The 121217-nt window shown below is 41.7% G+C and overlaps 8 protein-coding genes across 10 annotated transcripts in view; all 8 read left to right on the top strand.

Annotated features, from left to right (window-relative positions):
* The window catches only part of LOC114687143 (protocadherin beta-12-like), a 6702-nt gene extending 828 nt beyond the window's left edge, over window positions 1-5874 (top strand). The window contains 3 exon segments of the mRNA XM_037197109.1: window positions 3442-3466; window positions 3469-5269; window positions 5271-5874. Of these exon segments, the coding sequence (XP_037053004.1) occupies window positions 3442-3466; window positions 3469-5269; window positions 5271-5523 (2079 nt within the window). The 3' untranslated portion in view covers window positions 5524-5874.
* An 8004-nt stretch (window positions 5875-13878) lies between these two features.
* LOC114687141 (protocadherin beta-14-like) lies at window positions 13879-17254 on the top strand. Its single transcript, XM_028861840.2, is given in 2 exon segments — window positions 13879-15331; window positions 15334-17254. Coding segments are annotated over 2 exon segments (2397 nt in total). The 5' UTR covers window positions 13879-13986; the 3' UTR covers window positions 16386-17254.
* A 5197-nt stretch (window positions 17255-22451) lies between these two features.
* Window positions 22452-25227, top strand: LOC114687142 (protocadherin beta-18-like). The gene has a single exon (XM_028861841.2). It carries the CDS (start codon window positions 22611-22613, stop codon window positions 24972-24974), a length of 2364 nt encoding a protein of 787 aa, XP_028717674.1. The 5' UTR covers window positions 22452-22610; the 3' UTR covers window positions 24975-25227.
* A 92-nt stretch (window positions 25228-25319) lies between these two features.
* On the top strand, window positions 25320-32567 carry LOC114687139 (protocadherin beta-13-like). Its single transcript, XM_028861838.2, is given in 2 exon segments — window positions 25320-28927; window positions 28929-32567. Coding segments are annotated over 2 exon segments (2403 nt in total). The 5' UTR covers window positions 25320-26821; the 3' UTR covers window positions 29226-32567.
* An 84-nt stretch (window positions 32568-32651) lies between these two features.
* LOC114687140 (protocadherin beta-16-like) lies at window positions 32652-37129 on the top strand. The gene has a single exon (XM_028861839.2). It carries the CDS (start codon window positions 32979-32981, stop codon window positions 35379-35381), a length of 2403 nt encoding a protein of 800 aa, XP_028717672.1. The 5' UTR covers window positions 32652-32978; the 3' UTR covers window positions 35382-37129.
* A 98-nt stretch (window positions 37130-37227) lies between these two features.
* Window positions 37228-61065, top strand: LOC114687138 (protocadherin beta-18-like). Of its 3 annotated transcripts, none has more exons than XM_028861837.2 (2): window positions 37228-39443; window positions 59855-61065. In XM_028861837.2, exons 1-2 carry the CDS (start codon window positions 37419-37421, stop codon window positions 60227-60229), a joined length of 2400 nt encoding a protein of 799 aa, XP_028717670.1. In that variant the 5' UTR covers window positions 37228-37418; the 3' UTR covers window positions 60230-61065. The 3 variants fall into 3 exon arrangements, with proteins under 3 accessions (XP_028717670.1, XP_028717669.1, XP_037053003.1); XM_028861836.2 differs by lacking the exon at window positions 59855-61065 and adding an exon at window positions 46122-46884; XM_037197108.1 differs by lacking the exon at window positions 59855-61065 and adding an exon at window positions 45663-46884 and having other exon boundaries at window positions 37228-38984.
* A 4840-nt stretch (window positions 61066-65905) lies between these two features.
* Window positions 65906-70257, top strand: LOC114687136 (protocadherin beta-18-like). Its single transcript, XM_028861835.1, is given in 2 exon segments — window positions 65906-66464; window positions 66467-70257. Coding segments are annotated over 2 exon segments (2385 nt in total). The 5' UTR covers window positions 65906-66418; the 3' UTR covers window positions 68806-70257.
* A 72-nt stretch (window positions 70258-70329) lies between these two features.
* Window positions 70330-75214, top strand: Pcdhb15 (protocadherin beta 15). The gene has a single exon (XM_028861834.2). The coding sequence runs from the start codon at window positions 71411-71413 to the stop codon at window positions 73796-73798; it is 2388 nt and encodes a 795-aa protein (XP_028717667.1). The 5' UTR covers window positions 70330-71410; the 3' UTR covers window positions 73799-75214.
* Window positions 75215-121217: the final 46003 nt, after the last annotated feature.

Raw genomic sequence — 121217 nt, forward strand, 5'->3', positions numbered from 1 at the left:
TTCTGCCCCTCTCTTTCCACACTAAGTGAGCAAGCAAAGCAATGGGTTACCATAAGCAGTACCCTCCATTCTTTCTAATGACTTTTCACATCATAGTCCTCTTGAATATTAACATTTTTCCTTCAAATATTCAAATATAAAATACAAAAATTGTGTTTGATTCCTAGAGATCTTTTATTCATAGCTATTCTTTGTTTAGACTGTTTACTCTATGGCTGTCATGCTTTTAATACTTTCCCACACTGCCCACTTTATACAACCCAGTATCATTTCTCCATTTACTTTTCTTACTGGTCGGAACCCAATTTATTAAAATAGATGCAGAGGTAGTTTTTAAGAAACAACTTTGATACTTTACATAAGTGAAGCAATTTTTGTCTTATTGATATTTGACTGGGTATAAAGTATAATTTGAAATTTTCTCTCATACTTAAAAAAGCACTTTTCTTTTTCTTAATTGTATAGACTCACCTTTCACAAGGACAATTCTATTCTAAATTATATCCCATTTTCTGCAATATTTTTCCATTCATTCTGAAAGCACTGGAAAACTTAACCTCAATAGTCTGAAAATGCCATAGCAGGGACTATTTCTTTGTTAACCTTTTCACAAGGATATACCCTGTCAATGTTCAGACTATCAGTTCAGAAAAAAATTCATTTTATTTTGCCATAATTTCTCTCCTGTATTTTCTAAAAATTTTTATTAACTATTGACTAACTGGACTGGTTCTATTAAGATCTAAGCATGTTTCCTTTTGTAGTTCCTATTTGCCTCTGGTTTCTACTTTCTTACACTGCTCATTTAAGTATTCATCTTTATATGTAAGCTTCCTTTTTGGTAGAAAATTTTGTAAGTGCAATATGTTTTCTTATCTGTAATTTTCCATCTTAGAATATATTACAAAGATATACTAGTTCAGCATTGTTAGTGTTATATAAGCCATTTAAAAAATAAGAGTGGATTCAGGGAAGTTGAAGAAATTTACCAAAATTATATAGTTGTATGGGACATTTAAGTCCCCTATCTATTCTGTTTTTTTCTTAACTTTTGAAGCGAGCAGATTTCAAGTAATAAGTACAGGGTAGCCTCAAATATGGCAATCTTTATGACTCTACCTCTTAAGTATTGGACTACAGGTATTATGTACGGCAGACCCACATCAGTAAGTGTAATAATTTATTTGCACTTCCACACTTTCCAGATTAGAATTCTGGACTATTTACTGTCTGAGAGTGTGTCCACCATAGACCTTGTGTTCTACAGTCTGAGAGCATTGGCTTGAGAAGAGACTTGAAATCTCACTATTCAAAACTCTAAAGTTCTACTTTCCTTTAGTTTAATTTCATACTTTTTCTTCAGCACTACTTACATGTCAGACTAGACAAGGTTTGCTAATCTCTCCTCATCAAGTATCCATTCTCTACCTTGAGTGACTTTCTGTCTCTGTAGTCACTGAGAACAGAGAATTTACTACTGCAAATACAAATAATAAATTGTTCATCTCATGATTAACATTAATCTTCCAGTTTCTCTAATCTAGAATGTGAACAGTATTCTGAGACACAAACATGTTAATGCCCTATCTCAGTGATGGATTTTTAGACATTTTCTAGAACTTCATAGTAAGTTTTCTCATCTGCTTTCTATCATCAAACACATGTGTACACTTAATTTTATGAGTTCTCACTTTGTTACCTTCCTATCAGCTTCCTGGGTATTTTAAAGGCAGAAGGATAACTACATATTATCAGCACATCCACCTTTCAGTTTTTGTCTTTTGTGCTGGTTTATTTTCTCTTTCAACCATATACAGAACTTAAATTTTTAAAAATTCAATTCAAACTGCATTTTCAACTCCAACTGTTTCATGCATTCCTGGGTACTTTTGAAACTTTCAATAGTGGATATAATTGATGAGCTTCTAGCATCTGTTCCCAACAGTCTCCTCCTTCAGTAGCAGTCTTGATCTTCAGTTAGGGATACCCACCCACAAGCTTCAGAGATGACACTAGTTGGGGTCAATCAAGCAAAGGGCAGATCTTCAGGCTCTGTGACTAAAAGATATCCCTACGATGCTATATTTGAATAACTGTATGTTACTTCGCTAGCCAGAACACGGTATTAATTGGTTTCATCAGAGGTTAAATTTTCACTCTCAAGGCGGGCGGTGGTGGCGCACGCCTTTAATCCCAGCACTCGGGAGGCAGAGCCAGGCGGATCTCTGTGAGTTCGAGGCCAGCCTGGGCTACCAAGTGAGTCCCAGGAAAGGCGCAAAGCTACACAGAGAAACCCTGTCTCGAAAAACAAAAAAAAAAAAAAAAAAAAAAAAAAAAAAAAAAAAAAAAATTTTCACTCTCTTTAGGAAAGCAAATGTCTCTCCTTTTTCTTCCCAAACTGCTGTGTATTGTTGGCAGAATGTTTTAGGAACCTGAGGGACGTCAGCATTAGGAATGAGAGTGTACTTCACACAAAATGGCACCATTTGTATTTGTACACAACTTTCTGAATTTTTGTCACTTGCAAGAAACTGGAACACAACTATGAATTAATATAATATGTTCCTTAATGTGTACCATCTCCTGGCTAATGCAGTTTCATAACCCTAAGAGAACCTCTGAAACTTTACGTGGACACTTTTTCTTTCCCTTTCTGCCTAAGCAAGGTCTAGTGGGAGTGGTTGTGTTAAACTTAACAGTGTTATATTCCTGAGATATTAACACGTGCTTTAAAACAAATACTCACATCATCATGAACTATAGAGAAACTGATGGAAAAAAATATGCTAGTAACCACAAAACCAACAAATATTTGTCTCTGAGGGACGTTCAATGTAAGTGGAACTTAAGTAGCATTCATCAAACTGTGAAAATCTGAGAAGACACATGGTGGCGCTGCAGGACCATGTTACAGAAAAAAAAAAATCACGTTCAATGCTGCTGACACACAGCCCAAGCGAGCACGGAAAACTAGAAGAAATAACAGGCGTAAAAGGTGCTACCTAAAAACCTTTTATCCGTTGGATTCTGAGGATTCTGTGGACAAATCAAGAGAAATATTTTACAGAACTGCATGGTGAGGCAGAAGTGATTCTTTCAGAAGCCTGCCGGAAAGGAGCTATGGAAAACCAAGCGGGAAAATATCCACAGACAAGGCAAGTCCTGCTTCTCTTTGTTTTGCTGGGAATGTCTCAAACGCACGCTGAGCCTGGGAGACTTTCGGTGGTGGAGGAGACGCTGAGCGGGGCCTTGGTAGGCAATTTGGTAAAGGATCTGGGGCTCGAGGTAGTTGAGCTGTCTTCACGGGGGGCTCAAGTGGTCTCTAAGGATAACAAACTGCCTTTGCTTTTGAACATAAATTCAGGAGATTTGCTCCTAAGCGAACCATTAGACAGGGAGGGGCTGTGTGGCTCCACCGAGCCCTGCCTGATGCATTTCCAGGTGTTAATGAAAAACCCCTTACAGATTTGCAAGTTGAGCTTCAGGTCCAGGATATAAATGACAACTCCCCCATATTCTTGGAAAAGGAAATGGTTCTAGAAATCCCAGAGAATAGCCCTGTTGGTTCTGTGTTCTTACTAGAAAGTGCGACGGATTTAGATGTAGGACCCAATGCTGTGAAAAACTACATCATAAGCCAGAGCTCTCATTTCCACATTACATTGAGAGTTAATCCTGAGGGCAGGAAATACCCAGAGTTAGTTTTGGACAAGGCACTGGACTACGAGGAGCAGCCACAGCTCAGTCTCATCCTCACTGCTTTGGATGGCGGGACTCCACCCAGGTCTGGGACTGCCTTGGTTCGGGTGGAAGTCATAGATATTAATGACAACTCCCCCGAGTTTGAGCACATGTTCTATGAAGTGAAGATTCCAGAGAATAGCATCCTTGGCTCACTGGTTATCACTGCATCAGCTAAGGATTTAGACTCAGGAATTAATGGTGAACTATCATATGGCTTTATCCATGCATCAGAGGATATTAGAAAAACATTTTCAATTAACAAAAACTCTGGAGAAATACATTTAATAGGATATTTGGACTTTGAAACAACTGAATCCTACTCAATAATCATTAAAGCTACAGATCGGGGAGGACTTTTTGGGAAATCTACAGTAAGAATTCAGGTGATGGATGTGAATGACAATTCTCCTGAAATTGCTGTGTCATCATTTATCAATCCAATCCCAGAAAACACCCCAGAGACTTTAGTTATGATTTTTAGTATCCAAGACAAGGACTCAGGAGAGAACAGCAGGATGATCTGTTCTATTCTGGAGGACCTCCCATTTGTGCTAAAATCTTCGATTGAAAATTACTACCACTTAGAAACTGAGGGAGCACTGGATAGAGAGAGCAGAGCTGAGTACAACATCACCATCACAGTCACCGACATGGGCACACCCAGGCTCACAACACAGCACACCATAACACTGCAGGTGTCTGATGTTAACGACAATGCCCCTGCCTTCACCCAAACCTCCTACACCCTGTTTGTCCAGGAGAACAACAGCCCTGCCCTGCACATAGGCACCATCAGTGCCACAGACTCAGACTCAGGCTCCAATGCCCACATCACTTACTCTCTGCTGCCCACCCATGACCCGCAGCTGGCCCTCAACTCGCTCATCTCCATCAATGCTGACAACGGGCAGCTGTTCGCGCTCAGGGCGCTCGACTATGAGACCCTGCAGACTTTCGAGTTCCACGTGGGCGCCACAGACCAAGGCTCTCCTGCGCTCAGCAGCCAGGCGCTGGTGCGAGTGCTGGTGCTGGACACCAACGACAATGCGCCCTTCGTGCTCTACCCGCTGCAGAACGCCTCTGCACCCTGCACAGAGCTGCTGCCCAGGGCGGCAGAGCCAGGCTACCTGGTCACCAAGGTGGTGGCAGTGGACCGCGACTCTGGACAGAATGCCTGGCTGTCATTCCAGCTGCTCAAGGCCACGGAGCCTGGGCTGTTCAGCGTGTGGGCTCACAATGGCGAGGTGCGCACCTCCAGGCTGCTGAGTGAGCGCGATGCTCCCAAGCACAGGCTGCTGCTGCTGGTCAAGGACAATGGAGATCCTCCAAGGTCTGCCAGTGTCACTCTGCATGTGCTGCTGGTGGATGGCTTCTCTCAGCCCTACCTGCCTCTGCCAGAGGTGGCGCGCGATGTAGCACAGGACGAGGATGCGCTCACTCTGTACCTGGTCATTGCCTTGGCTTCTGTGTCTTCCATCTTCCTGTTGTCTGTGCTGCTGTTTGTGGGGGTGAGGCTGTGCAGGAGGCAGGGCGGCCTCTCTGGGTGGCTGCTCTGTGCCTGAGGGACACTTTCCTGGTCACCTGGTGGATGTCAGCGGCACTGGGACCCTGTCCCAGAGCTACCAGTATGAGGTGTGTCTGATGGGAGGTACTGGTACAAATGAGTTCAAATTCCTGAAGCCAATTCCCCCCAATCTACCACCCCAGTTCCCTGGAAAAGAACTCGAGGAAAGCCCTACTCTCCACAATAGTTTTGGGTTATTTAGTGACCATAACTGATGCTATATTTCATATATGTTTCATTCTATGGCTATCTCAAGGCAGTGCACATTTCCCCCAGTTTGCAAGATGTTCACATCTGCTAGTATTTACAGTTCCTTTGTGCCTCCCACTTTTCAATTTATGTCAGCACTTGTAATAAGATGCTAATTTATTCTGTGGCCGGTTCTCTACCTTGTAAAGACTTTACCTCCTTAAACAACACAAAATCACCCCGATCTGTCTTCTCCAGTTGCACCTTCCCCTTCACTGTGCTTACGATGAAATAAATAGACCACTGCAGGGGTAGTTGAAATGTCCAAGCATATCTTTCATTGTCGCTCTTTTGGTAGTTCTTCTTGTGGCTTATTATTGTCGATGCTATTTTCAAGTAAGTTCATTTTTTAAAAAAAAAAAACCACCCTAGTTGAGATATTATGTTTAAATGTTTGTTAATGTTGACTGTATTGATATGTTGGAAAATCTATATGGTGAAATAGCCATTAGGCCCATTGAAAAGGAGCCCGTAGTGCGTCTGGGAATGGCTCAGTCAAAGGTCCCCAGATAGATCACAACACAGAATAAAGAAGTGGGGACAGTAATAAGCTTCTTAATAACTTTATCTTATGTGTCTTGGAAGGTGGCTGGGGAGGCACATGAATACTGTGGCCGTAGGAGAAAGCAAGCTTATGAGATACTACATATTTTATTTATGTTCTCTTTGAAAAAATGAATATGCACCGAGTACTAATTCACACATAAGATTATGCCATGTGTGTTATGCAACATTCAAACCAAACAGGAAGGAACGTTTTGTGCTCAGTACTTAGTATACTGTGAGCTTGAAATTTTGTATTTTATTCCTTTGCTTAAACTTCCTAATATGGTCACAAGCCACTAAATTGGTCCTGGACTCTACTGAAGAGCAGCATCCAAAAGACTGTTGACCACTTTTAATTTGCATGTATGAAAGTGTCATATATGTGTAACACTGAGAAGTCTTGAGAGATCATAATTCAGGTTCTAATTTTTTAAAAAAATTAAATTCAACTGTCACAGAGGGGAGTTTTATCTTGTGTTGAGAAAGACCATCCTATAATGGTTCTTGTCCTTAATGGTCTGACAACATGACAGAGAAAAATATAATGGTTGGAGATGAAGTTTCCTGTGAGTTTCCTAAAAAGTCTGAAGTCTGTATGTATAGGCAAAGGAAAATGCAGATGAGAAAAGAGTCGCCATGGAGACAGAAAGATGGTAAGCCATGACAGTAAGAAGGGGAGGGACTAGGTGATGATCCTTCCAGTCCCACAGGCTGGAGTCAGTGCTGGAAACTTCCTCTTGAAGATATTTAACACTGAATATTAGCTAATTAATTTTAATTAAAATCTCTTCAATATCCAAGACAACCTAGTGTACATACTTTTTTGTTTTGTTTTGATTTGTTTTTCGAGACAGGGCTTCTCTGTGTAGCTTTGTGCCTTTCTTGGAACTCGCTTTGGAGACCAGGCTGGCCTTGAACTCACAGAGATCTGCCTGCCTCTGCCTCCTGAGTGCTGGGATTAAAGGCATTTGCCACCACCACCCGACGTGTTCATAATTTTTGAAAGCTAGAATTTCATTATTGGCCCATGAACTATGGAATCTTTGCAGCCAGGCAAAATGTGGATACAGGCTAGTTAAATTCAATTTCCTACTTTGAGAAGTAGAAGTTGAAGCAAGTTCTCTTCTTTAAATGAAACCTCCTTTCTATAGAGAACAAAATTCACAGAATAGCAGTAAATCAAAACCAAATACTGAGATTACCTCCTCTCATTATGTTACTGAGTGGGGACTAGATTAGTGGAGGGCCAATTAAAACATTATGGCTTATCAGACAAGATTCACCGATTAGAGAAGCAAACAACAAAACATCCTGTAAATGACCACTTCCCAGTCACCAGAGCAGCTATAATGAAAAAGACAAACAAGAAAATAATGAGTGTTGACAGAATGTAGAAAAAGTGGAATACTGGTGCTGTAGAAATAAAAAAAAATGGTACAGTGCTTTGGAAAGTAGCTTGTCTGTTCTTCAAAATATTAAATATATATATATAAATCTTCTGTTACTCAGGATTTCAATTCCTATATACCGATCTAAAAGAAATGGTATACATCTACACAAAACCATTTATGAACAAATGTCCATATCAGTGTTGTACCTAACACTAAAAAAATTAAACAACCCAAATATCCATCAACTGATAAATAGATAAACCAAATATGGTATTTCCATGTAATGAAATTATTCTTAATTTTTTTTTTTTTGAGACAGGGTTTCTCTTTGTTGTTTTGGTGCCTGTTCTGGATCTCGCTCTGTAGACCAGGCCGGCCTCGAACTCACAGAGATCCGCCTGGCTCTGCCTCCTGAGTGCTGGGATTAAAGGCATGCACCACTACTGCCCAGCAATTCTTAGTGAGCAATAAAATGAGTGTAATACAATATGCAGTTTTAGTTATGGTTATTACTGCTGTAATGAAACACCATGACCAAAGCGGCATAGGGAAGAAAGGGTTTATTAGGCTTATGCTTCCTCATCAATGTTTATCATTGAAGGGAGTGAGGGCAGGAGCTCAAACAGGGCAGGAACCTGGAGGCAGGATCTGGCATAGAGGCCATGGGGTAGTGCTGCTTACTGGCTTGCTCTCCAAGGCTTGTTCAGCCTGCTTTCATATAGAACCCAGGATCACCACCTCAGAAGTGGCCCTACCCACAATGGGCTGGGCTCTCCCATTTCAATCACTAATTAAGAAAATTCTCTACAGGCTTGCCTACAGCCCCATCTTACAGAGGCATTTTCTCAATTAAAGCTCCCTCCTCTCCGGTGACTCCAGCCTGTGTCAAGTTGACATAAACTCACCAGCACATACACCATGGGAAATCTCAAAAATACGGTGCTAATTTTGATGTTCTTTGGCAGTGTACTGGTTAGGGTTTGGTGCTCTCACAAAAATATTATGCTGAATGAAAAAAAATGTCATTTTAAAAATCACATATTCTATAATTCTGTTTATACAAAATAATCAAAACATATGGAGGCAGAAAATGTCTTGGTGGTTGTATAAAGTTGGGAAAATGTATAGGAGTGCGGACTAGTTGGTTACAATTTATATGGGGGACAATGAAAACATTTTAAGTTAGAAATAATGGTAGGAGTTGCACAATTCTGAAAATATAGGAGTAACCATTAAACTCTATACTTCAAATGGCAGGATATTATGGTGTCTCTATTTCAACAAAGATGTCCAACATAATGGACAATGTCTCCAAAAGCCTATGATTCCAAGTAAGCTGGGACTTCTCTTATCAATGATGATGAAAGTGTAAAGAGAAATTCAAACCGCCAAGGTAGAAGAACCCTCCAGACAAAACAGAAGGTCCGGGTACTTGTCTTGCTTCAAGCTTTCCAGATATATGAGCATCAAGATTTCTCTATTTCTGGAAGAAATTGTGTTTCCACACTCTAGTGGAGAGTAACCAAGCCTTCACGAGCTCCCATGCTCACATACAAGTAACCAACTAATCTTCCAAAATGCTTTGCTGAAAGCAAGGCTTTCTCTAAGTCTTCAAATATGTTTGTGACAGCTAAATTTAAACACAGTGCATTCAAATCAAGGTGTAGTGGTCAATTTTATAATAAACAACTACTGTAAATTATAAGTAATTAAGGAAATGCTCTCATCGTATGAACCAGAGGAGGTGGTGGTCAAGGTCATGACGGGGGAACCAGCTGACCTGAGCTTGTGGAAACTCACTGGTTCTGGACCAACAGCTAGGGAGCCTGCATGGGACCAACCTAAGCCCTCTGCATGTGTGTGACAGTTGTGTAGCTTGCTGTTTGTGGGGTTCCCAGCAGTGGGATCAGGACCTGTCCCTGACACTTGCTGGCTTTTAGGAACGTATTCCCCACGCTGGGTTGCCTCACCCAGCCTTGATGCAGGGAGAGGAGTTTGATCCTGCCTCAATTTGGTGTGCCAGGCTTTGTTGACACCCATGAGAGGCTGGCCCCTTTCTGAAAGGAGCCAGAGAAGTTGATGGGAAGTAGATGGGAGGTGGGGGCGGGTATAGGAGGAGAGGAAGAAGGGGAAACTGTGGTCCATATGTAAAACAAATAAAAATAAATAAATTTAATTAATAAAAATGGGGAAGACACAATAATAAAAGGAAGAAAGAAAGAAAAAGCTCTCATAGGCAATGGAGGAATGTTGATTAGAAATACATGTTAAAAAAAGATACAACCTCCAAGAATGGATTTTCTTGAAACCTCTTAATTATAAAAGCCAACTAGAAGTTTAACTTGTGATTGCTGACAAGTACTGGAAGTAAAGGACTTGTGTTATTAGGACATTTTAACTTATAAATGGACTGTTATCATCTCCTTTCTAACCCATAATTGGCTTCCATTCCTGGTCCAGTGCACTGTTTAATCTAAACATATGGCTGTTCAGACCACAGCTCTTCATCTATAGTCTGGCTTTCACCAGTCAGCTCTTACGCTGCACTTCTCCACCAAGGACTGCCCTTCCTGTGATGTAGTTACTAGGCATCTCCCTCTGGGAATACCAACTTCTGTGCCTTTAAATCTTCTCATGCTGCTACTCCTATCATACCTTTGACCTTGTCATAGCCTCCTCTACTTGACACAGCTACAATGTATCAACCAGCTCCTGTTCCTGCTCTAAATTTCCTTTTTATCCAACCAATCCCTGCTTTCCTGCTCACACTCACACTTGTGCCCTGATCCCCAATTACCTTGTTCAATTTCCTTCACTAAAACAACTTGACAAAACTCCACTTAATATGGATGCAATTATTTTCTTTCTCCTCTTATACCTGGATTGCAGCACCCTAAGACAAAATGGATGAAGTTATTAACACCACTGCCACTATGAATTTTTCGTATAAAAACTATATTGAGGGGTGTGGAGAGACTGTTCAGTGGTTAAGTAGCTGTTCATGCTAAGAACCTGAGTTCATTCCCAGAATGCACATCCAACAGATCACAGTCTCCTGTAACTCCATCTGCAAGGGATCCAACACTCTCTTCTGGCCTCCTCAGGTACCTGCACTCCTGTACACATATACACAGATACATACACACACATATACATATATACAATTTAAAAATAAATAACTTAATGTGTATTTAGATTTAAGGCCAAAAAATTCCCCTATAATTTTCCTAGTAACCTTTCCCTTCCAGTGTCTACAACTACTAAAAGCTTGATTATCTTGCTTTAATTCTCTCACTCAATTACTCAGCAGGTGGACTTGCCTCATGAACCTTAATAACAAAATAGAACCCATCAAATGTTAATTATTTTAGTTTCCTGTACCAAGTCTACACCTTGGCAGCATAAGCCATACTTTTCTCATTCTGGGATGCCTCATACCAAGTTCAATCCCTTTCTGTATTCTGTATCCAGTATTTAACTGACCTCTGGGGCCTCTACATTGATTATCCTTTCTGTACTTTAATTTTCTCCCTTTCTAGTAAACATTAAACACCAACATTAAAAATATGTTCAAGTTTCTCCATTCTTTTAAAAGCTAGGTCTATAGTTCTCATCAGCTATTAGAACCTCTTTTTCATTTATATATTTCTTGACCTCATTTCCTACCTTCATTTGCTTCCACATCCCTCAAACTTCTTAACCAAGGACAGTTTGATTTTCTTTGCAACCATCCTTCTGAAAATGGCATTTTAAGGTCATAAAAGATGTCTGTATACATTAAATAATGTATATTAAATATAATGTAAATTAAATAATGCTATATTATCAAATCAAAGAAATGCAACTACACAATGCTTTGCAAAAGGTCTTTCTCTTTCGTGTGACAGTGTCAATGCAAATGGCTATGCAAATAGAGCAGCTTTGCCCCAATGGTTCTTGTAGAATCAGATTTCACTCCAAATGACTGCTCCCACATTCCCTATGGCAAACTAATAGTCTGTATGGCTGTGACTTCTCACTATCATACCTATATTTCAGATGGCTTGGGGAAAAGTTGACCATTTAGAGTGCTTCTTTCCCAGACAAGAAAGCAGTAAACAAAAACTCTGCTCTCAATACATCTGTGAAATTGTCAAGGCCAAACCAAACTACAAAGGAGGCTCAGACAGTCAGGTCAGCTCAGTTGCCATGTGTCTTGGTTACTTTTCTATTGCTGTGACAAAACATACAACCAAGGCAATGTTTTTTAAAGGTGCTTAACTTGGGGTTTATGTTTTCAGAGTGTTAAGAGTCCATGATGGTGGAGCAAATGTCTGGTGGCAGGAGCAGCTGAGAGCTCACATCTTGATCTCAAAATTGGAGGCAGGCAAAGAGAAAACTGTAGGAATGGCATGAGTCTTTTGAAACATCAAAGCCTGCCCCAAGAGACACTTCTTCTGCAACAATCCATGCCTCTTAATCCTTCCCAAATAGTCCCACCAACTAGGGACCGAATACTCAAACATAAGATTCCATGGCAGGCATTCTCTATCAAACCATGGCACCATGTGTTTGGATACACATAGAAGAGTGGTACATATTCTAGCAGACATTTTTCAGGGTCATCCACAAATACTGTCTTAAATACAACAGACACCTGTAATACTTGCTTTTGTCTTGACTTTAGAGTGTTTTCTGCTCTTTCTCTTTCTCATTTCCTTGAAATTCTGTTTGCCTTTCAAAGAATGATTTTGAACTCTAAGTCTTCTTTGTTTAAAGAAAGATACTTATTTTCATTTTTTCTGTAAGTGGCCATTGGTTCTAGGGTCCTGTGTATGACAAAATTCACAAATGATAATTGTTTTCCAATAAGGGTAGCACTTGTCCATGACCTACACAACCCCACTCATATGCTTTAAATTATCCCTGGATTACTTACAATACCCAATACCTGGTAATACAAGGGAAAATCTTACATACAAATGAAATTTTGAGGATGTGTTGTGATTTATTTAATTTTATTTTTATACTTTTATTGCTTTGGAGTTAGGGATTGAATCAGGACCCTAATGAGCACACCATACACTCACACCACTACTGAGCTACCTCCCTATATTTTAATTATTTTCTCTTAACACTTAGTTAGGTCTTTCTGGTTTCTTTAAAATGCCAACTCATTAGTTACTATGATGACACCAAGAGGTAAAGCTATCAGCATCAGCATCCTACTTTTAATAGGAAGGAAAACAAAGGTACATAATTTGCCCAGGACTATAGGTAGTGAATGACAGTACCAGGATTCTAATCTTGACATCCTGGTTCCAAAACCTATGTTCCTAAATTTTATCTATCTCTTAAGTCATAGTTACTTGTATTTTCTGTATATTTCCATTATTCTTTATTTATACATTGTTATATATCTTAATTTCTAGCTTATCAATTTTTCTAGCCTGCAAGTTCCATAAAAAGATCATCTTATTTGCATCATATCTTTACTTATGTGTATGTATATGTGTGTATGCATATGTGCATGTATGGATTTTCAGATAATGAATCCCTACACAGCCTTCACTTGCATGGAGCTCACCATATAGACAGGGCTGACCTCAAACTCTTACAGATCCCCCTGCCTCTGCCTCTCAAATGCTAGAATTAAAGGCATGCAGCACCACACCCTACTATTTTTTTAAATGTAAAATCAAGGAGTCTAATACTCCCATGGCTTAAACTAAGTAATTTTTCCAGATTTCTCTCTCTCTCTCTCTCTCTCTCTCTCTCTCTCTCTCTCTCTCTCTCTCTCTCTCTGTGTGTGTGTGTGTGTGTGTGTGTGTGTGTGTGTGTGTAAAATGTAATGGTGTTATCAATTATATTATGGACTCACACCAACAAATATTTACCAGAGAAGAAGTAAATAATTGTAACTACTAAAGAATTGTCTTGAAATAAATATTACTTATTTATTTTGGAGCACTTTAGTGGATCTTTTGAGTTGGACATTCAAAGCACTAGTGAGTTCATGGGGGATATGAACTTCATTTCAATTCTAATCCAAACAAGCCAACAAGAGACATTTTGTAGAAAAGTGGAAGAGCCCAAACAGATTGGGTTATAAGTTATAACCAAAAATTATTTCTAAGTAAGTCAATTATGATAAGGATATTGTAATTATGTTTTAATTAGAAAAATAATGAACATTTAAAGATAACATAGTCTGTGTGAAATTTGCTTTTGAATAATCTAGATAGATGTATTCACAAATTTTTAGGAGAAAACTATTAAATGAAAAACTTCACAGAGACACATGGTGGCGCTATAGGATAAGATGAAACAGTGCATGGCCAGCTCTGTGGGCTCCGCTAACCAGAGAACAGCCAATACATAGAGAAGGGAGGTATCACAGGGCTTCACCGACAGAGCTGCCAAGGGATTTTCAATAGAAAGAACCGGACTTTCATCTCTCAAAATTGGGACCAAATTTAAATTTTGCGACAAAAGAGGTCACCCAAAGGAACTATGGGAACCAGAAGGACACTCATTCTGCAGAAAAGGCAAGTCTTGGTTTTCTTTGTTTTGCTGGGATTGTCTCAGGCGAGTACTGAATCTTTGCAGTATTCTGTAGCAGAGGAAACAGAAATTGGCTCTTTTGTGGCTAATCTGGCAAGGGATCTGGGGCTGGAGGTTGTGGAGTTGTCTTCCAGGGAGGCCCGGGTAGTGTCAGATGATAATAAAAAGCATTTACACCTTAATTTGATGACGGGAGATCTGCTCCTGAGTGAGAGACTGGACCGGGAAGAGCTGTGTGGCTCCACCCAGCCCTGTGTGCTGCCTTTTCAGGTGGTTCTGGAAAACCCTTTACAGTTTTATCAAGCTGAGCTGCATGTCATAGATATAAATGATCACTCCCCTACATTCCTGGACAGAGAAATAACTATTAAAATACCAGAAAGCACAACTATCGGATCCATGTTCTTAATTGAGAATGTGCAAGATGTGGATGTAGGAAGTAACAGTCTCCAGGACTACAGCATTAGCCCCAATTCTCACTTCTATGTTAAAGTTCATGACAGTGGTGATGGAAAGATATATCCGGAGCTGGTTCTAGACAGAGCTCTAGATCATGAGGAGGAGTCTGAACTTAGATTGACACTTACAGCACTGGATGGTGGGTCTCCTCCCAGGTCTGGGACAACATCCATTCTCATAAAGGTCTTGGACATCAATGATAATGCTCCTGAGTTTGCTCAGAGTTTCTATGAGGTGCAGGTCCCAGAGGACATGCCCATTGGTTCCAGTATTATTGCTATCTCTGCTAAGGATTTAGATACAGGAAATTCTGGGAAAATATCGTATTCATTTTTGCATGCATCAGAAGGTATCAGAAAAACCTTTGACATCAACCCAACATCTGGGGAAGTCAACCTGAGATCATTACTGGATTTTGAAGTAATACAATCCTATTCTGTAAATATCCAAGCAACAGATGGTGGCGGTCTTTCAGCAAAATGCACTCTTCTAGTTAAAGTATTGGATATAAACGACAATGCACCAGAAGTGACCATATCATCAATTACAAAGACAATTCCAGAGAATGCTTCAGAGACCCTGGTCGCTCTTTTCAGTGTCCGAGATCAAGACTCTGGGGACAACGGAAAGATCCTTTGCTCTATTCAGGACGACCTTCCGTTTATCCTAAAACCCACCTTCAAGAACTTTTTCACTCTACTTTCTGAAAAAGCACTTGACAGAGAGAGCAGAGCTGAGTACAACATCACCATCACAGTCACCGACATGGGCACACCCAGGCTCACAACACAGCACACCATAAGGGTGCAGGTGTCTGACATCAACGACAACGCCCCGCCTTCACACAAACCTCCTACACCCTGTTTGTCCAGGAGAACAACAGCCCCGCCCTGCACATAGGCACCATCAGTGCCACAGACTCAGACTCAGGCTCCAATGCCCACATCACCTACTCGCTCCTGCCCACCCACGACCCACAGCTGGCCCTGGCCTCGCTCTTCTCTGTCAACGCCAACAATGGGCAGCTGTTCGCGCTCAGGGCGCTGGACTACGAGGCCCAGCAGGCCTTTGAGTTCCACGTGGGCGCCACAGACCAAGGCTCTCCTGCGCTCAGCAGCCAGGCGCTGGTGCGAGTGCTGGTGCTGGACGCCAACGACAATGCGCCCTTCGTGCTCTACCCGCTGCAGAACGCCTCTGCACCCTGCACAGAGCTGCTGCCCAGGGCGGCAGAGCCTGGATACCTGGTCACCAAGGTGGTGGCAGTGGACCGCGACTCTGGACAGAACGCCTGGCTGTCGTTTCAGCTGCTCAAGGCCACGGAACCCGGGCTGTTCAGCGTGTGGGCTCACAATGGCGAGGTGCGCACCTCCAGGCTGCTGAGTGAGCGCGATGCTCCCAAGCACAGGCTGCTGCTGCTGGTCAAGGACAATGGAGATCCTCCAAGGTCTGCCAGTGTCACTCTGCATGTGCTGCTGGTGGATGGCTTCTCTCAGCCCTACCTGCCTCTGCCAGAGGTGGCGCGCGACCCCGCCCAGGATGAGGATGTGCTCACTCTGTACCTGGTCATTGCCTTGGCTTCTGTGTCTTCTCTCTTCCTGTTGTCTGTGCTGCTGTTCGTGGGGGTGAGGCTGTGCAAGAGGACCAGAGCGACCTCTCTGGGTGGCTGCTCTGTGCCTGAGGGACACTTTCCGGGTCACCTGGTGGATATCAGTGGGGCAGGGACCCTGTCCCAGAGCTACCAGTATGAGGTGTGTATGACAGGAGGTATTGGGACAAATGAGTTCAAATTCCTGAAGCCGGTCATGCCCAGTCTTCAACTCCATGATGCTGGTTCTAATATGCAGGAAAAGGAGAACTTTCGCAATAGTCTTGGATTTAATATTCAATAAAAATCTCCTATAAACTCTTAATATTTTCCTTTTACTGACAAATTGCAGATGCTTTTTTTTCTTGATGTGCAATGGATTTTAGGTTTTACTGGTGTTGCATGAATTTTCATCTTACATGTTTTTCTTACAGTTGCTATGGGGCTCTAGTGATGTGACGAAACAATTTGCACCATTTGTTTCATTTATTTTGAAGTTTTATGTTAACGGTTCTGCTGTTTGTTATGCAAGACTCAGAAATGGAAATACTAACTAAAGTATTTAGAGTAAATGCGTTGAGCTGGTGGTTACTGTACCTGGTAGAGTCCACAAGCAGGCAGCTCTGGGTGGATTATCTCCAACAAAAGAAAGGGAGGAAGGAAGGGGAGGAGGGAACTAAAAGGGGCAAATGTCGCCGTATACGGGAGTTGCTCCAATACACTATTAAAACCCAGCAAGCAGAGATTTTAAATGTTGCTGCATCTGGGTAGAAATTATGTGTATCATTTGTAGTAGTCTCTGTTAGATTATTTCATCATAAAAGATTTTTTAAAATGCTGCCCCTCCATGTCCAGTCCCAGAGGCCTTTGTGTCCTTATGTTTTCAAGAACTGATTTCTGTTCGTGTGACCTGCATTAAATACTGACTGCTTAAGTAGTTTTTCCTTATCTATTTTCTAATGATGCTTTCTAATTCTCAAAATATTCTAGGTCTTGATACTACTGTTTTCTTGTTTTTAAATAGACAATGTTTGCTTGGTTAAAATTTGTGGTACTCTATATCTGCTTAAAGCAGGTAATAAGATCATAATCTTGTTCTAATTAAAATAGTCTTTTACCAGAAAAGAACAGGATAAAAACTTGCTAGGAATTAAAATAAAGATCTTTAAATGACTTATTCTTTATTTTATGTGAATTTGTGTTTTGCCTGCATGTATGTCTCTGTGAGAGTGTCGGATCCCTGGAACTGGAATTACAGGTTGCAAGCTGCCAAGTGGGTTCTGGGAATTGAATCTGGGTCCTCTGTAAGAGCAGCCAGTGATCTTAAGTGCTGAGCCACCTCTCCGGGCCCTGAAATAAATATTTTAAACTGTTTAAAAGATTTAGATTTACTTTTCCTAACCATTAATAAAAGTAAATATAAGCTAAGCGTGGATGCACAAATCTGTAATCTCAGCACTCAGGCAACTGGGGACAGAGAATAATCAACTCAAGATTGGTTTGGACTGCATAGTAGGAGTTTTCCTTAAAAAGAAATAAAAAAGGAAACAGAACCTGATATGCTGGCATATTCCTATAACCGAGGCATGTGAGAGCCTGGAGTGGGAAGCCAGGCTGAGCTCTGTCAGACACAGCCCCAAAATTAAAAAGAAACAGAATTAGGATCGGAAACCTCACACTTGAGACACTGAGGCAGGAGGCTGTCATAATTTGACAGGACTTATGACATGCTATGGACACGATACGGAAGGACAACCGTGCTTATGCAATGCATTCAAGACCAGCCTCTGCTACAGACCAAGGCCCTGTTTCAAAAGGAACCCCTATGATCTTAAAAAGAAGAATGAAAGGTGTAAATATAATGTCTAGTTGTGTGGACCTAGCAGGTAGGTACAAAATTTTGGCTTGGCTCTCAACTCCCAGCAGAAAAGAGTAAATACAGGAATATGTGCACCCTGAGCACTTTAAATGCCCAAAGTTCAATTTTCAGCATGCACAAAAAATAACTTTAAAATATTATTAATACTTGTGGTCTCTCTCAGACAGCCACAAATAATAGATCTGTATTTATTATTGATAAATACCTAATTATATTTCAAACTATAAGGTCTCAATTCCATAGTATTCGATAGTGAAGGAGTATAGACAGATAGCTACAATGCAGTGTGGCTATATGACGAGCATTATGTTGGCCTCTGTTTTCACAGGAAGCAATTAGCTATTAAGACACTAGTATATATACTGGGCACTGGTGGTGCACACCTTTAATCCCAGCACTTGGGAGGCAGAGGCAGGCAGATCTCCGTAAGTTGAAGGCCAACCTGGTCTGCAGATATGAGTTCCATGGCAGCCAGGATAAAATGGCAGCCAGGATAAAATGGCAGCCAGGACTACACAGATAAACCTTGTCTCAAAAAACCAAACAAACAAACAAAAACACAATATATTATCCACTCAAATTTAATGTTGAAATGTAGAGAAAAGGTAATTACAAAGTGTGTATTTTTCTGAGGCCATTTAGAATCTTGGGAAATTCAGACCTTGATGTCAATGATTTGTATAATGGAAATCAAACTCTTAACAAACCGGGTGATTTACACAAGTCCTTCCCATTAGTCAGCATGAACCTTCAGAGCAACTTTTTGTGAACTAAGAGTAAATTGGAAATGCATCAGCCCTTGTGTGGCATTTTAGCCTTGAACTTGACATTTTAGCCTTAAGTTTAATTAGCTATCACTGACAGGCAGTAATCTTAGGTCCTGGTCAAATCAAATGCAGGTTTATATAAAATAAATTATGCCCTAATCATAGATTACTCACCCTATTGCTTTGCAATTTTAATACTCTTTACTTGACAACTGTGTACCCTAGGAAACATGAAACCATGAATGAGAGCCAGCAGGAAATGAAACAATGCTAGAATAACTTGAAAGAATGTCAAATTATTATCATTATCAGACAATCCAGAATGTACAATTATTATTGTTATCAAGCAATCCACAATATACTAAACATGTTTGTTAAAATAGAAGTTAAACTTGAAAATGTACAGGTAACAAAAAACCTGTAAGATATGACAGATGGGTGGATAGAGAGATTGGTTCAGGTATTAAGAGTGGGAATTCCATTTCCACTACCCATGCCTGGCTGCTCAACTGTTAAGTCTAGCTCTGGGGAAACTGACTCCCTCTTCTGACCTCTGCCAGCACCTGCATTCACGAATGCACATAACCACATGCAGACACATCAACACTAATACGAAGGACAAAATTAAGCTTCCATAATGAAAAACACATTAATCAAAAGTAAAATTTTAAAACAGAATAAAAGACAATAAAAACACAGCAAAATATTTAGTTGCATAAAATATGTTGAAATACAATTCATACATTATGTAACTCAAAAGTTAATACAATGAAAACACAGGAGGAGATTATTAAAAACATAGGACAGAGCAAAATTTTTAGCAGACATACAAATGGAGAGATGAGTTTGTTTGTTTTAGTTTTTGAGACAGGGTTTCTCTGTGAAGACCTGGCATCCTGGAACCTGCTCTATAGACCAGGTGGCCTTGAACTCAGAGATCTGCCTGCCTCAGCCTCCTGAGTGCTGGGGTTAAAGATGTTCACCACCACTGCCCAGCAAGACCGATGAGCAAATTTCAACCAGAACAGTATTTGAAGAACTAAAGACTGGGGGACTTCTAGAATTAATGATACATCAGCAAACAAATCTAAGAGATAGCTGTAAATCTAAAAGAATACATTACAGAGATGCTCGTGTCTATAAACATCATAGTGAAATTTCAGAAAACTAAAGAAAAAGAGAACTTTTAATTAAAAAACACAAGAAAGAGAAATTTAACTTCAACACAGATGATGATACTGTCCTAATTGATCCGTGTTTCTCAGTAGAAGCAAGGGAAATGAGAAATCTCCTTTCCTGACAGAAGTTCGCAAACCATTCCACCTGGTCTTTTTATAGAGTTGTCAAAGGAGGAAATCGAACAAACTTGATATCATTTTAGTTTTAATTAATAAAGACCACAGGGAAGAAGTGGTATAAATACATTTTTCTCTTTATTGACGCATACCTTGCCACAGATGTGGTCTAGGAGTTTGACCTGACTCTGTTTCTAGCCTCTGGCCACATTCTTTTTCTCCTCCTCTCCTGATAAAGTCTCACAGTGGTCCAGACTGGGTTCAAACTGGTACTTCCCATGCCTCAGCTTCCGGAGTGCAGGAATTATGAGTGTGTATCATCATGCCTGATTCCACATTCATTTCTAGTCTAGAATGTCAACATATGACCACGAGAACCTTCTGGAAATGGTAGTCTCTCACGGCTGTGTTTTCTCTCCTCTCTTCCTTGCCCTGCCCCCCAAAAAACAGGACTCTCCAGAAATGAGCACAAGTACAAATAAAAGTCCTTTGTATATGCAAAGGAAGTGTTGTGCCACTGCGCTACATCCCACCCCCCAAATCAGAAATTCAAGCATCCTTAAGTTGTGTTTTGTTACTTTTTCTTGGAGCGTTTCAAACTTCTTTTATGTCAGCAAATCCCAAATTTGTCACTGAAGCTCACTTCTTTCCTCAGCTTCAGTTATATGATGGAAGATCATGTGTCTAACTACAGGGATGTTCTGTGGTCACCTTAAACTTTTTAATACCCTAGATGTGTTTAAAATTTCCCCTTCCCCTAAACTGAAAAACTATTTTCCCTCCAGCTCATGCCTATCCCTCTTCCTTATTTCCTTCCTGTGTTCCACTATCAGCTAACAGCACTAATATCATTTAATTTTTAAATCTTGTAAGTGAAGTAATTTTTCCTTATTATAACACTCCCCATGTGACTGATCTATCACTTCATCCCATCCTATCTCGTAGTTTGGGTGCAAATGCATTACTACATTTTCAATTGAGGCCAGTATCATCTCCTACCGCTAGTATTGCAACCAGCTCTTATCTGTGTCTAGTTTTTTATATTATTCCTTCCTAGTTTATGCTCAACTCTAAAGCATATTTATCTTTAAAAAAATAAAACCTTGATTATATTACTTTTCTGTTCAGAACACTTTAACAGTCTTGCATTTCCATTGACATTCCTTACAAACTCTTTGCTTAGAGAATATAAAATAAAAGAAAAAGAAAAAAACAAAAAGGGGGGAAGAAAAAATAAACTCTTTGCTTTTCCAGTTTCAGCTTTCACCAAATTCCTCTTGCTCTGTGCATTGTCGTGGTCTTATTTCAGTTCTTTTGAATCACACCACTCATTTTAGATTTGCAGCACCATGTTTTTTACTTTCCTGGAGACTGGGGATTCACATGTACTCTCTTACCACTGAGCTACGCCTCCAGCCCTCCCAAACATTATTTTTGTTCAGATTATTTCCACTCATTTTTCATGTATCAGTTTAGAATACACTTTCTCCACCTCCAAATTGTGGTTAGTTCCTCTTTGATCTTATATTAGCATGAGCCTTCCTCATGGAGACAGCCATTATTTTTCATGTTAAGTGTTCTTTTTTTTCTCGATTTTTCATGGCAGAAGTAGCTTCTGTGATTATCATTCATTCCCTAATACATTACCACTAGCTCAAGAGCATGCTTAATAAAAATTCACTGAGCAAATCAGAGAATAGATAAATAAAATACTTAGAACCATGCCTTTGGAAGCCCTGGATGGCAAAATAGTGAAATTCAGTTTCACGGTTTTATATTGTCAGAATCTGTACAGAACATACTCTATTCTCTAGTGAGTATTTACTTTCTACTGCAGCCAGATAAGTCTACTATGGAGTATTCTTATGGAAATGGTACCATTTACCTAGCCCAAAATATCCAACTTTCCTCAAACAACTATTTGCACATACCAGACTCAACTTCAAGTGCCTAAACATACCCATCCAGCCTTTTCTGAGAGCATTTAATAATGGCTAGAAGAGATCTATAGGTTTACAGTCTCAATTTTCCTAAGAATCTCTTGCTCATCTTTGAAAATCAATGACATGGGAGTCCTTTGAACTATCATTAGTTTTACAGTTGTCTTCAAGGAGAAATCATGAACTGTTTGAAACAAGGATTCTATTTTAAACCATTTCATCAGTACAGCTCTATCGGATAGTAACTCATTACGTTAATCACAAAAGCTACGACTCAGAAATGGAAAGGGGACTAAAGCAGAAAATATTATTTAGGTTAATTAACAAATACATCTGATAAATTAGTATTTTGTCTCAAACTCACTCGGCTTTGTCTGAAACCTGACAACCTGTATAGTCACTTGGTGGCGCTTCAGGATAAGATGGGAGACTGTTTCCTAGCTGCGGCTCAGTAGCCTCATAACCAGCGGAAGTGAAAGCACCGGATAAAACGGCAAACAGGCTGTCTGAAAAGGCAGGGCAAGGACAAGACCCTCCAGAAAGGAGTGCAAGCCTATAAATTCCTGAAGGTCCAGATGAGCGGACCTGCTCTCTGAGCTGCCAGGGACTGAGTTGAAACAGAACAGCAGAAAGTGTCTTGTCTACGGAATGATGGAGTCAGGAGTGAGGGCTGCTCAGCATCTAAGGCAAGTGCTGCTTTTTTTTGTTTTCCTGGAAGGGTCCTCGGTTCTTTCCGAGACCTGGAGCTATTCTGTGGCAGAAGAAATGGAGACTGGCTCCTCTGTAGCCAATATAATTAAAGACATGGGTGTGGGTGACCTGGCCGCACGGGGGGCCAGAGTTATATTTGATGACTATCAGCCTTATTTGTGGTTAGAACTTGAGACTGGCAACTTGCTCTTGAATGAAAAACTGGACAGGGAGGCACTCTGTGGTACCAGTGAACCCTGTATACTGCATTTCCAGGTGTTATTGGAAAATCCTTTGCAATTCTTTCAGGCTGAGCTTTTGGTTGAAGACATAAATGACCATTCTCCCACGTTCCCAGAGAAAGTCATATTTCTAAATATCTCAGAAGGTGCAACTCCAGGAACCTCATTCCAAATGGATAATGCTCAGGACTTAGATGTAGGAATGAATGGTGTCCAAAACTATACAATAAGCCCCAACCCCTATTTCTACCTTAAGTTAAAAGATGGTGGTAAAGGAAGAAAATACCCAGAGCTGGTACTGGATGGATCTCTGGACAGAGAAAAGGAGCCTTCAATTAGCTTAATACTAACAGCTGTGGATGGTGGGTCACTGCCCAGGTCAGCAACTGCACTGATTCAAGTTGTGGTTGTGGATGTCAATGACAATGCCCCTGAGTTTGAAAGAACGCTGTATGAGGTTCAAGTACCAGAGAACAGCCCTGTGGGCTCACTAGTAATCAAGGTGTGTGCTACAGATTTGGACACAGGGACAAATGGAGAAATATCTTATTCATTTTCTCGTGTCTCTAGAGATGTACGGGAAACATTCAAAATCCATCCAGTTTCTGGTGAAGTCCATTTGAAAGCACTCCTAGATTTTGAGGTGATTCAGTCTTATACAATAAATGTTCAAGCCGTTGACGGTGGGAGTCTCTCTGGAAAATCAGCCATTATTGTTCAAGTTATAGATGTGAATGACAACCCACCAGAAATAGTCTTTACATCTCTTATGAGCCCCATCCCAGAAAACTGCTTATCAGAGATGGTCGTCGCTGTTTTCAGTGTGCGAGACCAAGACTCAGGAGACAATGGCAGAATGATGTGCTCAATTCAAGACAACCTCCCTTTTCTCTTGAAGCCTACTTTCAAAAATTTCTACACTCTAGTAACAGAAAGTCCACTGGACAGAGAGAGCAGAGCTGAGTACAACATCACCATCACAGTCACCGACATGGGCACACCCAGGCTCACAACACAGCACACCATAACAGTGCAGGTGTCTGATGTCAACGACAACGCCCCCGCCTTCACACAAACCTCCTACACCCTGTTTGTCCAGGAGAACAACAGCCCTGCCCTGCACATAGGCACCATCAGCGCCACAGACTCAGACTCAGGCTCCAATGCCCACATCACCTACTCTCTGCTGCCCACCCATGACCCGCAGCTGGCCCTCGACTCGCTCATCTCCATCAACGTTGACAATGGGCAGCTGTTTGTGCTCAGGGCACTGGACTATGAGGCCCTGAAGGCCTTCGAGTTCCACGTGGGCGCCACAGACCAAGGCTCTCCTGCGCTCAGCAGCCAGGCGCTGGTGCGAGTGCTGGTGCTGGACGCCAACGACAATGCGCCGCCCTTCGTGCTCTACCCGCTGCAGAACGCCTCTGCGCCTTGCACAGAGCTGCTGCCCAGGGCGGCAGAGCCAGGCTACCTGATCACCAAGGTGGTGGCAGTGGACCGCGACTCTGGACAGAATGCCTGGCTGTCCTTCCAGCTGCTCAAGGCCACAGAGCCCGGGTTGTTCAGCGTGTGGGCTCACAATGGCGAGGTGCGCACCTCCAGGCTGCTGAGTGAGCGCGATGCTCCCAAGCACAGGCTGCTGCTGCTGGTCAAGGACAATGGAGATCCTCCAAGGTCTGCCAGTGTCACTCTGCATGTGCTGCTGGTGGATGGCTTCTCTCAGCCCTACCTGCCTCTGCCAGAGGTGGCGCGCGATGTAGCACCGGACGAGGATGTGCTCACTCTGTACCTGGTCATTGCCTTGGCTTCTGTGTCTTCCATTTTCCTGTTGTCTGTGCTGCTGTTCGTTGGGGTGAGGCTGTGCAGGAGGGCTAGGGCGGCCTCTCTGGGTGGCTGCTCTGTGCCTGAGGGACACTTTCCTGGCCACCTGGTGGATGTCAGCGGCGCTGGAACCCTGTCCCAGGGCTACCAGTATGAGGTATGCCTGACTGGAGAGTCAGGGATAACCAGCGAATTTAAGTTCCTAAAACCAATTGTTCCCAACTTTCTAACCGAAAGCATGGGGAGAGAAGTAGAATAAAAACTAAAGATTTCTACCTCCGGATGCAGCCCTAATTTAAAGCATGCCCTTGTTGAGTGTAGGAGAATGATTTTATGCTAACATCTCAAGGTTAATTAAATTAGATCAGAAAAGACTTCCTTTGGTTATTCCCAAGAACTTTCTCTAAAGCATGAAGTACATGGGTTGTAGGCTATCTCAAATTTAATTTGATCCCTCTTTGTTTTTAAGCTTTTGTTGAAATGCAATCTATTAAATGACAAATCTTACTAAGGATGGTTTCAATTGCTTTTCCATCATGTAATTTCTTCACTGATACTTATGTCCTGAGTTGATTGGAATCACATGTAGAAATCCCTACCTTATATTTGGGGAGGTTATACCACACAGAATTTTTTAAAGTTTCTTTAGTAATTACTGTGCATAGTACATAATTTCATCACTTTTTGGAGACATGGTCTCCCTGTGTTCAGGATGGCCTTGAACTCTTGATCCTCCTGCCCAAAGTGCTGGACTTACAGGCATCATCCTATTTTACTACTTTATTTCAGAAGAAACCAGTGAGTAGCCACATTTCAAAAACAAGCAAGTAGACATTCACAGAGACTTGGTTAAGTTCCACAATTATTAACTAGCAAAGCAGAGTACCTCCTAATATTTTCTGTTTTGTTTTTTCTTATTTGACATGTGAGAGAGTCCTCATTCTGTCCATCTCCAGGCAGGTGACCTTGCAACAATATTATGCTGTTTTCTATCATTAGATATTATCTGTCATACTCACATTGCTCACCAGTCTCTCCTGTGTTCAGAAATAGCAATGCTCCCCTTGGCCTGTAGTCCTATTTTCTTATAAACTGACAATCCCTCTTTGGGGGTTTATAACCCAACTATTATTATAGCTGTGACTTAACTAAATCTCAGTTCTAAAAAATGTTGGATTCTGGGCATGGTAGAACATGTCTTTAATTCCAGCACTTAGGAGGCACATACAGGGCGATCTCTATGAGTTTGAGACCAGCCTATTATACAATGAAAGTTCCATGACAGCCGAGGCTGCATAGAGAGACCCCTGTCTCAGAAGATGGAGGAGGAGAGGAGCAGGAGGAGGAGGAAGGGGTGGAGGAAGAGGTTTGGAACAACATCTGTTTCTCATTCGTAAGATAGGGAGTCCTCAGCAATCCTAGGACCTAGATTCTAATACCTCATCTATAGATGAGGAAAGTAAGGTGGAGAGGGTAAATAAATTTCCCAAGGATCACAACTGTTTCTGTGGTTCACCACAATAAAATATATAATTCCCAAAATCTTCTGTTTCTAGAAAAATGCATGCACACATATGTATGTATTTCTTGCATCTATTTTTCCTCCTGGGTGTTATTTAAATATGTACCCTTTGTTCAAAGCTCAATTAGCATTACTGAAAGCGTCTCCACCAATGTCATTTCTCCTGTGTGGCTTTCGGGCAGTTGTCTGCCCCAGAAGGCAAAGCAGTAGGAGAGGTAATGCAGCCTTACCTTGCCCGCTGCCAGATACAGGCAGCTTTAGGCTTTTTACATCCATTTTCATCCCACAAAATGTTAAGATACAGTGCGAACACATGGCGGCGCTGTAGGATAAGAAAGAAAAACTAGAAGGCAGCTGTGGCTCCATTAACAGGATAAAAAAAAAAAGAAAAGAAAAGGGAAAGAAGAAACCTTCTGAAGCCTGGAAGCCCAGAGAAGCTCTGACACTTCAGACAGGAGTTCTGTGCCCTCAGGAATGGACTGGAATAATTCTCAGGTATCTAGTGAATAACTACAGTACCAGATACCAGGGAGAATTTACAGTTTTGCTGAAACATCCTCCAGGACGCTGCACCACCACAAACAATGGAGGCCAGCAGGAAGCTCCCTTGCAGACAAAGGCAAGTCCCTTTTTTCTTTTTCCTATTAGGATTGTCTCTGGCAAGTGCCGGGGAACTGAGGCGCTATTCTGTGGTGGAGGAAAGGGAGGGTAGGTCCTTTGTAACCAATTTAGTAAATGACCTAGGTCTCAGGCAGCTGGAGCTCTCCAGACGAGGGGTTAAGGTCGTTTCGAAAGGGAACAAACTACATTTGCAGCTGGATCAGGAGACGGGGGATTTGCTATTAACTGAGAAAGTGGACCGAGAGGAACTGTGTGGGCATACAGAGCCATGCCTGCTGCGTTTCCAAGTGCTGCTTGACAATCCCTTAGATATTTTTCAAGCTGAGCTGGAAGTTACAGACATAAACGACCATTCTCCAGCATTCCTGGACAAAGAAATCATGCTAAAGATATCAGAAAGCAGTCTTCCTGGGACTACATTTCCTCTGAAGAATGCTCAGGACATGGATGTGGGTCAAAATGGCATTGATAACTACATTGTCAGTTCCAATTCCTATTTCCACGTGCTTACTCGAAAACGCAGTGATGGCAAGAAATATCCTGAGCTGGTTCTAGACAGAGTATTGGACAGAGAGGAGGAAGCTGAGCTCAGGCTAATCCTCACAGCACAGGATGGCGGCTCTCCACCTAGGTCTGGCACCACTGAGGTCCACATTGAAGTCCTGGACTTCAATGACAATGCTCCCCAATTTGAGCAGCTTTTTTATAGGGTACAGGTCCCTGAGGATAGTCCAATAGGCTTTCTGATCACCACTGTCTCAGCTACAGATAAGGACATAGGAGTCAATGGAGAGATCTCCTATTCGCTTTTCCAGGCTTCAGATGATATTAGCAAAACCTTTTCGATCCATCCCTTGACAGGGGAAGTGCGATTGAAAGAGCAACTTGATTTTGAAAAGACTCAGTCCTATGAAGTCAATATTGAGGCCAGAGATGCTGGAACCCTTTCTGGAAAATGCACGATTCTGACACAAGTCATGGATGTGAATGACCACGCTCCAGAGATTATCCTGTCTGCGTTTACCAACCCCATCCCAGAGAATTTGCCAGAAACTATGGTGGCAATTTTTAGCGTTTCTGATCTAGATTCAAAAGAAAACGGAAAAACAAGCTGTTCCATTCAGGATGATCTACCCTTCTTCCTAAAGCCTTCTGGGGAAAACTTTTACACGCTATTAACACAAAAACCACTGGATAGAGAGACTATAGCCGAGTACAACATCACCATCACAGTCACTGACATGGGCACACCCAGGCTCACAACCCAGCACACCATAACAGTGCAGGTCTCTGACATCAATGACAACGCCCCCGCCTTCACCCAAACCTCCTACACCCTGTTTGTCCAGGAGAACAACAGCCCCGCCCTGCACATAGGCACCATCAGTGCCACAGACTCAGACTCAGGTTCCAATGCCCACATCACCTACTCTCTGCTGCCCACCCAAGACCCTCAGCTGGCCCTCAACTCGCTCATCTCCATCAACGCAGACAATGGGCAGCTGTTCGCGCTCAGGGCGCTAGACTACGAAGCCCTGCAGGCCTTCGAGTTCCACGTGGGCGCCACAGACCAAGGCTCTCCTGCGCTCAGCAGCCAGGCGCTGGTGCGAGTGCTGGTGCTGGACGCCAACGACAATGCGCCCTTCGTGCTCTACCCGCTGCAGAACGCCTCTGCACCCTGCACAGAGCTGCTGCCCAGGGCGGCAGAGCCAGGCTACCTGGTCACCAAGGTGGTGGCAGTGGACCGCGACTCTGGACAGAATGCCTGGCTGTCCTTCCAGCTGCTCAAGGCCACGGAGCCCGGGCTGTTCAGCGTGTGGGCTCACAATGGCGAGGTGCGCACCTCCAGGCTGCTGAGTGAGCGCGATGCTCCCAAGCACAGGCTGCTGCTGCTGGTCAAGGACAATGGAGATCCTCCAAGGTCTGCCAGTGTCACTCTGCATGTGCTGCTGGTGGATGGCTTCTCTCAGCCCTACCTGCCTCTGCCAGAGGTGGCGCGCGACCCCGCCCATGACAATGAGGACTTGCTCACTCTGTACCTGGTCATTGCCTTGGCTTCTGTGTCTTCTCATTTTCCTGTTGTCTGTGCTGCTGTTTGTGGGGGTGAGGCTGTGCAGGAGGGCCAGGGCGGCCTCTCTGGGTGGCTGCTCTGTGCCTGAGGGCCACTTTCCTGGCCACCTGGTGGATGTCAGTGGGGCAGGGACCCTGTCCCAGAGCTACCAGTATGAGGTGTGTCTGAGGGGAGACTCTGGGACAGGTGAGTTCAAATTCCTGAAACCAATTTTACCTAATTTCCAAGACCATCCTCTTGGACCAGAAATGGGAGGAAATTCCAACTGCAGGAACGACTTGGGTTTTGGCATTTAGTTAAAATAACTATTTGTTTTGTTTTGTTTTTAACATGGGTAGTGTTTTTTTTTTTTGTTTGTTTGTTTGTTTGAAACTCAAGCCACTGTTCTTGCTGTGCCCATTTTGAAAATTTGAAGCATGCTGAAAACTTGTTTTCAGGATATTCTGGCCATGGTTTTAGTGAGAGTATCTGGTCTTTTCTCCAGAGTGGAAGATGAAATGTTCTAATCTTGTCTCTCTAACGTGTCACTAGTTGTACAAATCCTTGTTCTACGATCAGTTCAACCCAATCAGATGCGGTTTAGTGTGTGTTCTGTTCCTAGTTGTGAGCCATCGAGAACATACTCCATGGCATTGCTCAAACGCCACGAAATCTAATCAGAAAGGGGGAAAGACGGGGCGCTGGCTTGTGCTTTATTCGGCCTCCACTGGACTAACTTCTTTGTTGGTGTTTTCTCTTAAAAATGTTACATAGCTGCATGGCTCTTCTTTTGCCCATTATTGTTTTTAATATCATGATTTTAAACTGCTTTCCACTGTGCTTTGTTGGTGTTGAGGGTTCAGAAAGTTGCCTTATTTACCTGGTAAGCTGAAATAGCACAGCAGTAAAATTGACTTTTCTCTTCTGAGAAATGTTGGCCAGTGGAAAAAAACTGTTCCTGACATTATTCATTCTTTCTCCGCCCCATCCCACCCCCCTTCTTCACTGTCGGATTTCAAATTCCATTCTGGCTATTTGTATGCTTAGTCAAAAGAATACATTTTCACAGTCTTCTTTGGCAAATAGATCCGGGCACATGGCTGGGGTATAGTGAGATGTAAAAAGAAGCAGCTTCCAAAGCCTTTCAGTTGAGGATAAACCCAGGGCCCCATGCATGCTAAGTAAGGACGGTATCACTGATATAGGACTGCAAACCTCCACGAACACTTTCAAAGGGAGATATCTCACCTGACAGGGGATTCCCACCTTTTCAACCCTTTAATGTGGTTCTCAACTTGTGGATCTCGACACCTCTGGGGTCGTATACCTTATCAGATATCCTGCCTATCAGATATATACATTAATATTCATAACAGTAGCAAGATTACAGTTATGAAGTAGCAACAAATAATATTATGGTTGGAGGATCACCACACAAGAAACTCTATTAAATTGTCACAGAATTATTAAGAAGGTTGAGAATCACTGCTTTAAAACTATGTTCTCCTTGGGATGTGTATGGTATGATGAGTGCACATGTAGGATCTATGATAGGAATGGTGAGCTGAAATAGTATGGAATAAACTTAATAGAGATGGGGTCCTGGATGACTCAGGAGTTCTTATATTATTCCCTCTGTTGCCAATTTCTAATTGCACATAGATGTGTCTGCATGTGGGTATGTACATATGGGTTCAGGTACCCTCAGAGGCATTAGATTTCTTTGATCTGGAGTCACAAAGGGCCCTGAGCTGCCTGTCCTGGGTTCTGAGAACCAAATTCAGGTCCTCTACAAAAGCAACAATTACTCTTAACCACAGAACAGTCTCTCCAGTCCCTACATTTATTATGTTTTAAATCTTTTCATAAACCCCCTATGTGAGTTAGCAATTATTTTCTCTCTCTCTCTCTCTCTCTCTCTCTCTCTCTCTCTCTCTCTCTCTCTCTCTGTGTGTGTGTGTGTGTGTGTGTGTGTGTGTGTGTGTTTAGGAATACCACCTCCTATCAAATGAAGATATATAAAGATTGCTATAACAAGAGTTTAGGCCTCATTGGTTTGAGGAATCCAGTTAACAACTTCTGGAGCAATTAGCAAAAATGATGAATTAGTAAGGGTCTCAGTGTGTGTGTAGACTGGAGTTCAAACCCCGAGTCGCACACATACTAAATGTGCTCTATCACTGAACTTCCTGCTCTGCCCATTGTGAATTTTCACTGAAACTCAATTCGAATTATGGAAACAGAAAATATAAACAGAAGAATACAGATTATCCAGGCTTTCATTATAGAACGTAAGCTCTATCTTTAAATTTAAATAGGATTTAATAGAATAAATTTAAATTTATTTTTAAGCTGTCACAACTCAATTATTAAACGATGAACAATTTAATTAAAAATAAGCAAAAACCAGAATATTTTTCCAAGAAGATATGTCCATGGTTAATGTGCACCCGAAAAGCTGTTACAACATCGCTCATCAAATCAACATCACAGCAAGATGCTTGGACCTCCCTGGATGGCGAGGACCAAAGCGTCAGATCAGTGTTGGGAGGATGTCATAATTTTGAAACCCTGTCACACAGCTCATGAAATGTAAAATGCTGCAGCCATGTTTTAAAACAGCCTGTCAATTTTTCAAATGGGTAACATAGAGCTATCATATGGTAAGCAATTCAGCTCCTAGATAAATAATATATGTTCCATAAAATATGTACATGAGCTGGGAGGTAGTGGTGCTTGCTTTTAGGGAGCCAGAGGCAGGTGGACCTGAATTCAAGGCCAATCTAGTCTACAGGGTGAGTTCCAGGACAGCCAGGGCTACAGAAAGAAACCCTGTCTCACACGCATACATATGGAAGTCTTCATAGTAACATTGCTCAGAAAAGCAAAAGGGTAGAAACATTCCAAATGCCCAAATAAACGTGAGCCTGCTACAGTCAGAAAAAATAATAAAAATACTGACACATGCCAGAGTTTGGATGAACCTTGAAAGCATCAGGAGGGAAGCTGACCTCAGAAGTTCACATATTCTGTCATTCTACTCGTATGCAAGTCTACAATAGAGGACTCCATAGAAATCAAAAAAGGAGACTGATTATTCCTTTGGGCTCTGCCTAGGGAAAAGAGGAAATAATAAGATGGGAGTTAAGGGATGTGAGGTTCTTCTTTGGTGCAAGATATATGCTCCAAAACTGACGTTGATGATGGATGTGCCACTTTGTGTATATGTTAAAGAGCTCTAAGCTTTACTTTAAATGGATGTGTTTAAGTGTATGTTATATTCCAAAGCTGTATATTACAAGACACAGGCATTCTTCATGCCAAATATAAAAACCAATCCAGGTCCACATATGTCTATGAAATAATTTTCTGGTAATTGAATGTTGGGAAAACCTACCATTCTTTCCTTGGATGTTGGAGAGAAGACAGAGTCCATGCCTTCTTTAATAAAGCATGTCTACATTCTGTAGAATTCACTGGTTGAAATTTTTGCATTGCCCACTCATTTCTAGCTCCGTGGTGTGCATGACGAAAAATATGTGCCTGTGAAACATTCCCCATGCTATTTTTGAGACTTTGCCCCTCGATGCAAATGTTGATTACACTACCTTACTTATGTCATTGACACATCGGCAGCATTAAATACTCAATACCGTGAATGAAAATTTACTTTTGTATTTAGTCTTATGCAATACCTCAGTGTTTTATTTATACGCACAAAAGCAACTTGAAAAAAGTTAGTGATTCACATTATATAGTTTAGTCCACATGTCTTGGAGAATTTTGTCTCCTGTTAAATCTGAACATGTAAGGCTCCGTGAGGCCGCGCGGTGGCGCTGCAGGTTAAGAAGACAGAGCACCGGAATTGCTTCTGCGATCTCCTCCGGGCCAGTTTCTCACCACCTAGAAGCAAAAGACGCGCTTTCTTCAGCCAAAGCAAGGGCGAGTGTAAAACCTTAAATATTCTATTTGGAGGCTTGATTCTGACGTTCTGGACTGTGAGACGGTGCTGTCCGGATCCTGGGCATACGCGAAGCTACTGTGAAGCAAACAGGAAAGAGGAAAGAGCCATGGAGACTGCGTGGATGCACAATCTGAGGCAAAGGCAAGTCCTGATTTTCTTTGTTTTGCTGAGTGTGTCTGAGGCAGGTACCGAGCTGGGTCCCTATTTCATACAGGAAGAAATGGAGAGGGGCTCCTTTGTGGCAAATCTTGGGAAAGATCTGGGGGTGGAGCTGGCAGAGATTTCCACCCGCCGGGCTCGGATCATTTCCCAGGAAAATAAAGAGCATTTGCAGCTCAATGTTCAGTCTGGAGATTTGCTCATAAACGAGAAATTAGATAGAGAGGAGCTGTGTGGCTCCATTGAACCTTGTGTTTTACACTTCCAAGTGTTAATGGAAAACCCTTTAGAGGTATTTCAGGCTGAACTGAGGGTGAAGGACATAAACGATCATTCTCCAGTGTTCAGTGAAAAGGAAATGATACTGAGAATACCAGAAAACAGTCCACTGGGAAACACATTCCCTTTAAATAATGCTCTGGACTCAGACGTAGAAATGAACAACATTCAGCGCTATGAAGTCAACTCCAACTCTCATTTCCTGGTTGTAACCCGCAACCGCAGCGATGGCACGAAGTACCCAGAGCTGGTGCTGGAGAAAGAACTGGATCGGGAGGAGGAGCCCGAGCTGAGGTTAACCCTGACAGCCTTGGATGGTGGCTCTCCTCCCCGGTCTGGGACGGCGCGGGTTCTCATTGAAGTAGTAGACACCAACGATAACGCACCCAAGTTTCAGCAGCCAACTTACCAAGTGCAAATTCCAGAGAACCGCCCCACGGGGTCCCTGGTAGTCACAGTCTCAGCCAGTGATTTAGACAGTGGAGATAATGGAAAAGTACTGTACACACTCTCTCAGCCTTCAGAAGATATCAGCAAGACATTAGAAGTAAATCCTGTAACAGGGGAAATTCGGCTACGAAAAGAGGTAGATTTCGAAACAATTCCCTCTTATGAAGTGGATATCAAGGCCACGGATGGGGGAGGTCTCTCAGGAAAATGCACTCTGCTCCTGCAGGTGGTGGACGTGAATGACAACCCCCCAGAAGTGATGCTGTCTGCACTTAACAGCCCAGTTCCAGAAAACTCTCCGGATGAGGTAGTTGCTGTTTTCAGTGTTAGAGATTCTGACTCCGGGAAAAATGGAAAGGTGATTTCCTCCATCCAGGAGGACCTTCCCTTTCTTCTAAAACCTTCAGGAAAGAACTTTTACACTTTAGTAACCAAGAGAGCGCTAGACAGAGAAGAAAGAGAGCAATACATCGTCATCATCACAGTCACTGACATGGGCACACCCAGGCTCACAACCCAGCACACCATAACAGTGCAGGTCTCAGATGTCAACGACAATGCCCCCGCCTTCACACAAACCTCCTACACCCTGTTTGTCCAGGAGAACAACAGCCCCGCCCTGCACATAGGCACCATCAGCGCCACAGACTCAGACTCAGGATCCAATGCCCACATCACCTACTCTCTGCTGCCCACCCACGACCCGCAGCTGGCCCTCGACTCGCTCATCTCCATCAATGCCGACAATGGGCAGCTGTTCGCGCTCAGGGCGCTCGACTATGAAACCCTGCAGACTTTCGAGTTCCACGTGGGCGCCACAGACCAAGGCTCTCCTGCGCTCAGCAGCCAGGCGCTGGTGCGAGTGCTGGTGCTGGACGCCAACGACAATGCGCCCTTCGTGCTCTACCCGCTGCAGAACGCCTCTGCACCCTGCACAGAGCTGCTGCCCAGGGCGGCAGAGCCTGGATACCTGGTCACCAAGGTGGTGGCAGTGGACCGCGACTCTGGACAGAATGCCTGGCTGTCATTCCAGCTGCTCAAGGCCACGGAGCCCGGGCTGTTCAGCGTGTGGGCTCACAATGGCGAGGTGCGCACCTCCAGGCTGCTGAGTGAGCGCGATGCTCCCAAGCACAGGCTGCTGCTGCTGGTCAAGGACAATGGAGATCCTCCAAGGTCAGCCAGTGTCACTCTGCATGTGCTGCTGGTGGATGGCTTCTCTCAGCCCTACCTGCCTCTGCCAGAGGTGGCGCGCGACTCTGCCCAAGACGAGGACTTGCTCACACTGTACCTGGTCATTGCCTTGGCTTCTGTGTCTTCCATCTTCCTGTTGTCTGTGCTGCTGTTCGTGGGGGTGAGGCTGTGCAGGAGAGCCAGGGCGGCCTCTCTGGGTGGCTGCTCTGTGCCTGAGGGACACTTTCCTGGTCACCTGGTGGATGTCAGCGGGGCAGGGACCCTGTCCCAGAGCTACCAGTATGAGGTGTGTCTGATGGGCGATTCTTCTGGGACCAGCGATTTTAAATTCGTAAAGCCAGTTCTCCCCAGCTCCCTGCCCCAGTCCTCTGGGAAAGAAATAGTGGAAAATTCTACCCTCCGGAATAGTTTTGGATTTAATTATTCTTAGAAAGCTACTTAATAGGTATTTACTTCCTAATATTCTTGTTGATTAGCTAAGTTCTGTATACCTGTTACTAACAACAATTTTAATTTTCACTTTACTCGTCAGTTTTCAGGTTTATGCTTAATGTCATAAAGTGGGTTTTACTCTTTTTTTATTGCATAGAATTTCTTCATAGGATCCCAGTAACTGAAAAGGCTTTATCTGCACAGTTAAAGTGATTGTTAAAACTTTTCTACCACTTTGCCCTTGTTGACTTCATTAGCTCTGCACATTTCCTGTGAGTGTTCTGTTTCTAGACTTCTTGAACTATTAAAATATTGCATTGCTTGTTATGTACATGTAAACTCCTCAGTATTTCTGCATTCCTTTTCTATTCTGGCAGTCTTGTTGATTAGTCCTTGGTTTTCATTATATAGAATACTTGTCTAATGCCATCCTAGTATTTTATAGTTCTATCTTCGTTGTTTCTATATCTTGATTTAAAATCTATTTCTGTCATAAGTAATAGAAGCACCTAGTCAATCTGAAAACAAACATATTGTAAAATATTGTTTGTGTAGATGTGCCTAAATTTGTGGCCATGAAGGCAAACTTCAGCATTCTAAGGCATCAAAATGAAGCACTTAATAATTTGCTTTAATTCTGCATGGAAACCTTAGATAGACATTGAGTTTTCCGTGGCTTACAATCCAGTTGCACTCTGCTGAATAAACAGTGTATGTGTATCACCAGGCGGATGTGGTGACTTCTCTGTGCAACAGAGCTGGGATTTGGGGCTCTGTGTAATCTTTTTCATGTTCATATCCTAAGGTTCAATCTATACCATTTGCTTTTAGTGGGAAAATTAGAGCAGTCTGAGCCTTTGAATAAAATTCTTTGTGAGGAAGACGTTTTATTGATATATCTTTGCTTTCAACATCATTAAGATATGTTACTTTGTCATAGTTTTGATCTTTTATTTAATGTACAGTAATCAGATCATATTAGATTTTATTAAGAGGGACATTTAAACAAAGGTGGGACTTTTGTTCAACTGGCTATTATAAGAAAATAAAGACAAATTTGAAAGGAAGGGAACAGAAATGTTAAGTATAAGTAAGTGAAATAACATGATTTTCAAATGGTAGGGACTGATGTTCACAGGCCGTTTCTTGTTCTCCTTATAGTTCATTTGTGTGTGCTTTGACTCAATAAACATAAGTGACTGGATGACTTGCCAAAGATAAGACACAGTTCCTATCCCAAGTAGGTCACATACCGAAGGAGAGATAGACTCTTATAAAACCGGAAGCAATGTTATTTACACAATAAGCATAGTGATGTGCATGAGTCACAGTAATAGGCATTCTGGGGCACAGAGGAAGGACAGCATGATTGCTCAGTTATGGATGCAAAGTAGTGCTTCTGTTCAAGGAATGTGACACAGAGTTTGAATAAGGTTTCTGAGGAACGTGCCAAAGATTTCTTTTGCCCGTTTCTTGTGTCCCTGTGCCCTTGTTTCCAGAACTGTAAAATATGTTATCAAACGACATGCCCACAATTTTTCCTTTGATGGCATGAGCCTGTGCCAGGAATGAAAGGACTAGCGTGGAGCTAGATCTAGCAGTGAAACAAAGTTCCGGCTACAAACCTCCTATTCAGCTGTTAGAATCTTAACTTTCCCATGAAGCCGTGAAGAAAAAGTATTAATGGACCTCTGTCTCAGTATTATTTTCACAAAACAAACAAAAAGAAAAAGTGAAAAACTTAAAAAAAAAAAAAGCCACTGTAGGAAATACGAACACGTAAAACTGGCAAACAGCGTTTTCAATCTGTTCGTGGCCACATGGTGGCGCTGCAGGCTAAAGAGACACAAGGAAAATTAACTGAGACTGCACCAGGCGTCACTAACCAATAAAGGAAAATCCTGACCGCTGGGAGAAAAGCCGAAGCTCCTCAAGACTGAGAAAGGAAAAAATATCCTGGATCCTTCCAGTTAAGTGGAACATCTGAGGTTTATGACTGCTGGGAGCCGTGGCTGGGACCTGTAGGGAGGAAACAATGGCAGCCAGAAGGTCATGCTTCCCCGGACAAAGGCAAGTGCTATTTCTCTTTCTGTTCGGGGGACTGTGTTTGGCAGGTTCTGAGTTTGGACGTTATTCAGTAGCCGAGGAAACAGAAAGGGGATCATTTGTGGCGAATCTGGCAAAGGACCTAGGGCTAGGGGTGGAAGCGCTAGCTGCAAAGAGAACCAGGGTGATTTCTGATAATAACAAACAGCCTTTGCTCCTGGATTTTCACACCGGAGACTTGCTCACAAATGAGAAACTGGACCGGGAGAAGCTGTGTGGCTCCACAGAACCCTGCATACTGTATTTCCAAATTTTAATGGATAACCCCTTTCAGATTTACCGGGCTGAGCTGAGAATCGTGGATATAAATGATCACTCACCTGCATTCCAGGACAAAGAGATGATTTTAAAAATACCAGAAAGCAAAGCTGTAGGAGCAGCATTTCGCTTAGAAAGAGCCCTAGACTCAGATGGAGGACGCAATGGCATCCAAAACTACACCATCAGCCCCAACCCCTTTTTTCATATTACAGTTCATAACAACGATGAAGGGGTGATATATCCAGAGCTGGTGCTAGACAAACCTCTAGATTGGGAGGAGGAGCGGGAGTTCAGTTTAACACTCACAGCATTTGATGGCGGGTCTCCGCCCAGGTCTGGAACAGCCACTATACAGATTCTGGTCATGGACATCAATGATAATGCCCCCAAGTTTTCCCAGGAACTTTATCAAACCCAGGCACCAGAAAATAGCCCAGTAGGACTTCCTGTTGTTACGGTCTCTGCAGAAGATGTAGACTCAGGAGTCAATGCAGAAGTAACCTATTCGTTTTTTGATGCTTCCGAAGATATTCGAGCAACCTTTCAAATCAACCCTTTCTCCGGGGTAATCGTGCTCAAAGCCTTGCTTGATTATGAGTTGGTAAAGTCCTACAAGTTAAATATACAGGCAGTTGATGGTGGGGGCCTTTCTGCTAGATGTATGGTTCTAGTTCATGTTTTAGACATCAATGACAACCCCCCTGAACTGATCATATCATCGCTTGTCAATGAAGTTGTTGAGAACTCTCCTGAAACTGTGCTGGCAGTTTTTAGGATTAACGACAGAGACTCCGGAGAAAATGGAAAGACGGTTTGCTACATTCAAGAAAATCTGCCTTTCTTTCTAAGACCCTCTGTAGACAATTTTTACATCCTAACGACAGAAGGAGCTCTGGACAGAGAGAGCAGAGCTGAGTACAACATCACCATCACAGTCACCGACATGGGCACACCCAGGCTCACAACACAGCACACCATAAGGGTGCAGGTGTCTGACGTCAACGACAACGCCCCCGCCTTCACACAAACCTCCTACACCCTGTTTGTCCAGGAGAACAACAGCCCCGCCCTGCACATAGGCACCATCAGTGCCACAGACTCAGATTCAGGCTCCAATGCCCACATCACCTACTCTCTGCTGCCCACCCACGACCCTCAGCTAGCCCTCGACTCGCTCATCTCCATCAACGCAGACAATGGACAGCTCTTTGCGCTCAGGGCGCTGGACTACGAGGCCCTGCAGACCTTCGAGTTCCACGTGGTCGCCACAGACCAAGGCTCTCCTGCGCTCAGCAGCCAGGCGCTGGTGCGAGTGCTGGTGCTGGACGCCAACGACAATGCGCCCTTCGTGCTCTACCCGCTGCAGAACGCCTCTGCACCCTGCACAGAGCTGCTGCCCAGGGCGGCAGAGCCAGGCTACCTGGTCACCAAGGTGGTGGCAGTGGACCGCGACTCTGGACAGAACTCCTGGCTGTCGTTTCAGCTGCTCAAGGCCACAGAGTCCGGGCTGTTCAGCGTGTGGGCTCACAATGGCGAGGTGCGCACCTCCAGGCTGCTGAGTGAGCGCGATGCTCCCAAGCACAGGCTGCTGCTGCTGGTCAAGGACAATGGAGATCCTCCAAGGTCTGCCAGTGTCACTCTGCATGTGCTGCTGGTGGATGGCTTCTCTCAGCCCTACCTGCCTCTGCCAGAGGTGGCGCGCGATGTAGCACAGAATGAGGATGCGCTCACTCTGTACCTGGTCATTGCCTTGGCTTCTGTGTCTTCCATCTTCCTGTTGTCTGTGCTGCTGTTTGTGGGGGTGAGGCTGAGCAGGAGGGCCAGGGCGGCCTCTCTGGGTGGCTGCTCTGTGCCTGAGGGACACTTTCCTGGTCACCTGGTGGACGTCAGCGGCATGGGCACCCTGTCCCAGAGCTACCAGTATGAGGTGTGTCTGATGGGAGGCTCTTCTGATACCAGTGATTTCAAGTTCTTGAAACCTGTTTACCCTGATGTTCATGCTCATAGTTTCCAGAGCAATGGTGATGAAAAACCCACATTTTGAAGTCTCCAATTCTGAGTAATGTTTCATTCCATTTAATGTGTGATACAGCCATGTGAATATTAGTTTAGTTATGCAGTAGTTGCTACAACACAACTTCATTTTCAACTTCCAATTAGGTCACATTTACATTTTTACAATTTTTTTACATTAGTGATTTTTTTTAGTAGAGTATGTACCACTTTAAATCTGATGTTTTAATTCTTTCTTAGTGCACAATAATTTGTTGTCTTTTCTCATTACAGAAAATTGAGATTAGGGTTTTTTTTGTTGTTTTGTTTTGTGACTAATTATTAACCGCAAGCCTTTTGCATGCTAAGCAAGTGATCTACCATTGAGTTCTATCTCTAGCCAGTCCCTTCTTTTAAAGTATAGTATTTTAACTTTCTTTGACTTTGTTCTTTGACAATTTCACACATCTATGTCATGCATTTTGTTTCTTATGACCTCCGGCTCCACCTCCCTGCAACCCCTGTTACTTCCCTTACTTCCTTACAAGATCTTTCCCATGTTTATGATTTTGAGTATTCTGATAATTCTTGTGTTGGCATACTAATTACTGGGTTTCAGCATGACTTCTGCAAACATGCCATTCCTTTTGGTCTCATTCATTCCTAACCTCTGCTGTTCCCCTGGATCCCTTCCCTTTTCCTGCAAGTCCCCCATTCTGTTTTCTTGTCCCAGTGACTTCATTACCCTTTCTTTCTCACCCCCCACAAGACCAAGAGCTCTTTCTGATGTTCATTCTTGCTGACATATAAAATGGATTGTGTCGTATAATGCAAATACAATGTAATAGTCTGCATGAAAATCAACATAAATTTGAACACATTTAAATTTTGGTGTGACAACACTGATGGACTGATGGAAGGATGCTTTTCATTTTATATTGAAACTTAATTGTCAAATTTAGAAACTGAGACAAATTAAAGCTTGTAGAGAAAATAATTTTCATCTCCAGTTCCTTTCAACACAGTTGTTCTTCAAATTTGATCTACTTCCAAGTGATGTGTTTTGACTGCTTTATCTTGATAGTCAACGTTTATGTGTTACCCACTCGTTGCAAAAGGATTTACAGTTCTTATTTCCCACCTTAAGCACACACACACAAAAGCTGCACATTTCCCTTCTAGTTTCCTGGAGAAGTGTCAGAAAATATTGTCAGTTTTGTTTCTGTGGGTTTCTAGGGATCAAACCCAAGGCCTCCTAAATGAGTACCATCCCTGAAATGAAACTAATATTAATGTCTACCTACCAATGTCTCTTATCTATGTATACTTAGTAGTACAGTATTATGACATTTCTTTTTTAGAAGATATCTTCCCCAGAGCTGATAGCTGCTGTTTTAGATCAGGCTAAAGTTCTATTTTGTGCTAGAGATTTTTCTGCCCCTCTCTTTCCACACTAAGTGAGCAAGCAAAGCAATGGGTTACCATAAGCAGTACCCTCCATTCTTTCTAATGATTTTTCACATCATAGTCCTCTTGAATATTAACATTTTTCCTTCAAATATTCAAATATCAAATACAAATAAATTGTGTTTGATTCCTAGAGATCTTTTATTCATAGCTCTTCTTTGTTTAGACTGTTTACTCTATGGCTGTCATGCTTTTAATACTTTCCCCACACTGCCCACCTTTTATACAACCCAGTATCATTTCTGCATTTACTTTCTTACTTGGTTGGAACCCAATTTCATTAAAATAGATGCAGAGGTAGTTTTTAAAAAACAACTTTTGATACTTTACATAAGTGAAGCAATTTTTTGTCTTATTGATAGTTTGACTGGGTATAAAAGTATAATTTGAAATTTTCTCTCATACTTAAAAAAGCACTTTTCTTTTTCTTAATTGTATAGACTCACCTTTCACAAGGACAATTCTATTCTAAATTAGTATCCCATTTTCTGCAATATTTTTTCCATTCATTCTGAAAGCACTGGAAAACTTAACCTCAATAGTCTGAAAATGCCATAGCAGGGACTATTTCTTTGTTAACCTTTTCACAAGGATATACCCTGTCAATGTTCAGACTATCAGTTCAGAGAAAAAAATTCATTTTATTTTGCCATAATTTCTCTCCTGTATTTTCTAAAAATTTTTATTAACTATTTGACTAACTGGACTGGTTCTATTAAGATCCTAAGCATGTTTCCTTTTGTAGTTCCTATTTGCCTCTGGTTCTACTTTCTTACACTGCTCATTTAAGTATTCAATCTTTATATGTAAGCTTTCCTTTTTGGTAGAAAATTTGTAAATGCAATATGTTTTCTTATCTGTAATTTTCCATCTTAGAATATATTACAAAGATATACTAGTTCAGCATTGTTAGTGTTATATAGCCATTTTAAAAATTAAGAGTGATTCAGGGAAGTTGAAGAAATTTACCAAAATTATATAGTTTGTATGGGACATTTAAGTCCCCTATCTATTCTGTTTTCTTAACTTTTGAAGCAGGATTTCAAGTATATAGTACAGGGTAGCCTCAAATATGCAATCTTTATGACTATGCCTCTTAAGTATTGGGACTACAGGTATTATGTAGGCAGACCCACATCGGAAAGTGTAATAATTTATTTGCACTTCCACACTTTCCAGATTAGAATTCTGGACTATTTACTGTCTGAGATTGTGTCCACCATAGACCTTGTGTTCTACAGTCTGAGAGCATTGTTTGAGAAGAGACTTGAAATCTCACTATTCAAAACTCTAAAGTTCTACTTTCCTTTAGTTTAATTTCATACTTTTTCTTCAGCACTACTTACATGTCAGACTAGACAAGGTTTGCTAATCTCTCCTCATCAAGTATCCATTCTCTACCTTGAGTGACTTTTCTGTCTCTGTAGTCACTGAGAACAGAGAATTTACTACTGCAAATACAAATAATAAATTGTTCATCTCATGATTAACATTAATCTTCCAGTTTCTCTAAATCTAGAATGTGAACGGTATTCGGAGAGACAAACATGTTAATTGCCCTATCTCCAGTGATGGATTTTTAGACATTTCCTGGAACTTCATAGTAAGTTTCTTCCATCTGCTTTCTATCATCAAACACATGTGTACACTTTAATTTTATGAGTTCTCAATTTGTTACCTTCCTATCAGCTTCCTGGGTATTTTAAAGGCAGAAGGATAACTACATATTACCAGCACATCCATCTTTCAGTTTTTATCTTTTGTGCTGGTTTATTTTCTCTTTCAACCATATACAGAACTTAAATTTTTAAAAATTCAATTCCAACTGTTTCATGCACTCCTGGGTACTTTTGAAACTTTCAATAGTGGATATAATTGATGAGCTTCTAGCATCTGTTCCCAACAGTCTCCTCCTTCAGTAGCAATCTTGATCTTCAGTTAGGGATACCCTATCCCCAAGCTTCAGAGATGACACTAGTTAGGGTTAAACAAGCAAAGGGCAGATCTTCAGGCTCTGTGACTAAAAGATAACCCTACGATGCTATATTTGAGTAACTGTATGTTACTTTGCTAGCCAGAACACAGTATTAATTGGTTTCATCCGAGGTTAAATTTTCGCTCTCTTTAGGAAAGCAGACTTCTCTATTTTTTTCTCCCCAAACTGCTGTGTATTGTTGGCAGAATGTTTTAGGAACCTGAGGGGCGTCAGCGTTAGGAATGAGAGTGTACTTCACACAAAATGGCACGTTTGTATTTGTACACAACTTTCAGAATTTTTGTCACTTGCAAGAAACTGGAACACAACTATGAATTAATATAATATGTTCCTTAATGTGTACCATCTCCTGGCTAATGCAGTTTCATAACCCTAAGAGAACCTCTGAAACTTTACGTGGACACTTTTTCTTTCCCTTTCTGCCTAAGCAAGGTCTAGTGGGAGTGGATGTGTTAAACTTAACAGTGTTATATTCCTGAGATACTTAACACGTGCTTTAAAACAAATACTCACATCATCATGAACTATAGAGAACACTGATGGAAAAAAATATGCTAGTAACCACAAAAACAACAAATATTTGTCTCTGAGGGACGTTCAATGTAAGTGGAACTTAAGTAGCATTCATCAAACTGTGAAAATCTGAGAAGACACATGGTGGCGCTGCAGGACAATGTTACAGAAAAAAAAAAATCACGTTCAATGCTGCTGACACACAGCCCAAGCGAGCACGGAAAACTAGGAAGAAATAACAGGCCGTGAAAGGTGCTACCTAGAAACCTTTTATCCGTTGGATTCTGAGGATTCTGTGGACAAATCAAGGGACATATTTTACAGAACTGCATGGTGAGGCAGAAGTGATTCATTCTTTCAGAAGCCTGCCGGAAAGGAGCTATGGAGAACCGAGGGGGAAAGGATCCACAGACAAGGCAAGTCCTGCTTCTCTTTGTTTTGCTGGGAATGTCTCAAATGCACGCTGAGCCTGGGAGACTTTCGGTGGTGGAGGAGACGCTGAGCGGGGCCTTGGTAGGCAATTTGGTAAAGGATCTGGGGCTCGAGGTAGCTGAGCTGTCTTCACGGGGGGCTCAAGTGGTCTCTAAGGATAACAAACTGCCTTTGCTTTTGAACATAAATTCAGGAGATTTACTCCTAAGCGAACCATTAGACAGGGAGGGGCTGTGTGGCTCCACCGAGCCCTGCCTGATGCATTTCCAGGTGTTAATGAAAAACCCCTTACAGATTTTGCAAGTTGAGCTTCAGGTCCAGGATATAAATGACAACTCCCCCATATTCTTGGAAAAGGAAATGGTTCTAGAAATCCCAGAGAATAGCCCTGTTGGTTCGGTGTTCTTACTAGAAAGTGCGACGGATTTAGACGTAGGACCCAATGCTGTGAAAAACTACATCATAAGCCAGAGCTCTCATTTCCACATTACGTTGAGAGTTAATCCTGATGGCAGGAAATACCCAGAGTTAGTTTTGGACAAGGCACTGGACTACGAGGAGCAGCCACAGCTCAGTCTCATCCTCACTGCTTTGGATGGCGGGACTCCACCCAGGTCTGGGACTGCCTTGGTTCGGGTGGAAGTCATAGATACTAATGATAACTCCCCCGAGTTTGAGCACATGTTCTATGAAGTGAAGATTCCAGAGAATAGCATCCTTGGCTCACTGGTTATCACTGCATCAGCTTGGGATCTAGACTCGGGAATTAATGGTGAACTCTCATATGCCTTTTCTCATGCATCAGAGGATATTCAAAAGACATTTGCAATTAATAAAAACTCTGGAGAAATACGGTTAATAGGATATTTGGACTTTGAAACAACTGAATCCTACTCAATAATCATTAAGGCTACAGATCGGGGAGGACTTTCTGGGAAATCTACAGTAAGAATTCAGGTGATGGATGTGAATGACAATTCTCCTGAAATTGCTGTGTCATCATTTATCAGTCCAATCCCAGAAAACACCCCAGAGACTTTAGTTATGATTTTTAGTACCCAAGACAAGGACTCAGGAGAGAACAGCAGGATGATCTGTTCTATTCTGGAGGACCTCCCATTTGTGCTAAAATCTTCCATTGAAAATTACTACCACTTAGAAACTGAGGGAGCACTGGATAGAGAGAGCAGAGCTGAGTACATCACCATCACAGTCACCGACATGGGCACACCCAGGCTCACAACCCAGCACACCATAACAGTGCAGGTGGCTGATGTTAACGATAATGCCCCCGCCTTCACACAAACCTCCTACACCCTGTTTGTCCAAGAGAACAACAGCCCCGCCTTGCACATAGGCACCATCAGCGCCACGGACTCAGACTCAGGCTCCAATGCCCACATCACCTACTCTCTGCTGCCCACCCACGACCTGCAACTGGCCCTGGACTCGCTCATCTCTATCAATGAAGAAAATGGGCAGCTGTTCGCTCTCAGGGCGCTGGACTATGAGGCCCTGCAGTCCTTCGAGTTCCACGTGGGCGCCACAGATCAAGGCTCTCCTGCGCTCAGCAGCCAGGCGCTGGTGCAAGTGCTGGTGCTGGACGCCAACGACAATGCGCCCTTCGTGCTCTACCCACTGCAGAACGCCTCTGCACCCTACACAGAGCTGCTGCCCAGGGTGGCAGAGCCTGGATACCTGGTCACCAAGGTGGTGGCAGTGGACCGCGACTCTGGACAGAATGCCTGGCTGTCATTCCAGCTGCTCAAGGCCACGGAGCCCGGGCTGTTCAGCGTGTGGGCTCACAATGGCGAGGTGCGCACCTCCAGGCTGCTGAGTGAGCGCGATGCTCCCAAGCACAGGCTGCTGCTGCTGGTCAAGGACAATGGTGATCCTCCAAGATCTGCCAGTGTCACTCTGCATGTGCTGCTGGTGGATGGCTTCTCTCAGCCCTACCTGCCTCTGCCAGAGGTGGCGCGCGACCCTGCACAGGACGAGGATGCGCTCACTCTGTACCTGGTCATTGCCCTGGCTTCTGTGTCTTCCATCTTTCTGTTGTCTGTGCTGCTGTTTGTGGGGGTGAGGCTGTGCAGGAGGGTCAGAGCAGCCTCTCTGGGTGGCTGCTCTGTGCCTGAGGGACACTTTCCTGGCCACCTGGTGGATGTCAGTGGGGCAGGGACCCTGTCCCAAAGCTACCAGTATGAGGTGTGTCTAATGGGAGGTACTGGCACAAATGAGTTCAAATTCCTGAAGCCAATTCCCCCCAATCTACCACCCCAGTTCCCTGGAAAAGAACTCGAGGAAAGCTCTACTCTCCACAATAGTTTTGGGTTATTTAGTGATCATAACTGATGCTATATTTCATATATATTTCATTGCATGGCTATCCAAAGGCAGTGCGCATTTCTCCCAGTTTGCATGATCTTCACATCTGCTAGTATTTACAGTTTCTTTGTGCCTCCCACTTTTCAATTTATGTCAGCACTTGTAATAAGATGCTAATTTATTCTGTGGCCGGTTCTCTACCTTGTAAAGACTTTACCTCCTTAAACAACACAAAATCACCCCGATCTGTCTTCTCCAGTTGCACCTTCCCCTTCGCTGTGCTTACGATGAAATAAACAGACCACTGCAGGGGTAGTTGAAATGTCCAAGTAAATCTTTCATTGACGCTCTTTCGGTAGTTCTTCTTGTGGCTTATTATTGTCGATGCTATTTTCAAGTAAGTTTATTTTTTTAAAAAAACCACCCTAGTTGAGATATTATGTTTCAATGTTTGTTAATGTTGACTGTATTGATATGTTGGAAAATCTATATGGTGAAATAGCCATTAGGCCCATTGAAAAGGAGCCCGTAGTGGGTCTGGGAATGGCTCAGTCATAGGTCCCCAGATAGATCACAACACAGAATAAAGAAGTGGGGACAGTAATAAGCTTCTTAATAACTTTATCTTATGTGTCTTGGAAGGTGGCTGGGGAGGCACATGAATACTGGGGCTGTAGGAGAAAGCAAGCTTTTCGTTTATGTTCTCTTTGAAAAAATGAATATGCACTGAGTACTAATTCACACATAAGATTATGCCATGTGTGTTGTGCAACATTCAAACCAAACAGGAAGAAACATTTTGTGCTCAGTACTTAGTATACTGTGAGCTTGAAATTTCCTATTTTATTCCTTTGCTTAAACTTCCTGATACGGTCACAAGCCACTAAATTGGTCCTGGACTCTACTGAAGAGCAGCATCCAAAAGACTGTTGACCACTTTTAATTTGCATGTATGAAAGTGTCATATATGTGTAACACTGAGAAGTCTCGAGAGATCATAATTCAGGTTCTAATTTTTTTTTAAAAAATTAAATTCAACTGCCACAGAGGGGAGTTTTATCTTGTGTTGAGAAGGACCAGCCTATAATGGTTCTTGTCCTTAATGGTCTGACAACATGACAGAGAAAAATATAATGGTTGGAGATGAAGTTTCCTGTGAGTTTCCTAAAAAGTCTGAAGTCTGTATGTATAGGCAAAGGAAAATGCAGATGAGAAAAAGAGTCGCCATGGAGACAGAAAGATGGTAAGCCATGATAGTAAGAAGGGGAGGGACTAGGTGATGATCCTTCCAGTCCCACAGGCTGGAATCAGTGCTGGAAACTTCCTCTTGAAGATATTTAACACTGAATATTAGCTAATTAATTTTTATTAAAATTCCTTCAATATCCAAGACAACCTAGTGTTCATACTTTTTTTGTTTTGATTTGTTTTTCGAGACAGGGCTTCTCTATGTAGCTTTGTGCCTTTCTTGGAACTCGCTTTGGAGACCAGGCTGGCCTTGAACTCACAGAGATCTGCCTGCCTCTGCCTCCTGAGTGCTGGGATTAAAGGCATGCGCCACCACCACCCGGCGTGTTCATAATTTTTGAAAGCTAGAATTTCATTATTGGCCCATTAAACTATGGAATCTTTGCAGCCAGGCAAAATGTGGATACAGGCTAGTTAAATTCAATTTCCTACTTTGAGAAGTAGAAGTTGAAGCAAGTTCTCTTCTTTAAATGAAACCTCCTTTCTATAGAGAACAAAATTCACAGAATAGCAGTAAATCAAAACCAAATACTAAGATTACCTCCTCATTATATTACTCAGTGGGGACTAGATTAGTGGAGGACCAATTAAAACATTATAGCTTATCAGACAAGATACACAGATTACAGAAGCAAACAACAAAAACACCCTGTAAATGACCACTTCCCAGGCACCAAAGCAGCTATAATGAAAAGGACAAACAAGAAAATAATGAGTGTTGACAGGATGTAGAAAAAGTGGAATACTGGTGCTGTAGAAATAAAAAAAATTGGTACAGTGCTTTGGAAAGTAGCTTGTCTGTTCTTCAAAATATTAAATATATATATATAAATCTTCTGTTACTCAGGATTTCAATTCCTATATACCGATCTAAAAGAAATGGTATACATTTACACAAAACCATTTATGAACAAATGTCCATATCAGTGTTGTACCTAACACTAAAAAAATTAAACAACCCAAATATCCATCAACTGATAAATAGATAAACCAAATATGGTATTTCCATGTAATGAAATTGTTCTTAATTTTTTTTTTTGAGACAGGGTTTCTCTGTGTTGTTTTGGTGCCTGTTCTGGATCTCGCTCTGTAGACCAGGCCGGCCTCGAACTCACAGAGATCCGCCTGGCTCTGCCTCCTGAGTGCTGGGATTAAAGGCATGCACCACCACTGCCCAGCAATTCTTAGTGAGCAATAAAATGAGTGTAATACAATATGCAGTTTTAGTTATGGTTATTACTGCTGTAATGAAACACCATGACCAAAGCGGCATAGGGAAGAAAGTGTTTATTAGGCTTATGCTTCCTCATCAATGTTTATCATTGAAGGGAGTGAGGGCAGGAGCTCAAACAGGGTAGGAACCTGGAGGCAGGAGCTGGCATAGAGGCCATGGGGTAGTGCTGCTTACTGGCTTGCTCTCCAAGGCTTGTTCAGCCTGCTTTCATATAGAACCCAGGATCACCACCTCAGAAGTGGCCCTACCCACAATGGGCTGGGCTCTCCCATTTCAATCACTAATTAAGAAAATTCTCTACAGGCTTGCCTACAGCCCCATCTTACAGAGGCATTTTCTCAATTAAAGCTCCCTCCTCTCCGGTGATTCCAGCCTGTGTCAAGTTGACATAAACTCACCAGCACATACACCATGGGAAATCTCAAAAATACGGTGTTAATTTTGATGTTCTTTGGCAGTGTACTGGTTAGGGTTTGGTGCTCTCACAAAAATATTATGCTGAATGAAAAAAATGTCATTTTAAAAATCACATATTCTATAATTCTGTTTATATAAAATAATCAAAACATATGGAGGCAGAAAATGTCTTGGTGGTTGTATAAAGTTGGGAAAATGTATAGGAGTGCGGACTAGTTGGTTACAATTTATATGGGGGACAATGAAAACATTTTAAGTTAGAAATAATGGTAGGAGTTGCACAATTCTGAAAATATAGGAGTAACCATTAAACTCTATACTTCAAATGGCAGGATATTATGGTGTCTCTATTTCAACAAAGATGTCCAACGTAATGGACAATGTCTCCAAAAGCCTATGATTCCAAGTAAGCTGGGCCTTCCCTTATCAATGATGATGAAAGTATAAAGAGAAATTCAAACCGCCAAGGTAGAAGAACCCTACAGACAAAACAGAAGGTTCAGGTACTTGTCTTGCTTCAAGCTTTCCAGATATATGAGCATCAAGATTTCTCTATTTCTGGAAGAAATTGTGTTTCCACACTCTAGTGGAGAGTAACCAAGCCTTCACGAGCTCCCATGCTCACATACAAGGAACCAACCAATCTTCCAAAATGCTTTGCTGAAAGCAAGGCTTCCTGTAAGTCTTCAAATATGTTTGTGACAGCTAAATTTAAACACAGTGCATTCAAATCAAGGTGTAGTGGTCAATTTTATAATAAACAATTACTGTAAATTATAAGTAATTAAGGAAATGCTCTCATCGTATGAACCAGAGGAGGTGGTGGTCAAGGTCATGACGGGGGAACCAGCTGACCTGAGCTTGTGGAAGCTCACTGGTTCTGGACCAATAGCTAGGGAGCCTGCGTGGGACCAACCTAAGCCCTCTGCATGTGTGTGACAGTTGTGTAGCTTGCTGTTTGTGGGGTTCCCAGCAGTGGGATCAGGACCTGTCCCTGACACTTGCTGGCTTTTGGGAACGTATTCCCCATGCTGGGTTGCCTCACCCAGCCTTGATGCAGGGAGAGGAGTTTGATCCTGCCTCAACTTGGTGTGCCAGGCTTTGTTGACACCCATGAGAGGCTGGCCCCTTTCTGAAAGGAGCCAGAGAAGTTGATGGGAAGTAGATGGGAGGTGGGGGCGGGTATAGGAGGAGAGGAAGGAGGGGAAACTGCTGTGGATATTGTTCTATATAAATAAAACACTGATGGCCGATGACCAGGCAGGAGGTAGGTGGGACAAGGAGAGAGGAGAATTCTGGGAAGCGGAAGGCTGAAGGAGAGACTGCAGCCACCGGGAGGAGAAGAGCATGTAGAGACTCTGGTAAGCCACCAGCCACGTGGCAAGGTATAGATTTATAGAAATGGGTTAATTTAAGATAAAAGAACAGTTAGCAAGAAGCCTGCCAGGGCCATACAGTTTATAAGTGATATAAGCGTCTGAGTGATTATTTTATAAGTGGATTGTGGGACTGCGGGGCTTGGGGAACCTGGAGAGAAGCCCTCCAGCTACAAATGGCGCCCAACGGCTCGAGTTTCCACCTTAAACCTGAGAATATTTAATAACCAATTCTAAACAGAGGCAAAACCAGGTTCCTGCTTCTTGTCTCATATGAGCAGCTAGACGCCGCAAAACGCAGGTTTGAACACTGGCGGGTTCCTGGCGGGTGCGTTTGACCGGCAGTATGGCGGGAATGAGGGGTCTGCCAGAGGCACATTATGCTGTGTAGTAGATTTAGTCTTTACTAGTATTTTTTTAAAAAAAGGTTTCTGGGCTACATGCTGCTTTGATAAAAGCTTAGACCCACTATTTCTGAGACTTGATGACTCCCAGAGCTGGCGGAAAACGTACCACTGCCATGTTGGGAAGCTGAAGTGGGTGGAGCAGCAGCCACAGCGCTGTTTCAGGCTTAGAAGGATGCAGTTTAAAGCAATAGGCTCACAAAAAGACTGATTCAGATAACATCGTTTACAATGTGTGTAAAATATACGTAGGCTTGAAAGAGACAAAAAATTAATGTAAAAAGACACGTAAAGATGAATATTACACAGACAATCTGGATTGTGTTGTCTTTGGGATTTTTAACTGCAAAAAAACATTTGATCAAAAAAGATGTTGAATTAAACCAATATGTATATTTTAAAGGTAACTTGACTTCAAAATTTGGATTTAAGGATATGTTGCTTTGGAAAAGAGGTTCTGCTTTTGTTTCCACAGAAAGCCAGAGGCTATGGATTTGTTCCAGATTAAGATACATCAGGTTTCACCAGCCAAGACCCCTGAAAGGTCTCCGATGACACCATGGCCCAGATGATCCAACATCCAGAGCGGTTTCAAGGCAACTGGTTCACACAATACAGCCTCACGGACTACCCCATAGGTCTAAAATTTTCTTTGCGTCCCCATAAGATACAGCGCCCCCCTCCAGCAGGAAGTAGTAAGACATGCTACGCCCAAATTCCCAAATATACCAAGCTGGCTTTAGAGGTGGAATTGGCTCACTCCCCTCTAAACCCAGACATATTGCTTTAAAAAAAAAATGGTTAAGAGATTCTTGTGTCCCAAATCAGAAGAGCCCTCTGGTGTGGGACAGAGAGAAACCAATATTTTTATTTAAAACAGGTTGATTATAAATGTGATCTCTTTCTAAAAAAGAAAAGAGGATATAATATAGATATATAGGAGGATATGGAGATGATAAGATAAAAGGGTAGATTAATGAACCTACTTTTAAAGAACAACTTGTTTAAAATGTTTTACATTGGTATAGATTTTAGTTTATGTTTAAAATGTTTTACATTGGTAAAAATTTTAGTTTATTGATACAAACTTAAAGTTAATTTTGTTATACTGTATATATATATTTCTATTCTTGTTTGAGGTATTATGTTTAACTCATTTAAAATTGTAATGGATCATTAAAAATAGATTAATAATCAGTCATCTATGATAATCATATTTGTAGCCATGTTAGTTAAGTCTTCTAGGTATACATAGATATATTTCAGATAGATAGGTAATCTTCAAACACTTCATAGACCTAGAGAATATGGCATTTAAATAACTTAAAATTCTGTTGATGTGAGACACAATTGCTCCTGGCTGCACCAATTGATCCCGAGAGAATGTTGGGCTTCTAAGACATTTCCATTTGGAAGTTTGTCTTTTTGGCACAAAATGGCCTACTGGGCAAAGAACTGCCCTTGCCTTGATGGCTGACAGTACAAATACAATGCTGTCCTTTCTGGACAAGCGGGACACAAGGAAAGCGACCACTGTACTCTGCCAAGACAGGGTAAGATGGTCTCTCAGAATTCCTGCTTCTGAAAATGGTCTGTCAGATACTCTAGGCCTGTAGCCAATTTGAATGCACCAACAATGCTGAGAAACATCAGGTGACTGTCCAGGCTGCCAGCTGTCTTGGTCTACTCTTGCAAGATTCCCGAAGTTGCTTGCATCCGTCTACCATTTCTCAGGTACCATTATGTTCCTTCTCAGGTCTTTGATGTGGTTGAAAACTAGATAGTTATAATTTCCTCAGTTATGATAAAAGATAAGTTAGATATAAAACCTTAAACTCACAAATATAAGATAGATAGGACATCTTCTTTAATATTGTAACTATAATTCTTGCTCGGTAATTGTTTTGTTATATGTAATTTTACCATGTTAAAGTTAAAACCTTCCTTTTTAAAAAAAAGAAAAAAGGGGAAGTGCTGTGGATATTGTTCTATATAAATAAAACACTGATGGCCAATGACCAGGCAGGAGGTAGATGGGACAAGGAGAGAGGAGAATTCTGGGAAGCGGAAGGCTGAAGGAGAGACTGCAGCCACCGGGAGGAGAAGAGCATGTAGAGACTCTGGTAAGCCACCAGCCACGTGGCAAGGTATAGATTTATAGAAATGGGTTAATTTAAGATAAAAGAACAGTTAGCAAGAAGCCTGCCAGGGCCATACAGTTTATAAGTGATATAAGCGTCTGAGTGATTATTTTATAAGTGGATTGTGGGACTGCGGGGCTTGGGGAACCTGGAGAGAAGCCCTCCAGCTACAGGAAACTGTGGTCCATATGTAAAACAAATAAAAATAAATAAATTTAATTAATAAAAAAGGGGAAGACACAATAATAAAAGGAAGAAAGAAAGAAAAAGCTCTCATAGGCAATGGAGGAATGTTGATTAGAAATACATGTTAAAAAAAAAAGATACAACCTCCAAGAATGGATTTTCTTGAAACCTCTTAATTGTAAAAGCCAACTAGAAGTTTAACTTGTGATTGCCTACAAGTACTGGAAGTAAAGGACTTGTGTTATTAGGACATTTTAACTTATAAATGGACTGTTATCATCTCCTTTCTAACCCATAATCGGCTTCCATCCCTGGTCCAGTGCACTGTTTAATCTAAACACATGGCTGTTCAGACCACAACTCTTCATCTATAGTCTGGTTTTCACCAGTCAGCTCTTACGCTGCGCTTCTCCACCAAGGACTGCCCTTCCTGTGATGTAGGTACTAGGTGTCTCCCTCTGGGAATACTAACTTCTGTGCTTTAAATCTTCTCATGCTGCTACTCCTATCATACCTTTGACCTTGTCATAGCCTCCTCTACTTGACACAGCTACAATGTATCAACCAACTCCTGTTCCTGCTCTAAATTTCCTTTTTATCCAACCAATCCCTGCTTTCCTGCTCACACTCACACTCATGCCCTGATCCCCAATTACCTTGTTCAATTTCCTTCACTAAAACAACTTGACAAAACTCCACTTAATATGGATGCAATTATTTTCTTTCTCCTCTTATACCTGGATTGCAGCACCCTAAGACAAAACAGATGAAGTTATTAACACCACTGCCACTATGAATTTTTTGTATAAAAACTATATTGAGGGGTATGGAGAGACTGTTCGGTGGTTAAGTAACTGTTCATGCTAAGAACCTGAGTTCATTCTCAGAATGCACATCCAACAGATCACAGTCTCCTGTAACTCCATCTGCAAGGGATCCTACACCCTCTTCTGGCCTCCTCAGGTACCTGCACTCCTGTACACATACACACAGATACATACACACATATATACATATATACAGTTAAAAAATAAATAACTTAATGTGTATTTAGATTTAAGGCCAAAAAATTCCCCTATAATTTTCCTAATAACCTTTCCCTTCCAGTGTCTACAACTACTAAAAGCTTGATTATCTTGCTTTAATTCTCTCACTCAATTACTCAGCAGGTGGACTTGCCTCATGAACCTTAATAACAAAATAGAACCCATCAAATGTTAATTATTTTAGTTTCCTGTACCAAGTCTACACCTTGGCAGCATAAGCCATACTTTTCTCATTCTGGGATGCCTCATACCAAGTTCAATCCCTTTCTGTATTCTGGATCCAGTATTTAACTGACCTCTGGGGCCTCTACATTGATTATCCTTTCTGTATTTTAATTTTCTCCCTTTCTAGTAAACATTAAACACCACCATTAAAAATATGTTCAAGTTTCTCCAGTCTTTTAAAAGCTGGGTCTATAGTTCCATCAGCTATTAGAACCTCTTTTCCATTTATATATTTCTTGACCTCATTTCCTACCTTCATTTGCTCCCACGTCCCTCAAACTTCTTAACCAAGGACAGTTTCATTTTCCTTGCAACCATTCTTCTGAAAATGGCATTTTAAGGTCATAAAAGATGTCTGTCTACATTAAATAATGTATATTAAATATAATGTAAATTAAATAATGCTATATTACCAAATCAAAGAAATGCAACTACACAATGCTTTGCAAAAGGTCTTACTCTTTCGTGTGACAGTATCAATGCAAATGGCTATGCAAATAGAGCAGCTTTGCCCCAATGGTTCTTGTAGAATCAGATTTCACTCCAAATGACTGCTCCCACATTCCCTATGGCAAACTAATAGTCTGTATGGCTGTGACTTCTCACTATCATACCTATATTTCAGATGGCTTGGGGAAAAGTTGACCATTTAGAGTGCTTCTTTCCCAGACAAGAAAGCAGTAAACAAAAACTCTGCTCTCAATACATCTGTGAAATTGTCAAGGCCAAACCAAACTACAAAGGAGGCTCAGAGAGTCAGGTCAGCTCAGTTGCCATGTGTCTTGGTTACTTTTCTATTGCTGTGATAAAACATACAACCAAGGCAATGTTTTTTAAAGGTGCTTAACTTGGGGCTTATGTTTTCAGAGTGTTAAGAGTCCATGATGGTGGAGCAAATGTCTGCTGGCAGGAACAGCTGAGAGCTCACGTCTTGATCTCAAAATTGGAGGCAGGCAAAGAGAAAACTGTAGGAATGGCATGAGTCTTTTGAAACATCAAAGCCTGCCCCAAGAGACACTTCTTCTGCAACAATCCACGCCTCTTAATCCTTCCCAAATAGTCCCACCAACTAGGGACTGAATACTCAAACATAAGATTCCATGGCAGGCATTCTCTATCAAACCACGGCACCATGTGTTTGGATACACATAGAAGAGTGGTACATATTCTAGCAGACATTTTTCAGGGTCATCCACAAATACTGTCTTAAATACAACAGACAACTGTAATACTTGCTTTTGTCTTGACTTTAGAGTGTTTTCTGCTCTTTCTCTTTCTCATTTCCTTGAAATTCTGTTTGCCTTTCAAAGAATGATTTTGAACTCTAAGTCTTCTTTGTTTAAAGAAAGATACTTATTTTCATTTTTTCTGTAAGTGGCCATTGGTTCTAGGGTCCTGTGTATGACAAAATTCACAAATGATAATTGTTTTCCAATAAGGGTAGCACTTGTCCATGACCTACATAACCCCACTCATATGCTTTAAATTATCCCTGGATTACTTACAATACCCAATACCTGGTAATACAAGGGAAAATCTTACATACAAATGAAATTTTGAGGATATGTTGTGATTTATTTAATTTTATTTTTATACTTTTATTGCTTTGGAGTTAGGGATTGAATCAGGACCCTAATGGGCACACCATACACTCACACCACTACTGAGCTACCTCCCTATATTTTAATTATTTTCTCTTAACACTTAGTTAGTTCTTTCTGATTTCTTTAAAATGCCAACTCATTAGTTACTATGATGACACCAAGAGGTAAAGCTATCAGCACCAGCATCCTACTTTTAATAGGAAGGAAAACAAAGGTACATAATTTGCCCAGGACTATAGGTAGTGAATGACAGTACCAGGATTCTAATCTTGACATCCTGGTTCCAAAACCTATGTTCCTAAATTTTATCTATCTCTTAAGTCATAGTTACTTGTATTTTCTGTATATTTCCATTATTCTTTATTTATACATTGTTATATATCTTAATTTCTAGCTTATCAATTTTTCTAGCCTGCAAGTTCCATAAAAAGATCATCTTATTTGCATCATATCTTTACTTATGTGTATATATATATGTGTGTATGCATATGTGCATGTATGGATTTTCAGATAATGAATCCCTACACAGCCTTCACTTGCATGGAGCTCACCATATAGACTGGGCTGACCTCAAACTCTTACAGATCCCCCTGCCTCTGCCTCTCAAATGCTAGAGTTAAAGGCATGCAGCACCACACCCTACTATTTTTTTTAAATGTAAAATCAAGGAGTCTAATACTCCCATGGCTTAAACTAAGTAATTTTTCCAGATTCCTCTCTCTCTCTCTCTCTCTCTCTCTCTCTCTCTCTCTCTCTCTCTGTGTGTGTGTGTGTGTGTGTGTGTGTGTGTGTGTGTGTGTGTAAAATGTAATGGTGTTATCAATTATATTATGGACTCACACCAACAAATATTTACCAGAGAAGAAGTAAATAATTGTAACTACTAAAGAATTGTCTTGAAATAAATATTACTTATTTATTTTGGAGCACTTTAGTGGATCTTTTGAGTTGGACATTCAAAGCACTAGTGAGTTCATGGGGGATATGAACTTCATTTCAATTCTAATCCAAACAAGCCAACAAGAGACATTTTGTAGAAAAGTGGAAGAGCCCAAACAGATTGGGTTATAAGTTATAACCAAAAATTATTTCTAAATAAGTCAATTATGATAAGGATATTGTAATTATGTTTTAATTAGAAAAATAATGAACATTTAAAGATAACATAGTCTGTGTGAAATTTGCTTTTGAATAATCTAGATAGATGTATTCACAAATTTTTAGGAGAAAACTATTAAATGAAAAACTTCACAGAGACACATGGTGGCGCTATAGGATAAGATGAAACAGTGCATGGCCAGCTCTGTGGGCTCCGCTAACCAGAGAACAGCCAATACATAGAGAAGGGAGGTATCATAGGGACTTCACCGACAGAGCTGCCAAGGGATTTTCAACAGAAAGAACCGGACTTTCATCTCTCAAAATTGGGACCAAATTTAAATTTTGCGACAAAAGAGGTCACCCAAAGGAACTATGGGAACCAGAAGGACACTCATTCTGCAGAAAAGGCAAGTCTTGGTTTTCTTTGTTTTGCTGGGATTGTCTCAGGCGAGTACTGAATCTTTGCAGTATTCTGTAGCAGAGGAAACAGAAATTGGCTCTTTTGTGGCTAATCTGGCAAGGGATCTGGGGCTGGAGGTTGTGGAGTTGTCTTCCAGGGAGGCCCGGGTAGTGTCAGATGATAATAAAAAGCATTTACACCTTAATTTGATGACGGGAGATCTGCTCCTGAGTGAGAGACTGGACCGGGAAGAGCTGTGTGGCTCCACCCAGCCCTGTGTGCTGCCTTTTCAGGTGGTTCTGGAAAACCCTTTACAGTTTTATCAAGCTGAGCTGCATGTCATAGATATAAATGATCACTCCCCTACATTCCTGGACAGAGAAATAACTATTAAAATACCAGAAAGCACAACTATCGGATCCATGTTCTTAATTGAGAATGTGCAAGATGTGGATGTAGGAAGTAACAGTCTCCAGGACTACAGCATTAGCCCCAATTCTCACTTCTATGTTAAAGTTCATGACAGTGGTGATGGAAAGATATATCCGGAGCTGGTTCTAGACAGAGCTCTAGATCATGAGGAGGAGTCTGAACTTAGATTGACACTTACAGCACTGGATGGTGGGTCTCCTCCCAGGTCTGGGACAACATCCATTCTCATAAAGGTCTTGGACATCAATGATAATGCTCCTGAGTTTGCTCAGAGTTTCTATGAGGTGCAGGTCCCAGAGGACATGCCCATTGGTTCCAGTATTATTGCTATCTCTGCTAAGGATTTAGATACAGGAAATTCTGGGAAAATATCGTATTCATTTTTGCATGCATCAGAAGGTATCAGAAAAACCTTTGACATCAACCCAACATCTGGGGAAGTCAACCTGAGATCATTACTGGATTTTGAAGTAATACAATCCTATTCTCTAAATATCCAAGCAACAGATGGTGGCGGTCTTTCAGCAAAATGCACTCTTCTAGTTAAAGTATTGGATATAAACGACAATGCACCAGAAGTGACCATATCATCAATTACAAAGACAATTCCAGAGAATGCTTCAGAGACCCTGGTCGCTCTTTTCAGTGTCCGAGATCAAGACTCTGGGGACAACGGAAAGATCCTTTGCTCTATTCAGGACGACCTTCCGTTTATCCTAAAACCCACCTTCAAGAACTTTTTCACTCTACTTTCTGAAAAAGCACTTGACAGAGAGAGCAGAGCTGAGTACAACATCACCATCACAGTCACCGACATGGGCACACCCAGGCTCACAACACAGCACACCATAAGGGTGCAGGTGTCTGACATCAACGACAACGCCCCCGCCTTCACACAAACCTCCTACACCCTGTTTGTCCAGGAGAACAACAGCCCCGCCCTGCACATAGGCACCATCAGTGCCACAGACTCAGACTCAGGCTCCAATGCCCACATCACCTACTCGCTCCTGCCCACCCACGACCCACAGCTGGCCCTGGCCTCGCTCTTCTCTGTCAACGCCGACAATGGGCAGCTGTTCGCGCTCAGGGCGCTGGACTACGAGGCCCAGCAGGCCTTTGAGTTCCACGTGGGCGCCACAGACCAAGGCTCTCCTGCGCTCAGCAGCCAGGCGCTGGTGCGAGTGCTGGTGCTGGACGCCAACGACAATGCGCCCTTCGTGCTCTACCCGCTGCAGAACGCCTCTGCACCCTGCACAGAGCTGCTGCCCAGGGTGGCAGAGCCTGGATACCTGGTCACCAAGGTGGTGGCAGTGGACCGAGACTCTGGACAGAATGCCTGGCTGTCATTCCAGCTGCTCAAGGCCACGGAGCCCGGGCTATTCAGCGTGTGGGCTCACAATGGCGAGGTGCGCACCTCCAGGCTGCTGAGTGAGCGCGATGCTCCCAAGCACAGGCTGCTGCTGCTGGTCAAGGACAATGGAGATCCTCCAAGGTCTGCCAGTGTCACTCTGCATGTGCTGCTGGTGGATGGCTTCTCTCAGCCCTACCTGCCTCTGCCAGAGGTGGCGCGCGACCCCGCCCAGGATGAGGATGTGCTCACTCTGTACCTGGTCATTGCCTTGGCTTCTGTGTCTTCTCTCTTCCTGTTGTCTGTGCTGCTGTTCGTGGGGGTGAGGCTGTGCAAGAGGACCAGAGCGACCTCTCTGGGTGGCTGCTCTGTGCCTGAGGGACACTTTCCTGGTCACCTGGTGGATATCAGTGGGGCGGGGACCCTGTCCCAGAGCTACCAGTATGAGGTGTGTCTGACAGGAGGTACTGGGACAAATGAGTTCAAATTCCTGAAGCCGGTCATGCCCAGTCTTCAACTTCAGGATGCTGGTTCTAATATGCAGGAAAAGGAGAACTTTCGCAATAGTCTTGGATTTAATATTCAATAAAAAAAAATCTCCTATAAACTCTTAATATTTTCCTCTTACTGACAAATTGCAGATGCTTTTTTTTTTCTTGATGTGCAATGGATTTTAGGTTTTACTGGTGTTGCATGCATTTTCATTTTACATGTTTTTCTCACAGTTGCTATGGGGCTCTAGTGATGTGACGAAACAATCTGCACCATTTGTTTCATTTATTTTGAAGTTTTATGTTAACGGTTCTGCTGTTTGTTATGCAAGACACAGAAATGGAAATACTAACTAAAGTATTTAGAGTAAATGCGTTGAGCTGGTGGTTACTGTACCTGGTAGAGTCCACAAGCAGGCAGCTCTGGGTGGATGATCTCCAACAAAAGAAAGGGAGGAAGGAAGGGGAGGAGGGAACTAAAAGGGGCAAATGTCGCCGTATACGGGAGTTGCTCCAATACACTATTAAAACCCAGCAAGCAGAGATTTTAAATGTCACTGCATCTGGGTAGAAATTATATTGTATCATTTGTAGTAGTCTCTGTTAGATTATTTCATCATAAAAGATTTTTTAAAATGATGCCCCTCCATGTCCAGTCCCAGAGGCCTTTGTGTCCTTATGTTTTCAAGAACTGATTTCTGTTCGTGTGACCTGCATTAAATACTGACTGCTTAAGTAGTTTTTCCTTATCTATTTTCTAATGATGCTTTCTAATTCTCAAAATATTCTAGGTCTTGATACTGCTGTTTTCTTGTTTTTAAATAGACAATGTTTGCTTGGTTAAAATTTGTGGTACTCTATATCTGCTTAAAGCAGGTAATAAGATCATAATCTTGTTCTAATTAAAATAGTCTTTTACCAGAAAAGAACAGGATAAAAAACTTGCTAGGAATTAAAATAAAGATCTTTAAATGACTTATTCTTTATTTTATGTGAATTTGTGTTTTGCCTGCATGTATGTCTCTGTGAGAGTGTCGGATCCCCTGGAACTGGAATTACAGGTTGCAAGCTGCCAAGTGGGTTCTGGGAATTGAATCTGGGTCCTCTGTAAGAGCAGCCAGTGATCTTAAGTGCTGAGCCACCTCTCCAGGCCCTGAAATAAATATTTTAAACTGTTTAAAAGATTTAGATTTACTTTTCCTAACCATTAATAAAAGTAAATATAAGCTAAGCGTGGATGCACAAATCTGTAATCTCAGCACTCAGGCAACTGGGGACAGAGAATAATCAACTCAAGATTGGTTTGGACTGCATAGTAGGAGTTTTCCTTGAAAAGAAATAAAAAAGGAAACAGAACCTGATATGCTGGCATATTCCTATAACCGAGGCATGTGAGAGACTGGAGTGGGAGCCAGGCTGAGCTCTGTCAGACACAGCCCCAAAATTAAAAAGAAACAGAATTAGGATCGGAAACCTCACACTTGAGACACTGAGGCAGGAGGCTGTCATAATTTGACAGGACTTATGACATGCTATGGACACGATACGGAAGGACAACCGTGCTTATGCAATGCATTCAAGACCAGCCTCTGCTACAGACCAAGGCCCTGTTTCAAAAGGAACCCCTATGATCTTAAAAAGAAGAATGAAAGGTGTAAATATAATGTCTAGTTGTGTGGACCTAGCAGGTAGGTACAAAATTTTGGCTTGGCTCTCAACTCCCAGCAGAAAAGAGTAAATACAGGAATATGTGCACCCTGAGCACTTTAGATGCCCAAAGCTCAATTTTCAGCATGCACAAAAAATAACTTTAAAATATTATTAATACTTGTGGTCTCTCTCAGATAGCCACAAATAATAGATCTGTATTTGTGATTGATAAATGCCTAATTATATTTCAAACTATAAGGTCTCAATTCCATAGTATTCGATAGTGAAGGAGTATAGACAGATAGCTACAATGCAGTGTGGCTATATGACGAGCATTATGTTGGCCTCTGTTTTCACAGGAAGCAATTAGCTATTAAGACACTAGTATATATACTGGACAGTGGTGGTGCACACCTTTAATCCCAGCACTTGGGAGGCAGAGGCAGGCAGATCTCTGTAAATTGGAGGCCAACCTGGTCTACAGATATGAGTTCCATGGCAGCCAGGATAAAATGGCAGCTAGGACTACACAGATAAACCTTGTCTCAAAAAACCAAACAAACAAACAAAAACACAATATATTATCCACTCAAATTTAATGGTGAAATGTAGAGAAAAGGTAATTACAAAGTGTGTATTTTTCTGAGGCCATTTAGAATCTTGGGAAATTCAGACCTTGATGTCAATGATTTGTATAATGGAAATCAAACTCTTAACAAACCGGGTGATTTACACAAGTCCTTCCCATTAGTCAGCATGAACCTTCAGAGCAACTTTTTGTGAACTAAGAGTAAATTGGAAATGCATCAGCCCTTGTGTGGCATTTTAACCTTGAACTTGACATTTTAGCCTTAAATTTAATTAGCTATCACTGACAGGCAGTAATCTTAGGTCCTGGTCAAATCAAATGCAGGTTTATATAAAATAAATTATGCCCTAATCATAGATTACTCACCCTATTGCTTTGCATTTTTAATACTCTTTACTTGACAACTGTGTACCCTAGGAAACATGAAACCATGAATGAGAGCCAGCAGGAAACAAAACAATCCTAGAATAACTTGAAAGAATGTAAAATTATCATCATTATCAGACAATCCAGAATGTACAATTATTATTGTTATCAAGCAATCCACAATATACTAAACATGTTTGTTAAAATAGAAGTTAAACTTGAAAATGTACAGGTAACAAAAAACCTGTAAGATATGACAGATGGGTATAGAGAGATTGGTTCAGGTATTAAGAGTGGGAATTCCATTTCCACTACCCATGCCTGGCTGCTCAACTGTTAAGTCTAGCTCTGGGGAAACTGACTCCCTCTTCTGACCTCTGCCAGCACCTGCATTCACGAATGCACATAACCACATGCAGACACATCAACACTAATACGAAGGACAAAATTAAGCTTCCATAATGAAAAACACATTAATCAAAAGTAAAATTTTAAAACAGAATAAAAGACAATAAAAACACAGCAAAATATTTAGTTGCATAAAATATGTTGAAATACAATTCATACATTATGTAACTCAAAAGTTAATACAATGAAAACACAGAGGAGATTATTAAAAACATAGGACAGAGCAAAATTTTTAGCAGACATACAAATGGAGAGATGAGTTTGTTTGTTTTAGTTTTTGAGACAGGGTTTCTCTGTGAAGACCTGGCATCCTGGAACCTGCTCTATAGACCAGGTGGCCTTGAACTCAGAGATCTGCCTGCCTCAGCCTCCTGAGTGCTGGGGTTAAAGATGTTCACCACCACTGCCAGCAAGACCGATGAGCAAATTTCAACCAGAACAGTATTTGAAGAACTAAAGACTGGGGACTTCTAGAATTAATGAACATCAGCAAACAAATCTAAGAGATAGCTGTAAATCTAAAAGGATACATTACAGAGATGCTCGTGTCTATAAACATCACAGTGAAATTTCAGAAAACTAAAGAAAAAGAGAAATTTTAATTAAAAAACACAAGAAAGAGAAATTTAACTTCAACACAGATGATGATACTGTCCTAATTGATCCGTGTCAAGGGAAATGAGAAATCTCCTTTCCTGACAGAGGTTCGCAAACCATTCCACCTGGTCTTTTTATAGAGTTGTCAAAGGAGGAAATCGAACAAACTTGATATCATTTTAGTTTTAATTAATAAAGACCACAGGGAAGAAGTGGTATAAATACATTTTCTCTTTTTGACGCATACCTTGCCACAGATGTGTTCTAGGAGTTTGACCTGTCTCTGTTTCTAGCCTCTAGCCACATTCTTTTTCTCCTCCTTTCCTGATAAAGTCTCACAGTGGTCCAGACTGGGTTCAAACTGGTAATTCCCATGCCTCAGCTTCCGGAGTGCAGGAATTATGAGTGTGTATCATCATGCCCGATTCCACATTCATTTCTAGTCTAGAATGTCAGCATATGACCACGAGAACCTTCTGGAAATGGTAGTCTCTCATGGCTGTGTTTTCTCTCCTCTCTTCCTTGCCCCCCCAAAAAAAAGGACTCTCCAGAAATGAGCACAAGTACAAATAAAAGTCCTTTGTATGTATTCAAAGGAAGTGTTGTGCCACTGCGCTACATCCCCCCCCAAAAAATCAGAAATTCAAGCATCCTTAAGTTGTGTTTTATTACTTTTTCTTGAAGCGTTTCAAACACCTTTTATGTCAGCAAATCCCAAATTTGTCACTAAAGCTCACTTCTTTCCTCAGTTTCAGTTATATGATGGAAGATCATGTGTCTAACTACAGGATGTTCTGTGGTCACCTTAAACTTTTTAATACCCTAGATGTGTTTAAGTTAAAATTTCCCCTTCCCCTAAACTGAAAAATTATTTCCCTCCAGCTCATGCCTATCCCTCTTCCTTATTTCCTTCCTGTGTTCCACTATCAGTTAACAGCACTAATATCATTTAATGTTTAAATCTTGTAAGTGAAGTAATTTTTCCTTATTATAACACTCCCCATGTGACTGATCTATCACTTCATCCATCCTATCTCGTAGTTTGGGTGCAAATGCATTACTACATTTTCAATTGAGGCAGTATCATCTCCTACCGCTAGTATTGCAACCAGCTCTTATCTGTGTCTAGTTTTTTATATTATTCCTTCCTAGTTTATGCTCAACTCTGAAGCATATTTATCTTTAAAAATAAAACCTTGATTATATTACTTTTCTGTTCAGAACACTTTAACAGTCTTGCATTTCCATTGACATTCCTTACAAACTCTTTGCTTAGAGAATATAAAATAAAAGAAAAAGAAAAAAACAAAAAGGGGGAAAAAAAAATAAACTCTTTGCTTTTCCAGTTTCAGCTTTCACCAAATTCCTCTTGCTCTGTGCATTGTCGTGGTCTTATTTCAGTTCTTTTGAATCACACTACTCATTTTAGATTTGCAGCACCATGTTTTTTTACTTTCCTGGAGACTGGGGATTCACATGTACTCTCTTACCACTGAGCTACGCCTCCAGCCCTCCCAAATATTATTTTTGTTCAGATTATTTCCACTCATTTTTCATGTATCAGTTTAGAATACACTTTCTCCACCTCCAAATTGTGGTTAGTTCCTCTTTGATCTTATATTAGCATGAGCCTTCCTCATGGAGACAGTCATTATTTTTCATGTTAAGTGTTCTTTTTTTCTCGATTTTTCATGGCAGAAGTAACTTCTGTGATTATCATTCATTCCATAATACATTACCACTAGCTCAAGAGCATGCTTAATAAAAATTCACTGAGCAAATCAGAGAATAGATAAATAAAATACTTAGAACCATGCCTTTGGAAGCCCTGGATGGCAAAATAGTGAAATTCAGTTTCACGTTTTATATTGTCAGAATCTGTACAGAACATACTCTATTCTCTAGTGAGTATTTACTTTCTACTGCAGCCAGATAAGTCTACTATGGAGTATTCTTATGGAAATGGTACCATTTACCTAGCCCAAAATATCCAACTTTCCTCAAACAACTATTTGCACATACCAGACTCAACTTCAAGTGCCTAAACATACCATCCAGCCTTTTCTGAGAGCATTTAATAATGGCTAGAAGAGATCTATAGGTTTACAGTCTCAATTTTCCTAAGAATCTCTTGCTCATCTTTGAAAATCAATGACATGGAGTCCTTTGAACTATCATTAGTTTTACAGTTGTCTTCAAGGAGAAATCATGAACTGTTTGAAACAAGGATTCTATTTTAAACCATTTCATCAGTACAGCTCTATCGGATAGTAACTCATTACGTTAATCACAAAAGCTACGACTCAGAAATGGAAAGGGGACTAAAGCAGAAAATATTATTTAGGTTAATTAACAAATACATCTGATAAATTAGTATTTTGTCTCAAACTCACTCGGCTTTGTCTGAAACCTGACAACCTGTATAGTCACTTGGTGGCGCTGCAGGATAAGATGGGAGACTGTTTCCTAGCTGCGGCTCAGTAGCCTCTTAACCAGCGGAAGTGAAAGCACCGGATAAAATGGCAAACAGGCTGTCTGAAAAGGCAGGGCAAGGACAAGACCCTCCAGAAAGGAGTGCAAGCCTATAAATTCCTGAAGGTCCAGATGAGCGTACCTGCTCTCTGAGCTGCCAGGGACTGAGTTGAAACAGAACAGCAGAAAGTGTCTTGTCTACGGAATGATGGAGTCAGGAGTGAGGGCTGCTCAGCATCTAAGGCAAGTGCTGCTTTTTTTGTTTTCCTGGAAGGGTCCTTGGTTCTTTCCGAGACCTGGAGCTATTCTGTGGCAGAAGAAATGGAGACTGGCTCCTCTGTAGCCAATATAATTAAAGACATGGGTGTGGGTGACCTGGCCGCACGGGGGGCCAGAGTTATATTTGATGACTATCAGCCTTATTTGTGGTTAGAACTTGAGACTGGCAACTTGCTCTTGAATGAAAAACTGGACAGGGAGGCACTCTGTGGTACCAGTGAACCCTGTATACTGCATTTCCAGGTGTTATTGGAAAATCCTTTGCAATTCTTTCAGGCTGAGCTTTTGGTTGAAGACATAAATGACCATTCTCCCACGTTCCCAGAGAAAGTCATATTTCTAAATATCTCAGAAGGTGCTACTCCAGGAACCTCATTCCAAATGGATAATGCTCAGGACTTAGATGTAGGAATGAATGGTGTCCAAAACTATACAATAAGCCCCAACCCCTATTTCTACCTTAAGTTAAAAGACGGTGGTAAAGGAAGAAAATACCCAGAGCTGGTACTGGATGGATCTCTGGACAGAGAAAAGGAGCCTTCAATTAGCTTAATACTAACAGCTGTGGATGGTGGGTCACTGCCCAGGTCAGCAACTGCACTGATTCAAGTTGTGGTTGTGGATGTCAATGACAATGCCCCTGAGTTTGAAAGAACGCTGTATGAGGTTCAAGTACCAGAGAACAGCCCTGTGGGCTCACTAGTAATCAAGGTGTCTGCTACAGATTTGGACACAGGGATAAATGGAGAAATATCTTATTCATTTTCTCGTGTCTCTAGAGATGTATGGGAAACATTCAAAATCCATCCAGTTTCTGGTGAAGTCCATTTGAAAGCACTCCTAGATTTTGAGGTGATTCAGTCTTATACAATAAATGTTCAAGCCGTTGACGGTGGGAGTCTCTCTGGAAAATCAGCCATTATTGTTCAAGTTATAGATGTGAATGACAACCCACCAGAAATAGTCTTTACATCTCTTATGAGCCCCATCCCAGAAAACTGCTTATCAGAGATGGTCGTCGCTGTTTTCAGTGTACGAGACCAAGACTCAGGAGACAATGGCAGAATGATATGCTCAATTCAAGACAACCTCCCTTTTCTCTTGAAGCCTACTTTCAAAAATTTCTACACTCTAGTAACAGAAAGTCCACTGGACAGAGAAAGCAGAGCTGAGTACAACATCACCATCACAGTCACCGACATGGGCACACCCAGGCTCACAACACAGCACACCATAACAGTGCAGGTGGCTGATGTCAACGACAACGCCCCCGCCTTCACACAAACCTCCTACACCCTGTTTGTCCAGGAGAACAACAGCCCTGCCCTGCACATAGGCACCATCAGCGCCACAGACTCAGACTCAGGCTCCAATGCCCACATCACCTACTCTCTGCTGCCCACCCATGACCCGCAGCTAGCCCTCGACTCGCTCATCTCCATCAACGTTGACAATGGACAGCTGTTTGTGCTCAGGGCACTGGACTATGAGGCCCTGAAGGCCTTCGAGTTCCACGTGGGCGCCACAGACCAAGGCTCTCCTGCACTCAGCAGCCAGGCGCTGGTGCGAGTGCTGGTGCTGGACGCCAACGACAATGCGCCCTTCGTGCTCTACCCGCTGCAGAACGCCTCAGCGCCTTGCACAGAGCTGCTGCCTAGGGCGGCAGAGCCTGGATACCTGGTCACCAAGGTGGTGGCAGTGGACCGAGACTCTGGACAGAATGCCTGACTGTCATTCCAGCTGCTCAAGGCCACAGAGCCCGGGCTGTTCAGCGTGTGGGCTCACAATGGTGAGGTGCGCACCTCCAGGCTGCTGAGTGAGCGCGATGCTCCCAAGCACAGGCTGCTGCTGCTGGTCAAGGACAATGGAGATCCTCCAAGGTCTGCCAGTGTCACTCTGCATGTGCTGCTGGTGGATGGCTTCTCTCAGCCCTACCTGCCTCTGCCAGAAGTGGCGCGCCAACCTGCAGACGACAATGAGGACTTGCTCACACTGTACCTGGTCATTGCCTTGGCTTCTGTGTCTTCGCTCTTCCTCTTGTCTGTGCTGCTGTTCGTTGGGGTGAGGCTGTGCAGGAGGGCCAGGGCGACCTCTCTGGGTGGCTGCTCTGTGCCTGAGGGACACTTTCCTGGTCACCTGGTGGATGTCAGTGGCGCAGGGACCCTGTCCCAGAGCTACCAGTATGAGGTATGTCTGACTGGAGTGTCGGATACCAAAAATTTTCGGTTCCTAAAGTCTGTGTCTCCCAACCATGAGGTTGTGAATTGTGTGGAAGAGAATTCTACCTCTTTGAGTGGTTTTGGATACAATTAACAATTTGTTGACTTTTTAGATGGTTCTGGATGAGTGTTCATTCTTTCTAAACATTCTTGTTTTCCACTATTTTATCTTCATAAGGAATTTCTAATGTTTTGTCTTTATTTTCCTAATTCAGGAGATGGTAAGTTCCATGCATCCCCTTACAGGTTAGTCTCTTTTTAAAAAAATCACTTCTTGATAAAGATATAAAACTTTACTCATTCCTTGAAAGTCACGGTGTTTCTTCAACTTGTCAGATTCTCAACATAAATCATTATTGATTTGAAAATACTCACCTTCGTTTTATTTGATTGTTGTACAGAAACATTTCCAAAAGATTTGAAATGTGATAGAGATGTCATGAATTGTCAGTGTACCTTCTGTATATTATGCTTTACTATCTAGAATAAGTATCTGAAATGCATGATTTTGTTGTACAGCAGTTTTAGTTGGAAAGACAATTCTCTGAAGTGCCAAGGCTTTTATTATCTTCATATGAACATCCAGCATGTAATACATATGAATATTGTTAAAATATTTTTAGATTATCTCAAAATTTATAAAATGCCAGATCCCTCCTGTGACATCTGGCTAGCCCACCTCACATTTCCTGAAAATCTCTCTCTTCAGCATAGGTATGGGATCAAAGCTTGATTTGTTTCATACAACTTGGGTCCCTCTATGGTTTCAGACAATTGGACAAATGATGGGAACTGCTATTCTAAGCTGAGCCAGTCTGATCCTGTTTATTTTTAAAATCACTTTAGAAACCAAATGTATTCAAGTCTTTCTCTTAGGAATATTACAACAAAGTGACGTCATCTCAAACCTCTGAGGGAGGAGAGGACAGAGGTCCTGCAGAGGATGTTCTTTTTAGTAATCCCCAAGTAACCTTTCACTGTTGGGTGAGCCTGGGGACAGAGAATTAAGATGTGCTCATGTAATAGATTTTTCTAGTCCAGCTCAGTAGAGGTTGGTTGGTTGGTTGGTTGGTTGGTTGGTTGGTTGATTGGTTGATTGGTTGGTTTTTTGTTTTTTTGTTTTTTGTTTTTTTTTTAAAAAGCATACTTAGATATTCCTGCCTACACTGGTGAATTATTCCTGTTAATTTTGTACTTTCATTGAGCTACTATAACACAAATCAAAAAGTTTGTAAACTATTGCAGTTACATGGAAAGGCACTGTGAATCTTTGGTCTAATGGGTAATTTTGAGGATAGGAGTGGTGGTCCTCTCAGGACGCTGAGGCAAGATCCTGAGGACAGGGCTGGGCCTCAAGACCTCTTTTGTTAGGACAAGCCACAGTGTTTTTCCTTTAATGAAAAGATGGTTTAGACCCTCGGTTATTTCATGTGACTACGGAAAGAGTACAGAGAGCTGCTACCTGGAAAATGCCGTCTTGTTTATACAGCTTATTATAAAATGAGTTAGGTCGGGCGGTGGTGGCGCACGCCTTTAATCCCAGCACTCGGGAGGCAGAGCCAGGCGGATCTCTGTGAGTTCGAGGCCAGCCTGGTCTCCAAAGCGAGTTCCAGGAAAGGCGCAAAGCTACACAGAGAAACCCTGTCTCGAAAAAACCAAAAAAAAGAAAAAGAAAAAAAAAAGAGTTAGGATCCCAACAAAGCAAGAGACATCTACAGTAGGAGGAAAGGGCACACAATTTTGTGTTTTATTCTATGATGAATTATGCAAATGTTTACTGAGCATCTTCTCTGTCCCAAGGATTAGTTTAGATATTGTGGTGCAGCAGTGCAGTAAAGAGTGCTGAATTGCTTACAGGTTACACAAAGGAAATGACCAAATATATTCATCTGCTACATCTGGTGTGAGGGAAAACACCAGAGAGAACACGGAGTAAAAGGAAATGGAGTGAAAGGCGCTTTCGTATGAGTTTTCTCATAGGCAAAAAGTTTTATTAAAAAGTTTAAGTTCCTGACCATATGTAGGAAGTGTATCATAAACTGGAACTAACATGTAGATTTTTTTTTCCTTTATGAAACTTTACCAATGGGAACCACAATCCTGTTACCTGGGAGACATAAAGTGACAAAGAAGCCCCAGAAGTATTGACCCCCACTTTATGCTGAATTTTAAATTGCATGGCTATGTGTTACTAACTGTATAAGATGACTGATCAATCAGTACTGTCTTCTTTCATTTCTGTTTCCCCTAGAGTGCCCCTACTGACTGTAGGGCTTCTAATGGGTAGGCAGCTTGTCGAGGTTGTTTATTCCTGTATTTTTCAGAATCCGACGCATTAATAACAAGGATTCTTTTTGTTTAGTGAGGGACTGCATAATCAGAATAACGTTGTTCGGTGATTGAATTTATTTCCAAACTTCTGACAACCAAATAGACTATAAAAAGAATGGAACCATGCAGCGATCGGCTGAGAAGCAAAATCAACGCATGGTGGCGCTGCTGGCTAAGGCTTAAGAAAGGACGAACGCGGAAAAGGGAAAAAAAAATGCTTCTTCAGATCTCCGGCTGAAAAGCCCTTAGGCGGAGCTCAAACCGTTAATTTTACAGAGATTGCTGCTAACTTACACATCGGAACAGGCTATAAACTGATCGACCGCTGTCTGGGTGCCCTTGCATCCTGGCTGGGTGCGGAAGCAAAGATGAAGATTGGAAGAGAGAGCAGACAAAGGCAAGTTCTGTTGATCTTTATCTTACTGGGAGTGGCTGGGGCGGGCTGGGAGCCCCGCCGTTACTTTGTGTTGGAGGAAACACCAAGCGGCACGGTGTTGGCTGATCTAGTCAAGGACCTAGGGCTGGGAGTTGCGGAGCTAGCTGCTCGAGGAGCCCAGGTGGTCTCTGAGGATAACGAATCACACCTGCAGCTTGATCTACAGACTGGGAAGCTAATATTAAATGAAAAACTGGACCGGGAGGAGCTGTGCGGCTCCAATGAACCCTGTGTCACTCATTTCCAAGTGTTACTGAAAAACCCACTGGAAATATTTCGAGCTGAGCTACGAGTGGGAGACATAAATGATCATTCTCCCGAGTTTCCTGAAAGAGAAATGACCGTGAAAATCCTGGAGACTAGCTCTATTGGTGCTGTGTTTCTTCTCAAAAGCGCTCAGGATTTGGATGTGGGCAACAACAGCATTCAGAACTATAACCTTAGTACCAATTCTCATTTCCATGTTTCCATCCGAAACCGAGGTGATGGGAGGAAATATCCAGAGCTGGTGCTGGACAAAGGACTTGATCGTGAGGAGCAGGCAGAGTTCAGGTTAACTCTGACAGCGCTGGATGGTGGTTCTCCGCCCAGGACTGGCACCTCACAAATCCGGATTATTGTCTTGGATGTCAATGACAACGCCCCTGAGTTTGCGCAGGCGCTCTATCAGGTGCAAATTCTAGAGAACAGCCCGGTGGGTTCCCTAGTTGCTAAGGTCACAGCCAAGGATTTGGACAGTGGAACAAACGGAGAAGTATCGTACACTCTTTTTCATAGTTCTCAGGAGATGAGCAAAACTTTTGAGCTAAATGCTCTGTCAGGAGAGATTCGACTAATTAAAACACTGGACTTTGAGACAACATCTTCATATGAAATAGACATAGAGGCATCCGATGGCGGGGGGCTTTCTGGAAAATGCTCAGTTTCTATTCAAGTGGTGGATGTCAATGATAATTACCCAGAACTAACTATTTCTTCGCTGACCAGCCCCGTACCAGAAAATTCACCGGAGACAGAAGTGGCTCTGTTTCGGATTCGGGACCGAGACTCTGGGGAAAATGGAAAGACAGTATGTTCCATACAGGATGGTGTCCCCTTTACACTAGACCCTTCCGTTGGGAACTTCTATAGACTGATGACAGAAGGAGGGCTGGACAGAGAGAGCAGAGCTGAGTACAACATCACCATCACAGTCACCGACATGGGCACACCCAGGCTCACAACCCAGCACACCATAACAGTGCAGGTGTCTGATGTCAACGACAACGCTCCCACCTTTACCCAAACCTCCTACACCCTGTTTGTCCAAGAGAACAACAGCCCCGCCCTGCACATAGGCACCATCAGCGCCACAGACTCAGACTCAGGCTCCAATGCCCACATCACCTACTCTCTGCTGCCCACCCAAGACCCACAGCTGGCCCTCGACTCCCTTATCTCGATCAATGCCGACAACGGGCAGCTGTTCGCGCTCAGGGCGCTGGACTATGAGGCCCTGGAGACCTTCGAGTTCCACGTGGGCGCCACAGACCAAGGTTCTCCTGCGCTCAGCAGCCAGGCGCTGGTGCGAGTGCTGGTGCTGGACGCCAACGACAATGCGCCCTTCGTGCTCTACCCGCTGCAGAACGCCTCTGCAGCCTGCACAGAGCTGCTGCCCAGGGCGGCAGAGCCAGGCTACCTGGTCACCAAGGTGGTGGCAGTGGACCGCGACTCTGGACAGAATGCCTGGCTGTCCTTCCAGCTGCTCAAGGCCACTGAGCCCGGGCTGTTCAGCGTGTGGGCTCACAATGGCGAGGTGCGCACCTCCAGGCTGCTGAGTGAGCGCGATGCTCCCAAGCACAGGCTGCTGCTGCTGGTCAAGGACAATGGAGATCCTCCAAGGTCAGCCAGTGTCACTCTGCATGTGCTGCTGGTGGATGGCTTCTCTCAGCCCTACCTGCCTCTGCCAGAGGTGGCGCACGACCTTGCCCAGGACAATGATGATTTGCTCACACTGTACCTGGTCATTGCCTTGGCTTCTGTGTCTTCCCTCTTCCTGTTGTCTGTGCTGCTGTTCGTGGGGGTGAGGCTGTGCAGGAGGGCCAGGGCGGCCTCTCTGGGTGGCTGCTCTGTGCCTGAGGGACACTTTCCTGGTCACCTGGTAGACGTCAGTCGCAACGGGACCCTGTCTCAAATCTACCAGTATGAGGTGTGTCTGACTGGAGACTCTCAGAGTAATGAGTTCAGATTCCTAAAGCCTGTGTTTTCCAATATTCTAGACCAAAACTCTGGTGGGCAATCAGGAGATAATCCACCCTTCCCAAGTATTTTAGGCATGTGAAACTTCACGTTTCCCTGGCTGTATAATTCTGTCTCTTTTGATTTTGCATTTTCTTTTCAAATTTTGTAGTAAGTTTATCTGTATTTGTTTTTCCTTTTCTCTACGAGTTTAGGTAGTGTTGTTGTTTATAAACTTGTTTACTGTACAAGTATTTTTCAAGTTGTATTGTTTTGAGCATTTTACATCAGGACACTTCATGTTCCTGATTGAACTGACAGTACTCTCTCCCAAAGAATGTGAATTTCTTCTAATGAACACAATTCTAATTTTAAAAGTATGTTTCCTGACACAGGAGAACAGATTAGTTTATATAGTGCCTGTACAGTTTGTTGGAGGCCCTAGGTTGGATCACCCTGTAATCCTAGCATTTAAACGTGGAGGCAGGCTATCAGGAATTCAAGGTCATCTACTACTTAGAGAATTCAAGCTAGGCCTGGACTATATGATGAACAGGACATAGTAAGTCCCCCAAAATAAAAATGCATTCCTGAATTGTGACACCACAGAAAAACATATGATTTCTTAAAATCACACTTCATTTTAAAATTGGAAATCTTTAGGGTTTTTTTTTTTTGGTATGGCTAAGACTTCAATAGCCTTATTTGTGTTTTCTTTAGTAGCAGTTCATATTCATTAATGCTGCGTTTCTTCCAGATTCCCTGATTATGTTTTCTATTCTCTAACAGGAAGTAACAAGGTAATTTCAAGCTTTTTTTGGATGTTCACTGTAAATATGGTCTCATGAAAAAATATATCCACATCGCCTGTTCTTTCTGGTCTAAGTTAACATAGAAAAGATTAAAAGCCTCTCCATTATCTTTAGCCAATGGGAGTACTTAGCATGTTGCTCCCAGACTGCCTGTGTTCAAGAACTTTCTGTAAAGCCAATAGACTCCAGGAACAATAATATATTTCTTGCTGTTATCACTTTTTATAGTGAGGAAATCTTGGTGTAAACCCCAAATTCTTGGCTCAGGATAGCTTCTGGTGGTATAGCATGCTGATATCTGCTTGCTTTGGATGGTGACATTGCTCTGATTGATAAGGAATTTGGAAGAAAATGCATTACAGAATTAATATTAGTTAGCCAAACAAATTTTAGTAATGGATACATTAATGTAGTATTGAATGATTAAGAGAAATTATTCAGAAAAAAATGACCTCAAAGATATTCAATCCTGATCCCTAGAACCTATGACTATAACTTTACATTATAAAGATAAAATACAAATGAAATTGAAGTTGTTTATAAACTAAATGGAAAGTGGGAAGTATGTCCTAAATCATTTGGATGGGTCTGATAGGAACAATGAAAGCAAAATTGAGTCTACCTTAAGATGAAGAAGAACAGCCAGGCATTGTGGCACATTTGTTTAATCCCAGCATGTGAAAGCAGAGTTTAAGGCCACCCTTTTCTAGTGAGTTCTAGGACAGCTAGAGCTAGAGAGTGAGACCCTGTCTTGAAAACACACACACACACACACACACACACACACACACACACACACACACCAAAAAAAGAGAAAGATATGAAGAAGAAATTTGCTAAGGACCAGTAGTGGTGGCACACACCTTTTAATCCCAGCACTTTTGAGGTAGAGACAGGCAGATCTCTGAGTTTGAGGCCAGCCTGCTTTACAGAGTGAGTTCCAGGACAGCCAGGACTACACAGAGAAACCTTGTCTCAAAAAAGTATATAGTTGAAATTGCAGACACAGAATAGAACATATTCAGATTGCTTTGAACAGACTTGATAGAAATGTGATAGTAACAAGTCTGTTGGTGAAAATGCAAAAGGAAGTGAGGAATGTGGTGCTTATAGAAATGTTGGCATTTAGAACTTATAAATCATTTAAAGCAAACTATGGGGAGAAATATGGACATTATAGTTACTATTAGAAAGAGCCCAGATAAAGAGAACATTGTTGAAAATTAGAGGAAAATTAATACTTTTATTCTTTTTTATGGTTTCTGAAGACAGAGTTTCTCTGTGTAGCTTTGGAGCCTATCCTGGAACTCACTCTGTAGACCAGGCTGGCCTCAAGCTCACAGAGATCTGCCACCATGCCCAGCCCCTACTTTTATTCTTATATAGTGGCAGAAAACTTAGCTGAATTGTGAACTACATTAGATGAGGAAAAGAACTGATGCATTTGAATGTTTGGCTAAGGAAATTTCCTGGAAAAGTGTTGAAAGTACACCCTGATTTCTTCTCACTGTTTATAGTAAAATATGAGATGAGTGAATGGAGGAAATTTTCATCATCATAATTGCCTTGTAACATATGTTAAAATCAGGAGATTCACTGCCAGGGATGCATGCATGCTATGGAATAATCCTCTTGTACACTGTAAAGATTTATCATTCAAAATGGTTTAATAAAATGTGGATTGGCCAGTATCCAGGCAGGAAATATAGGTGGTGTGACCAAACTAAGAATGATGGGAAGAGGAAGGATGTAGTAAAGAGTCAATAGACAGATGCTGAGGGAGCAGGAGATGAATGTGTCATGCCACCATTTGGCAAAGCATATATAAAAATACGAATTAATTTAAGTGTAAGAGTTAGCTAGTAACAAGCCTGAGCTATTGGCTGAGCATTTATAATTCATATTCAGCCTCTGAGTAAGTTATTTAGGACTGGGCAGATGGGACATATTTACACATGCATTGGAAAGAAAAACTTACATACAACAGAGAAACCTTTCCTAATGCCTTGGAAATTTCAGAGCAGTTAGTAATGCAGAAGTCTCTTTGCAGGGACAAATACATTTTCTATTAATATGTTTTTAATGACCTTTCCCTCATGTACCTAGACAGGTATAATGTGACTCTGATCACTGTGATCATATTTACCATATGGTCTGACTGACAGAACTTTCAGAAGTCAGTCTCATATTTTCAGTCTCCAGTATGACTGGTAATGGGTTAGAAAATAAAAAGTATTGTTTTCTCCAGACTATTGCCATTAATAGCCAGTCAGGAGTAGTTCCTGTCACTTGGAAGCACTGATGACATATTTCAAAATAATAATGTTGATTTGAATATAAAATGAGAGAAAGAAGTACATTTAAATTTGGTGTTTCTCTTGATTTTTCTAAATATTGTACTTGAGTTAATCCTAACAGTCTTCCCATAAGCTGAGATGTTTTGAAGTAGGCCCAGAGATTCAAACTTGTTAGGTCAGTGCATTCAAGTTTCCATAGTCTCACAAATTGTTTGGAATTGTCTCTTCCTCTTCTATATAATGAAGGTTAATATGAGGTGTTTGTGGTAGTTTGAATGAAAATTGTCTCCCATTGGCTCAGATATTTGAACACTTGGTCCCCAGTTTGTGGAGCTTTTTGGGAGGCAGTGAGGGCCTGATGGAAAGCAACTCACTTGGTTGGGATTCAGGAGTTCATAGCATTACCCCACATCCAGTTTCCTCTATCCACTTGGTGTCTGTAGTTGAAGATGTGATCTGTCAGCTTTTTGCTATGGATGTCTACTTCCATACCTCCCCAACCATTATGCTCTCTCTCTCTCTCTCTCTCTCTCTCTCTCTCTCTCTCTCTCTCTCTCTCTCTGGAAAAGTAAGCAAAAATAAACTCTTTCTTCCTTCAGTCTCATTTGGTTATGGTACATTGTCATAACATCAGAAGAGTAACTAATGAAGTTTTTATTATTTTTCTTTTATTTTATGAATTTGATACAATTTAGCATTAAAATAATCCATGGGTATACAGGGGCAGAGGCAGAGGAGGCAGATGTATGGTCTTAATAAAGACCAGAAGCTGAGCTTTTATCCACTGAGGAGTTGATGAGAACATGGAGATTAAGAGCTTGGAGCAGGGACGCCTTTAATCCCAGCACTCAGGGAAGGAGCTGTCTCAGTGGGATGCGACCAGAACAGACTGGAACATTCTGCCTGAAGTCAACCCAGGGCCCAGCTGCTGATCCTGAGAAATCCAACAACTTGGAGGTGTTGGTGAGATTGCCCTACTAAACAACATGCTCAGCTGAGATCCATTCAGGAGAGGTTTCAGAATCCTACAATCTGCAGTCTGAGGAAACAAAATCAGCTGAGAAGTTGACAAATGAGCAAAATGTGACCTGAGAACACAAAAGAAGGTGCTGCCCAGTCACCTAACCAGATCACCAGAATCATAAGCCCACCCTATACTGACTGGGAACAGGTAAGCCCCCATCTCTGGACCAGGTCTCTAGTCCCTAGGCCCCAACCATTGGAGTCCCAGGGACCAGACAGCTACCTTTCCCTGCTCCCCCACCAAAATACAAAACAAAAAACAAAACAAAAAAACCAACCCCTATGAACCCAACAACCACTGGAGCCATCAGCCCACCCTGCACCAAGTGGAAACAACTCCCTGAAACAGAACCCACTAACACTGATTGGACTAAGCTGCTCCCAGAGAAACAGAACCCAACAGCATTGATTCAACCAAGAACTCCTAGTGGACCAAGACTAGCAATTAGAACAAGAGAGGCACCTTCAGGCACAGACACCACCTGCACTGAGCCAAAAACGAGATGAGTAGACGCCAGTGTGAAAATACTGGCAACAACATAAAGACCTATATGACAACATCAGAACCTAGCGGTTCTACACCTGCAAGACTTGAACATACCAAGGCAGAAGAAGCAGAAGAAATTAATCCTAAAAATGATGTTAAGAAGATGATAGAGGCCCTTAAAGATGAAATGAAAAACTCCCTTAAAGAGGAAATTAAAAATTCCCTTTAAAAAATGAAAGAAAAAATAATCCATGGGTAAATTGTTTTCCTTTGGGAAGGCTGCATTACAATCTCAACTTTTTATCTCAAAATTTATGCAAGTTAGGGAATATTTGAAAGACATTATTTATAATATTAATATATCTTTTACTGTATTTAGACTATACAATGATGCTCTCTTCTTTTCTATATATTGATAATATGTATTTTCTCCCCTCTTCTTTCTTTTTTCCAGAGCTGAGGACTAAACCCAGGGCCTTGTGCTTGCTAGGCAAGCGCTCTACCAATGAGCTAAATCCCCAACCTCCCCTCTTCTTATTATAAGCATTAATATGAGAGTATCAAGTTCATTAATTTTTTTAAAACAAGCCAGCATTCCCTTTGATACATTGCCTATTGCTTTCTATTTTCTGTTTCATCCAATTCTACTATTATATTATAATTTCTCATATCTCCTTTGGGTTTAGCTTTCTTTTATTGCTAGTTTTCTTCTTTATTCTATGTGTTACTTTTCTAACTTAAATCAAGGCACATAAAGTATGAATATGTACTTTTTCTCTGTGTGGTACTTCACTATTTTAATACTCTCAAATTTTTTGGATTTGAGACTATATTCTGTGTAACTGCAGCCTTGAAAACAGATTGAATTATTTTGTTCAAAGAATCCAGTGTTCTAAAGTATATTGGTAAAATCCCCATGTCCATTTGGAAGAAATGTATATTCTGTAGTTGCTAGGAATGAAGATTTATAAATATTAACTAAAAGTTGTTTAATAATGTTTAAATATTATTTATGCATAATTTCCTATATATTTAATAATTTACTAGGAGAATGTGTTAATTTCTTCAAATATGCTAGTGTATTTATTTGTCTATCTCCCTTTTCAAGTCTAGAATTTTTCAAAACCTTATTCACTTTGAATCTATTATTTGATTCACACAGGCAGGGGTTTTTGTTGTTATTTGTTTTGTTTTAGTGTGATGAGTTGGCATTCATCATTGTGGAATGTACCTCTTTTAGTTTCTAGTCAACATTTGTCTGATATAGGCATCCCATAGTTATCTTTTTAGAGTTATGACCGTTTCTTTACTAAGTTGCACAAAAGTGGGAGGATAATGTGCTGTGGGGTGTCTTTCTGGACGCTGTGAATATGTGCTGCTCTGATTGGTTGATAAATAAAGCTGCATTGGCCTATGGCAAGCCATCTTAGAGGCTGGCAGGAAACCCAAGCAGATATACAGAGAGAAGAAAGGAGAGGAGAGAAAGAGAGAGATGCCAGCCGCTGCTGAAGGAGCAACAAGATGCCAGCAGACAGGTAATGCCCCAGCCATGTGGCAACTCATAGGTTAGTAGAAATGGGTTAAGGTATAAAAGCTAGCTAGCAAGAAGCCTGACACAGGCCATATAGTTTATAAATAATATTAAGCCTCTGAGTAATTATCATATAAGTGGCTGTGGGACCTCAGGACCAGGCAGAACTGGAGAAACCTTCCAGCTACAATAATGAGCTAGGCTGTCAGACTTGCCCTGAACATGGTCCCACCTTAGCTCGGCACTATCTGAGAGGAGGGGACCTGAGGGAGACTGAAGGGTCAAGCAAGAGACAGTTGTGGCAGGGCGGGAGACATGGGTGCGGAGTGTGTGGTGGAGAGGCTGCTATAGGAGAACCAGGACAAGTGGGATTGTGGAGGGAGGCAGGAGGGGAGCAGAGAAGTGGATAGGGGCAAGTGGAGGCAGATACGGAGCTCAGATGGAGCAGGTCAGGAGGTGGAACAGTGGCTGTTTCTGGAAACAAGTAATTGGCAAGCCAGGAAAGGGCCAGAGGGTGTCAGCTCTGGGACGGGTCAAGAGCAGATATCCAGGGGAAGGCAGCTGTACTTATCTATTCTCACCCTTACTCCAAACCCCGAGGGGCCCCCACCACTAGCCCATTAGCAGATGCTAATACTAAAGCCCTGCTCTCCTACTTTGCTTCGCTGCTGCGATTTGCTAAAACACCGACCAATAGCAACTTGGGAAGGAAATAATTCACTCTAGCTCCTGGGTCACAACCCGCAATTGAGGGAAATTGGGGCAGGTACCTGGCTGCAAGAACTGAAACAGAGATCATGGAGGAAAGCTGCTTGATGGCAGGCTTTTCTTTTGCTTGCTCAGCTACTTTTCTTATACAACACAGACCCTATGGCGACACCTCCCATATCATCTATCAATAAGGAAAACGTCTCGCAGATGTGTGCACAGGTCAGTTCACTAGGGGCTATTCCTCAATATAGGTTCTGGGGGAGACTCAGGTTTGTGTCAAGATGACAAGCTATCTTCTGATGCTTGGGATCTGCTATCCTCAAGGCTCTTTAAAGCACAATCCCTGTGTTGTCCTCTTCTTCCTCATCATCATCTTCATCACCTTCTAACACCCTTCTACATATTCCGTAGTTTATCTTCCTCCTGAGATATGATCTCCACCTCCAACCCCTTTGTCTCTTTCCAGTTTGCCTTCTACTCCATTATCTTCTTATTTAGGCCCTTGACATTCAACACATACATTGTTTCCATGCTTTCCTCTAACTTTGCTCTGGGGCTGGAGCTGGACTAGGACTGGTGGGGAAGTGGGTTGCTGGGGCTGAGATGGAGAGATCCTAGTCAGTGGATAGTTGCCATGGCCAGAACCCAGCATGACAGTTTCTAGGTAAGGTGGTTTTCTTGAAGATGTGGCAGGGGGATAAGGGGTAAGAGAGAAGTTAGTCTAGATCAGAGACCTGAGGGACTGAAGTCATATGAAGGGTGGACAAAAAAGCAGTAGGGCAGCAGTTAGTGAGCCCAGTTTGCAGGTCCTAGGTCCTAGGATTTCTGACCTAGTGCCAACCACTCAATTTCATAGGTCTTATGATTTTAGTTTTGCATGATATCTCTTTTTCCATAATTTTATATTCAACATGCATTTATATGTAATGGTAATATTCTGTAAACAACAGAGTTGGGGTTTTGCTTTTTTATCCAACACTATTGGTTCTGTCATAGAATTGAAAAGGCCATTCCATTTATTTGTAATATACAATACTTCTATGGTTGTACCTATTATATTTTATATTCAAACCATCTGTTTTCAGTACTCTGTTTATAATTTTCTGTTTCCTTTTGCTTAAGAATTTTTAGTATTTATTTAGATCTTCAGTTGCATTTAGTAGTAAAATTATTATGGATATTTTTTTCAAAAAATGATCAAAATAGTCATTTCTTATCACAATTTACCTTAAGCTGACATTAGACTAAATTCACATAACACACAAAACAGTTTTAAGTATTTGATCTTCATTCATTTTGCAATGGCATGAAAGATCAATACAAAACAGGGAGTTATATTTGAGAATTCATATGGTAGAGAAACTCTGTGTTTATAATATAATTGGAAAATTCTCAAAAAGACCTTTATATTTAGAATATAGAGTATATTTTAATTGGAAAGAAATGAAATGAAAGTAATTAAAAGAACTGGGCCTTCGTCCAGACTCCAAGACAAAATGTTCACTAGAGAACTCATACTGGCAAGAAATAATAGAAAATCAATGAACGTAAGAATGCATTTATTGACTTCTCATTTAAGACACACATGGGATAACACATTAGTCATAAACTCAATCAATATGAGGTATACAGAGAACCTTTCAAATGTTCCTTGAACCTTAGGACTCATGTAGAGAACACATTGGAGACAAATACTATGAGGATACAAAATGTGGAAAGCATTCATTCTTCACCCACCACTGTACATGTAACCACAGTGGAGAAAAGTCTCATGAATATAAGAACAGTGAAAATTCCTTCCAACTTTTGATGCCAATTATGTTCTGAGTGTAAAAATTGGGGGAGCCCCTCCATTTGTTAATTATCTGTTAGGATGGAAGTGAGAACTCATATTGCATTTCTAACTTGTGATTTTAATACAATGTGAGACAGTCTTATTTCTTATATTCCTAATGTGCATGTAAGTATTATCATTGAAGAGAAGACTTATGGCTATGAATGTGAGAAAATTTTCACTTAATCTTCCTTAAAATTTACACAAAAAGTGAGAAAAATAGAGGCATTCTACAATTATAAGAAATTTAGGTTCTGGTCTTCCATTTATAACTATGTGGGTACAAATATAAAACAAGTCTCTATGATTTGAACAATGTGACAAATCTTTCAATTGTTTTTGATATTTTACTGTGCATTATATATATTATACATTTTGTGGATTCGTTGGAGAGAAATCATATATAATGGTTAGTTTTAAAAGCCAACTTGACTGGATTAAGGAACATATAAAGAGCTGATAAAGCATTATTTCTGGGTATGTCTGTGTTTCTGAAAGAAATGAAAAATTTGAACTATTAGTCCAGATAGAGAAGATCCACTCTCACCCAAGGGAACCTGGTGCCAGCTGTCTTCTGCATCTGGAACACCAATTTGTCCTGAATCTGAATAACAGAACTCCAATGTTTGGACTCCAGGACTTTCAAAATCCAGCTCACATAGTTTCAGGCTTTTGGATTACAACTAAGCTTTACTACTAGTTTAGCTGGTTTTCTAGATTGCATGTAGCATGTTGTAGGGCTCCATAATATCCATAATCATGTGAAATAAATGAATCCTCTTTTTTATTTGTATGGGTGTTTTGACTGTATGTATTTCTATGCACTGTATAAATGCCTGCTGCCCACAGAAGCCAAAGAAGGGAATCACATCCCCTGGAACTAAAGTTACAGATGATTGTGAGCTGCCATATGGGTCCTAGGAATAGAACCCAGGTCCTCTAGAAGAGAAGATAGTACGCTTAATCACTGAGCCATCTCCTCAGACCCTCTCTCTGTTTTTCAATAGAGAGGAAAAATCTGGAAAAAAAAAATGTGTTCAGCTGTTTCTCATCCATCATGAAATATGAGAACTCACACTAGACCAAAATGATATATGAAAAGTTTATATATATAAACTGATATATATGTATGTATGTATACATTCTTTCAAAGATATATAAAGGTTCATACTAAAGGGATATTATGTAACTATAAGAAATATAATAAAGTGTATTTCCTCTTTAGTACATATGTGAGTACATACACTAAAGAGAACTCATACAAACAAGAAAAATATAAGACTTAAAATATTTCATATTCTTTAGTCAGAGAGTAAGAATCAATAGTTAAATATCTATCAAGATTATAGAAAATCCACCAACGCAACCTGGGACTGAATTGGCAATGGACACAGAGGGCGCCCCACCCCCCAGATTCTTGGGTCTTCAGGGGCCACATTTAAGCAGGAGCTGCTGGCCCAACCCAGGCCTAAATCAGTGATGGACACAACACAGCTGAGTAGGGGCATGGGATTCCAACCCTGGATGTAGCAGAACTCCAACCAAGCATCCACCCCATGCCATGTGGCTGGGGTGCACAGTCAAATGCACCAACCAGGAGCCGGTCATAACCATCCAGTGGTTGGCACCATAATGATCTTCTTGTGATGAGGAAGAAAAACCCAGTCCTGTGTCACAATGTTGTGAGTGAGACAAGGAAACCCACTACAGACTGCCCACTCCGGGCTCTGAGGAGACACAGGCTCACCCAGTCAGTACCTTGCAGCACCAACCAGAAGGTCACTATTAGATTGAGCAGAGGTACAATATGGTGTCTTATGGGAGAGAGGAGGGGTGTTCAGGTCTTGTGGACAGAGGCAAATCTCAAGGGATGAGAGAAGAAGGGAGCAGGGTGAGATGGTGAGGGAGATGACCCCTTGACCAGCGGCAACACACAGAAAAGTGAGCCTTGTACTTTGGCAGCACAGCAGAGATCACCTTGTTGGTGAAAGCACAAGTAAGCCAACCCTGAGGAGAAGGGTGTGGGAGACCTAGACCCACCCCTCAGCTGCCATCAATGCCTGGGGGAGGTTGGAGAGGTGGCCCATTGGTCATAAGAGTGGGAGAGATGTCCTTGGCCCCCACCAGCTTCAACACTTGAAGAGCAGGCCCTGTACCTCACCAGGGCAGCACAATGGAGCCGACCCTGTTAGTGAAGGTGTGGGCGAGCCAGCCCCAAAGGTGTGAGCAAGGAAGAACTCTGCCCATTTCCCATCTGTCTTATGGCAGTATAGGTGAAAGAAAGATGTCCTCTTCCCACCCATCAACACCTGAGGCAGGTGGAAATGCTGGCCCTGAGGTCACAAGAGCAGAAGAGTTGCCCCTGCCCACCACCAGCTACAGCTCTAAGATCAGGCCCTGCACCTTCCCTGGGCAACACAATAGAGCCAACTCTGTTTGTGGAGGTATGAATGAGACAGTCCCTAAGTAGTGAACAAGGGGGAGCTGTCCCCATTACTCATCTATTATGAGACAGCATTGGCAGAGGAGGGTTGCCCTCTCCCCCAAAACACCAATGCCTGGCGCATGTGAGAAAGCTGACTTGTGATTATAAGAGCAGGAGAGCCATCCTTAATCCCCAACAGCTGCAACATTTTGGAGAGCAGGTTCTGCAGCAGCTCACCGGGGCAGCAAAATAGAGCCAATCCTGTTAGTGGAGGTGTGGATGAGAGATGCCAAAAGTTGTCAGCATAGGAGAGATGTCCCTACTTTTCATCTGTCTTAAGGCAGTATGGGTGGGGGAATGATGCAATCCCCCCAACACCCATCAATGCCAGAGGCAGATGGGAAAGCTGGCCCTGTGGTCATAAGAGTAGGAGAGCCATCCCTAACCTCGACCAGCTCCAACATTAGAGAAAGCAGGCCCAGCACCTTGTCAGTGTAGTAAAATAGAGCAAACCTTGTTAGCAGGGGTGTGGGTGAGCCAGCCCTGAAATCATGAGCACGGGACAGGTGTCCCTATGACCCATCTGTCTTGTGGTGACAAGGGCAGAAGAGAAATGTCCTCCTTCCCACCCTGTCCCATCAATGCCAGAGCCAGGTAGGAGAGATGGCCATGTGGTCATAAGAGTGAGAGAGCCATCCCTGGCCCCTACTAGCTGCAACATTCAAGAGAGCAGGCCATGTATATCACCAGGGCAGCACAATAGAGCCAATTCTGTTAGGATAGGTGTGGATAAGCCAACCCTGAAATTGAGAGCACGGGGGAGCCATCCCCATTACCCATCTGTCCTGTGATGGCATGGACTGGGGAGAGCTACCCTCCTCTCCCCCACCCATCAGTGCCAGAGGCAAATGGACGAGCTGGCCTGTGGTCATAAGAGTAGGAGACCTTCCCTGATCCCCACCAGCTGCAGCATTAGGAGAGCAGGCCCTGCACTTCAGCAGGGCAGCACAATAAAGACAACACTGTTAGGACAGATGTAGGTGAGCGAGCCACAAAACTGTGACCATGGGAGAGCTATTCCCATTTCCCATCAGGCATACCAACCCTACAGCTGCCCATGCTCAGACCCAGGGTTATGCCTTCACATGCCCCAACATCCATCCCATCTATGATCTGATGGAGCACATGAATGAACCTGACCCACAGACCCAAAGTTGCAGGATCTCCACAACACATGGCAACAGCAGGAAGTGTTCTAATGGGGGCCCAGCATCAAACATGTAGTGGAGATCAGGGGCCTCAAACCAGACCAATGACTCTTTGCAATGAATATGTAGTGGGTAGCCATTCCAGCTTTGATCTGGAAGTTCCAACCCCCATTGAGGCTTCAGCAACTGTCACGCCTACAAGGCGGGGCCAAGGGAGACGCCTGGAGACCCGAGAGCTGGATGGGCCAGCGCTCTCTCTGTTCCTGGACCCTGGACAGTGGATGTGGACCAAGCAGAGCTCCAGAGAACACCGCTGGATTTCAATACATCTGTCTCCAGACCCCGCAACCTACCTATCCCTTCATTTGTAAGTTACCCACTAAATAAATCTTCCTTTTAACTACGTGGAGAGCCTTAATAATTTCACCAATATCTGGCGCCCAACGTGGGGCATGAACCCATGACCCTGAGATTAAGAGTCTCATGCTCTACCGACTGAGCTAGCCTGGATATTGTTCTCTGGAGCTCTGCTCAGACCAGCCTCAATGGAGATTGGAACTTCCAGATCAAAGCTGGAATGGCTACCCACTACAGAATACTTGCAAGTAGAGATGTATGGACAAATGGAGTATATGGTGTGACTTGTTGGGTAGCATGCAGTTTCCAAGACAAGATTTTTTTCTTTTTTTATTTAATTATTTTCATTTTTACATACCAACCACAGTTCCCCCACCTTACCCTTCTCCCGACCACTGCTTTCTTCTCCCCAACCCCATCCATGCATCAGAGAGGGTAAAGCCTCCCATGGGGAGTCAAAAAAGCCTGTCATGTAAAGTTTAGGCAGTACCATGCCCCTCCCCTCTGTATCAAGGCTGAGAAAAGTATTCCACCATAGGGAATGGTCTTGAAAAAGCTAGTTCATGCACCAGGGGTAAATCCTAGCCCCACTGCCAGGGCCCCACAAACAGACCAAGCCATATAACTATCACTCACATTCAGAGGGCCTAGTTCAGTCCCATACAGTCTTTCCAACTGTCAGTCCAGAGTCCTTGAGCTCCCACTAGGTCAGGTCAGCTGTTTCTGTGGGTCCCCCATCATGATCTTGACACCCCTTGCTCATATAATCACTCCTACCTCTCTTCAAATGGACTCCAGGAGCTTGGCCCAGTGCTTGGCGTGGATTCTGCATCTGCATCTGCATCTATTAGTTACTGGATGAAGGTTCTATAATGACAATTAGAGTAGTCATTGATCTGATTACAGGGAAAGGCCAGTTCAGGCACTCTCTCCTCTATTGCTAGGAGTCCTAGCTGGGGTCATCCTTGTAGATTCCTGGTAATTTCCCTAGCACCAGATTTCTACCTAACCCTTAACAGCTCCCTCTATCAATATTTCTCTTTCCTTGCTCTCCCTCTCCATCCTTCCCCCAACTCAACCATCTCATTCCCTCATGTTCTCTTCCCCCAACCTCTCAACCAGCCAAGCCTACCCCCAGTATACCCAGGAGATCTTATCTATTTCCCCTTCCCAAGGTTATCTATGTGTGTCCCTCTTAGGGTTCTACTTGTTATCTAGCTTCCCTGGAGCTGTAGATTGTAGCATGATTATCCTTTGCTTTGTACATACTGTGTTTGTCTTTGTGGGTCTGGGTTACCTCACTCAGGATGATTTTTTTTCTAGTTCCATCCATTTGCTTGAAAAATTTCATGATGTCATTGTTTTTTACTGCTGAGTAATACTCCATTGTATAAATGTACCACATTTTGTTATCCATTATTTGGTTGAGGGCAATCTAGGTTGTTTCCAGGTTCTGGCTATAATGAATAATGCTGCTAAGAACATAGTTGAGCAAGTGTCATTTTGGTATGATTGAGCATCCTTTAGGCATATGCCCACAAGTGATATCACTGGGTCTTGAGGCAAATTGATTCCCAATTTTCTGAGAAAACACAATACTGATTTCCAAAGTGTCTGTACAAGTTTTCACTCCTGCCAACAATGGAGGAGTGTTCCTCTTTCTCCACATCCTCTCCAACATAAGCTGTCACCAGTGCTTTTGATCTTAACCATTCTGACAAGATGTTAAAATGGTGTCTTGGAGTCATTTTGATTTGCATTTCCCTGATAACCAAGGATGTTGAGCAATTCCTTAAACATCTTTCAGCCATTTGAAAGTCTTCTATTGAGAATTTTCTGTTTAGATCTATACCCTATTTTTAAGTTGGATTATTTGGTATTTTGATGTCTAGTTTATTGAGTTCTTTATATATTTTGGAGATCAGCCCTCTTTCAGATGTGGGGTTGGTGAAGATATTTTCCCATTCTGTAGGCTACCATTTTGTCTTCTTTACTGTGTCCTTTGCTTTACAGAAGCTTTTCAGTTTCAGGAGGTCCCATTTATTAATTGTTACTCTTAGTGTCTGTGCTACTGGTGTTATATTTAGGAAGTGGTCTCCTATGCCAATGCATTCAAGGCTACTTCTTACTTTCTATTCTATCAGGTTCAGTGTAACTGGAATTATGTTGAGGTCTTTGATCCATTTGGACTTGAGATTTGTGTAAGGAGATAGATATGAATCTATTTGCATTCTTCTACATGTCAACATCTAGTTATGCCAGCTTCATGTTTCAAAATGCTTTCTTTTTTCCATTGTACACTTTTGGCTTCTTTGTCAAAAATTAGGTGTTCGTAGGCGTGTGGATTAATGCCAGGTTTTCAACTCAATTACATTGTTCCACATGTCTGTTTTTATGACAATACCAAGCTGTTGTCATTACTATAGCTCTATAGCAGAGCTTGAGGTCAGGGACAGTGATGCCTCAAGGGGTTCCTTTACTGTACAGGCTTGTTTTGGCTATCCTGGTTTTTTTGTTTTTGTTTTTGTTTTTCCATAGGAAGTTGAGTATTGTTCTTTGAGGTCTGTGAAGAATTATCTTAGGATTTTGATGGGCATTGCATTGAATCTGTAGACTGCCTTTGATAAATTCATCATTTTTACTATGTTGATCCTCCATATCTAAGAACATGGGAGATCTTTCCATTTTCTGATATCTTCTTCAATTTCTTTCTTCAAAGACTTAAAGTTCTTGTCATATCAGTCTTTTCCTTGTTTGCTTAGAGTTACCCCAAGATATTTTATATTATTTGTGACTATTGTAAAAAGTGATGTATTCAAATATTAGGCTTTGTTTTTGGCACACATAGACACTTAACTATAGGAGACAAAATGTTTTCTTAAATGTTTCTTAAATGTCTATCACAGTTAAAACCTATTTAAGTTGAATATCCCCTATTCCTACTGGCACATATTAAGCAATCAGGGTAATTTGAGCTTGTTATTATATTTATTCAGAGATTAAAATAAGTAAGCAGGATAAGCCAACAACACAATCCCATATTTCTCCATTTATTTCTAAACTATTGTGTAGACCGATGCTTCTGATACATGTCCCTCATTTCAATAAGTCTTAGTGTGATGTTATACCATGAAAACAGTCTGTTATTACCGTATGATCTATAAGTAACTGAAGTACAGATTCTCACCCTGAAGATTTGCTTTATGATACAATCATCTTTACTAGTTTCTTCCAAAAGCAGACCCAGTCAAAACCATAGGTAATTACTTCATTGAACTTTTCAGGAAGCACAAGTAAGGAAGTGGCAAATTGTAAATGGAAAGAAGTCAGTAAATTTTAGATGTTGGAGACCAACCTTGGGCAACTGGACAAGCTGTGTCTTGAACCTTGCATAGTTTTCTCTTGCTCCAGTAGGCCTTGAAAAGGACAAGATATTCTAGCCAAAACCACAAGACATGCTTTTAGATAAACTTCCTGGAACGTGTGCTTATTGGCCACCTGCAAGGCCGGGGACCAAAGCGATCTCACCCTCAAGAATTTTCCATTCTCCTCCCCTTTCTTCCCCTGCTCCCCCTCCCTGCCTGAAGCCCTGCTTAAAAGCCTCAAGGCCCAGCCAATAAACAAGACCTTGATGTGACTCAAACTGACTCTGTCTTTCTTTATGTGCCTGGTCTCCTTCCCCTCTTACCCCCATTAGTTTTCAGGTGGTCCCTCCTCGAGACCCTCGAATAACCTGGCATGCTGGACAGGTCATTTAGATTGCTGTTTTCATAAATAAATTACATTTGCAAGTACTTGTGAACCCTCTAAAAGATTGTGAACAATGTGTTTTTCCATTTATCCACAGAGACTGGGAAATTAGTATACTGATAACCAATTCCAATTCTTCACTGGGAGTTAACCTCTTAGGTGCATTAAATCTCCAGAAATTATAGTTTGCTTTGTGCCTGATCACATAAAACACTTATGACATCAGAAAAACTTTTTCAGAAGAGAATCAAAAAGACAAAAAAGTTTAAAATAAAAAAAATCAGCTTGCTAGTTTCCACTGAACTGAAGATGAACTCTAAGGTAGGCCAATGGGTGTTGTGGGAAATTGATCACATTGTGTAAGAGATGTGTCGATCACATTGTGTGAGAGATGTGTCTCTTTTTTACCTCACCTTCCTAAGGTATCTTCTAATTGGTTTAAATAAAGAGTTGAATGGTCAATAACTAGGCAGGAGAGGATAGGCAGGAATTTGGGGAGAGAGAAGGACTCAGAAGAAGAATCTGAGGCAGAGGATTCACCAGCAAGATGCAGAGGAAGTCAGACTTACTGTACTGAGAGGTAACAAGCCATGTGACAGAATGTAGATTAATATAAATTGGTTAATTTAAGTTTTAAGAGTTAGTTGAGAAGAATCCTAAACTAAGGCCAAGCTTTCATTCTTAATAAGAAGTCTTCATGTCATTATTTGGGAGATGGTGGTCCAAAGAAAGACCTATTATAAATGGGACATATAAATAACATCTGCTACATTGGTATAGCCACTTGTGTCTCTTGACAACTTGACAAATAATGGTACAGCAATATATATTAAGAAGGAGTTAATCAGACTATACTGACTCCCCATGGGAGGCCTTGCCTTGGAGGAGGTGGAAATGGGGGTTGGGATGGGGGAGAATGCTGGGAGGTGGGAGGAGGGAGGGGAGGGGATCACTGGTTGGTATGTAAAATGAATACAAATTTTCTTAATAAGAAAAAGGAGCTATAAAGTCTCACTATTTTAATTCCAGTAGGACCAACAGCTAGATATAGTTACCCAGTATCAAGGCACAATGCTTTGGGTTCTGAGATATGTCAATAGCAGTAGTTGCCTACCAACACCTATACCATAGTTATCAATGTGCTCTTGAAAATCAATACCTTCTAAAGTTTCACTATCCACACAACCCAATGATGTTATAAATATATAATCATGTATATTAAGTATTTTTCCTCACCTATCTTGAGTTGCTTCTGTTATGTACTCTGGGCCCAAGAAAAGTGTAGTTTGGCTAAGAGGTTACAAGCGATAAATACTCAACAATGACATTTAAGTATATTTTATAATCTGACTAGATATGAAGGCAATAATCATCTCATTTCCTGAAGAAACTGGGACAATGGTAGTCCCTAGCAAGCAAAAAACAAAATGTTTACTCTGATGTTCACCTATAGTGAATTTCTTGTGGAAATCAGCCTCTATCAAGAAAAGTAGATAGTTACTAAACTGTTGTAGAACATATTTTTAGATGTGTTACTTTTGTTTATTTTGCATTTATTTAACTCTGTGAAGCTGTGTTACTTTGACTGTCTAAAACACCTGATGGTCTAATAAAGAACTGAATGGCCAATAGCAAGGCAGGAGGAAGAATAGGTGGGACTGCCTGGCAGAGAATAAATATAAGAAGAAATATGGGAGGGAGAGAAAAAGGAGCAAGAAAAGGAGGAGGATATCAGGGACCAGTGATCCAGCCACCCAGCCAGCCATGGAGTAAGAGTAAGATTTACAGAAGCAAGAGCCCAGAAGTAGAAGTCCAGAACCAAAAGGTTGATGGAATAATTTAAGTTTAGAAAAGCTAGCAAGAAACAAGCCAAGCTAAGGCTGGTCATTTAAAATTAAGAATAAGCCTCCATATGTGATTTATTTGGGAGCTGTGTAGTAGTAGGCACCCTAAAAGGGCTCCCATTGAGTAGAGAGTAAAAAATAATCAACAACACTATATCATTGTGAAAATAAGGAAGTTACATATGGGAAGTCACTACATGTAACTGCTGTAAAGTTTAAATAAAATAACAAAGTTTTAAAATTCTCAGTTTAGAACATAATCTGAAATGCAACCATTCATAGAATTTCTCTAAAAAGTTTTTTTCATCCTAGATCTATCCACAAGGGTGGCATAAATAAAACCTAGACATAAAATCTAATCCTTTAGTTTAGCAAATAATTGCAGATGTTGAATTTATAATTAATGTATTTTTTAAACATTAGAGTGTTGATTGTGAAAAAAAGTGTCTTTGAAATAGGAATGAGACTGTCTAGGCTTCTTCAAAATTGTATCTTAGATTTTCAAACTAAGAGAGTCATTTTTCCAGCAAAAGAAAACTCACCTTCTTTCTTAGTGGTACTGTCCCACATTTGTACTCTGTAATAACTTCAACTGAGACCATTGTATTGTGAAAGGATAGACTCTACCTTCAACTCTTCATGCCACTAATCATATAAAGTCAAATACCAGTATGTTCAAAAGGGGCAGATACCAAGCAAGTCCTAATTTAGAAGAAATGCATATTAAAAGAATTGTGAGAACTTTTTGAACACATCACCAAGACTTTAGAAATATTTTAAAATATACAAATGGCCAATAAATAGATGAAAGAAATGTTTAGTGTCATCAGAGAAGTATAAATGAAAACTATATTGAGATTCCATATTACCCCAATTATAATGTCTGTCAACAAACAAAAATCAACCATAAATCAGATCAAATATTTGGGGGAAAGTAACTCCTATACACTGCTGGAGGGAAGGTAAGTTAGAGAAGCCACAGTGGAAAGTAGTTGGAAAATTCCTCCCAAAAATGAAAACTAGAACTGCCAGACTCTCCAGGTATAAAATCCTTGGATGTATACCCAAAGAAATCAAATGCATTATGCAATGGACATATCTGCATACCCATGTTTAGTTCAGCACTATCACAATATCTGTGGTGGTTTGAATGAGAATGGTCCCCATAGGCTCATGTGTTGGAATACTTGGTCCCCAGTTGATAGACCTGTTTGGGAAGGATTAGGTGTGGCATTATTGGAGGAGGTAAACTGGAAGGGGAAAGCTTCAAGGTTTCAAAGGCCCATGCCATTCCCAGTGTCACTCACCCTCTCTCTGCCTCTTGGTTATGAATCAAGACATAAGCTCTCAGCTACTGCTTCAGTGTCATGTCTGCCTGCTGCCATGTTTCAAACCATAATAGTCACGGACTGCAACTGTGAGTCCAAATTAGACACTTTCTTTTATCAGTTGCTTTGGTGATGTTATCTTATTACAACAATAGAAACATCTGCACTGGATGATTGTGTGTCAACGTGACACAAGCTATAGAGTCATCAGAGAAGAAGCCTCAGCTGAGGAAATGCCTCCATGAGATTCAGTTGTAAGACATTTTCTCAACTAGTGATCAATGGGGGAAAGTCCAGCCCATTGTGGGTGGTACCATCCCTGGGCTAGTGGTCCTGGTATAAGAAAGCAGGCTAAGCAAGCCATGGGAAGCAAGCCAGTAAGCAGCATTCCTCCATGGCCTTTACATCAGCTCCTACCTCCAGGTTCCTACCCTGTTTGAGTTCCTGTCCTGACTTCCTTCAACAATGAACAATTCTGTGGAAGTGTAAAAAGTTAAATAAACCCTTTCCTCACCAACTTGCTTTTTTGTCATGGTGTTCCATCAAAGCAATAAAAATCCCAACTAAGACAACAGCCAAGTTATTAAATCAGTTTAGATACCTATCAATGGATGAACAGAGCAAAAAAATGTGGTATCAGTGAAGTGGTATCTTCACTAAGTTATTAAATCAGTTTAGATACCTATCAATGGATGAACAGAGCAAAAAAATGTGGTATCAGTGAAGTGGTATCTTCACTGCTAAGCCTGCATGCTTTTCTGAGTTCTAACTCAGAAGAGATAACTTTTGCACATTTCTTTCTTAGAATACTGACAAAAATCCTTAGCACAGTTATCCAGACACTCTGAGTGCTCTTGTTCTCTGAACCACACCCTGGCATACAGCTACTCACAGATCTCCATTGGCGAACCTTCTTGCATTCTTAGACTCTAACTCCAAATGTATGGCCATATTTCTCCATGTCCTTCTTCAAAGCATTAACCTAATCACACAGCAATGGGAATTCCATGCTAATCTAGCACAGGAGCCTTTCATTAAAAAGGGGTGATTACCCTTAGGTAATGTTTCTGTATAACCTTATTGCTATGTGATAAGGTTAATGGTTTTTCTGTATCAGACCTCCATGATGGTTTCTTCTGTCCTGGAGACAATATTTCACCTAACGTACCAACTGATCTCTCAAGGGAGCATGGACTTTCTCCTCCAGCCATGAGCCTCCAACACGTTGCAGTCAGGAAGAAGTTCTTTCTTTCTGGGTTTTCTTCTAATCACTACAGATCTTTACATGAATGAAATTAATGCTATATCCAAGAGAAGCAATTGTGTATTTATGATGTAAAAATGAAAGAGGGAAATTAAAACTCAATCCAACCAATCAAGCAACCTTTCAGTCTTGGACTTTGCCAACCAAGAAACTTAGTCCCTACCAACCAAGGTAACTCTTGGAATTCCCAGGAACACTTTGGGCCTTGATTCTCCTCAAAGTGACCATGGAATTGATCAAGGCACACTCCTTATTTCCAGGCAATGTGTGGCCCTGACCTGCACCAACTAAAGTAACTCCCAATTCCCAGTTTTCTTATCATCTCTCACCTCTGAATACTACTAATTTACCTCTCAGGTATAGTCCCCATAATTAGGTGAATTATATTCCTAGGTCTTAAAAAGAGGTTAAGTTGGCCTTATACTTATAGTGTTGCCAGAAAGTTTAAGTAATTGTTAGAGAGAATGACATATTTAAGCTTTAATACCATCCTCCAGATAGATCTGGTTTATAAAAGGTGAAAAGTAAGCAGATATGTTCTGTATCTACGGTTTTTTTTTTCAAGACTAGTATAACTGACTCTCTTAGTTACTGTTTCATTGCTCTGAAAAGACCCATGATCAAAGCAACTTATAGAAGAAAGCACTTAACTGGGGCCTGTATATATAACTTCAGAGGGTCATCACAGCAAGGAGTGTAGTGTCAAGTAGTAGGGCATGGTGCTGGAGAAGTAGCTGGGAATTGCATCCTAATTCTCTCTGCAACTAGCAGACAGAGAGCTGAAGACTTGGCCTGGCAGGGTCTTTGAAACTTAAAGCCCACCCCCAGTGGCATAGCTCCTCCAACAAGATCATACCTCCTAATTCTTCCAAAACAGTTCCACTAAGTGGGGACCAAACATTCAAATATATGAGCCTATTAGGGCCATCATCATTCAAATCACCACACTGACCTTCTAAATGTTGAACAAGCATACCTGGGGGTAAAATTAAATAAGGGTGTAGTAGCTAAAACTGCAGCCAACATTTTGACTCTTGCCTCCATGTCAGCCAGGCCTCCGAAGTTTGATAGGCCACCTCTGGAAGAATCATTAAAGCTCTGAAACGTCACTTTGTTATTTTGATCACAAAGCCCCTAAACATTGGACTCTTAGCCAGTGTACATTCCAAAAGAGGGGGGTCCAATTACAGAGGGAAATGTCTCAGTCTGTCCAGTGGAAGTCACATAGCAGATAACTTTGACCCATCCCAACACAGGGCACAGCTGGTAAAGAAAGCACTGAATGTAGTCAGGCATGGTGAAGCACATCCTTAATCCTGGCACTTGAAAGGCAGGGGATGTCTTCTCTGTGAGCTTGAGGACAGCCTGATCTACAAACACAAGTTCCCAGGCAGCAGGAATTAAAAATTAGACTCTATTTCAAAAAGAAGGAAGGAAGGAAGGAAGGAAGGAAGGAAGGAAGGAAGAAAAGGAGGGAGGGAGGAATAGAGGGAGGGAGGGAGGAGCAAGAAGAGGCATCTGTGAAGTCTCTAAAAGTAACCCCTAAAGAGCCCAAATTGGCTTTTCCAATAAAAAAAGAAAATGGTTAATTTTTGCCCACCTAAATGACCTTAAACATACAATAGGAAAGTACAACCAAAAAGTGAAGTAATAGATAATAGACTAAAATAAAAAGAACTAGGCTCTACTTTTAAAAGGAATAAATAATAATTCAAGCTTTACAGACTTCCTCATCAAACCACAGTTATGTACTATTGACATGTCAGATAGGACAATCACAGCCACTTAGCTACAACAAGGTTAAAGGACTCTTAACCTTGTTTTCCTCACCAATTCATTAACTGGGGTGTGTCTGTATGTGTGTGGGGGGGGGTCAGATTTCAGCTATGTTGGACACTATCATCCCTTTTGACAAACTGTTTTGGAACTGAATGAATCTCTGGATCTTTATGGGGGAAATGAATTTTACCTTTATAATATTAGAAGCAATTCTATTAACATTTAAACTTCTGTGCTTAACTGCTCTCTTAATTTTATCTCTTTTCTCTTACAGTGGATCCACCCTCTGATCGTCTTTCTACAGCCTAGCTCAAGCTCTCTTGTTGATCATTCTCTAAGGCTGGAAAGTTAGCAAAAGTGGAGAACCTATAGTCTTCTACATCCCCATTTTAGCCATAAGTAGCCAGATTGCCTTGGATTGGCACTCATCTTCTAAAGTGTTTTAGGGTCTCAACTCTTGAGGGATGATGTTAGGCAGCAAGTCAGGCATTGGTAGGCTTGGGTCATTGAGGATGGGCTCATCTTTCATAATCAGCTATGGAATCCACCTTGTGTTTATATAGTAACACATAATAAAAGGAAGTATCACAATTCCTATTCCTTAGGATTTAAAATACTATAAAGGCTAGGCATGGTTGTAGATACTTTTAATCTCAGCACTCAGAAGACAGAGGCAGGTAGATCACTATTAGTTCAAGCCTATCCTGATCTACATAGTGGCTTCCAGGCTAGCCAGAACTACATAGTAAGACCCTATATCAAAAAAATATTGTATGAAAGGAAGAAAGTATTTAGGATTTATTGAAATTCATTAAGAGAAAACTACTTCTTCTTAGCCAAAAGAATTGAAATTGAAATCCATATCTAGAGACATAACATTCTAAACTACCTAATGAGTCTAACGTTACATACTATTATTCTCTCCTTTAAGAGTTAATCCAACTGAGCTTGTTTATCAACTGGCCTCAGCAAAGTTGATTACCTTAACGTATGTTTAGGAAGTGAGGGGAATAATTTTCCTGTTCATGAGTTCTAACCCAGAAAGCAATACTTTTCCTTTTCTTCATTTCTATCTCTCCTTTGAATACTATCCAAAATCCTAAGAATGTGCCATCACTCAGTATTCTTTCTTTGAGCACCATTCCACATAAAGTTGCTTTCAGACGTTGATTGCTGAATCTTTCTGATTTCACTTCTAACTCAAAAATTGCTTCCTCTTCTCCATCTCCCTCCTCCCAGTAGATGCCAAGGTTTATAATTTACATGCTCTGTTTTGTTTTGTTTTTTACCTAATGAAATGAATACAAATGTCAACACAGAAGGCCAGGATGGTACTTCAACCAGTAAAGTCCTTGCCTTATACACATGAAAACCTGAAATTGATTGCTCAGAATCCTAGTTTAAAAGAGAAATCTGAATGTGGTGATGGTGTCATTTGTAACCCCAGCACTGAGGATGCAGAAACAGATGGATTTCTATGATTTGCTGAACAGGCAGCCTAGCCTACTTGGTGAATTACAGGCAAATAAATGATCCTGTTTCAAGAAAATAAAATAGATAATACCTGATGGATGACAACTGAGGTTGTACCCTGGCCTCCACATGCATAAAAAGGCATGGGTACATGCATCTGCACACATGTGCACTTACACAAACACACACATATACACAGTAGGGGAGGGAGGGAGAAAATCTGGTTCTGGACAGATGACTCACTGGTTAAGAACACTAGATGCTCTTCCAAAAGACCCAGGTTAAGTTCCTAGTACTCACATGGAGGCTACAACAGTCTGTAACTCCAGTTCCAGGTGATGTGATGTGATGTGATAGGCCCTCTTCTGGCATCTGTGGGCACTGCACACATGTGCTGCACAGACATACATGCAGACAAAACACACAAAATACCCATAGACATAAAATAAATATCCCTGAGGGAAAAAATGGATATAAAATGGGAAACTGGAGCAAATGGGAGAGTGTTAACTAAACTAAGGATATGTGAGAAAATTTACAAAACCCCACTTCTTTCTAAGCTAATTTAAAAAAATTAAGGCAGCAATGCATGCTGACACATGGCTTTAATCCCAGTACTTGGTAGGCAGAGGCAGGCAGATCTCTGAGTTCTAGGCCAGCTTGATTTACAGAGTGAGTTCCAGGACAGCCAGGGCTACACAAAGAAACCCTGCCTCAAAAAAAACAAAAAAAAGTAAGGCATTTTGATTGGAGGTGTCTTGCATGGATGGGTAAGGATGTCACCAAAAGTCATGAGGTATTAAGTGAAAATACATATGCCAGATGTGTGATACTTCCCTATGAGTCATTGGTCATGGAAGGCTCAGAGGCACACAACACAAGACAGGCAGTTTCCATTGCTCCTGGTTGCCTACCAGAACTATATAGTAAGACCCTATTGCTGAAGACACCATATAATTTGATTATAGGACACAGAGAAATCAATCTGGACTGACTTGGAAACTTCCTTCCTGATGGATAGCTTTCCTTGTGTCAGAAGTTGCCAAGGAAGCCAGAGTAGAAGCTCACCAGTGGTACATCTGGGAGTACACTCTACATATCACACCACTGACCAGCTGAGTAAGATATGCATACTGGTGCAATCATGACAATGGCTGTTCCTGGAGTAAACAGGCACTTTCTTGTAGGATTTGAGTCCTGATACAGAAGGAGGAATTCATGTCTAGTACTGTAAGCCTGGCCAAAAGCCTATGTATAGGGAAGTCGTTGGTGCTCTGGGGAGAACTACTGCCATTATTTTACTGAATTGGCATGCGTTCAAACTGTCCTCCAAATATTTATAGTTATGCTCATTGACTAGTCCTGCTCTCAACCTATATGAGAAAAGCTTCTTTGTGCAGGGAGCAGGAGTTAATGCAGAGACTCATATCTGGCCAAAGTGCTGAGAATAAGTGGCTGCCGAGCTTGGCCTTGAAAAGGGTATATATGGATACCTGCATAAGCCCCTCCCTGCTCTGAATCCCTGGCTGAGTATTAAGTATGACAGCTTTAAATTGAACCCAGAAACAGAGATTTGACTGTAGTCCCTCCAGAATGTTCTAAGAACATTACTGTTACTTGGAACTTAGAACTCAGCAGATAAAATGATCTTGTACTTCTAGAAAAATCAAACACTATATGAAACCTGCCATATTACAGAATAAGAGAATAAAAGTCTGAGCCACTAGCATCTGTAACACAGTCTTACCTTTCCAGCAAATAATTATTTACCATCCCATTAAGAAATAACTTATTCTCGACTACAGCCCCAGCAACTTTACTGGAGGCCAGAGTGGTCCTAGGGACCCCAGGGAAAATATCACCCACTACCCACAAAACTCTTTTAAGCCTTCCCAATAATCCCAGACTGTACCCTACCACCACCATCACCAACTAGCTCTTTATCCTGATCTACAATTTTAGAAGAAGTCTTCCACATTACCAGAGGCCAGGCTAGATCCTGGGACCCAAGGCCTACAACTTCAGAAGCAGAGTTAAGCTTTATCAGAGCATAGGTTGGATCTAGGGACCCCAGCCCTAACAGCTGTACTGGAAGCCAGGCTAGTTTTAGAAACCCCAGCGGCCAGACCCGATCTAGAGACTCCAGACTGTACCCTCTCCCCTGGGCTCCATATACTGGTCTACAACTTCAGAAGAAGACTTTGGCTTTATCAGAGGATAAGATAGATCAAGGAACCCCTAGCCCCCAAAGCCCCAGAAGCAATACTCTACTGTACCTGAGAAATGTTAGTCACCAGAACCCTTGGTCATATAGTCCAGAAGGCCAAAGAGGAAAGAAAAACCAAGGAACAAAACACCTATCCAACAAAGAAAAATGCAGGAATCAATACCTAGACTTATAATCATCTGAAATCCAGATGCCTAAATGCCAGTGTAAGAACACAATCAATAACAGAAATGCGGCATCACCAGAGCCCTGCTATTATATAGCAGCAGGACCTGAACAATCCAACACAGCTGAAACACAAGAAAACAATCTTAAAATGACTTTATGAAGATGATAGAGATCCTTAAAGAGGATACAAAAAACTCCCTTAAATAAATTGAGGGAAAGACAGAAAATTAAGAAATCAATACATTCCTAAGAGAATGCCAAGAAAAACGAACAGATGAAGGAAACTGTTCAAGATGTGGAAATAGAAATGGAAGCACTAAAGAAAACACAAACAAAAGGAATCCTCAAAATGGAAAAATCTGAGTAAGTGAAGAAGAACTACAGATACAAGCATTACCAACAGCATATAAGAGATGGAAGACAGAATCTCAGGCATTGAAGATAGGATGGAGGAAATACATTGTCAATGAAAGAAAATGTTAAATCTAACAATTTCCTAGCACAAAACATTAAGAAAATCTGGGACACTATGAAAAAGCCAAACATAAGAATAATAGGAATAGGAGAAGAAACCTAGCTCAAAAACCCAGAGAATACACTGAACAAAATCATAGAAAAAAAATATGCCAACCTAAAGAAGGACACTCCTATATAGGTCTAAGAAGCTTATAGAACACAAATAGATTAGATCAGAAAAAAACTCCCCTTGCCACATAATAATCAAAACACTAAACATACAGAACAAAGAAAGACTATTAAAAGCAGAAAGGTAGAAAGGCCAACTAACATACAAAGGAAGACCTATTAGAATCACACTGCACTTCTCAATGGAGACTCTAAAATCCAAAAGTGCCTGAACTGATGTCTTGCAGACTCTAAGAGACCACAGATGCCAACTAAGACTACTATACCCAGCAAAACTGTCAATCACCATAGATGGGGAAAATAAGACACTTCACGGCAAAGTAACATTTAAACAATATCTATCTACAAATCCAGCCCTACAGAAGGTACTAGAAGGAAAACTCCAACCCCAGGAAGGTAACTGCACTCAAAAAACACAGGCAATAAATAATGTCAAACCAGAAAAACCCAAAGAAGGGAAACAAACACACACATACACACTACCAACAACAACAACAAAATAACAGGAATTAACAACCACTGGTCTTTAATATCCCTCAATATCAATGGACTTAATTCATCAATAAAAAGATATAGGCTACAGGATATGGATATGAAAACAGGATCCAACCTTCTGCTGCATACAAGAAACACACCTCAACTTCAAAGACAGACTATCAGAGTAAAGAGTTGGAAAAAGATTTTCCAATCAAATGGACCTAAGAATCAAGCTGGTATAGCTATCCTAATATCTAACAAAATAGGCTTCTAACCAAAAGTAATTGAAAGAGATTGAGAAGGACATTTCATATTCATCAAAGGAAAAATCCACCAAGATGATGTCTCAATTCTGAATATCTATGCCCCAAGTAGAAGGGCACCCACAATTGTAAAAGAAACATTACTAAAGTTCAAATAACACATTGAACCCCACACACTAATAGTGGGAGACTTCAACACCCCACTCTCACTAATGAACAGGTCATCCTAAACTAAACAGAGAAATAATGAAACTAACAGATGTTATGACTCAAATGGGCCTAACAGTGTCTACAGAACATTTCATCCAAACACAAAAGAATATACCTTCTGCTCAACACTTCATGGAACCTTCTCTAAAATTGACCAATCTCAAACTAAATCTCAACAGATACAAAAAAAAAAGAGGAAGGACTAATACCCTGTATCTTATCAGAACACCATGTATTAAAGCTGGATTTCAATAGTAACAGAAACATCAGAAAGCCTACAAAGTCATGGAAACTGAACAACTTTCTACTGAGTTACCACTGGGTCCAGGAAGAAATGAAGAAAAAAGTTAAAGGCTTCCTAGAATTCAATGAAAATGAAGATACAACATGTACAAACTTATGAGACACAATGAAAGTGGTGCTAAAGGAAAGTTCATAGCACTAAGTGCCTTCCTGAAGAATTTGGAGAGATCTCATACTAGCGACTTAACAGCACACCTGAACGCTCTAGAATAAAAAGAAGCACACTCGCCTAAAAGGAGTAGACGGAGGGAAATAATCCTACTGAGGGCTAAAATCAATAATATAGAAACAAAAACAAAAGATAACAATGCAAAGAATCAATGAAACAAAGAGTTGGTTCTTCAAGAATGTCAAAAATAGATAAACCCTTACTGAAACTAACTAAAAGGCAGAGAGAGAATATCCATATCAACAAAATCAGAAATAAAAAGGGAGACATAAGAACAGACTCCAAGGAAATTCAGAGAATCATTAGGTTATACTTCAAAAACCTTTACTCCACAAAATTGTAAAATCTAAAATGAATAGACAAATTTCTGGATAGATATCACTTACCAAAGTTAAATTAAGATCAGATTAACAATTTAAATAGGCCCATAATCCCTAAGGAAATGGAAGCACTCATTAAAAGTCTACCAACCAAAAGGCCAGATAATTTCAATGCAGAATTCTACCAGATTTTCAAAGAAAAGCTAATACCAATACTCCTCAAATTATTCCACAAGATAGAAACAGAAGGAACATTCACAAATTCTTTTTATGAGGATACAGTCACACTGATACCCAAACTACACAAAGATGCAACAAAGAGAATTACAGACCAATTTCACTCATGAACATTGAAACAAAAATAATAAAATTCTGTCAAACCAAATCCAAGAACACATAAAAAAATCATCCACCATGACCAAGTAGGCTTCATCCCAGAGATGCAGGAATGGTTCAACATTTGAAAATCTGTCAATGTAGTCCACCATATAAACAAACTGAATGAAAAATGACATGATCATCTCATTAGATGTTGAGAAATCTGTGACAAGATCCAACACCTCTTCATATTAAAAGTCTTGAAGAGATCAGTGATACAAGGGACATACCTAAACATAACAAAAGCAATATACAACAAGCCTATTGCCAACATCAAAGTAAATGGAGAGAAACTCAAAGCAATTCCACTAAAATCAGGGACAAGACAAGGTTGTTCACTCTCTCCATACCAATTCAATATAGTACTTACTGTTCTAGCTAGAGCAGAAAGGCAACTAAAGAAAATCAAGGGGATACAATTTGGAAAGAAGTCAAAGTATCATTATTAGCAGATGATGTAATAGTATACATAAGTGACCCAAAACACTCTACTAGGGAACTCCTACAGCTGACAAATACCCTTAGCCAAGGGGCTGGATACAAGATAAGAAAATCAGTTTCCCCCCTATAAACAAATGATAAATGGGCTGAGAAAGAAGTCAGAGAATCAACATCACTTTCCGTAACCTCAAATAATATAAAACATCTTGGTATAACTATAACCAGGAAAGTGAAAGATATGTATGACAAGAACTTCACGTCTCTGAAGAAAGAAACTGGAGAAGATATCAGAAGATGGAATGATTTCCCATGCTCATGAATCAGTAGGATTAACATAGTAAAAATAGCCATGTTACCAAAAAGCAATCTACAGATTCAATGCAATCACCATTAAATTTTCAACACAATTCTTTACAGGCCTTGAAAGAACAATACCCAACTTCATATGAAAAAGCAAAAAAAAAAAGGATAGCTAAAAAAAAATAATCCTGTACAATAAAAGAACTTCCAGAGGTATCACCTTCCCTGATTTCAAGCTCTACTACAGATGGGTAGACAGCAGTCTAAGAATATATTCAACAACATAAACAGTAATATGACACCACCAGAACCTAGTGGTTTTACAACAATAAGACCTGAACACCCCAACCAGATGAAGTAGAAGAAAACAACCTTAAAAATAACCTTATGAAGATGGTAGAGGCCCTGAAAGAAGAAATAATAAATTCCCTTTAAAAATTGAGGAAAAGACAAACAAAAAATTGGAAGAAATCCAATAAGTCCCTTAAAGAAAGCCAAGGAAAAAACAACCACACAGTGAAGCAAACAATTAAGATTTGAAATTTGGTATAGAGTCAATAAAGAAACCACAAATAGAGGGAATTCTGGAAATGAAAAATCTGAGTAAGTGAACAGAAATTACAGATGCAAGCATAACCAACAGAATATAAGAGATGGAAGAGAATTGCAGGCATTGAAGATACGGTGGAGGTCAAAGAAAATGTTAAATGTTAAATCCAACAAATTCTTAACACAAAACATCCAGGAAATCAGGGACACCATGAAAAGACCAAACCTAAAAATAATAGGGATAGAAGAAGGAAAGGAATTCCAGATCAAAGACACAGAAAATACATTCAACAAGATCACAGAAGAAAATTTTCCCAACCTAAAGAAGAAGATGCCTATGAAGATACAAGAAGCTGACAGAACACCAAATAGACTGGACCAAAAAAAAAGTCTCCTCACCACATAATAATCAAAACACTAAACATACAGAACAAAGAAAGAATATTAGGAGCAATAAAAGAAGCTGGGCAGTGGTAGTGCACACCTTTAATCCCAGCACTTGGGAGGCAGAGCCAGGTGGATCTCTGTGAGTTTGAGGCCAGCCTGGGCTACAGAGTGAGCTCCAGGAAAGGCACAAAGCTACACAGAGAAACCCTATCTCAAAAAAATATCAAGATTCAAAGCCAGGCAGTGGTGGCGCACGCCTTTAACCCCAGCACTGGGAGGCAGAGGCAGGCAGATCTCTGTGAGGCACCAAAAAACTACACAGAGAAACCCTGTCTTGGAGGAAAAAAAGGAAAAAGGCCAACTAGCATATAAAGGCAGACCTATCAGAATTACACCCAACTTCTCAATGGAGACTCTGAAAGCCAGAAGGTCCTGAACAGACATTTTGCAGACACTGAGAGACCATGGATGCCAGCCTAGAATACTATACCCAACAAAACTTTCAATTACCACAGATGGAGAAAACAAAACTAGATTTAAACAATACTTATCCACAAATCTAGCCCTACAGAAAGTACTAGAAGGAAAATGCCAACCCAAGGAAGTTAGCTGCACCCACGAAAACGCAGACAATAGATAATCTCACGCCAGCAAATCCCAAAGAAGAGAAACACACACACACACACACTACCAACAACAACAATAAAACCAAAAAATAACAGGAATTAACAATCACTGGTCACTAATATCTCTTAATATCAATGAACTCAATTTGCATATAAAAAGACACAGGTTAACAGTATGGATATGAAAACAGGATTCATCCTTCTACTGCATACAAGAAACACACCTCAACTTCAAAGACAGACATTACCTCAGAGTAAAGGGTTGAGAAAATATTTTCCAATCAAATGGACCTAAGAAACAAGCTGGTGTAGCTATCCTAATATCTAACAAAAAAGACTTCAAAGAAAACTAATCAGAAAGATGGAGAAGGACATTTCATATTCATCAAAGGAAAAAAAACATCAAGATGAAGTCTCAGTTCTGAACATATATGCCCCAAATAGAAGAGCACCCATGTTTGTGAAAGAAATATTACTAAAGCTTAAATCACACATCAAACCCTACACTCTAATAGTGGGAGACTTCAACACCCCACTCTCACCAATGGACAGATCTTCCAGACAGAAACTTAACAGATAAATAATGGAATTAACAGATGTTATGACTCAAATGGACTTAACAGATATCTACAAAACATTTCACCCAAACAAAAACAGAATATACCTTCTTCTCAACACCTCATGGAACATCTAAAATTGATCACATACTCAGTCACAAAGCAAATCTCAACAGATACAAAAAATTGCAATAACCTTATGTATCTTATCAGGTCACCATGGGATAAAGTTAGAATTCAACAACACAAAATACAGAAAGCCTACAAACTCATGGAAACTGAACAACACTCAACTGAATCACCACTGGGTCAAGGAAGAAATGAAAAAAGAAATTAAACACTTCTAGAATCCAATGACAATGAATGCACAACATACCCAAACATATGGGACACAATGAAAGCAGTGCTAAGAGGAAAGTTCATAGTACTAAGGGCCTACAAAAAGAATTTGGAGAAATCTCATACTAATGACTTAACAGCACACCTGAAAGATCTAGAACAAAAAGAAGCAAACTCTCTCAGGTGGAGTAGATTTCAGGAAATCAAACTCAATGTTGAAACCAATAAAAAAGAAACAAAGAGATCAATACAAAGAACCAATGAAACAAAGAGTTGGTTCTTTGAGAAAATCAACAAGATAGACAAACCCTTATCCAAACTAACCAAAAGGCAGAGAGAGAATATCCAAATTAACAAAATCAGAAATGAAAAGGCGATAGATATAACAACAGATACTGAGGAAATACAGAGAATCATCAGGTCATACTTCAAAAACCTGTACTCCACAAAATTGGGAAATCTAAAAGAAATGGACAATTTTCTTGATAAATACCACATACTAAAATGAAATCAAGACCAGATAAACAATTTAAATAGATCTATTACACCTAGAGAAGTAAAATTAGTCATTTAAAGTCTCTCAACCAAAAAAAAAACCCAGAGCCAAATGATTTCAGCACAGAATTCTACCAGAATTTCAAAGAAGAGCTAATACCAATACTCCTCAAATTTTTCCACACAATTGAAGTAGAAGTAACATTGCCAAATTCTTTCTAGGAGGCTACAGTTACCCTGATACTCAAAGCACACAAAACACAACAAAGAAAGAGAATTACAGACCAATCTCCCTCATGAACATTGATGCAAAAATACTCAATAAAATACTCACAAACTGAATCCAAGAACACATTGGGAGAAAAATCATCTACCATGATCAAGTAGACTTCTTATGTTGAGGGATGGCTCAACATATGAAAAATCTGTCAATGTAATACACCAGATAAACAATCTGACAGAAAAAAAACACATTATCATCTCATTAGATGCTGAAAAAATTCTTTTACAAAATCCAATTACCCCTTCATGATAAAGATCTTGGAGAGATCAGAGATACAAGGAACATACCTAAACATAATAAAAGCAACATACAAAATCTGAATTACTAATGTGGATTTGACTTAATAGTGTCAGTAGTTTCCTTTTCCATCTTACATAAAATGTTAACATTTGAGCAAGTTAAATAAATGATGAATGAAACCTTTTTGTACTATATTTATAAATGTTTTGTGTCAAAAGTTATTTCACAATAAAGTATATTTAAAATATTTTTAATGAACTTTGGAGATATGTTGCTCCATTTGTTTTCAAGGATGATCTTTTCTTTTCTTTTTTTGGAGGGGTTTTTCGAGACAGGGTTTCTCAAGGATGACCTTTTCAACTGAAGTCATGGGAACGTTATCAGCAGGCAAGGTTCAAAACAGGGTTTCTCTGTGTAGCTTTGTGCCTTTCCTGGAACTCGCTTTGTAGACCAGGCTGGCCTCGAACTCACAGAGATCCGCCTGCCTCTGCCTCCGAGTGCTGGGATTAAAGGCATGCGCCACCGCCGCCCGGCTGAGGGACATTTTTTATTCAAACTACCACAAGAGTTAGTGTATTGATAATCAAGAGCATGCCATAATGGTAGTTTTTAGGACTCTAGGGATTAAGAGTAGGATCCAAAGTAAAATATCAATTTTGCTGAAATTTTTCATCTTCCAACACAAAAATGGAAGCATACTACCTGATAATATTGTTCTACACCTGAACAAATTTTCCTATCCACAAAGGACTGCCAATTTTGGAAGGATCTCAAGTGGTACAGGGCACTGAAGAAGATCCATGCTTCATGGTAAGCATCTTTCTCCCTCAGAATTGTCAGTGTTAGTCCTAAGAGTTGTTTAAAAAAAAGATGCTGTGTTAAGCTCATGGGAATTCCAAGGGGAAGACTTAGAATTCGGATCCTAATGTACTAAATCAAGACCATTCTAAAAGCAGAAGCAAAGCCCGGTATACTATTTGGCCTGATAGAGAAAAGGCCACCTTTTCAGGAGACACCAAACTGCTGTGGGAGTAAAACTACCTATCATGGTCTGGGTTTGGTAGAACTGTCAAGTCATAAGATAAGATATGTCAAGAAAGAATCCAATGTATGTATGGTAGAAATGGAACTGAGCACAAGAGGAACCAGAGGACACAAGGTCGAAGAATGGCTATTGTATTGTTGTACTGGCACCCCTCCTCAGCACATCCCCCATCTCGTGTCTCCCGATGTAGGGGAACCCCTGTGACCAGCTGATGGTGAAGTGGGAGAAACAATTTAATTTGTGAGTGGATCAGTTTGGTGTATGGGTGCAACCCAAAAATTAATGTCAGCCACTATAGAGCCTCACTGGCTGGTAAATCCCCAGGAAGCTGAGCAGAGATTCATGGGATGAGCTTGGTTATCTACTTGTACGGACCAAAACATACAAGGTTGCAATGTAAGTAGCTTCATATTTAATGGTAAGTGACTTGGGTCCCTGATAAAGACCCTAGAATGCTGGAAACTGGAATAGAAGGAATTCTGTCTCACAATTGTGTTGGCCAACATGAGTATCAATACACAATACAATGACATTTACATGGTAAAATTAATGGCCACTAGAAGTTATACATGGAACGTAAACCAAAGTGGATAAGGTGGCTTGTGTAGTTGAAGTCAGACTAAACAGACCACTGCTGGCTTGGGGAACATGCGAACAAAGAGAGCACAATGCAGTGACAGAAGCGATGTGTGTGCCTTGCCTCCCAGGGCTGAGCCAACTGCTTCTTGTGTCATGAAGGGTGAGCACTCCGCCTCAACTAGAGAATTTCTACTAGGAGATGCATAGGAATTAAACTACTACTGTGCTCAGGGGTTCTAGAAGGAAGGTACAATGTGACATAAAGGACCCCAAGAGGAGTGCTGGAGGGACATGTTTACCAAGCAGGTGGAGCATCAGTAGAGTAGGAACTTTTGTGCAATGCTTTTATTGGCAGTCAGTGGGGAGCATACAAGCAGCATACGGGAAAGGATTTCATTGGGGTGTTTGTAACTAAGTCACAGGCAGAGAGGGCAAGAAACGTAGCTCATAACAAGGAATAGCCTTATACTAAAGTACCTGATAGTACGGCATAGTTTCTTGCAGGGATGTTGAGGCAAAGAATATGTGAAATTCTGAAAGGGTATGATACATTCCCATAGCCAGGTGTTGATGCTGTCAACAGGAAAAAATCAGCATTAAACCACCTTTTTTGAGACAGGGTTTCTCTGTGTAGCTTTGTGCCTTTCCTGGAACTCACTCTGTAGCCCAGGTGGGCCTCGAACTCACAGAGATCTGCCTGCCTCTGCCTCCCGAGTGCTAGGATTAAAGGTGTGCACCACCACCACCCGGGCAGTATTAAACCCTTTAAATGGCAGAAATGGCCCCCATTATCTATAATCCCGATGACACACTTAAGGAACTTGTGGATGTTATCTCTGTAACTCTTTAAAGAGTTAGAAATCTTACGCCAGGTGGTGGTGGCACATGCCTTTAATCCCAGCACTCGGAGGCAGAGCCAGGTGGATCTCTGTGAGTTTGAGGCCAGCCTGGTCTATAGAGCAAGTTCCAGGACAGGCTCCAAAGCTACAGAGAAACCCTGTCTCAAAAAACAAAAAAGCAAACAAAAAAGAAATCTTAACTCCTAAAGGAAAACAGGTTTTTTTAAGGTTTATTTACATACTATATATACAGTGTTCTCCCTGCGTGCCAGATCTCATTACAGATGGTTGTGAGCCACCATGCAGGTTGCTGGGAATTCAACTCAGGACCTCTGCAAGAGCAGCCAGTGCTCTTAACCGCTGAGCCATCTCTCCAGCCTGGGAAAATAGTTTTCCTGAAGAGACATAGCAAAATTCCCGATATAGGATGGGCTAACGCAGTGGCCTCAGTTCTTTGGGATTCACATGACTAGAGTGGCAAGAGAGAAAAGGACTCAGCATTTGTCAGGAGACCTGGTCTTGATTATCAGGAAGAAGCAGGAATGACAGCAGGAGAAAGGAAAACATGACGCTCAACCGCCCCACCCAGCAAATGCTTGCCAATTAGTTCACAAGCGGATAAATGTAACAGTCCCAGATTGGGAAGGACACGATGACACATGGTGGCCAGGGCTGAGGTCTCTCAAAGGTGGTGGTATTGGTCACACCATCAGATAAGCCATTCTGACCAGCAGACTTGCTAAGGGACATTAAGGAAAACGGAGACTAGGTGGCAGAGAGAGGAGAGTGTGGTTGTCAGTTTTAACACTGAGACCAGTGGGGGAATCTTAGTCACATTGTTTCTTCCACATTTTTCCCAGGAAGAAAGGTCTATGAGAATCATGAAGAATTTTTCCCTGAATAAATATGAAGAGGATGAGTGCCAGGGAAGGTGGACATGGAGATACACCACTCAGATCTTCCTCTAATGCTGAGCTGTTTCAGAGAGTGCAGCTGAATGTACCACAAGTGCTATCAGCAGGCACCATTCAGCTGTTAACTGTGGAATCAAATCACACCCTTCTTGGGAGCAGACCACATCCAATGGCTGCCACAGTAGGAATATAAAGAGCAGGCCTCATGCAACACAAGTCAAGGGATCTTTTTTTGCTCTAGAGCGCCCTCTGCTGTTTGCCTAAATCCTGTCTGTTACCTCCTAGCCACGAATGTTCTAGTTATAGTTCCGTGGCTGTGATTAAAACATCCTGACAAAAAAGCCACTCTGAGAGAGAAAGAGCTTACAATTCTATGTTATAGTCCATTATTGAATGAAAGTCAAGGTGTGAGCATAAAGTATTATATCCACAGGTAAGAGCAGAGAGAGAATGAATGCATAGATTCTTGCTTGCTTACTCTCTACTTATACTCAGATGCTTTTTTTCTCACTTTCATACAGTTCAGTGCCCAACCCATAAGATGGTGCTAACCACATTTGAAGTCTATCTTCACATCTCAATCAAGATAACCCCCATAGACATGCCCACAGGCCAATATGATACAGATAATTGCCCAATTAAGTCTCTCTTCCAGGGTGCCAGAGAAATGACTTGGTGGTTGAGATCACTTGTTACTCTTGCAGGAAACCCGGGTTCTATTTCCAGAACTCATCTGTAATTCCAGTTCTAGAGGATCTAATGCCTTCTTCTGACTTTCTCAGACACAAAGTGTGTACATGGTGCACATACATTCATGCAGGCAAAACACTCACACATAAAAAGAATACATCTAATATTTTAAAAATTTAAAGATCCTCTTCCAATGGGGTTCTAGGTCAAGTTGACAGTTAACTAACGAGTATAGATGTTAATCCCAAAGGAATCCCCTGGTAAATATCCTATATACTATCTCAGAATCTGCTTCCCAAAGATGCTAGCCCTATGACATAGCCCCTAGCTTAATATTGGACCATGGTGGAGGTTGAATATCTAACTATGGAAAACTAAATGATTGTATGATCTGAGCTGCCTGTAAGGCTCTAGATGTTATATGACTCATCTAAACTTGACTGTATGTGACAGACACTCCATCTTCAAATATAAATAAGTGCTAGAAAGCATCTACATGTGTGGGTAGTTTATATGCTAGCAATATACCTGCTGCTGATGCATTACTGTCTCTCTTGAGTTGTGGCTAAACTCACTGAGAGTTCTTGTGAGCAGATAATGAAATAAAGAAAGCTAGACCCTGATGGAGAAATACTGCCCCACGAAAACTCTGGCATAAATCACAAGGAGTCTGCTAGTTCATAACATCCCACCGAACTAGCACAGAACAGAAAGGAGGAGAGTCCCTCTTACATAAAATAACACATTGTTCATTTTTCCTGGAAGGAAAGCATGCCACGGGAGTTCATTTATTAAAGCTGCCTTACAGAGTACCACAAACTGAGCTACTGCATGAGTTAAACAACAGAAATCATCTCACAGGTCCGTAGTTAGAAGTCCAAAATCCAAGTGTCACACCGAGTTATTTTTGAAGGCTACAAAGAGAAGTTTGTCATGAGCCTCTGTTCTTGGGTTAAAGATGACTACCATCTCCCATAATGCCATTTCATAGTCTTTCCTCTGTACATGTCAGTCTGGGTGCTCAAACTTCCTTTTGTACTTTGTTTGTTATTTTAAGACAGGGGTTCTCTAGGTAGCCCTCGCTGGCCTGGAACTCACTTAAACATATAACAATCCTCCTGTTTCTGCTTCCTTCCTGATGGGTTAGGCATGTGCCACCATGCCTGGCTCCAAGTTTTCTTTACCAAAGCAGTCAAACTAGTCTAAGGCCCACGTTAATTATCTCAGTTTAACATGATTATTTCTATTAAGACACTCTCCCCTCAATAACATCACATGTTGAGACACTGGGGAGTTAGAACTCCATTACTTATTTGGGGAGATCACATTTCCATTCACAGGATCATTTATTCCTGAACAGTTGTTAATGGTTTGTCCTATTAGTCATGTAATTAAAATATAAGACAAGGCCGGGTTTAGTGGCACTTGCCTTTAATCCAGCACTCCAAGAGATAGAGACAGGCTGATCTCTGTGAGGTCAAGGCCAGCCTGATCAATATAGCTCCAAGTCAGCCAGGACTACAAAGTGAGACCCTGTCTCAGACAAACAAGCAAAATAGCTAAAAATTGTAAGTTACCATGTATGGGAGACAAAGAAACAAAAATCATTTAATAAGCCCTGTTTCACTGTACTTGGGGCTTTGATTTCTCACACAGGAGTTTGTCTGAGCCTGTGCATTCACAATAAAGCTATTTTCCTACAGAAGCCTTTATGACCTGTCTCTTTGTTCAGAACCCTACAACAGGAAAAATGCCAATATCCTTTTCAAAGACATGTCCCCTAATAACCTAACTCCCTCCCAACAGACTCTTTTTAGAGATTCCATTCCAAATAACTCTATCAGTTAATGACAAAGACTTCTGCACAAAGATCTAAACCACCAGACCATGGAAAACTTCAAGATGAAGTATGGTGGTTTGAATAAGATGTCTACAATATTATTGGGCATTTGAATGCTTGACACCCTGTCTAGATGGGTTTAGGAGGTATGGCTTTGTTGACTATGTCATTGGGAGAAGGCTTTGAAGTTTCAAAAGACTTGAGCCATTTCCAGTTTTGCTGTTTCTATTGTCTGCTTGAGGTTTACAACGTGCACTCTCAGCCTGCTGCTCCACCTGCCATACTTCCCCACCATGATGGGATGGACTCTTAACTCTCTGGATCTGTGAGTCCAAATAAATCCTTCCTTCTGTATGTTGCCTTGGTCATGGTGTTTTATTACAGCAAGAGAAAAGTAAATAAAATGGGGAGGGTACATCACAGAAGCTGTGGTCAATCCGCCTAGTCCTGACAGACCAGACTCTGCTGATAGATCCAGCTTCATGAACTGAATAATTACTTCCCATCAGGAGAAAGCTTTGTTGGACTAGCCAGAAGACAACTTGTAAACCATTCTAATAAATGCCATTTTAATATGTATATATGGATTCATTCTACCAGTTCCATTCCTCTAGAGAACCCTGGATCATACATCTTATCCCATTAGACACCTTTTCTAACCCAAAGTTCCACACTCCTCATTTCTTCTTCAAAACCAGTTCTAAAGGACAAGTTTATTTTTTTTATTTATTTAAATGTGGTCAGGTTTATCACAGCAGTGGCCTCACTTTTCTGTAATACCAAATCCCTGTATTAGTTACTTCTCTCATGGCTGTGAAAAATACCTGACAATAAACAGCTTAATGAAGGAACAGTTTGATTGGGCGTAGAGGTTGAAGGGTATAGTCAGAAGTTTTCCTGTGTCCCGCCTGGCCTGTGGTTGGGACAAATTTCTCACCCACAGTCCAACAGCCTCTTATAAAATAATCACACAGAAGCTTATATTAATTTAACTGCTTGGACATTAGCTCAGGCTTATTACTGATTAGCTCTTACACTTAAATTAACCCATAATTCTTATCTATGTTTAGCCATGTGGCCTGGTACCTTTTCTCAGTTCTGCCTTGTCATCTTGCCTCCTCTGTGTCTGGTTGGTGACTCCTGACTTAGCCCTTCCTCTTCCCAGAATTCTCCTTGTCTGCTTATCCCACCTATACTTCCTGTCTGGCTACTGGCCAATCAGCATTTTATTTATCAACCAATCAGAGCAACACTCATCCACAGCATACAGAAGGACATTCCAGAGCAGAAGGGATACTGTCCATCTCAGGAGAGAAGGAACAACAGCAGCATAGGAGGCAGCTGTCCACGCTGAATTGCCAGTCGGGAAGCAGAGGGTGAATAGGAAGTACAGCTGGGCTACAAAATATCAAAAACCACTCCCAGCGACCCACTTCTTTCATCAAGGCTCTACTTCAAATTCCCAAATGGTGCCACCAGCTACGGATCAAGTGTTCAAGGCCAGGAGTCCATGAGACACATTCCACTTCTAATTCACAACATACGGGTTTATCTGGGCTCACAGTTCAAAGGTATGCTCATCACAGTGAGGAAGTCATGGCAGCAGTAACTTCAGGCAACTGATAACTGGTGATTGGCTGTCTCTCTCATTTTGTTCAGCCCAGGACCCCAGGCCATGGAATGTTGCCAATCACATTTAGAGTGTGTCTACCCATCACAATTAACCTTACAGGCATTTTCAGATGCTTCCATAGTGGTTTAAATTCCCATAATTCGACAATCATTCTTGACCATCACATGATCTGATCACCAATGAAAACTTCATAATCTGCCAAGCAAGTTTTAAACACATCAAAGCTTTATGGAAACACTGCCATCAAAGCCCCATAACAGGTGTTAGAGAGATGTTTTAGAAGTGAAGAGCACTTTCTGCTCTTACAAACAGCTCATTTTTGTTCCCAACTGCACATGATAGCTCACTATTGTCCATAACTCCAGCTCCAGGAAGATTATACCTTCTTTTTATTTCCACAGGCACCAGGCATGCACGTAGTGCACATTAATATAAATATAGACACAATAGTCATATATATGTAGATATAGATACAGACATAGATATAAATTATTTTTAAAAGCCCCATAACATGAGGGCTGGAGAGGTAGTCCAGCAGTTAAGAGCATTGGTTGTGACCAGTTGATGATCCAGTGAGTGACTTACCTGCTAACTGGACTGCCACCACCCTCTGGATTCTGTTTCCCTAAGACCCACTCCTCCACCCAAACCCTCCCACCTCATCATCCTCCCCATGGTCAACCCTTCCCCACAACCCCAGTAGACTCCATAGGCCCAGGTACAGTCCATATCAGTTAGAAGAACAGGTAAGTTACCTGCCTCACAGCAGAGTTGCCCCACTCTCCAGACCCTGATCCCCAGGCTCATCCCCCGACCCTCTCAGCACTACCCCCAACTCCATTGGAATTCCACTGCTCTGGTGCAGTCCTCACCAGGCAACACGAGAGGATGGGTGACCCACCTGCAAGCTGGACTGCCATAACCCACTGCATTCTGTTCCCTAAGACCCTCTCTATTGCCCAGCCACTCCCACCTCATCATCCTCCCCATGGCCAGCCCTTCCCCACAACTCCAGCAGACTCCAGAGGCCCAGGCACAGTCCACATCCATCAGAAGGACAGGTGAGTGACCTACTTCCTCGCTAAGCTGCACAATCCCCAGACCCCGATGTCCAGGGCACATCCCATGGCCTTCCCCCTTGCCCACAGCCCCACCAGGCAGGTGGTAGGTACCCCAGGTAAGACACTGCCTACTGCTGGATAACACTCCTTAAAGCCCACCATACAATCTCAGACTGCACCCACTCATCTGGGCTCCATATTACTACCTACAACTTCAGAAGAAGATTCAGGCTTTACTGGAGGCCAGGCCAGATCTAGGGATCCAAGGACCCCAAAATCCCGGCAGAGACCTGAAGACTCATCAGTCACCAGAACCCTTGGCCACTTAGGCCGGAAGACCAGAGGAAACAGAAACCAAGGAACAAAGCATACATCCAACAAAGACAAACACAGAGAGTAACACCGAGGCCTATAATCATCCCAAATCCAAATGCTTAAATACCAATGTAAGAACACAATGTAGCTAGAGTTTTCCTGCCTGGCCCACAGTCAGGACAAATCTCTCTCACCCGCCAGTCCCACAGTCACTCAGACCCAACCAAGTAAACACAGAGACTTATATTGCTTACAAACTGTATGGCTGTGGCAGGCTTCTTGCTAACTGTTCTTATAGCTTAAATTAATCCATTTCCATAAATCTATACCTTGCCATGTGGCTCATGGCTTACCAGTGTCTTGACATTCTGCTTGTCCTGGAGGCGGCTGGCAGTGACTCCTTCTGCCTTCCTGTTCTTTCTTTTCTCCTCTCTGTTAGTCCCGCCTATACTTCCTGCCTAGCCACTGGCCAATCAGTATTTTATTTACTGACCAATCAGAGCAACACATTTGCCATATAGAACATCCCACAGCAACACAATCAATAACAGAAAGGGCAATATGGCACAACCAGAACCCAGCTATCTTATGACGGCAAGACCTGAGCATTCCTACACAGATAAACCACAAGAAAACAACCTTAAAAATAATTTTATGAAGATGATAGAGGTCCTTTAGAAGGAAATTAAAAATTCCTTATAGAAAGTGAATAATGAGCTAGAAAGATAGTTCAGGGGTTAAGAGCACTGGCTGCTCTTCCAAAGATACTGGGTTCAATTCCCAGTACCCACATGGCAGCTCCAATCCAGTTTCAGGGGATTCAACACACTCACGCAGATATATGTATGCAGTCAAAATATCAATGCATGTAAAAATGAATAAATCTTTCTAAAAAGAAATTGAGGAAGGTCAAACAAAAATGGAGAAAATCAATAAATTCACTGAAGAAAGCAAAGAAATCAAAGAAAAAACAAACAGGTCAAGGAAAGTGTTCAAAACCTGAAAATAGAAATAGAAGCAATAAAGAAAACACAAGCTGAGGGAATTCTGGAAATGGAAAAACTGGGTAAGTGAACAGGAACTACAGATGCAAGCATCACCAACAGAATACAAGAGATGGAGGAGAGAACCTCCGGCAATGAAGATACAATAGAGGAAATAGATTCATTGATCAAAGAAAATTTTAAATCTAAAAAATCCCTCACACGATTTCCCTTCCCTTCTCCACGCACGTGTCTCTCCCACAGGCCTGCACTTTCTGTCCTTTGTTTCTAATAAACTCTATAAGCGGATTCTGTCGTGTTTCGTGACGTTCCTTGCAGGGTAAGAACACAACGCAGCCAGAAAACTAACATTTTTGGTGCCGTGAACCAAGCGGGCGCTGCCGGCGCTTCCGCCGCCGGCAGCCCGCGGACCGGGGAATCTGCTCCGTATGGGACAGACCGCTCTCTATTAGCCTGAATCGCATCCAAACTGCATCCAACACCGGACCGGATTGGTGAGTGCCCCCCACTTTCGGCCGGCGTAAACGGTTTCCTGAACCGGTGAGAATGACCGTTGATTGTCCGGTGCCTCACACGTGTTCTTGAGACCGGGGAACCCCCGACCACGGTCTTCATTGGCTACGGTCGGCCCCTATCGCTGGCCAACTGGCCTAATTTTTTTGGCCTCTCCCACGTCTGCAGCCTGAGGTGTTTCTTCAATTAGGGCCACCGCCGTTGGTGCGTCCTGAGAGAGCCACGTGAGGGCGACACGTTCATCCCTTGACAAAGGGGCAAACGCTGTCTGGATTCCCGGGGGATCCTTTCCTCACCGTGGAGGGGGCCCCTGCTTCTTTGGCTGACGAGCCCAGAAGCAGCCTGTGCCTGAAATCCGTCCGGGACCCTGGGGACGCCTGAGGTCTTGGCTCCGGATTACGTTTCTTTTTCTTTTTTCTTTTTTTTTTGCCTCTGCTGCAGACATGGGAAACAAGGCTTCCAACTCTGTTACTCCTTCCTCTCCGTTGGGCTGTCTTGTTGAAGCTTTAAAACCTCTCAGTTTAATGCCTCACATAAAGATTTCTAAGCTAACTCGTTTATGTTAAAAAAAAAAAAAAAAAAAAAAAAAAAGAGAGATGGCCAAAGTATGCTTTAAAAAAGGGCCACTAAGCGGCTCCTTGGATCCCGATATTTCACGGGAGCTATCCAATCACTGTTGGCGTTCAGGCAAATGGAAAGAGTGCTTTCTTCTCTCTCAACGCTAAACTGTCTCTTCTCGTTTCCTTCTCTCCTGCTCATATGCTCCTAGCTATACGTAAACCAGAGGATTCTCTGACTCCGGAATTTCTGACTCTAGATCTTGCTAAGGAACCAATAATTAAAATTCATGTTCCATCCACTCTCTCAGATAAAAAGTAAGCTGGGTTCTTATATGTCTAATTCTGCTTCCTTCATTAAACAGTTTCAATATATAACTCAATCTTTTTTTTTTTTTTTTTTTTTTTTTTTTTGGTTTTTCGAGACAGGGTTTCTCTGTGTAGCTTTGCGCCTTTCCTGGAACTCACTTGGTAGCCCAGGCTGGCCTCGAACTCACAGAGATCCACCTGGCTCTGCCTCCCGAGTGCTGGGATTAAAGGCGTGCGCCACCACCGCCCGGCTATAACTCAATCTTATAGTCTCACCCTTCATGACCTTCTGAGGAGCTCAGGCGGGTATGGGAAGCAGGCTAGGATTCACGCAGACGAAATTCATCAAACTAACATTTCACACCCCCCAGGAGCCGAAGCGGTTCCTGACCGGGAACCACACTGGGGCTACAACACCCAGAGTGGCTGTCTAGCCAGAGATAGGTTTATTACCTGTCTCCTGACAGGCCTCCGTAAGGCTGCCCTAAAACCAGTAAACTATGAAAAACAAAAAATGGTAATTCAGGATAAGGACGAATCTGTCTCTTGTTCCCCAGACCTACCTGACTAAAACTTAAGCATCTGGAGAGCGAGGCTCCTGACCCCACAGGCAAAAGAGTCACTTGTGGCATTTAAGGTGTGCCAGGGAAGAGATAAAAGCCCGAAAACAAAATTGCCAAGTGCTGGCACTCGCTGACTTCCAAAAGCTGTTGGGTCCCTGTTTTAAATGAGGAAAAGGCCACGGGCTACCGAATGCTCTGCTAGGCCATCAACAGCCTTGTTAAAAGTGCCGCCTAGAAAGACAGAGTCAGCTGACTGCCCCAGGCACCAAGATGCATGGGTACATCAAGCTAAGACCTCCAACAGACCTAGGCTTGGCTATAGACATGACAGGGAACCCAGAACGCAGCAGGGAAGCGATCCGTTTCTTTCCTTCTGGACACCAGAGTCATTGACTCAGTCCTGGGAGTCTTGGGATGCCACCTCTCCTTTATTGTCGGGTACAGGGACAGCCTTATCTACCTCAGCAGACACCGCCATTTAATTGTATTTTCAGAGGCATCCCTCTCACACATACATTCTTAGTGGTGCTAAGTTGCCCTGTACCTTTAATGGGGAGGGATCTCCTAGCTAAGGTAGGAGCATCCATTTCTTTTCACTCCACACATTTGCCTCCTCCCAGACACGCCAGCAGCTCTCTTACTTCTTCTCCTAGCCACTAACTCTACAGACTCCAAATATGCTTTTCATATCCTCCTGTCCCACGCTGCTATTTGGAGGGAGCGTGGACTTCTCACAGCAAAAGGAGGATCAGTGTCTCAGGCCGTATAATGGCCATGCAGCAGGAAAAGTTAAATATCTCCTCAGACCAGTTCTAACACCAGGTCTTTTCCAAGCCTCCAGCTGTTCCAGATAGTCTGTTAACCCCTCTTTTATGTCATCTAAGGTCTATTCTATGGAGCTATGCGGACTGTTCACTGCCTCAGCCATGTGACAATCCTTGCCCAGCTCCAATACACATTGGGGATCAGGTTCTTCTTTCCCCTCCGGGTCAGTGCCTTTCACCCCTTTCCCCTAAGTGGCAGGGACCCTTCAAAGTAATTCTTGTAACCCCTACAGCTGCTAAACTCAAGGGCTTTCCTCACTGGGTCCACCTGTCTCACCTAAAACCTTTTATCTCACCTCCATCCCAGAAGAATCTCTCTTCATATACAGTGAAACAGACAGGCCTCTCACTCTCAAGCTCCAGAGGACATCAGGATCCCCTGCTTTGCCGCCAATTCCAGAGGAATAAGGTACCACCCCTTCCTTTTCCAACCAGGGCCACACAGAGCCGGAGGCAAAAAAAGGACCATCAAAAATATCCAGGCGGTAAGGAATAATGTAATACAGTAATTTATCATTGTTCAATACTCAGCAACTGATCACCTGTGTTTCCCAAGTGTTAAACTACCTCCAGCAAGGCTTGCCTGAGGAAAACAGGTGCCTTACATGAATCACCTCTAATGAGGCTTGTCTCAGATGGAAATTAAACAGAGTACTAAGACCAGATCTCCCTCAGGTGAATGTCACATGCCTCTATCTGGGCAGGCCAAATCTACCTCAGACAAATGCCAACTCCAAAACAAAATAATAATGATTCTTTCTTTCTAAGCTCTCTCTATGTCAACAGTATCTTGCTAAATGGGAGGCCCCAGCACCAGTACGGATGGACAGCCGACAGCCGCGGAACCAGGAGAAGGCAGAACGCCGTTCCAGGACCCCTCATCATCATTCCCGGACTTCACAAGATACCCTTCACCCTCCCCCCAAGAGCCAGCCGACGCCCACTATTCAGCTGGAAGCAGTCTTTAAGAGAAACTTCGCCCCCGCACCCAGTCAACCACAATTTTTTCCTTTTTAAAAAGTAAAAGAGTCGGGAATGAAGGGTTCACAACGCGGTTCCATTTACTGGGCGGACACTTCCGTCCAGCCACTTCCGCATCAAAAGCGTCCCGTAGCTAGGATACCGGTGGGTCCGGATGTCTCCACCTAGCAAGTTCTGGGCCAAGGGGTCTCGCGTGATCAGAGTCCCGTGGCGTTGCATGGTGATGTAAGCACGCAACACCACCATGTGCCCTACGTACACACGTACACACGTAGAGTAGTGACGTGACCTGGCCATGCCCCCAGCCGGTTTTAAAAGTCCGGCGCCATATTTCCCTTCCCTTCTCCACGCACGT

The sequence above is a fragment of the Peromyscus leucopus genome, chromosome 19 (assembly GCF_004664715.2).
Source record: "Peromyscus leucopus breed LL Stock chromosome 19, UCI_PerLeu_2.1, whole genome shotgun sequence".
In the NCBI taxonomy this organism is placed as follows: Eukaryota; Metazoa; Chordata; class Mammalia; order Rodentia; family Cricetidae; genus Peromyscus; species Peromyscus leucopus.

Bases quoted from the DNA above. Each gene is read 5' to 3' on its own strand.
- LOC114687142 (XM_028861841.2), top strand. From the start codon at position 22,611: ATGATGGAGTCAGGAGTGAGGGCTGCTCAGCATCTAAGGCAAGTGCTG.
- LOC114687140 (XM_028861839.2), top strand. From the start codon at position 32,979: ATGGAGACTGCGTGGATGCACAATCTGAGGCAAAGGCAAGTCCTGATT.
- LOC114687138 (XM_028861836.2), top strand. From the start codon at position 37,419: ATGGCAGCCAGAAGGTCATGCTTCCCCGGACAAAGGCAAGTGCTATTT. The intron at 39,444-46,121 runs GTGGCGCGCGAT...CCTCTGCCAGAG, and splicing joins CCTACCTGCCTCTGCCAGAG to GTGGCGCGCGACCCTGCACA.
- Pcdhb15 (XM_028861834.2), top strand. From the start codon at position 71,411: ATGAAGATTGGAAGAGAGAGCAGACAAAGGCAAGTTCTGTTGATCTTT.